Consider the following 130,797-nt stretch of genomic DNA (forward strand, 5'->3'; position numbering starts at 1 on the left):
AAGAAGGAAAGGGAAGGGGCATCCCTGGTGATGCAGTGGCTAAAAAGACTCCATACTCCCAATGCAGGAGGCCTGGGTTCGATTCCCGGTCGGGAAACTAGATCCCACATGTTGCAACTAAGAATACGTATGCCACAACTAAAGACCTGGCACAGCCAAACAAATAAATACCATTTTAAAATTGAAAAAAAAAAAAAGAAAAGGAAGACTGGAACTACCACCCTAGTGGGCAAACAGGCATTGGCTTACTATTATCTTCAACACCACAGTTCAAAAGCATCAATTCTTCAGTGCTCAGCTTTCTTCACAGTCCAACTCTCACATCCATACATGACCGCTGGAAAAACCGTAGCCTTGACTAGACGGGCCTTTAGAGTGGTCTAGGTGACATTTTAATAGGACAGAATGAGGAGTAGCAGCAGATTGCCACCCTAGATATTAATTCATTCACTTACTCATGGCACAGATACTTAGTGAGAGCTGCCACGGTGCCCAACGCTGTGCTAGACACTGGAGATACACAAAAGAAGACTGCCAGGCCCTGCTCAGAGGAACGCTCATTCAAAGGCAAGAGACAGGCATGTAACAGGCAGTGGCCTGACATTTGGGGTCATCTGGTCCTCTCCGAGGACCTGTGCTGCTCAGATCCTCAGAGGCTGAGGCGGAGGGGACAGGGCAAAGGAGACGGGCAGTGAGATGGGGAGGTCACGGAGGGCTTGCAAAGGGCTTTGCCTCCGGGACCAATCCTGCTGACTAGCTGGCTTTATTTATGCACTTCTCCTTTGAAGGAATGCCTTGCTGTTAAGAAAAAGCATTTGACACATTTCTAATTAGCCCTCAGACTCTGCAGTTCTGTTATTCCCAAATGCAGCAGCTGGGTCACCTCATGATCAGTAATAATGTTTGTAGTTCCTGCAGTTCTTCACCAAATCAAGGTCATTCCTCCCCTGACTTCTGGTGGGACCATAGTGGATTTTCTCACCCCATCGTCTGGGGCAGCGGGGCTTAGTGCCTGGCCCTGTGGTTGGGGGGCAGACAGCTGCTGCTGCGGAAGCCCTGAGGGGAAGCCTGGGTTACTCACTACACCAGCCCACACTGACCCAGGTGGCTCATACCCTTTCTCTGGGCTCTCTAGTCCTGCACGGTCTCTCAGGCCCTCGATTTAACAGAGAAGTGCCGAGTACCCCCCTACCCATCTTCTTCCCCCCTTTCTTCCACCAACAAATGCTCAACAAGCAGGCACTGCACACCGGCGACTGGGGAGACAGGTAAACAAAACATATAAGAACTCCTGCCCTCAGGGAGCTTACACTCCAGTGGCAGAAACTGATATAAAAAGCCATGTTCTCAGTCAAATAGAATGTGCCGTGTGCTCAGTCATGTCCAACTCTTTGCGACCCCATGGACTGAAGCCCACCAGGCTCCCCTGTCCATGGAATTCTCCAGGCAAGAATACTGGAGTGGGTTGCCATTTCCTTCTCCAGTCAAATAGAATGATCACCGATACAGAACTCTTCGAGAACCCCCTTGGTGGTCCAGTGGTTGAGGGTCCATCTGTCAAAGCAGGGGACACGGGTTTGATCCCTGGTCCGGGAAGATTCTACATTCCGCAGAGCATCTAGGCCCATGAGCTGCAACTACTGAAGCCGCCGCACCTAGAGCCCATGCTCCTCAACGAGAAGGGCCACCGCAACGAGAAGCGCACGCATCGAAACTAGAGCGTGGCCTCTGCTCCCTGCAACTAGAGAAAGCCCTGTGAAGCAGGGAAGACCCCGTTCAGCCCAAACTAAAAAAATAAAAATAATTGAGAAAAGCACTTCTAGTTCCTTCAAAGAGCCAGGTCCCCTCCTTGATCTATAATGGCTTGTAGAAGCCTAACTTGTAAATAACCTTTCCTCAGACAAGCTGGTATGTTAAGTGGGGACAGCAGGCAGTGGGTAGCATCTGTGCCGCCTGATGGCTGAGTGACCTACCGGCCTCAGTTTCTCCACCTGTGAGATGGAGAGTGTCGCGCCTTCCTCACAGGGTCATCGAGAGCATTCTGAGATCGTGTTATCAGCACAGTGCCTGTTTCACGGTAACATGCCTTCTGTTCACCATCCCTGCCTCCTCTTTACTGCTTAGAGCAGACATGGGAGTCTAGTCAGTTCCCCGATTCACCCACCTCCTGGGCCCCTGCTGCAGCTGCAGGCAGGGCAAGAGGCTTCTGAAGTGACCCAGTGTTTCTAGGGTAATGGCTGTGCTGGCAAGAATGGATGCCAATGGCTGTGCTGGCAAGAATGGACGCCTGCAGAGGCTGGGGCCCCATGCTGCCTCTCTCCTCCCCTCCGCCCAGCCCGCTGAGCAGAGGGCCTTGGAAGAGGCAGCCACGTACCTATGGGGCAGGACAGTCATCCTTGTTGGGCCTTGAAGAGGCCTGCCTGGGATCTGTTCTTTGCAGCCCTAGTGAGCAGTCCCCTGCATGTGCCTGGCAGGCCCTTCCGGAGTCTCCTCACCCTGGCAGTCAGCAGCAGGGCCTGTGAGGATGGGCCTTCGGAGGACCAGTGGTTCCCAAGCACTGGGTGTTACCTGCTTCATCTCATCTGACCTTTTCCAACAATGCTACAAGTTAAGGGCTGTCACTGCCCCATTTTCCAGTTGAGGAAACCATGGCTAAGAGAAAGAGTAAGAATTTGCCCAAACCACTCTCACATGTGACGGGACCAGTGCTTGAATTCACGTTGTCGAACTCGAGCTAGGGCCTCACACTGACCTATATCCTTTCTGCCCTCTGTTACCGTCCCCACCTCTTCGCCACCCCCGCCACCTCAAATCCATGCATCAAATTCTCAGGGGCAGACAGTTCCCTGGGACCTCTTGGAATGCCAGGAGCATGCAGCACTTCGCCCAGCTTACATGAGTACTGGTTTCAGCACTTTTAAAGAGGAGGGGACTGTGTCCAAGAGGGATGTCTCAAGAGAAACAATGCCCAAGGAACTGCAAGTCCAAAATGGCACAGCTGGAGTCCAGAATGGATGACCTGGAGGTCATCTCTCTCCATCCCTTCTTTTCCAGAAAAGAAAATGGAGGCCCAGAGCGGGAAGTGAGGTCGCTGCACATAGAACTTCTGACCACTCTGCAGACTCCCCAGTGGCCTCAGAAGCCGGGCACTGGTGCCCAGACACTGGTATGAAAAATGGGACTGAACCCAGCCCCTACACCCACCTGTTGTGTGACTCTCTGCAATTGAGAGCTTCCCTGAGCCACCTGCAAGTTTCAGGGCCTTTAGAGATAATGCGTGTGAGATCCTGGCCTGACAGCTGGCACCTGCTAGGAACTCAGCGAACTGTAGCTATTATTATAACCGTTGTTGGTTTCAAAGTTCACTGCTGCCGCTGCTGCTGCTACTGCTAGGCACCACGAAGTCTCTTAGGTGTTGCTTTGCTTCTACAGTTCTGCCGGAGTCATTCCTAGCTAGGCCCAGAGAGGAAACAATGCTCCCGGTCTGAACACTGAAATCCATCTCAGGGAGGGCTGAGCCTCAGTTCTGTGTCTATTTGGGATTAGAATCTGGAAGAATGACCATGCGCTGTAGCCACGGTGGCAGCTGCGCGTTCCCAACTCTTCCAGTGTGCCTGTGACTAACAACTCTTCACTCAACCTCTGTCTATATCAAATTTCTGGGGGTCAAATGAGCGTGAAATCACTTGCCCCCTTAGCCCCACCCCCCACCCCCAAGGGAAGTTTCCTGTGCTTATTTTTAAAGAGGGGCTGCCTGTGAAGTCTAACACCCCCCAGAGAGGCTACACTCCTGTGGTTTTTTTCTTTTTTGGTGAGGAGTGAGTGGGGACCAACCTAGACAGCATATTAAAAGCAGAGACATTACTTTGCCAACAAAGGTCTGTCTAGTCAAGGCTATGGTTTTCCTAGTAGTCATGTATGGATGTGAGAGTTGGACTACAAAGAAAGCTGAGTGCCGAAGAATTGATGTTTTTGAACTGTGGTGTTGGAGAAGACTCTTGAGAATCCCTTGGACTGCAAGGAGATCCAACCAGTCCATCCTAAAGGAAATCAGTCCTGAATATTCATTGGAAGGACTGATGCTGAAGCTGAAACTCCAATACTTTGGCTACCTGATGCGAAGAGCTGACTCATTTGAAAAGACCCTGATGCTGGGAAAGATTGAAGGCGGGAGAAGGGGACAACAGAGGATGAGATGGTTGGATGGCATCACTGACTCAATGGGCATGGGTTTGAGTAAGCTCCGGGAGTTGGTGATGGACACGGAGGCCTGGCGTGCTGCAGTCCATGGTGTCACAAAGAGTCAAACATGACTGAGCAACTGAACTGAACTGACCTGAGTGGGGAAGTTTGTCTTTGGGACAGAGTTACCAGGCAGTGACAATTTGGGGCAGATGTATGGCATCCTCCCCACTGAGCCCTGGGGAATAAGGGGTGAGACTCACAGAAATCCTGACAAATTCCAGATCCTCCTTCCCTCCCTCCCCTCATGGAGCCCTCCTTCTGGAGCCATCAGAAACCCATCAGCCTGATTTTGGTTTGGCCTGATCCAGCTTCATCCCCCATGCTGAAGGGATGTCTTTGGATTCCACATCCTCTTACCCGGTTCTTCATGACCAAAGGCAACTAGACATGCAAAAACCAGGCTGATGGAGGGAGCAGCCTACAGCAACAGAGGGCCATTCTCCGAGTCTTCCCATCTGGCTGACCTGAGAGCCTGTATGGAGGTGGGGACACCAGGATGGCAGTTCCCTTACATTTTCTCCTTGTCTGGAGATGCCTGTGGGGCCTGATTCCTAAGGAGCAAGGTCTCCCTGGCTTCCCAGACAGAACATGACCCCTGGATCTGCCCCATGATTCATGCAGAAACCAGAGAGTGGCTGGACAGTGGTTTTCTTGGTCTGTGGAAATGAATCCTGGTCCCTGCTGCAGTCTAATTAAACTCTCCAGGCAAGGCAGACGGGGGACAGCAAGGCTGGCAGGAATCCCCGCACCTTCTCCTATTGCTCCTGTTACCATCTCCTCTTGCCTCAGATTCCCTGCTACTCTTACAGAGCTCTTGGTGAGATCCTTTTTTGTCCATGACCCTTCTTAGGGTCACATTCTTGCAAGGGTCATGTTTGGATTTGTCCTCGTGGTGAGACTTCAGAGTGAGGAAAGGATATTGCAGTTATAACGATGACTTTTCTGCAGCCAGAAAACCCACTCAGGTTTTCTTCCTTCAATTTACTTCACTCCAGTGGAAATGTATGGAGCGTCTACTACATGCACATTTCAGTCCTGCTGCTGGAGAAACAGGGACGGAGGGGTGCTGATGGAGGTGGCAGGATAAAGCATGAGCTGTGACCTCACCATCTGCCAGCTTCATTTAGAGGCCAGGACCCGAGGTGGTCTTTCAGACCAGCCAGTGTCCAGGAGCACCAGGAGGACACAAACTCCTTGACAACCCTGCCTCTCACATGCAAGGGCCTCCTGGGTCCAGACTGCCTCAGCCTGGCCAACCTCAACTCCCACCAAGAACTTTCCAGATCCTGGTACCCAGCACCACCAGGTACCTCTCTTCTTTGAAAGCATCAAGTACTTTCATCCTCTGGACGTTTTCTCAGGCTGTTCATGGCGCTCACACCCTGCCCTGTCCTCCCCTTTCCTACCTCTTAAGACTTTATTCGAAGAATTTATCCACTTTCTTTGAGAAGCCTTTCCTTAAGACTGCCTTGCGGTACAGTATTTCTTCCTCTGTGACCTCTGCTTGGTTAGTTAAGTTAATATCTATTTAGTATCTAATATCTATTCCCTGAGTGTCTGTTTCATGCCTGATCCTGCGCTGGTCTCCTAGAACTAACTTAGCCCACCTTGCTGTCTGCTCGTAAGTGAGAGTAGTTCACACAGAGCCGGGGCAGAATCTCACTGGTTTCTGTGTCAGTGTTTTGAACTTTGCTTTAAGTGTCAGACGGAGAGGTAGTTTCTAGAATGGGCTCTGCCACTAATTAGTCGTGTGGCCTCGGGCGAATCTTCCAGCCTCTCTGGCCTCCTCCCTTCTTCCTGATGAAACGGTGACGACGATACCCCCGAGTTGTCCAGCGGACAACGAGGCGGGGTGGAGGGAAGCATCGTGAACGCTGGGAGCCCCAGGCGAACGGAAGAGGTGAGGTGGTTGTACCCACAATCTCCTTTCACTGGCTGCGAAGCCGCGTCTCTTCCCTTTCGCTCTCTTCGAATGTCAAGTGCACCGGCTTCCAATCCCTCCTCGGGGCGGGCCCTCTGGCGGCTCGGCATCCTAGGCTGCGGAGGATCCCGATGCAAACTCCAGACTCTCCTCGCACCCAGCTGCCCCTTCCCAAGGACTCGCCGAACACATCTTAAACCCTGTTCAGAGCGCAGCCCCAGAACTGCAGCTCCGCTGCGCGGGCCCCGGCCGGGGTCGCGCATCTCCAGCCGGTGACTCAGGGCCGCTCGGTCCGGGAGTGGGTGGAGGTAGGCGGGACAGACCCGGGCCGCGCGGGGGCAGGCGCCGGGAGCTCGGTCGCGGAGCAGTTGGAGTCGAGACTGGCTCTGGCCCGTCGCCATTCCGCCGCGGGCGTCTGCCTCGCCGGGCCTTCTTCTCGCGCCGCTTCGCATCCGCTGCGCTCCTTTCCCGGGGCGCAACGGCCCGGCAACCCGCCGGGGCTGGAGCGCGGGGCCGGCTCTGCGAGCGAATGAATGGGCGCCCGGGGGAGGCGCGCGCCTGGGGCTGAAGGGCATTAGGACCGTGAGGATCGCTCCGCGCTCCTGTCTCTCCCTATCACCCCCCCACCCCCCACCTCTCTCCTTTTTCTGCTCTGCAGGACCGAGCAGCCCCGCGCGAGCGAAAACAAACAGCTGGGGCTGAGAGTGGCCCCCGCCCCGGCCCCGAGAGCACGCCGGCCCGGGCCCCTACTCCGGGCGTCCGCCCGCCCACCATGAGGAAGATCCGCGCCAATGCCATCGCCATTCTGACCGTAGCCTGGATCCTGGGCACTTTCTACTACTTATGGCAGGACAACCGAGCCCACGCAGCATCCTCCGGCGGCCGGGGCGCAAAGAGGGCGGGCGGGAGGCCAGAGCAGCTCCGAGAGGACCGCACCATCCCGCTCATTGTGAGTACGCGCTGCGCGCGGGGTGGGCGGCCGGGGAGCCGCGGCGCGCGTCCTAGCCCCGCGCGGCTGCAGAGGGCGCGGGGCCGGGCCGGGGGCTGCGTGCCCGCTGCGCTCCGCCGGCTTTGTATACGTTGGAGCATTCCTGTCCGTTGTTATGGCAACCTCAGTCGGGCTAGCGGGGCCAGGGCGCAGGGATGGAGGGAGGGTGACAGCGGGTGGGGGCTGGGAGAAAGTACTGCAAGTTTGGTGGGCCCGGCGTGCGCACACGACTGGGAACGTGGCGGCGCTCTCGGCACTGCGCCGCGGGGCCCGGGGCGCAGGGGCCGGGAGTTGGGGGTTAGGGGTTACCCCCGCCTCATGCGTCCGGGAAGGCAGCTGGACCTTGCGCACGGCGAGCGGCAGTGAGAACCGCACGCTGCTAAGCGCGTGGGTGGCCGTGTTCTCCCCCTCTCCAGCCTCTTGGGGGCAAAAGACGTGGGGTGAGGACGCTGGGTAAGGCACGGTCACTAGGGGCTGTGCTGGACTTCGAGCCCCCTTCTCAGACCCGGTCAACTTGAACCTGCTTGTGATGAGGACTCCCTACGACTACCCCCAGGGTTCTCTGGATCCAGGAAAGGTCTCGTCCTGAAGGCGTCCCTCGCCCCAACACCAGTCCACCGCCACGGGTGAACTAGCAGTGTCTGGCCCCCCGACGTCAGTGCGAACGGCGGGGCATGGCTGGGGCTCGATGGAGGTGCAAGAGTGCCCTCCCGACGCTCTGGGGGCCTGGACTGGGGCGTGCCTGTCACTGCCTCCTCCAGGGCCCCGGGTGACAGCTGTGTGTGGCAGGGGCACCTGTTGAGACGGGAGGTTCCGGGACCCGCGGCAGGCGCGCTCGGGCGGGCCGCGTCCTTCGTATGGGGGCGGATGGTGGGCGAGACCCTTGGGCGACCCTCGGGTCTGGGCTAAGGGGCGGGGCCGCCTGGGGGAGCGGAGTGTGGGGCTGAGCATGGCCATTCCGAAAGGCCTGGCCTTGAGGAGCCCCCCAGGGAGGCGCAGGGTCAGGAGGGCGAAGGCTTGTGTGGAGGAGAATCTGAGGTCTTCGTGCCAAGGCAGCCGAATCCCAGGAAAACGGAGTGTTGTCTGTAGGGAGGTTGTCGTTGTGTGGAAGGCTCTCGTGTTCCCATCCTGTCCCTGATTCCGTGTCTTGTTACCTACCAGGAAAGAAGTAGCTATCCCCTGCAAAAGAGCATTTCCAGGCTGTGCCTGAGGAGACTTTGGGGCCCCTGGGCTTTCCCCCAGCCCCACTCCCCCATGCCCATCTACCCCTCTGGTGGAGCTCTCTGGGACTGCGCCCTGATTAGGTGAAACGCTCTGCTCTGAGCTGACGGTGCCTACCACTAGCACAACGTTTTCAAAGCACTTGTGGACGTTTGGACAGACAGGCTGATGAGGCAAAAAGCCTCCGGGGTCAAGATCCTGGAGAGTTGGGATCTGGGTGGACAGATAGATCAGAGTCAGAACTGGGCAAACCAGGAGCGGCCCCTGACCGACCCCGGGGAGCTTCCACAGCAAGGACTCATCCAAGCTGCTGCGTTCCTGCTCTCCAAGAGGGCCAGCTCTGGCCCAGAGTAGGCGGGCCTGGAGTGGCAGGGGAGACGCAGACTGCCCAAATGCTCTGTCCTTTTCTGTGGTGACGTGATGGGAGGAGGGTCTGAGCTCGAGGAAGAGGGGGAGGGGATGAGGGGGAATGGAAGGGAAGGGCACAGAGAAGCTAACTGCTGCTCAGAGCTCCAGGCTGGTCTCATCACAGGTGCCGGCGCTTCAAAATCCGGGCCAGGCCACTCAGACTGAGAGCCCCGGAGGGTGCCGGGGGCTTGGGGGCCGCTGCTGAATGTGGGTGGCACTCATTTTGAGGGGGTAGCAATTGGAGGTCATGGGAGCTGCAGTGAACGTCCTCTCCTTGTTCCCTTGTGGTCGGACTTGCGGCAGATTAGAAGAGGACTGTGAACTGGAAGCTGGGTTTCAAGTATGAAGAAGAAGCGGGGAGCCAGGAACGGAGGTGCAGGAAGAGAGGGAGAGTGGAAGTTCCCGGCAGTGAGCAGCAGAGCCTTCTCCGGCCACTCCAGGCATAGCCCGCTCCCTCGCTGTTCTTAGGCTTTAAGCCCAGGATGTCTGTTCCCTGGGCGTTGATCCCCAGTCACACCCTGCCTTTGACACAGCCTTGCATTCCCATATTCTGGGGTATTTCACTTCATTGGGATTCTCAGCTATCGGCCTGTCTCTTCATTGAGTGGCAGCTATCACTCAGGGACTGTGCAGGAAGCTTCATGCAACCCCACCTTGATGAGCACAGCAAGACTTAAGAAGTACTGTTAAATGAGTGAAGAACGATTTCTGCTCATCTCTGGGAGCCATCAATGATCCAAGTGTCATATCCCACTAATACTTTATTCCAGCTCCAGCCTGACTCTTAACTAGAGAGCTAGAGGAATGTATGTTCAGCTTCTCCAGGAGATAAACCCTTTGTTCAGCTTAAAAGGGGCAGGTGCAGCTGAAGATTTGCTTTCTGTCTGAAATCCATGGTTAACCTCTCACTGGTCTTCTTGCCATTTCAAAACATGTCCCTGTCTAGTTGGGCCAGAATGTGCCGCACGTGGATTTTCAGATTCTTAGGGAATGATGCAGCCAGCTCTGCTGACAGAGGCTAAGGAAATTCAGACAGGCGTCATCATCCCTCCCCTGAGGGATCAGAGAGCTGAGCTGAGAAAGGGAGGGTCTGCATAACAGCCTGGGCCAGGAGGCAGCTCTGGCTTCACAGTGTCTGGGTGATCCGAAGCCAGCCAAGTTGTTTCTGGACCTTGGAGACACTTGTTTGGCATTGTGGGGTGTCGGCATGGCAACCGGATGGCCCAGATTTCTGGGGGAGGTCCTGATTTTTAATATTCTGTCCTGCTGTCAGCCCATGTGTCATAAATTTTGATGTGCAAAACTGGTTATGGAATCTGTCAAACTAAAGAAGGAGAGATACTGACTTCATCAGTAAATGGCTGTTTGCGAGGTGGCAGGGTCTGTGATTTTCTCCATGCTGTGCTTTATGGGCAAGGCAGTGGATTTGAGGATATCTACTTGAATCTACACTGATGCTCGCTAGCTCTGGACAGCAGCCAAAGCAGGAGGTGGAGCAGACACAGCTGGCCTTCAGTCTTCGGGCCTCACAGCCGGGAAGAACATTTGTGATTGGTTTGGTTTTCCATATGTGAAGTCTCTATTAGGCATGGAGAGGGGGGCAGGATACTAAGGTGTTACACGGAATTTCACTTTACAGACATATTTTTAAAAGACTGTCCATTGTGGGTATTTTTAGGATAGGTGTACTCCTTTACAAGGTCTCCTATTTGAAACCATGGAAGTTTTAGGCAAGAGTGTTCCCAAGCTGGAGTTTTTTATCCTATCGGTGGGGTACTGCTCAGTGAGCATGGACAAAAACTTGTATCTCTGGACCTTAGTTATTTTGTGTGTTAAATTTGAGTGAGGGAATTCCCAGTGGTTTAAGATTTTGTGCTTTCCATACCAAGGGCATGGGTTTGATCCCTGGTCCAGGAACTAAGATCTCACAAGCCCTGCTATGTTTGGGATTTATTTAAATAAATAAATTTGGGTGAAATGATTTATAAGGTGTGTGGACCCTTGGGTACGTTGATGATAGTTTCATTTCTAGAAGCAGATAAATGGCTTTAAGGGAGTTCTTTTGAACAAAGTTGTAAGATTTATGGCTAATTGAGGGGCTACCCCTGTCTGGAGTAGTTCCCCTGGTAACCTTAGAGCCTGCACAGGGATCCCTGCTTACCTAGCAGAAGGGAATATAGATGATGACTTTTCCAGCACTGTTCCCTGAGAGTAGAGGCTTCAGTTCAGTCTGAATAGGTTTATATTTTATTTATAATGTGTGCATTTCAGAACTGTGGGAATTATGATTTGCCTAAATGACCGAAAATGATGTTATATTTAATTTGTGTAGGTACCACACAAGATAGAGGGTGGGGAGGGAGAATCCCCAATTCCTTTTGCCAAAATGTTTGAATTGAAAGGACGCAATTTCTTCTTATTGGACTCCCGGCCTGGATCCTGTTGAGACCTGTCTGTAGGACCTGGGGACCACACTGAGGCCACAGGACTGGTAAGGGCCCTCACAGCCCAAGAGTCCCTTTCCTGGGAGACCCGCGTGCCGAAGACACAGGATCCGTTTTAGGGTTCTGGTCGTCCTCCCGCTGCTGTCGTAGCAGCAGTTCCTGCACCAGCTGCTCTGAGGGTGTTGGGCCTGGCTTTCCTCTTTGGTGACTGTGTTTGTCATCTCTGTGGGCACAGGAAGCCCTGGGGTCTGGAAGTGCCATTGAAGTGGGCGTGCAAGGGCACTGATGGGCCTGGCTGGGCCCCAGGACTGTCTTGCTGTAATGGAAGAAACCCCCCTGGGCTCAGAGGGGAGCCTGGAGCTGAGCAGTTCATTACAGTTACAAGATTGCAGATTTATCCCTGTGCCTTCTTGAAGAGACCTGAAGCACCTCCCCCTAACCACGTGAACAGTGAGGCTAAACAGACAGGAGACTGAAGGGTTTCAGAAAGGAGCAGGGGGCAGAGTTGTGAGACTCAGGTCAGTGATGAGTCCACGAGGGCGGAAGTTCGGTTCACTGAGCCAGACAGCGTGCTTGGGGCCACCCCAGGCGGTGTGCAGCTTGCTTTGGAACCGGCCTCAGCTTCTCTTCCCTGAACTCTGTAATCTTTGACCTATGCCCGTTAGCCTCCGTAATCACTGCTGCCTCTGTGTTATGTTTCTGGTGGCGGCATTTGTGGGACACGTCAGTGCTGTGTTAGGTGTTTTACAGGCCTGAACCTCCTAGAATCCCTTCAGTAACCTAATGAGGTCAGCGCCATTATCATGCCCAGTTAACATGAGTAAACTGAAGCTCAGACAGAGCCGGTGACTTGCCTGTGATCTAGCACCGAGTTAAGTGCTGGATTTGAAGGTGTGTCTGCCTCTGAAGCCCATGCTCTTGTCTTTTCTCTGAAGCATCCTCAGGGTAAGATCCAAGTCTGATACATTAGCATGTCTTTCCTGGAGAGCACCTAGGTCAGCACCTTGTTTTTTTTTTTTTTTTTTTTTAATATTTAACATTTGCCTGGAACCAAACTTTAATAACCCATAAGCTCTGACCTAACTGAATATTCCTTCATATGAATTTTTATTTATTTATGTATTTATTAATTTTTATTTTTACTTTATTTTACTTTTACAATACTGTATTGGTTTTGCCATACATTGACATGAATCTGCTACGGGTGTACATGGGTTCCCAAAAATGAACCCCCCTCCCACCTCCCTCCCCATAACATCTCTCTGGGTCATCACCGTGCACCAGCCCTAAGCATGCTGTATCCTGCATCAGACATAGACTGGCGATTCGATTCTTACATGATAGTATGCATGTTACAATGCCATTCTCCCAAATCATCCCACCCTCTCCCTCTCCCTCTGAGTCCAAAAGTCCGTTATACACATCTGTGTCTTTTTTGCTGTCTTGCATACAGGGTCGTCATTGCCATCTTTCTAAATTCCATATATATGTGTTAGTATACTGTATTGGTGTTTTTCTTTCTGGCTTACTTCACTCTGTATAATTGGCTCCAGTTTCATCCATCTCATCAGAACTGATTCAAATGTATTCTTTTTAATGGCTGAGTAATACTCCATTGTGTATATGTACCACAGCTTTCTTATCCATTCATCTGCTGATGGACATCTAGGTTGTTTCCATGTCCTGGCTATTATAAACAGCAGCACCTTGTTTTGAATTCACTCCATAAACATTTGTTGGGGGAAAAAATGCAAAAGCCATATAGAACAAAATGTTGGCAGGAGGAAAAGTAGGATTATGGATAATCTTCCTGTCCAACTTTTGGCTTTCTCCAGCATTTTCTGTAATAAACATCTATTAACATTATAATGATAAAGCCAATCAAGATAATTATTTTTAAAATATTCAACGACTGAATAAAGTCACTCTTGACTCCTTGATTAAAGTGTAAACTTCTTAACCACGTCTCATGCTTCTGAGTCCCACATCAATGCTTAGCACTGAGCCAACAGAAAAGACTAGAGACTTATTTGAATTATTCTGTAGGCCTCCAAGAAATAGAACTGGGATTAGTGGGTTCCCTGGTGGCTCAGACAGTAAAGAATCTGCCTGCAGTGCAGGCCTGGGTTCAACCCCTGGGTCAGGAAAATCCTCTGGAGAAGGAAATGGCAACCCACTCCAGTATTCTTACCTGGAGAATTCCATGGACAGAGGAGCCTGGTGGGCTACAGTCCATGGGGTTGCAAAGAGCTGGACATGACTGAGCAGCTAACACGCTAGTGGGTGAAAGTTGCAGAAAGAGAGAGATTTCTTTTTACCAGAAGGAACACTTTCTTGTTGAGCTGACCATCCCTGGAACAGTCTGAAGGCTGGCCAGGGTTTCTCTTCACACTCCCTGTTGTCAGGTCAGTGCTCGCTTCCAGCAGCAGTTGGAGGAGGAGAAAAAGGCTCGTGGTCCTGACTGTCTCCAAAGGTGTCAGGCAGCTCTGTAACTGAGTTGGAAATAGGGCCCAATTATTATACCACCAGAGACCTGGCACCCAGGGAATCAGGGCTGGCCAAACCCCCCAAGGCCAGGGAAGAGAGTGACGAAAAGAAAGCCATAACTGCCACTGTGCTGTCCCCTCCCTGTCCCTTTGGAGCTGCCAAGAAGGGAAGGAAAGGAGGCCGAGGCTGGTCAGAGGCAAGGCCACAGAGTCGGAAGTGCTGGTCTTCAGGATCTTTCCTGCTCCCCAGAACAAGGTCCACAGAGGTTTTCCACCCACCTGAGGCCTCTTGAATCTGATCTTCGCATATGCCGCTTCTGTTTCCCTCATCCCGCCTGGGGAGAGTTTCCAGATGGCCTGGGCTGTCCCCTGGGGGCCCTGACCATTGCTTTCCAGGGTGGTGCCGGCTGGCAGTGCCCTGAGCTGTGTTTATGGAGGAGGCCTGGCCCCCCTCACCATGAATTTCAGGCACACCCTTTGTCAGTATCTGGTTAGAGACAGGAAGGCCATCGGAGGACTTCTGTGAACATTTCAGAACAGGCGGGAGTGGCAGACCGGGGACATTTGGGGACAGTTAGGGGATCATTATACTCTGCAGGCAAGATAAGGCTCAGGCCTCGTCTGGGGAGATACGGAGGCAAGTCTGCCTCAGGTATAGCCTTTCCGCTTTTCTGGACCCATTAGGAAGAGCTCCAGGTTAGCTTAAAGGCATCAGTGCCACTTTCCTGCCAGTCCAGAAAGTGAGGTATAGCTCCATGCAGATCAGGGACAGCATCGTCTCAGAGCTCGGAGAGGAGGTGACATCTCTTAACATGCTCAGAATTGTGAGCCCTGCTGTTGTGGGATTTCCCCCGGGCCGTAGCTGGGTCAGGTCCAGGCAGAACAGGATGGCCCAGGATGGAAGCAGATGTTGGCTGTCAGGGATGAGAGGGTGAGGGGATGGAGAGAAGATGCAGAATAAAGGACAGATGACCTTCTCTCCTAGGCTCAGCTCTGCTCCCAGGGGGCTGTGTGTCCTTAGGTGAGTCACTTCCAATCTCTGGGTCCTTAGTTTCCTCATCTGTCAGATGAGACTTGAACTACGGGATCTCTGAGGTCGCTCTCAACTCAAACCATCTTTGATCCTGTTGGTCGTTCCTGCTAGAGTGAGATGGCCCCAAGCCAGGACTCATGATCTGATGGTGCTGGCATTAAAAAGAATAAGGCCAGAGGGTGAGGCATACAAAAACCAGGCCACTTGTGTTCAGAAGAGTGTGAAACCAGTTCTCACAAGGAATAAACTGGACCAAACCCATTGTGTTCTCTTCTCTCAAAACACTGATGGGACGGCGCAGCTCGCCTTCTGCGAAGGAGAAGCCTATGTTATTCATGTGTGAGTCTGGGAGGCACACAGACACGTCTGCAGGAGTGTCTCTGGCTGGACTTCAGACTCTCAACAATGCGTAATGAGGCTGCAAAGACCCCTGAGCAAAGAATTCATAGCTTCAAGCTCTTGGACTTTATTCAGAAGACAGGCTTGGAATTTGGCCACAGCCTTAGAAACCCAGATTGTTTGTAAAAATCAGTTTAAGGAGTTCAGAAGATTGTCTGTCTCTTGGTAACCTTCAGCTTTTCATAGGTTACATATAGAGCAGATTAGAGCAAGCAAGCTGGGGCCTTGTTAGGAGCTGCTGATACACTGAGAAGTGACAGCTGACAGCAAAGGACCAACCAGCTGTGTGAAGATGAAGCCATCCCCTTGCCCCTTCTGACCAGGTGCACACTGGTCAGAAACGCTGCAGGCATCATTTATTCCTTCACTGGACAATTATTTACTGGGCATGTACTGTGTGCCAGGACGGTTACAGGCTCTGGGAAAAGCAAAACAGGCAAGGTCCCTGCTCTAAAGGAGCTTACACCCTAGTGGAGGAGACAGACCACAAACAGATAAATATACTATGTGTTAAAGAAAGAACAGAAAGTGAAGTCATTCAGTCATGTCCGACTCTTTGCGACCCCATGAACAGTAGCCTGCACCGGCCTCCTCCGTCCATGGGGGATTTTCTAGGCAAGAGTACTGGAGTGGGTTGAGTTGCCATTTCCTTCTCCAGGGAATCTTCCCGACCCAGGTCTCCCGCATTGTAGACAGACGCTTTACTATCTGAGCCACCAGGGAAGTCCTTACTATGTGTTAGGTGATGGGAGATACCGTAGCAAAATAAAGCGGCAAAGGGGACAGAAAGATGAGAGAAGGGTGGCCAGGAAAGGCCTGCTGGATAAGATGGTGTTTGAGCTATAGCTACAGCATGAATGGAAAGAGTAAGCCAGGCAGACATCTCAGGAGTGAGTGTTCCAGACAGCCAAAGCCCAGGGCAGTATGTCTGCAGGTAAGCGAGGGGGAAAGTGGCCCGAGGTGAAAGTCCAGCTCATTAGGCCCTCTAGACCATGGCAAAGATGGGCTCGGAAACATGTCTCTGAGTCATCAGGAAGTGATCAATTACATTCAGTGTACCGGCTTGGGATGTCAGGGAGCTTATGTCATTCAGTTCAGAAAAATTTCCAGCAGTGTGGTCAAATATATTAGTAAGTGTTAGTTCTTAAAGAGGTAAAGCTAGGTTTTTTGAAAGATGTGCTGTGGCTGGAACACTTCGTTTCTCTACAATGTGAGATCAGTGAGGTACTTATGTGTCCTGAGTGTGTGTGTGTGTGTGCGTGTGTGTGTGTGCGTGTGTGTGTGTGTGTGTGGGTGTATGTGTGCGTGGTGAGGCTGGTTGAGGGGAACAGAGGGTGCTAGTGCCTGAAGAGATTTAAAAAACAAAAGATAATGGGGCCCTTGTTGAAATATTGGAGTGGGGGAGGACGGGGTAGGGCTCTGGGGGAGAGTTTTGTGTGGGAAGGAGAATTCTGCTGTGAGGTGGTACCTGATCAGACACCACTTTGTTTCTTCGTCTGGTTCATCGTGTTCTCTTCAGGTGCATTGGGACTCTGGAGAGGATGTTTTCTGGCAATGCGGAAACTTGGAATTCTTGCATTTTCCTGCCCACTTCTGTACAAACAGATCCTGGAGGCTGAAGCATCCAGAGCCTTCCCTCAGACATGGAGGGTAGAGACCTGAGCCCTGGCAGAATCAACAAGCCTGCACAGCTGTTTTTTGTTTTTTTTTTTTTTTTTTTCCAGGCAGGAGGTGGATGAAGGTGTTGCTTTCTGGAAGTGGGCTCTGCCTGGGCCTGGGGCTGCGTGCCCTGATTTCAGTGCCTCCCCAGTGCCCAGGTATGATGTAGCTTCGTGTGCCCGGCAACCTGCAGGTGTTCTGTTTCTGTGGTCCAGGTCACCCACAGTCCGAGACCCCTGTCAGTCATGTCCATTTAGACACTGCTTTTCCGACTTCAGATTTCCATCCCTTTATCTTCTCACAGTGGCTCTGGCTTTTCGCTTCGTTAAACGAACTGTTGGGGAGAGCTTCTGACATTTCAAGGTCTTTCATTTCAAGGGAGTCTGGCCTTGATGCCACTGCCAGAGGGAACGCGTGTTGCCTTCCAAAGTTGCCAAGTCACTTCCAGGCCCTTAGCTTCTGGCACCTCACAAGTCTGTGACCAGATTCTTGGCTTGGAAGCCATCTTTTCCCCTTCCTGTGAAATCCTTTACTGGGTGCTTGGGGGAAGCTGGGAGGAGTATGGGAGGCTAGAGGCATCATGCCAGGGTTTGGGGTAGAGCCCAGCCTGAGACTCAGGGAGAAAGAACCTGTGATCGATTAGTGATGTCTGCTCTGGTGTTGGTGCCTTGAAGGGATAAAGTGATAGGACTGAACGATAGCCAAACAACCCATGAGTCCAGAGGAAGGAAAGGAACTAAGGGACAGAGCACACATACTGCAGGGCCCAGGGAAGACGATGGGCCTTTTGGATCATAAGCCAAGAGTGGTTCCAGGTAGAGAGCAGAGCTGCCTACAGTAAACCTTTAGTACAGGCTTGGTGCCACTTTATAGGAGCAGGCAAATGACAAGGGCCTTCTTCTAAAACACTGAGCAGAAATGAACTTGCCCCTGGATGTACCCCCAAATTGCCCGCTCCTGGTTTTTTGCAAAGCAGAGAGCACTTCATCACCTAGACAGCCCTTCCAGTCAAGCAGCGTCCCTGATCCACACCTGGGCCAGGGTTCAGAGCCAGGTTGGGGCCTGGGAGATCTGAAAGCCTGTATGGGGACAAAGCTGCTTGGCAAGCCAAGCAGAGAGAGTAATAAAGGGCCTGATCAGAAAATGAAACCTGTTGTGAGGCCCAGCCTGAGCAAGAGTGTTCAGAAGAGCCAGGCCAAGTTCCCTGAGTGTAGTCACAGGGGTGCTGATGGGAGATGACAGCGGCCCACAGGTAGGGAGAGCCCTGCAGCGTGCAGACCTGGGCTAACCATTAGAGTAGCCATGTGGCTACTGCATGCTCGAAATGTGGAAAAATTAGATTTTAAATGTTCTTTAAATTGATCTAAATATAAAAGCAGACACTCATGTCAGCTATTGGAAAATGTCTAAGAATGTTTAGAAGCATTTCAGTATAGGGAATCCACATTTTCGGCTGTAAATTGTATGAAATCTCAATATAGATAACGTATTTCTGGTGAAAGTTTAGTATCTAAATTGAAACATACTGTAAGTGTAACATACACACTGGATTTCAGAGACTTAGTACCAAAAAAGAAAAAAAAAAAAAAAAGAAAATACCTCACTCATATTTTTTGTATTATGTGTTGAAATGCTAATATTTGGATATAATGGGCTAAATAAAATATATTATTAAGATTAATTGTACCTGTTTCTTTTTACTTTATGGGCTTGTATTCTGTTTCTTTGGACCACGCTTCTCGTTACATGTGTTCATGACTCCTTACTGAAGTGCTAGGAGATTGTCAGCAGAAGGTTATGTGCCTAGTTTACCTTGACTTCAGGATGTGTCCCTTCTGGTCCAGCTGCTGCTGAGTCTTTAGTTCCTAATTCACCATCATCTGTGGGCACGGACACCTCCCAGCCTGGACCCTCGTCTTTATACCATCATTAAAACCAAGGTCAATGTTTCTTGCCGTGTCTTCTCTTTTTAAAAATCCCTTCTGAGCTCTCGCTGTGATGAAAATGGGTTTCGGAGGCGGGGTAAGAGCAGTGGAGGCAGGGAGCCTTTCACTCCTTCGGAAACCAGAGGGATTAGTTCCAGTCTGTTGCTTTTGGTGTTTCGTCTTTGTCCTGTTAGAGCCAGAATGACAAATAGGTCTCAGCTCTACTTGGCAACTCAGAACCTGTGGAAGTGGCATCCTGGAGCACTGTGGGGAGAAGGATTCTGAAGCTGCATCCAGACTGAGTAGGAAAGAGGCAGTTGATTAGCCATGTCTGTAAAGGGCAAGGAAGGGGACTGTAGAAATGTGCATTGTGTTAACTGATCCTACATCCACAAAGCTGGCTTCTTTGAACAGTTTTGCTCCACTTGAAAGATACGTGTTAAAAATATTGGCCACTTTGAAGAAGCAAGAATGAGGCTTGCATACTTGTGCAGAGGAGAAACTGGTCATCGCCAGGGGTTCAAACCCTAACTAAGAAGATGTGACAAGAACTTTAAAACACTGCGCAACGTTTTAGTAACATTTTTCACTTATTCAGTGGAGGTGAGTCAGACCATAGTAGTGGCAGCATTGGAGATGTTTAAAACCATCTTGGAGAAGGGTAAAACCTGGGGAGTCTGGGCGAAGAGAAGAGGGTTGCCTCTTTTCCTTTTCTCTTCTTCCTCTTCCCTGCTTTAAAGCAGGCTCTGTGAATCTTAGAACACTCCCAGCTGCTTGGTACCACAGTTCTGGTTACGGCTTTGTTTGGGATGCAGCGTGAGGCACAGCCACAGGAGCCACTGTCAAGCTGCATGTTCCAAGCCCTGCTGTTCCCTAGCAAGTTATTTAAGCTAAGTTCTGTGCCTTCATTTTCTTATCTGTAAAATGGGGATACTCGTAGTCTCCATTTCAGATGGTTGCTCTGAAATGTGCTATAAGTATAAAATATGCACTCAATTGCAGAGACGTAAAGTGTTTGGATTAGTGTCAAGCACATAGTAAGTACTGAGGTTAACAATGCAAGTTATTATAAGTTCATTTCTGTATTATTTACTTAAGGCTGCATGCATCACAAATCACCATAAAATGTAATGACTTAAGACAGCAACAGTCATTTATGTCTCTCACTGTCTCTGTGGGTCAGGTATTTGGAAGTGGCTTGGCCTGGGTGGTTCTAGCTTGGGGTTTTCCAGTGAGGTTACTACTGGCTGTTAGCAGGAGGCCTCAGTTTTTCCCTACATGGGCCTCTCTATAGGGCTGCTTGAGAGTCTGCACGGGGTGGTGTCTGGCTTTCCCCAGAGCAAGCAAACCCGGAGCCCAAGGTGCATACTGCAAAGCCTTCTTGGCCTAACCCAGGGATTCACATAAGCAGCAGAGTGATGAGGTCTGACTTACATTTTGAGAAACCTCTGTGACTGCTGGTCTGAGAAGAGACACAAAAAGGGCGGAGACAGAAACCTTTTTTCTTCTGTCTGCAACGTGCCAGGAGCCTGCCAATTGTGCTTCATATATTTCCCCTCTTAGCAGGCTGATGAGCTGAATATTACTGTCCTCATTCTACAGACAAGGAACCTGACTTGGAGAGGGTGGGTTACCGGCCGACAGAGCCAGGATGTGGCCAGGTTAGCCTGGCAACACAAACCTGAGGAAACACTGACTTCTCAGAATGCCCACTGGCTGACGGCATGGCATTCAAGGGGAAAGCAGAATTTGTGAAGGATCTTAATTCCCTCATTTCTTGAAATCAGGATGGGGAACCTAAGAAGGCCAAGAGATACTCACAGATCAGACAGAGGAGTGGGGTGGGGCCTGGTGATCTTGGCATCTGTTGGAGCTGGAGAAAAGACGAGGGGCTGGGCGAGTTTGAAGGGTTTTATGGACTAGAAAGATGAGGGCTGGGGAGACTCCCTGTGACTGCCTTAGTCTCTCCAAATTAGCAGAACCTTTGAAGTCAGGGAAAGCCTTGGTATTACCTGTGCCCCAGAGAGTACCATGCCAAGGCATCAGACCCACCCAGCTTGGATGGACTGCTTATGGTAGTGAAATAAATGAACTTGATCACTACATATCAGCATGAAAGAGGCGTAAAAACATGATGTTAGAAGGGAAAAGAGAACCAGATTGCAGATGGCATAGTATGATACATTTATGCAAATTTGAGTAATATAAAACAATTCCATCTATTGTTCCTGAAAGTGTGTGTGTATGTATGCCTGTATATCTCAAAGTATAACAATGGACCAAAGAAGATACACAGCACATTCCCGGAGGAGACGGGGGAGGGGACCAACAGAGAGTTCTGACTATCTTTGTAGTGTTATTTCAGGTTTTAAAAATATTAATAGAAGAGAGAAGCTTAGATGATCTTATTTGCAAAGCAGAAATGGAGACAGAGATAGAGAACAAACAAATGGGCACCAAGGGGGAAAGAGTGGGTGGTGGGATGAGTTGGGAGATTGTTATTGACATATATACACTATTGATACCATGTATGAGACGGATAACTAGTGAGAACCTACTGTAGAGCATAGGAACTCTATTGAGTGCTCTGTGGTGACTGAAATGGGAAGGAAATCCAAAAAAGCTGGGATATAGGTAAACATAGAGCTGATTCATTTTGCTGTACAGCAGAAACCAACACAACATTGTAAAGCAACTATGCTCCAATAAAAATTAACTCGAGAGAGAGGGAAGCTTAAAGCCAATCTGACAATATGTTGAGTTGTTAATTTGGGGGGCGATGTAGGTGATTCTTAATCTTTGTATGTTTTGGAATTAAAAAAAACCCTCTTAATTCGAAAAACATTTTAAAAGGAAAAGGAAAAACTGGCACCTTAGGATTGCTGGGTCTCAACTGCATGAAGATGGAGAAGGAGGGTGGTGGACGGCAAGACTTCCTCCTTGCCCCACACCACCAAAGCCTGTCACCCGCACAGCACTGTTTTCACTTGCCTTAGGGGGCAGCAAAGTGATTCTCCATTCTCTGTGATGGATGCTGTACCTGAAGACCAGCCCCAAGACAGGCATGGGGATCTGGAGGGTGGGGGCTGGGGTCGGGGGTGCTGAATGGGAGACGGCGGTGGTAGAGAAAGCACTTTCTTCAGCAAGATCTAAGTTTTGGGGTGCAAGGGACTGGAGGGAAAGAAGGGTCAGCAAAGGATCAGATGCTAGAAACTGGGAGTCCCATCTGTGAAAGGACAGGAATAGTAACAAGGTATGTGCTGGACTTCCCTGGTGGCCTACGTAGCAGATAAGAATCCACCTGCCAATGCCGGAGACGTGGGTTTGATCTCTGGTCTAGGAAGATTAGAGAAAGCCAGTGCAAAGCAACAAAGACCCAAAGCAGCCAAAATAAATATTAAATAAATAAATAATAAATAAATAAAAATGGATGTGCCTACCCCTCTCTCAGGGTGAGGGGATGACAAATTCTTTTGAGAGAAAAGTATGAGATCAAAGACCTTCAGATTATTTTTTATTGTTCTTTTTTCTCCCTTTGGACATGGTACATGTTTAATATACAAGAGATGGGAAATCAGAAAGGACATGGAAATCACCCCCAAACCCATCGTTCAGGCTTGCCACTATCAACATTTTGGTGAATAATCAATTCAGATCTTTTTTGGTGGCTTTTTCTTAGTGAAATCAAACATTTTTATCCTGTTTTGTACCTGGTTCTTTTCATATAACACTTTATCTTTCTCTGTCACCTTTCTATGTCATTGTCTTCTTCCAAATATTTTTAATGGCTGCCTAGAAATTCCAGAGGGTGAATGGTCCATAGATTATATAATCACAGTTCATAGATGATAGATACGTAGATTAGATTGAACAATATGAAATTGTTTTTCTTAGGTCCAAAATAACCAAATGTTGGCAGTCTCATATGGTTCAACCAAATGTTCTCCTGTGTTTTATTTTCGTAAACAGCATGACAATGAATAATATCCTTGTAGGTAACTCTTTACACATAGCCTTGATGAATTCCTTAGATAAATACCTAGAAATGGAGTTGTTGAATAAAATATAGGAAAATAAAGACATAATCAGATAGGGCTGGGATTAGGGGTTGGAGAGTATTGTAAGTGCAAAGCTGCATCCCGTCTTTAAAATTTTGATATTTGAATTAAGAAAATGTTTCAGTAAAATATTATCTATGTTGATACCTAAGGTGTTTTTTTTTTTTTTTTTGGTGCCCTTTTACATTTTTGCACCTAGGCTGAGTGCCTCACTTCCCTCCCCTTAATCCCAGCCCTGGATAACAGTAGTGTTTGCCTTTTTGAGTTGTTATGAGTAACTGCATATAAACCTCTCAAACAACATTCACGGCAAGTGAGCTCAGTAGATGTTATGTCCAATTCCATTCAGAAAGCTAGAATCTAGGGTGCAGGAGTGAGTGAGCCCCACCTCCTGCCCTCCGGTTGCTTGGGCTTGGAAGGACAATGGTGAGGGTGGGGAAGGTTGTGGGTGCCATCACAAGGCATGCACTAAGCAGAGCAAAGTCTCTGCAGCCCTTGCTGAGGGTACAATGATGTGGCTAAGGCTTCATTCTTTCCACAAGACAATTTCAATGAAAAAAAATTTTTGTTACAAATACATACATTCTTTAAAAAATTTTTTTCCATTATGGTTTATCACAAGATATTGGGTAAAGATCTCCATGCTGTGCAGTAGGACCTTGGACAGACAAGGTTTATCCATTCTGTGTATATTTATCCATTCCCTCTGTAGTAGTTTGTGCCTGCTAATCCCAAACTCCCAGTCCATCTCTCCTCTACCCCCCTCCACCCTTGACAACCACAAGTCTGTGAGTCTCTTTCTGTTTAGTACATGGACTCACTTGTGTCACATTTTAGATTTCACGTCTAGGTGATATCATATGGTGTTCATCTTTTTCTTTCTGACTTACTTCACTTAGGGTGATAATAGGTCTATCCGTGTTGCTGCAAATGCCATGATTTCATCCTTTTTATGTACTCCATTGTATGTATACAGCCATCTTTACCCATTCATCTGTCCATGGACATTCAGGTTGTTTCCATGTCTTGGCTATTGTGAACAGTGCTGCTATGAACACAGGGGTGCACGTATCTATTTGAATTATAGTTTTGTCTGGATGTATGTTCCGGATTGCTGGGTCATACGGTAGTTCTAGTTTGGATTTGTTTGACGAACCTCTGTACTGTTTTCCACAGTGGCTGCACCGGTTTACATTCTCACCAAGAGTGTAGGGGGGCTCCCTTTTCTCTACACCCTTTCCAGCATTTGTTATTTGTAGACTTTTTAATGATGGCCATTCTGACTGCTGATACCTGACTGGTGAGGTGATACCTTGTCGTAGTTTTGATCTGCCTCTCTCTAATAATTAGCGATGCTGAGCATCTTTTCAGGTGCCTATTGGCCATCTGTGTGTCTTCTGTGGGGAAATGTCTGTTGAGGGCTTCTGGTGGCGGAGACTTGCAAGATGAGCATGTCTTGGCTGGACATGGAGAGAAAGGGGACATTAGACAGCAGGTGTGGCCTGAGCAAAGGCACAGCGTTTCTGTCCTTTTCTAAAGTTTTAGCCTGGAATGCGGGGGAGCAGGTCAAGACGGAGATCGGATGGATGGGGGCAGACCCTGGGATTCCGCCCTGAGCCAAATATTGATTCTCTCCCCAAGCCACACTGACTGCAGGAGCGCCCAGCCTGGGATGGTCCACTGGTGCCTCCAGGGATGCCGCCTTCCCTAGGTAACAAATAATGGCAATACTGATGCTTTTATATTGACTTCTTATTTTCTTACATTCAGTTGTAGTAAAATACACATAACATAAACTTCACCGTATAAGCCGTTTAAAAATGTACCCAGTGGCATTAAGTACATTCACGTTGTTGCGCAACTGTTGCTACCGTCCATCTCCAGAACCTTTTCATCATCCTAAACTCAACACCATTAAATCCGAAATCTCCATTCCTTCCCCAGCCCTGGAAAACCACCATTCTACTTTCTGTGTCAATGAATGTGCCTATTCTTGATACCGCTTCATAGGTGGAATCTTACCACCTTTATCTTTTTGTGACTGCCTTATTTCACTTAAAATAGTTTCCTCAAGGTGCCTCCATTTTATAGCATATGTCAGAATTTCCCTTCTTTTTGAAGCTGAATATTTTCTATTATATGCATATACCACATTTTGCTTTTCCATTCTTTTATTGACAGACGCTTGGGTTGTTCCCAGCTTTGGGCTATGGGGAATACGGAGATGCAGCTTTGAACGTGGGTGTGCAAATATCTCTTCAAGACCTTGCCCTCAGTTCTTCCATGCACATACCCAGAAATGGAATTGCTGGATCATATGGTAATTCTATGTTTAATATTTTGAAGAACTGCCATCCTGTTCTCCTATTCTTACTATTTTCACCAGATAAGAGAGCTGAGGCCCCAAGTGCATTGCCTACCTCTAGAGAAGCTCCTTGACTGAATGGGACTCAGGGAGGTTGAGTGACTTGCCCCAGGCTCCACAACTGGAGGTGATGAGAGGGTGAGGTCAGAACAAATTCAAACCCAGAGGCCGAAGGCTCTTTATCTCCAGGCTATTCCTGCTCCTGAGAGGCCTGGCTCTTATCATTCTGGGAGGAGTCTCACCCTCTCTTCCCCCTTCCCTCCCTTTGGGGCGGAAGCAGAGGATATGGCCTTTATGGAGACCCCCAATCCTGTGCACCAATTATTTGCAAAGTTCCCAGTGATAGTTGTGACTCTTAGGAAAAAAGGGCCTGGCAGGTCCGGCTTCCATCACCCGAGATCAGGAGAAAAACATCAGCTTGGGCTGAAAGTGAAAGTCGCTCAGTTGTGTCCAGCTCTTTATGACCCCGCAGACTGTACAGTCCATGGAATTCTCAGGCCAGGATACTGGCGTGGGTAGCTGTTCCCTTCTCCAGGAGATCTTCCCAACCCAGGGATCGAACCCAGGTCTCCCGCATTGTAGGTGGATTCTTTACCAACTGAGCCATGAGGGAAGCTTCTCTGAAGGGTACTGACCTCACTATGCAAATTGAATTGTCTGCAAATGTAGAAGTCAGCTTGGGCTGCTTATGACTAATAAAAACTCAGAGCCTTTGTCCCATGCCCATGCCACTCCCCAAGTGCCCGGGGAACCTGCCACTGTGTCATCAACCCAGCCTAGCTAGAGACTGCTTCTTCTTAGCTGATCCTGCATGCCTGGGTGGACTGGGTTAGCATTTGTACCAGACCTCCATCGCACCTGCTTATGGTGAGCACTCTAAACCTACAGGGCCTCCTGGGTGCTGGGCCCAGGGTAAAGAACTTGACTCATGTTCTCTGACTTGACTCTGTGAGCTAGGGACTGTTAGCATCTCCATTTGACAGATGAAGAAGCTAGGCCCAGGGAGCGAGTGACCTGTTTGCTGTTCCAGCCAATCCTTTGCGATGCTGGGACTTGCAGCAGGCATCTGGGCTGCTCATGGTGGACTCATATAGGAAAGGGAAATCCTTTTCAGCTCCAGGCTTGTTAGGTTTGGGAGGTCTCACTTGAAGTCCCCACTTAAATCCCTACAGTAAGAGGGAGGAAAAGAGGGGCGATTCCAAAGCTGTTGGACCCCAGTTCCTTGCTGGTCTTCCCTCCCCACTGTGCAGGGTTCTGTGAGCTCTGGCAGTGGGAAAAGCTCTGTTGCAAACAGGGCTGTGTGGTCTTCACACCAACCTAGCTCTCCATCCTTCTGGGCTCCGCATGTTTGTGTGACCTGGGGCACCCTGGCAGCTCAAGACACTGATATCCTTCTCTTCTCCTGGGATGCAGGCCTGTGGCATTTCTGAGACTTGATTTTTCACAGTCCTAGTGAGTGAAGTCGCTCAGTCGTGTCTGACTCTGCGACCCCGTGGACTGTAGCCTACCAGGCTTCTCCATCCATGGGATTCTCCAGGCAAGAATACTGGAGTGGGTTACCATTTCCTTCTCCAGGGGATCTTCCCGACCCAGGGATCGAACCCGGGTCTCCCGCATTGGAGGCAGATGCTTTAACCTCTGAGCCACCAGGGAAGCCCTTCACAGTCCTAGGGAGCCGTCAACTCAGCCCCCCATCACTCTAGTCTTCTGTCCCAGCATACGGGTGTTGCTGCTGAGCCTGTCCCCAGGGCCCATCTAAACCCCAAGACACCAAGATAGTTATTAGAGAAATGATATTCCTTCTGAAATCACTTCCTGCTGGTCTGGTGAGCACTTGCATACACAGTGTGTCAAAGACCAGGTGTTAGGACTATTAATTTTCCATAAATTACATGGTGGGGATTTGCCCCAGAGGACCTCGGAGAGACGTCAGAATTGACAAAGATGATGGTTTCACTTGCTAGCTGGGTTTTACTTCACATGCAGAAAATTCAAGCTGCATAGTGAGGTCAGTACCCTCCACAGGGGCTTGGAACCTGGGACCACACTTGTCCTCTAAAGGTGATTCCTTGCATTGTTCCTCTGTATACCATCTGCTTGGACATGGTGAGTGTTGGAGCATGCCCCAGGCCTGCAGTCGGCCATGCCCAGGGCTGATCCTTCCACTTTACTGACCTCTTATTGTTGCCTCTGTTCACTGTGCCACAGCCACACTGCCCTCCTGTCTTTACATTAGCACATCAAGTTGCCTTGCTCCAGGTCCCCTGCACAGGTGGTCTCTTGGCCTAGAGCCCATATCCCCAGCCCAGAGCTGACCGTGACAGCTCCTCTCTCCAGGGTTTTTTACCTTGCCTTATTGCCTTCCCCACACTTATCACTGCTGGAAATGGGCTTGTTTATATGTTCTTTCCTGCTCTCCAGCTCATCCCCTTTACCTGAGAGCCCCCTTTTGTACCACCAGAGTATGGCCTGCCATGCAGCTACCTGTAAATATGTGTAGTTACCATGGGGGCAGGTGACTGGACCTCTCTAATTCTCTGTTTCTTCATCTGTGCAGTGGCGTAATTAGTCAGAAGGGTTACACTAAGAGAGATACATCCGACTTCCCAGGTGGTGCGGTGGATAAGAATCTGCCCACCAGTGCAGGGGACACGGGTTCAGTCCCTGGTCCAAGAAGATTGCACACATACCACGGAGCAACTAAGCTTGTGCGCCATGACCACTGAGCCTGCGCACCCTGGAGCCCATGCCCCGCAACAAGAGAAGCCACCGCAATGAGAAGCCCATGCACGGCAGCAAAGAGTAGCCCCCGCTGGCCACAACTAGAGAAAGCCCGAGCAGAGCATTATCTTACAATAAATTATTGATTATAAATAAGCACAACCAAGAATGAATAAATTTAAAAAAGTTTTTAAAAAGAGCTATACTATACACACGTGGCAAAGCGCAGGCATATCACAAATGATGGATCACTAATAATTCTCTTGAGATCTTTGAGAGGAGAGAGCATGTCTGTGTCGTCACGCAAGAGAGTGCCTGGAACCTACCAGTAAACATTGACCGAATCAGCGGGAAGCTGACCATTATTGGTGAGGCTGCTGTTTCTTTGCTTACAGCTCGGCCCTTTGTGGGCTGTATCACCCATGTCTTGGCTGTTAGGAAATTGATGTGTCTGGGAGATTCACGCCAGGCCTCTTACAGGTCCTGATTCTTGGACTCAGGCAGTAAGAAGCTTGGTATAATACTCCAGGAAGCTTTTCCAGGATTGGATAGATGGGGTGATGGTCATCAAAGGAGTTAAGACCATGGACCCTGAAGTCTAACTGCCTTGGATTCAAATCTAGCTGTGCTGTGCTTGGTTGTTTAGTAGTGTCTGACTCTTTGCAACCCCATGGACTGTAGCCCGCCAGGCTCCTCTGTCCATGGGGATTCTCCAGGCAAGAATACGGGAGTGGGTTGCCATGCCTTCCTCAGGGGATCTGCCCAAGCCAGGGATCGAACCCAGGTCTCCCACATCACAGGAGGGTTATTTACTGTCTGAGCCACCAGGGAAGCCCATGAATACTGGAGTGGGTAGCCTATCCCTTCTCCAGGAGATCTTCCAGATCCAGAAATCAAGCTGAAGTCTCTTGGTAAAGAATTGCAGGTGAATTCTATACCAGCTGAGCTGTCAGGGAAGCCCTTAAACCTAGCTTCACTGCTTATTAGCTGTGTGATCTTGGGCAGGTTACTTAACCTGTCGTGCCTCAGTCCCTTTGTCACAGGCTGGTCATGAAGATCTGACTGTTTACTCTAAGTGGGGCTCTTAGAGTGGTGCCTGGCACTTAGTAAGTGCTATGTTAAGTCTGTTATCATCATTATCCCCCTGTTTTCTCTGCTTCACTGTGTTGTGTCTTCACTCACGTACGACATGTTCACTGAGCACCTACAATGCATTAAGAACTGTGCAGGGTACCAAGGAATCAAAGGTGAACCAGTATCCTGACCCCTGTCCTCAAGGTGCTTCCAGTCAGGCGGGAGAATAGATGATGGCAGAGGCGTAGATAGATGCCAGGGGAGGATGGACCTAAGAAGAATGATTCGGCTCAGCTGTGCCCCGTCCTGTTGGGAAAAATAGATTCCTGTCTTGGGGCGCTCACACCTGCCCTGCTGAATATCTTTCTGACCCTCTCCTGGGGCTAGAATCATCCTGACTTCCCAGGGCTGGTAGGGGCTGTGGAGACCCATATCTCTTTCTTCTCCTGCCCAATCCCACTGCAGTTCCTTTAGGAAGGGCTGCCCCCTCTTCAGCCACAGGGAACACAGAGTCAGTTTCTTGATGCTGGTGGTGGGCCATCCTGCCCCCTTCCAGCCTCAAGAGTCCCCCAGGTTGTCACTGTCAGCAAGGATAGAAGACCGCAGCTGTCGGGGAGCAGGGTTGGATGGATGCTGCCACACAGATGTGTATACCCAAGGAACCCCAAACCCTGGGTCAGCTCCTGGGCTGCACTTCAGGCGATTCGCCCTGTCTGGCGTGTGCTGAGGAGGGGATGGTTGCGAGCTAGAGCAGGGAGGCTCTTTACACACCTGTGCACTCGTGACAAATGCTCCAGGGTGGAAAACTTGCCACCCAGCCTTGCACACAATGCAGGGGCCTCCTCTGAGCAGGCACGTGAACACACGCCGGGACCCCTGCTCTGTACCACAGCTCTGGTTCCTTGGTTGACCATGACCTTGGGCAGATCACATCTCTGTCTCGCGGCTGTCTCCTCTACTGCAAAATGGGGAAAATGAAAGTAAAGTGCTTTCTTCACATAGGAGAAGACGGCTGTGGGGATCAGGTGAGATGATGCATTAGAACGTGCAGTATGGGCTCGGCTTTGTTATCACGTATTATGCAGGTGTCATTTACTATTGTCATCATTTTCCAGGGACATTTAGGTCATGACTACAGCCCATCCCACACAGAAGCCGGATCTCATGTAAGAAAGATCCTTTCATTTTCCTAACTGTCTGACACACCATTGTCTGCATTTCCATTCCTGGGGGGTTGTTGTAGTTGCGTTGAGGAGAGGCCCCCAAGTTCCACAGGCCCTGGACACCTGGAATTGCAGCTGCAACGGAAGGGAGCTAGGCACTCTCTCTCCTCCTCCCTCAGGGACTGGGTTGTCCTCACACTGAGGCTTGTTCTCCTGGATACACACTTGTGTTCCTTGCTAGCCCTGGCTTCTCCATACTTCTACAGGCATCTGGCCTAGGATCCTGCTTACCCAGCCTCAGATCTGCCTTGTGGCCTGCAGCTCAGTGTCTTTGCCCAACCAGTGTGGTCTCTCAGTGTTCCGCGGTTCTCAGAGACAGCAGTGAGTGGTGGCTTGGAGCAGGATCTTAGTTCCCTGTCTAGGACCTGGGTTGCCTGGATGAGAGGGCTTCCCAGTTGCCACCTGCCAGTGCAGGAGACATAAGAGATATGGGTTTGATCCTTGGGTTGGGAAGATCCTCTGGAAGAGGGCATGGCAATCCACTCCAGTATTCTTTCCTAAAGAATCCCATGGTGGGCTACAGTCCATGGGATCGCAAGGAGTCAGACACCACTGAAGTGACTTAGCACACACACACACACCGCCTGGATGAAAACCAGGAGTCCTAGCTACTAGTTCACTAGGGGCTAGAAGTGAAAGTGAAAGTGTTAGTCACTCAATTGTGTCTGACTCTTTGTGACCCCATGGACCATAGCCCACCAGGCTCCTTACTGACTGAGCCACCAGAGGCTAGAAGCAAAATGGCCCTGACTCTTGCCCCCCTGTTTGAAAGCAAAATGTTTCAAGGAGGCAAAAACTATAAAAACAGGTACACAGTTTGTTATTAGAGACACGGTAGAACAAGTGGGAGAGCACACAGAGAAGCAGTTTGCTTATTTAAAAGAGAAAGCAGAAGTACACCCTGGGAGAGAAAGGGTATGGGCGGCCTCTCTAACGAGGAGGACTGCAGTGAAGAGGTGATTTAAATCACTTACATACGACAGACTTTGCTGTCTTCATTGACCTTGGACAAGTACCTCGTTTCTTTTTTTACACCTGACCTTCCCTAGGACCCTCCCCAATACATGCATGCAAATTTTTTACTAAGATGGATCCCACCCCCGAGGCGGTGGGGGTATGTCCACACTTATTATGGGGTGGTGCCCCCTCCCTTTTTAATCTCCAAGGAGTCTTCCTGCACATGTGCTGACAGGGAAGTTTTCCTTGACCTCAGAAGTGGTCATCTTACCTCTTCACTTTAGCAGAACCCCAGTTTGTCCTTGGGGTGTCTGGGGAAAAACAAAGCTTCAGTTTTACCCCACTTGACAAACACTAGTTGTCCAGCCCAACAGCCCATTTGTCTCCTACCTTACTACCTTCCGTGAGAGCCTCAAATTGACCCAGCTCATCCCCCTGAGCCTGACCACAGAGGTCAAAGGTCACTAGCTAGCGCTTAGGTGGGCTGCCTTGGGCTCAGTGCCCACCCTGGACTGTGGCAAAGCACCCAGAGTCATGGAGCACAGGTTACATAGGTTAGGGCAGCAGGGGCTACGGGGATGAGGTGGGCAGTGGGTCTCTTAAAAACGAGGTGGACAAGGGCACTCTCTTGGAGTGGTATTGATGTTATATTTCTTGGTAAGGGATTTGAATGAACAGGTGTATGCATTTATCAAAATTTATCTAAGTTATGTCCAAGATTTGTGCATTTTTTATCTGCACCCAAAACCTTAAATATATTTTGAACTCTAGTTAATAATATGCATGCTGAAGTGTTGAGAGGGTGGAGTAAACTGAGGTCTACAAGCTTTGTTTGAAATATATCAAAAAGTTAAGGAGGATTGATTGACAAATGAAAGGATAGATGGAGGGCTAGACATAAACAACTATAGCAAAATGTTGTAGAATCGAGCTGAATGTTCACTATATAATTCCCTGAGTGTTATATAATTCCTTCAACTTCTCAGTATGTTTGAAAAATTTTACAATAAAATGCAAGTCTTAATAAAAAAAAGAAAGGGTATGTGAGTGGGCAGGCTCTGCCTGGCATATTTTTTTCTCTCCAGTCAGAGACACAGGAGACCAGTGCCCCAGGGCTGCTACAGAATGCTGAGCATCTCTTATCCAGCCCCTAACTCTTGTCAAAAGCTGAAATGAACTGATGAATAATTGAGAGTCTCCAGGATGTGTGAGTCGCTCACCACTCCTGGTTTTGAGATCAAGTCCCCTTATCAAGCCAGGTCCCCAGGAAGGGGCATACCTGGCCAGGATTTGTGATCTTGCTCACTGTTGATCTTTGTAGAATTACAACTGCGCCTGGTGGCTTAGTGGTAAAGAATCTGTCTGCTAGTGCAGGAGAAGCGGGTTTGATTGCTGGGTCCAGAAGATCCCCTGGAGAAGGAAGGGGCTACCCACTCCAGTATTCTTGCCTGGAGAATCCCATGGACAGAGGAGCCTGGCAGGCTACAATCCATGCGGTGGCAAGGAGTCGGACGCGACTTAGCGACTAAACAGCAACAATCCCACCCTCACTTTTATAGAGCCCCTTTTGGCATCTTTGGTACCGTCAACACTGGCATCATTGTTGTATTTCCACTGTGGGAGAATCCCCAAGGTAAAATCCCCACAGGTGTGCTTGCTCTTGTAGGCCCAGCTCAGTAGGCCTCTCCTGGCTGCTCAGTACATGTTTACTGGTTAAATGCAAGACTGAGTGAATTGCAGAATTCAGTGAAGGAGAGAAGTGTCTCCTGACTGATGGGTAAGCTTTCTTTAAGCAAACTGAGAATGAAGCAGTGCACAGTACTTCCCTTTCGTTTCGGCTAGAAATTTAGCATAGTAGTGACAACTGTTCCCGAACCAGGAGCATGAAAGTGACTTGCTTCCTCCCTTTTACAGCCCCTGAGTTTTTGTTTTCCTGTGTCTAGTGCTATAGGGAATACATAATAAATAAATGAATAAAATCAAGTCCAATTCTTTCATTTTGCTGTCGAGGGAAACAACTCAGAGAGGTGAAGTGACCTGTCTGAAGGCAAACAGCAATCTACTGGGTGGCAGAGCTGACACAGACCCAGCCTTTTCTGCTGCCACAGTTCTTTCTCTTGGATCACACTGCCTCTTGTGTTCGGACTGAGGCGAAACTATAGCTTGGAAATGATGCAACTCTAAGTGAGATATACTAACTGAAAATCCTAATTGTAGGGTCCAAATCCAGTAGAAAATTCTCCACTTGATCCTCTTCTGGGTTGTTGTTGTTCAGTCACCAAGTTGTGTCCGACTCTTTGCGACCCCATGGACTGTAGCATGCCAGGCCTCCCTGTCCGTCACCATCTCCGGGAGTTTGCCCAAGTTCATGACCATTGAATTGGTGATGCCATCCAACCATCTCATCCTCTGTCACTCTCTTCCCCTTCTGCCTTCAGTCTTTACCAGCATCAGGGTCTTTTCTTTTTTTTTTTTTTTTTTTTTTTAGGGTCTTTTCCAATGAGTCAGTTTTTCACATCAGGTGGTCAAAGTATTGGAGTTTCAGCTTTGGCATCAGTCCTTCCAATGAATTTTCTGGGTTGATTTCCTTTAGGATTGACTGGTTTGATCTCCTTGCTACAAGGGACTCTCAAGAGTCTTCTCCAGCACCACTGTTTGAAAGCATTAATTCTTTGGCACTCAGCCTTCTTTATTGTCCAGCTCTCACATCTGTACATGACTACTGGAAAGACCATAGCTTTGACTATACTGACCTTTGTTGGCAAAGTGATGTCCTTGCTTTTTAATACACTGTCTAGGTTTGTCATAGCTTTCCTTCCAAGATAACTCTGAGGACTCACAGAAAAGCCTCCATAGCACCAGGAGCTCTGGACTGTACCTGAAGTCTCCTGTGTCCTGGGAGACTGTGGTGCTAAGACGCCAAAATGTTTCTTGGAATCAGTGACCCTGCACGTCTACAACAAACTAGCAAAAGTGTTACTGCCTTACTCGGGTCCCCATACCTGCTTTCCAGCCACACCTAGAAGACCAGCCAGTCAGATCTGAGGGAAGGACCTGGAAGGCCACCTGGTGCCCTGATTTACAGGGAGGAAGTGAAGGTTGGAGAGGGTGTCCCCTGATTAAAAGCCACACAGCTTGTTTGTGCAGACGAGGGCTGGGATGCAGGCTTCCAACCTCCTGGCCACAACTCTTCACCCTGCACCACGCTGCCTTTACCACGCTACCTTTACCACGCAACCTTTTCTCAAAGCCACAGGGCAGTTGTTCTGCATTAGGGTGAACCAGAAAGCAGTCTGAATGGGTTGACAGCCAGCTGTCAAGAACCCTCTGATGCAGTTGGTGGTAGGTAAGTTTAGTGGAGATGCTACTAAATTGCTCCTACACCATCATGTCAGGCCCCAGAGACCCCAGCACTCCAGCCAGTAACCCCAGCACCAGTGCGTCCCCAAGGCCCAGAGTGGCCAGTGGCATTGCCTTTATTCCTGAGCTGAGTGAGCACCTAGCTGGCCTAGAGAACTGTGGCCCCAGACCTCACTAGTTTCCCACCTGGAATTACTTGGAGACGAGATTCATGGGCCTTTGGCAGGGTACATCCTCAAGGACCAGAAGGTTCCAGCAGGTTTCCATCAGCCCAGAACTCTGTGGGCTGGAAAATAGTTGGTCTTCACAGCCTCAGAAACTTAAAAACTCAACCCAAGGTCTAGAGAAGTCAGCACCTAGAGAAAGAGTACATGTGGTCCAGGCTCATGTTTGGGTCTGACAATGACATGGCTTTTTTTTGGCCAGTGGATAGAGGCCCTTAATTATCTTCCCTTTGGAGCACCTGAGGGATGCTGAGGTGCTGGAGGCCTTGGAGAAGCTGAGTGGCTAAGCCCATGTGGAAGTCATCACTTTGATGGGATCTCCATTTTAGAGTTTCTGGTTGTTAGCATGGTGGACCTCAGTTGTAGGTGAATATACTGCTACGATGATACGTGAGAGGCTGGGAGCCAGCTGCTTCAGGTGATCAAAACCTCTGAAGGCTTTACTTTGCTAGAAGGCTCACCATCTACAACTTCCCTCATAGCTTAGGTGGTAAAGAATCCACCTGTGATGCAAGGGACCTGGGCTCGATCCCTGGATCAGGAAGATTTATCTGGAGAAGGGAATGGCAACCCACTCCAGTATTCTTGCCTGGAGAATTCCATGGACAGAGGAGCCTGGTGGGCTACAATTCATGGGATTGCAAAGTCAGATGCAACTAACACTTTCACTTTTTTTCCCCACCATTTATACTTCTCTGATGCTGGTCTCAAGCCTGAGGCCTGGAAAGGCCTTGTTGGCCCACTTAAGTTCCGTGGTTGCCCTTTTGTGGAAAGAAGTGAGATGTCTCCAAAGAGGCCTGCAGGGACCCCTCTTGTCTCCATAGTGATGTTGGTGGGTCAGGGGAGACCCTTGGATAGTTTACCTTCCCAGTGAGGTTGCCTTCAGAGATAAGAGGCCATTCCCTAAGAGGAAACCAGAGTGATCCTCAGAAGGGGAAATGAATGCTGGGCTTACCAAAACAAAAGCTGTCTTCCATACCCGATGTAGAAATCGTTCTGAGCTATTTTTGTTAATTAATTTAATATGAGCATATGTTCTCTTGGTCATTGTCAGTGATGTAATGTGTAAGATTCTTAAAAGCAAGAGACAGTGCCACGGTGCTAGCTATTGCTACACACCCACATGTGCATCTTTGTCCTCAGAAGTCATATCTGTAGATACTCTCAAGTTTGCACTTCGACCCACATCATCCTGCTTGATCTTGGCAAGGTCCCTAAGAGGCAGTTTTACTGGATTCAGTGCTCCCAGGAGAAGGACCTTTGGCTTCAGGAAGCCAACATCTTGGATGGCCTTGCAGGCAAACAGGAAGGCGGGGGAAGAGAAAATTGTCTCCAGATAATGAGAATTGAACCCTGGCCACGTGCACTGGGAACAGCTCTGCAGGGGCGGGCTCCCAGAATCATCTGTCCTTGGTGCTTCCCCAGAGGAGCCCAGACATTGACATGGGCTTTACCCTCTGGTTTCACTGTTGATTTTAAACTGACAGAACCAAATGAAAAGATTATAAAAATAGTAAGGCTCTCATTGACCTCCAGATGCTGCAGTGGAGAGTGATTGAAAGATTCACTTTAAGAATGTGGCTCCCTAGAGCACCTGCCTTCAGGCAGACCTGCGGAGGGCAATTCCCCGTACACTTTCCCTCTGGGCCGGGAACAAAATTTCAACCCCAGCAGTGATGGTCTCAGAAAATGACCAGCCCTTGGAAATGATGATGGAGGATGAAAATGCTGTTTCAGCCCTATCTGGAAAAAATTAATTGCCCAAACCCTCCATCCCATTTCCATTATTTATTTTATTATTTATTCATTTATTTATGGCTGTACTAGGCTGAACTAGGCATGTGGGATCCTAGTTCCTGACCAGGGATCCAACCCCATGCCGTGGAAGTGTGGAGTCCTTTCCACTGGACCACCAGGGAACTCCCCCCACTTCTGTTACTGATGACAGTTAAACTGTATTAGAGATGCAAGCCTCAACTGGGAAGGCTCTGTGCAGCTCTTGGGGCCCATGTGATTCTCAGATGCAGATCTTGGGGCCCCCAAGATCCTCGCAGCTCTCAGGGCCCATGGATGCCTGTGATTCTCAGAGGAGGGGCTTATGCCCACAGGGAGGGAGAGAGGGACTTCCAGACCCATGGGGGCCCAGTGACCCTGTTTTCATATTTAAATTCTCAACTTCAGTGGTTAAAGGAAGGGTTGGTCTTTATTGTTGTTTTTTTTATGACTTAATATTTTGAAAATTTACATAGATCAGTACCTTGCAATAACTTATAATGGAAAGGAATCTGAAAAACAATATATATATATATGTATATATAAAACTGAATTACTTTGCTATACACTAGAAACTAACAACACTGTAAATCATATATACTTCAGTAAAAAAAATTATAGTCTCTGTAAATAGTTTAAAATGCAGACGACATAAGGAAAATAAAAATCACCTAAAATTCTATCCAAAAAAAATTTTTTTTTCATAGAAATGTTTGAGGTTTGTTCCCCAAATTTCCTGAGAGGACTCAACTCCATTTCCCATGTCTCTACACTGGGTGATCCCAGGTGACTAGCTGTGTGGACCACTGGCTTGGTGAGAAACAACCCAGTGAGACAGGGCCTGTCCCCACCTCTCCTGCTCTTGGTCAGGGCAGTGAGAGGGAACACCCCTCCCACAGACACACACCAAACCCTAACCTTGACCCTGGCCTCCAGGCCTGAGCTCACAGACCACTGGGTCCTAAAGCTCAGGCAGGAGAGGGAACATGTGCCAGGGCAGGACAAGCCCTCACCTCTGCCAGGAAGACCCAGAATGATATGGAACACAAGTTCAGTGCCCTGAGCTTCAGTCTCCCTTCACTGGCTGTGGAATCCGCCCACACCTTAAATCTCTCCAATTTTAATCTGTAGAATTGCAATTATAATATACATGGGCTTATCAGATGAGACAGTGTATATGAAACGGCTTCAACAACTGGCCAAGTGCTGTAAAAGCATAAAGAACCAGAGTCAGCACTGTGGTGGGTTTGGTGGGTGGAACCCCACAGGCACTGCAGACTTGGGAAGGGGTTTGGATGCTCTCTCGGGCAGGGCCCAGATGGTATCCTGCCGGCTTCCTCTTTAAGACAGGGAAGGGGACCCATGATTGCCTTTGTCTCAGCCTCAACACTAGCTTAATAACAGAACTATTTGTGGAGCAGTAACCCTGTGCCCAGCACCGGCCTGAGCATTTTACACACATGATCTCCTTTTCTTCTCCCAGCATCTCTGTGGGATAGGTATTATGCTTACAGAGAGGTTAGGGCTTCCCTGGTGGCTCGGTGGTAAAGAGTCCGGCAGCCAAAGCAGGAGTTTGATTCCTGGGTTGGGAAGATCCCCTGGAAAAAGAAATGGCAACCCACCCCAGTATTCTTGCCTGGGAAATCCCATGGACAGAGAAGCCTGATGGACTGAGTCCATGGGTCTCAAAGAGTTGGACACAACTGAGCAACTAAACAACAAAAGAGAAATTAAGTAACTTGCCCAAGGCTGCACAGCTTAGTCAGTGGCAGAGCTGGGGTTCCCACACAGCTTATCTCATTCTTAAGTTAGTGCTCTTAGCCCGTTGGCTAGAGCACCTCTTTGATTCCCATTATGATCTGTGTCCTAAGACAGAGGGAAGAAGTGGGTCAGCTTCTTGATGGTACTGCCCATGCCTCTGCTCCTCCTTGGAGAAGGGCCTGGCAACCCACTCCAGTATTCTTGCCTGGAGAATCCCACAGACAGAGGAGCCTGGCGGGCTACAGTCCATGGGGTCGCAAGAGTTGGACACGACTTAGCACCTAAAATACCACCACTGCTCCTCCTGGGAGGGAAGATGGAAACCGAAGCAGGCAGGGCAGAGAGTGGGAGCACCATTCCAGGGCCCAGGGGAGAGTATTTTCCCCTCAGCTGTCCCCTGTCTCCTGAAGACACCAAGCAGAGCTCCTTCCACACCCTTCACTGGTTTTAAGGTCACAGGAAGTCCTTCTTTGTGCCTAACTTGGCCAGCCTCTTGGCCCAGCCTAGACCCAGCTGCTCTGTCTCTGCTCTCTGGGGAGATGGAGAATTATTCTGTCCTAATCATGATAATCTTCCTTCTGCCAAATTCACAGGCCTACTTAAAGCCACTCCTCCTTCGATCTTTAGAGGGGTTGGCTTCCCATCACCCATCTGGTTTGCAGGCCCTATGGAGAGACTGGCAGACCCCTCCTGGGGACTGGCTGCAGTTCCTGGCTCCCCTGCAGGTTAAGGACAGGGCTGGCCTATGGAGCAGCCTTGTCCCAATGAAGAGGGTCAGATCACAGTGCTAGGAGCACAAGACGTTTGGTCAGTCTTCCTTTATAGCATCACCAACTCAGTGGGCATGAATTTGAGCAAACCCTGGAAGGTAGCAACGAATGGAGCATGGTGTGCTACAGTCCATGAGGTTGCAAAGACTCAGACACGATTAGTGACCAAACAACAAGTGCGATGCTTCCTTAATGATATACAATGAGAAATATACCTGTAGGTGATAAGAAAGTTAGGTGGAAGACAAGCACTTCCATTTATTAAGTACTAAGTATATGTCGTGAACTTGGGCTGATCCCTTTATACATGTTACAGTATGTAATCCTCACATCCCCCAAGCTGGACGTTTTTTTTTTTTAAACCTGTTTTACAGATGAGGAAGATGAGACATAATAGAAGTTAAATATCTTGTCACTGGATGGCCAAATTTGTTGAGGAGCTGAGGTCGAACTGGTTCTGTTTTGCCCCAAAGACTGGGCTCCAAACTCCTCAGCACACTGTCCCATTGCCTTGCAAGAAACTCAAGCACTTAAATACACGTTAGGAATAGCACTGGCTTCTCTCTACTCTCTCCATCCGTTAATATCTAAACCAAATAGAAAACAGATTTCTTTATGGCTACTCTGTAGGGTTTAGCACTTTCCTTTCAGACTACTTCTTAAACAGGGTTGGCTTTTTATTATCTGAACATTTCAAAATACAGCTGGACAAACCCATACCATTTGAGTCAATTAGATGGTGGTTTCTTCCCTGGCTAGCATTTACTGAGCACTTAATTTAGGTCAAGCACTTTGTATTAATTATTTTTATTTACTTCTCATAAGAACCTGAGTTAGGCAGTGTCATTGTGAGGTAGTGCAATCAGGTGGTTAAAGCACTTGATTCTTAAAATCAGGTTACCTGCTCTTCTGCTGGTTAGCTGTGTGACTGGGCAGGCTAGTCACTTAACCCCTCTGTGCCCAGTTTCCTCACTTGTAAAATGATTTAAATGATCACCAAGGGAGAGTTGTAAGGATTATTAGTGGGAAAAACATATGTAAAGTATTTGGAATAATGCCTGGCATTAATAATAAGCATTAGTTACTACAGACCCACTCTATGGTATGGACACTGGAAGGAGGTAGCTTGCCCAGCTGAATTGGGAGAGCTGATATTTTAACCCAGTGAATCGAATGCCAGGACCCTTTCTTCTAACCACTACCACCCCTTAGTAGCCCCAGTCCCTTCACTTTTTAAAGCTGCTTAAATGAGGTATAATTTATACACCATGAAATTCATTCAATGACTTTTCCTAAACGTATAGAGTTGCACAGATCACCACAATCAAGTTTAGAATATCTCTATTATCACAGAAAGATCCCTTCTGCCCATTTGCATTTATTTCCCTTTCCACTCTTTGCAACCCCATGGACTGTATAATCCATGGAATTCTCCAGGCCAGAATACTGGAGTGGGTGGCCTTTCCCTTCTCCAGGGGATCTTCCAAACCCAGGGATTGAACCCAGGTCTTCCTCATTGAAGGCAGACTCTTTACCAGCTGGGCCACAAGGGAAGCCCAAGAATACTGTAGTTCCCTTGTGGCTCAGCTGGTGAAAAATCTGCTGGGTTCGATCCCAGAGTTGGGAAGATCCCCTGGAGAAGGGAACAGCTACCCAGTCCAGTATTCTGGCCTGGAGAATTTCATGGACTATTCCATGGGATTGCAAAGAGTCTGAGCAACTTTCACTTTTACCTTCTCACTCCCAGCCCCAGGCAACCACTCATCTGCTCTCTGTCTCTATGGATTTGCCCTTTGGGGACATTTCATAGAAATGGAATCATACTTTACATTATACAGTAGATATACTATACTATATATATATAGTATACACATACTATATGTGGTCATGTGTCTGGCTTCTTTCCCTTTGTGTGATGTTTTTGAGGTTCATCCAGTTTGCAATTTGCTTACCAGTTGATCGTTGCATTTTGATAATGATTAGCATTCCATTGTATGGATAGACCACATTTTGTTTACCTATTTACTAGCTAAGAAACATTTAGATTGTTTCCAGCATTTGGCTATTATGAATATCTTTTACATTTTTGATAATTCACTGTGAAAAATTCTCAAACACAGTGAAATGCCACAGAGCCATCAATCAGCTTCAACATTTAGTGTTAACATTTATCACCATTGTTTCATCTAGACCTCTCCCAGAAAACGTCATTGCCTTCTTTAACTTCTTCCTTTAATCATATGAAGTTTTACTCAATTTTAATAAGTTATATATTCATAAGATTCTAAGATCAAAGAGAATGAAAAGATATACAGTAAAACGTTTCATTCTGGAAAGTTCTATTCCCCATCTGTTCAGCTGTGCCCTCCAGCTTCTGTTATTTTCATGTATTCTTCTAGAATGCATATGTAAGAAAATAGGAATATGTAGTCTTTGCCTATGTTTTCTATAAATGGTAGCATGTTTAATACTATTTTGTACTTTGGTGGTTTTAACTTAATAATATAGCTTCAAAATCTTTTCATATCAGAATATAGATAGTTTCCTTATTAGTGTGTCTTTATTTTTATAGCTTCATACTATTCCATTGTATGGCTGTACCATAGCTTAGACAAACAGCCACCTACTGGTAGACATTTGGGCTGTTTCCAGTTTTTTACCTTCAAAGACAATGCCATGGCCTGTAAACTTGTATATCCATCATTTCTGACTTACACAGAATATCTATAGATTTCTGAAACTGAATTGCTGGACCAGACAGTGTATTACATTTGTAGCATTTGTAATTTTCATTGATTTGTCCTGTTTGACAGTTGTACCATTTCGCAACTACCAGCAATCTATGCAACTGTTTCAACCCCATTGCCTCACCAACAGCACGTTACCCACTCTTTAACCTTTTACCTAATAGTTGCTTATAAGCTCTTGCTTCATTTTCTTCCTTTCTTGTCTTTCTTGTTTTCTTTAGTTTATACGTTTTTTGTTAAGAATTTTTAAATTATATTTTATTTTTAAATTTTTTTTACTTTACAAGATTGTATTGGTTTTGCCATACATCAACATGAATCCACCACGGGTATACACGTGTTCCTCATCCTGAACCCCCCTCCCACCTCCGTCCCCATACCATCCCTATGGGTCATCCCAGTGCACCAGCCCCAAGCATCCTGTATCATGCATCGAACCTGGACTGGCGATTCGTTTCATATGATATTATACATGTTTCAGTGCCATTCTCCCAAATCATCCCACCCTCTCCCTCTCCCACAGAGTCCAAAAGACTGTTCTTTACATCTGTGTCTCTTTTGCCGTCTTGCATACAGGGTTATCATTACCATCTTTCTAAATTCCATACATATGCATTAGTATACTGTATTGGTGTTTCTCTTTCTGGCTTACTTCACTCTGTATAATAGGCTCCAGTTTCATCCACTTCATTAGAACTGCTTCAAATGCATTCTTTTTTATGGCTGAGTGGAAGGAATGGTGCTAAAGCTGAAACTCCAGTACTTTGGCCACCTCATGAGAAGAGTTGACTCACTGGAAAAGACTGATGGTGGGAGGGATTGGGGGCAGGAGGAGAAGGGGGCGACAGAGGATGAGATGGCTGGATGGCATCACTGACTCGATGGATGTGAGTCTGAGTGAACTCTGGGAATTGGTGATGGACAGGGAGGCCTGGGGTGCTGCAATTCATGGGGTCGCAAAGAGTCGGACATGACTGAATGACTGAACTGAACTGAACTGAATACTCCATTGTGGACATGTACCACAGTTTTCTTATCCATTCATCTGCTGATGGACATCTAGGTTGCTTCCATGTCCTGGCTATTATAAACAGTGCTGCAGTGAACATTGGAGTACACGTGTCTGTTTCAATTCTGGTTTCCTTGGTGTGTATGCCAAACAGTGGGATTGCTAGGTCATAAGGCAGTTCTATTTCCAGTTTTTAAGGAATCTCCACCCTGTTCTCCATAGTGGCTGTACTAGTTTGCATTCTCACCAACAGTTTAAGAGGATTCCCTTTTCTCCACACCCTCTCCAGTATTTATTGCTTGTAGACCTTTTGATAGCAGCCATTCTGACTGGCATGAGATGGTACCTCATTGTGGTTTTGACTTGCATTTCTCTGATAATGAGTGATGTTGAACATCTTTTCATGTGTTTGTTAGCCATCTGCATGTCTTCTTTGGAGAAATGTCTGTTAGTTTTTTGATTGGGTCGTTTATTTTTCTGGAACCGAGCTTCTGGAGTTGCTTGTATATTTTTGAGATTAGTTCTTTGTCAGTTTCTTCATTTGCTATTATTTTCTCCCATTCAGAAGGCTGTCTTTTCACCTTGCTTATCGTTTCCTTTGTTGTGAAGAAGCTTTTAACTTTAATTAGGTCCCATTTGTTTATTTTTGCTTTTATTTCCAATATTCTGGGAGGTGGGTCATAGAGGATCCTGCTGTGATTTATGTCGGAGAGTGTTTTGCATATGTTCTCCTCTAGGAGTTTTATAGTTTCTGGTCTTAAATGTTTAGATCTTTAATCCATTTTGAATTTATTTTTGTGTATGGTGTTAGAAAGAGTTCTAGTTTCATTCTTTTACAAGTGGTTGACCAGTTTTCCCAGCACCACTTGTTAAAAAGATTGTCTTTTCTCCATTGCATATTCTTGCCTCCTTTGTCAAAGATAAGGTGTCCATAGGTGCGTGGATTTATCTCTGGGCTTTCTATTTTGTTCCATTGATCTATATTTCTGTCTTTGTGCCAGTACCATACTGTCTTGATGACTGTGGCTTTGTAGTAGAGCCTGAATTCAGGCAGGTTTATTCCTCCAGTTCCATTCTTCTTTCTCAAGATTGCTTTGGCTATTTGAGGTTTTTTTGTATTTCCATACAAATTGTGAAATTATTTGTTCTAGCTCTGTGAAAAATACCGTTGGTAGCTTGATAGGGATTGCATTGAATGTATAGATTGCTTTGGGTAGTATACTCATTTTCACTATATTGATTCTTCCAATCCATGAACATGGTATATTTCTCCATCTATTAGTGTCCTCTTTGATTTCTTTCACCAGTATTTTATAGTTTTCTATAAATAGGTCTTTTGTTTCTTTAGGTAGATATATTTCTAAGAATTTTTAAATGAATTATTTCTTGCCTAGCTTGTATCATTTTTAAGGCATTTTTGGGGCAACAGTTCTTTGAAATATAATTCACACATTGTATAATTCATCCATTTAAAGTATATTCTTCAATGGTTTTTAGCCTGTAGCTCATTTTTAATGTTTATCTCTAACCTTTAAAAAAAAAAAGCATTTTTTTCTAGTTACAGAAGTCATACCTGTTCTGTTCAGAAAACTTGAAAAGACAAAAATCAAAGGAAAAAAGAAAGCATAGTGCCATCACCTGAAGATATCCACTGTTACCATTTTAAACTAAATTATTGAAGTATAGTTGATTTACAATGCTGTGTTTAATTTCTGTACAGCAAAGTGACTTGGTTATACATATATATGTATATATATATGAGAGTTGGGATATATAATGGGAGAAATATATATATATATTCTTTCTCATATTCTTTTCCCCATGTTTATTACAGGATATTGAGCATAGTTCTCTGTGCTATATAGTAGGACCTTGTTGTTTATCCATTTGATATATAATAGTTTACATCTGCTAATACCAAAGTCCTAATCTATCCCTCTGCTTCATCCTTGGCAACCACAAGTCTTTGTTCTTTATATCTGCGAATGTGCTTCCCTGATAGCTCAGTTGGTAAAGAATCCGCCTGCAATGCAGGAGACCCCGATTCTCCTTTTGTTTCATAGATATGTTCCTTTGTGTTATATTTTAGATTCCACAGATAAGTGATATCATGTGTTGTCTTTTGCTTAGTATGATAATCTTTAGGTCCATTCATGTTGCTGCAAATGGCATTATTTCATTCTTTTTAATGATTGAGCAATATTCCATTATACATATGTATATTTTATAGATATGTATATGCTATGCTGTGCTTAGTCACTTAGTTGCATCCGACTCTTTGTGACTCCATGGACGGTAGCCCACCAGGCTCTTCTGTCCTTGGGGATTCTCCAGGCAAGAATACTGGAGTGGAGAGTAATTGGAAATAAAAGCAAAAACAAACAAATGGGACCTAATTAAACTTAAAAGCTTTTTCACAATGAAGGAAACAATAAGCAAAGTGAAAAAGCCTTCAGAATGGGAGAAAATAATAGCAAATGAAGAAACTGACAAAGAACTAATCTCAAAAATATACAAGCAACTCCAGAAGCTCGGTTCCAGAAAAAAAACGACCCAATCAAAAAATGGGCCAAAGAACTAAACAGACATTTCTCCAAAGAAGACATACAGATGGCTAACAAACACATGAAAAGATGTTCAACATCACTCATTATCAGAGAAATGCAAGTCAAAACCACAATGAGGTACCATCTCATGCCAGTCAGAATGGCTGCTATCAAAAGGTCTACAAGCAATAAATACTGGAGAGGGTGTGGAGAAAAGGGAATCCTCTTAAACTGTTGGTGGGAATGCAAACTAGTACAGCCACTATGGAGAACAGGGTGGAGATTCCTTAAAAAACTGGAAAAAGAACTGGCGTACGACCCAGCAATCCCACTGCTGGGCATACACACCGAGGAAACCAGAACTGAAACAGACACATGTGCCCCAATGTTCATCACAGAACTGTTTGTAATAGCCAGGACATGGAAGCAACCTAGATGTCCATCAGCAGACGAATGGATAAGAAATCTGTGATACATATACACAATGGAGTATTACTCAACCATTAAAAAGAATGCATTTGAATCAGTTCTAATGAGGTGGATGAAACTGGAGCCTATTATACAGAGCGAAGTAAGCCAGAAAGAAAAACACCAATACAGTATACTAACGCATATGTATGGAATTTAGAAAGATGGTAATGATGGCCCTGTATGCGAGACAGCAAAAGAGACACAGATGTAAAGAACAGTCTTTTGGACTCTGTGGGAGAAGGTGAGGGTGGGATGATCTGAGAGAATAGCATTGAATCATGTGTATTATCATATGTGAAACAGATCACCAGTTCAGGTTCAATGCATGAGACAGAGTGCTCAGGGCTGGTGCACTGGGATGACCCAGAGGGATGGGATAGGGAGGGAGGTGTGAGGGAAGTTCAAGATGGGGAGCACATGTACACCCATGGCTGATTCATGTCAATGTATGGCAAAAACCACTACAGTATTATAAAGTAATTAGCCTCCAATTTTAAAAAATTAATTAATTTTTTTAAAAAAAGAATACTGGAGTGGGTTGCTATCCCCTCCTCTGGGGGATCTTCCCAACTCAGGGATAGAACTCAATTATCCCACATTGCTAGCAGATTCTTTACTGTCTGAGCCACCAGGGAAAAGCCCAAGAATAATGGAGTGGGTAGCCTATCCTTTCTCCAGGGGATCTTCCTGACCCAGGAATTGAACCAGGGTCTCCTGAATTGCAGGTGGATTCTTCACCAGCTGAGCTACCAGGGAAGCCCATGTATGTATGTATGTATGTATGTATGTATATATGTGTGTATATATATATATATCTCACATCTTTTTTTTCCCCGTTCATCTGTCAGTGGACATTTAAATTGTTTTCTTGTCTTGGCTATTGTAATAGTACTGCTATGTATGTAGGGATGCATGTATCTTTTCAAATTATAGTTTTGTCTGGGTGGGAGTGGGATTTCTGGATCTTATGGCAACTCAGTTTTTTGAGGAACCTCCATACTATTTTCCATTGTTAACATTTTTTAAAAATAAAAATGATGCCCAATGTATATACTGTGCTGGGATTTGCTTTTATCATTCTCAGTTCTTTTATTTTTTAATATAAATTTATTTACTTTAATTGGAGGTTAATTACTTTACAATATTGTATTGGTTTTGCCATACATCAACATGAATCCACCACGAGTGTACACATGTTCCCCATCCTGAACCTCCCTCCCCTCAGTTCTTTTAAGTCTCTCAATTATGTCTTCAATATTCTAGGTCTGTTAATCAATGTAATTATCATTGATGATGCTAACAATAGCAGTAATAAACACAGTACTCTTCACTTACTCTGAGATTGCTGTGTGCCAGGCACTTGTGTATTGCATACTTTATGGGGTCAACCTCAATTAACTCTGGAAATAATTTGGTGACCTTGGTACAATGCTTGCGTTTTACAGCTGAAAAACCGAAGGTTCAGAGAGGTTAAGTAATTTGCCTAAGGTTAAACAGGTAGCAAGTGAAGGAGCTGAGGCTTGAACTCCTATCTGTATACTGCAAAGTTCCTGGTCACTATACTATACTTCAGATTAAAGATGCTCAGGACTAATCCCTGTTTGGGGACCTAAGATTACACATGCTGCAGGGCAGCTAAGCCCATGGGCTGCAAGGAATATTCCAAATGCTGCAACTAAGACTCAAAGCAACCAAAAGTAAAATAAATAAATAGATATTTAAATAAATAAATAAATAATATCTGTGATAGGTTTTTTTTTTTTTAAAAAAGAAAGACATTCAGGACTGGTTCAAACAGCTTCTCTTGGGACCAGTCAGGAGGACCCAGGGGTTCCAACGTCGCAAGAACAGCCTTGGGGCCCACAAGCACACTCTGTTCAGGGCAGGGTTGTCCCAGCCTCAGTGCCTTCACCTTCCTTTGCAGGATTTTCTCCTGCCTCTGTGTGATCGATCCCCTCTCAGCCCCTGGAGGGCCCCTCCTTCCTTGAGCTTTCAGAAAGAGAGTGGAGGGTGTAGCAAGCGTTGCTGGAGAAAGGGCTACATCATAAGAAATCTGGGGACCCTGCTGGCACAAGTTATTTCCAGCTCCCCCAGCCTCAGCCTGTTGGTGAAAAATTATAGGGCTTCCCAGGTGGCTCAGTGGGCAAAGAATCTACCTGCAATGCAGGAGATACAGTTTTGATCCCTGGGTCAGGAAGATCCCCTGGGGGAGGGCATAACCCACTCCAGTATTCTTACCTGAAGAATTCCATGGACAGAGGAGCCATGGGACAGAGGAGGGCTACAATCCATAGGGTCACAAAGAGTCGGACACAACTGAGGCAATGGAGCACGAGGAACAGTTATAAAAGCACCGAGTTTAGCACCTCATAAACCCCTTTGCGTCCCCCTTTTTCACTTCCCATGTCCCCCCACCGTGCTCCAGCCTTTCAGACACTTTTGGGGTATCTTCCCCTGGGTTCACCGAGCCAAATAGCCCGCAGGAGGCTTGTAACTGTTAGCTTGAACAGCAGGCTGGCTGCTTGGTTGCCATGGCAACAGTTGTTGTGAGTAAGTGGTCTTTGTGGCAGAAGATTTAATTTAATAAACTAAATTTGGGGGCCCAGTGGGAAGATCTGGTACAGGCTTTATCAGGTATCTTCTGTGGCGCTTGGCTGCGGCAGGGGGTATGCCGGAAAAGGGCTGGAAGCTTTTGTGCTGCAGAGGTAGGCCCGGGGATGAGAGCTACATCCTGTGTCCTCAGACACCCTGAGACTCCACTCTCCACATCACCTAGGAGTGTGTCTGGCCAAGGTCTTGCACTACTGCTTCCAGCTAGGAGGTACTGAAACAGCCTTCCCTTGGGGAACAACCAGAAAATCTGGACGAAGCATGCAGGACTTCTGTGCGAGGTTGAGACCGAGGTGGACAGGGCGGGTGTCCACCCCAGGGACCCATCTCAGTGTGGGCAGCAACCCTGGGGAAGCAACATGCTGTTTCTGTGCTACTATTGAAATAACAAAACTGGAAAGAGTTGTCCATGCTTCCATTCTTTCTTGATCCACTTCAGTCAGGTTTTTGTTCCTACTATTCCTCCGAAACGCTCTTGTCAAGGTCACCGAGGACCTCCATGTGACTAGTGTTAGTTGCTCAGTTGTGTCAGATTCCTTTCTGTGACCCCATGGACGGTAGCCCCTCCAGGTTCCTCTGTCTGTAGGAGTCTGCAGGCAAGAATACTGGAGTGGGCTGCCATTCCTTTCTCCAGGGGATCTTCCTGATCCAGGGATTGGACCCAGGTCTCCTCCATTGCAGGCAGATTCTTTACCGTCTGAGCTACCAGGGAAGCCCCCCATGTGATTAGATCGCATCGTTAATGCCCAGTCCTCATCCTTCTTTTCTGTCAGCTGCTTTTGACACTGTCAGTCACTCTCTTTACCTTGTCACCCGGCCTCTGAGAGACCACACTCCACAGGCCATTCCCTCCCCTCTCTGTGCTGCGGCTTCCTCCTCCCTGACCCTTAAACTTTGGAGGGCCAGGGCTCAGGGCTTGGTCCTCTTGTTTATTCTGTCTTCTTTGGCTCTCTAAGGGATCTCGCCTAGACTGCTAGGTTCCCGGGAAACTGGCTCTGAGCCAGAGATTTGCATGCTGGGAGTGCCTGGGGACCAACACCTGTGAGGGAGTGAGGGATGCTGGGAGCACAGAGAGAGAAGTTGAACCGTGATGCTCTTGCAGCAAAGGCTTGAGCTAACAGGGGCTGGGATCTGGGGAGTATCAGGTACTGTGCTTTGCAGAAATTATCTCAGTGAATTCTCATAAAGCCGTCATGTAGCAGATTCTGTCATTGTCCCCATTCTGCAGGTACAGAGGTTGAGGCTGGGTGAAGTTATCCAGAGTGCCCACTACGAGGATCTGGGACTCAGCTCCAGGTTGGCTGCCTCCCAGAACCCTACATAGAGCCTCTAAAGAAAAAAGCATATTGAATACTCTTGAGCCAGGTCCTTGGTGGCCCTGCCAGAGCTCACAGCCTTGCCACTTACTCCCTTCACCACTGACATCCTAGGATGCACCCCTGCAGGGCTCCCAGGGCTTGTCCCCAGAACCTGTCACCTTTCTGAAAAGGGATACATCCCTCTGGGGGTCTGGGGCAATACTTGAGGCCCACAAAGCTGTGGGAGTCTCCTGCTTCATTTGCAGATGTGAAGCTGGTTTTAGAAAAGGCAGAGGAACCAGAGATCAAATTGCCAACATCCGCTGGATCATGGAAAAAGCAAGAGAGTTCCAGAAAAACATCTATTTCTGCTTGATTGACTATGCCAAAGCCTTTGACTGTATGGATCACAATAAAGTGTGGAAAATTATGATAGAGATGGGAATACCAGACCACCTGACCTGCCTCTTGAGAAACCTATATGCAGGTCAGGAAGCAACAGTTAGAACTGGACATGGAACAACAGGCTGGTTCCAAATAGGAAAAGGAGTATGTCAAGGCTGTATATTGTCACCCTGCTTATTTAACTTCTATGCAGAGTATATCAGGAGAAACGCTGGGCTGGAAGAAGCACAAGTTGGAATCAAGATTGCCGGGAGAAATATCAATAACCTCAGATATGCAGATGACACCATCCTTATGGCAGAAAGTGAAGAGGAACTAAAAAGCCTCTTGATGAAAGTGAAAGAGGAGAGTGAAAAAGTTGGCTTAAAGCTCAACATTCAGAAAACTAAGACCATGGCATCTGGTCCCATCACTTCATGGGAAATAGATGGGGAAACAGTGGAAACAGTGTCAGACTTTATTTTTGGGGGGCTCCAAAATCACTGCAGATGGTGATTGCAGCCATGAAATTAAAGGACACTTACTCCGTGGAAGAAAAGTTATGACCAACCTAGATAGCATATTCAAAAGCAGAGACATTACTTTGCCAACAAATGTCCGTCTAGTCAAGGCTATGGTTTTTCCAGTGGTCATGTATGGATGTGAGAGTTGGACTGTGAAGAAAGCTGAGCACCAAAGAACTGATGCTTTTGAACTGTGGTGTTGGAGAAGACTCTTGAGGGTCCCTTGGACTGCAAGGAGATCCAACCAGTCCATCCTAAAGGAGATCAGTCCTGGGTGTTCTTTGGAAGGACTGATGCTAAAGCTGAAACTCCAATACTTTGGCCACCTCATGTGAAGAGTTGACTCATTGGAAAAGACTCTGATGCTGGGAGGGATTGGGGGCAGGAGGAGAAGGGGACAACAGAGGATGAGATGGCTGGATGGCATCACTGACTCGATGGACATGAGTTTGAGTGAACTCCGGGAGTTGGTGATGGACAGGGAGGCCTGGCGTGCTGCAATTCATGGGGTCACAAACAGTTGGATATGACTGAGCGACTGAACTGAACTGAGAAGTTTGTGCCTACTTCCTGTATTATAGAAAAATAATGTCCTAGCTCCTAAATCTTTGAATGAATGGAAGATGCTATGTGACTATTTCATATCTTTGTGTGTCCTTGGCTGGACTACCTCATATTCTTGAGGTTCACGAGCCCTCCTTTGATAGGCATAGACCTCCCTCTTTACTTAGTAGATGCGGGCTCTGAGAATGAGGGCAGGTGGGCAGATTTTCCCTTCCCCCTAGCTAGTCCTGGAGCAAGTAAACCCCTCCTTCCATTCTTCTTTCCTTTCTTCCCTTATCTCCGGGCACTGTTCCTCCCTCTGCCCTGGGCTGGCTGCTGAGAACCTCCAGCTTTTTGGTGTGGCTGTCAGGTTGGGGGTACAGGTGGCAGAGGATGGTGCCGGAGGGGCCTCCCCTGGATTCTGTCCCTAAGACACCAAGGTGGCTGTGTTTCAGGATCTGTTGGAGGAGTTCTTGATTGATGAAAGAATTCAGGCAGCCCCAGAAGCAAAATGAAGGGATGAAGACCCAGGTGGTAGCTTTCAGCACATATGTGTGCAGACTTCAGGGAGGGAAGTTAGGGTGCGACCATGTATCACAAACGGTTCAGAAATTTACCCACAAAAAAAGTCCATGCCAGAATAAGCAAATCTCTAACCTTTGGGTTGAACCTCTTCACCTGTTTAAAGAGCTTTTATGTTTAAAGTAGACACGCATGTGCCACACATAAGCAAGCACGCGTGTGTATGCACACATACATACATGTAAGTCCTGATACACGCAAACATGCCCACATGCTCACAACAGCTTGAGCCCATGCATATACATAGGGGCATCTGTGCCACCCAGCAGTATACCTGAGCACACAGACTCCTGCTCAAGCTCAGCTGTGTCTGACTCTTTGCGACCCCATCCACTGTAGCCTGGGCTTCCCCTGTAGGTTAGTCGGTAAAGAATCTGCCTGCAATGCAGGAGACCCAGGTTCGATTCCTCAGTTGGGAAGATTCCCTGGAGAAGGAAATGGCAATCCTCTCCAGGATTCTTGCCTGGAGAATCCCATGGACAGAGGAGCCTGGCGGGCTACAGTCCATGGGGTCGCAAGAGTTGGACACGACTTAGCGACTAAACCACCACCACCACAACCACTGTAGCCTGCCAGGCTCCTCTATCCATGGGATTCTCCAGGCAAGAATACTGGAGAGGATTGACATTTCCTTCTCTAGGTGATCTTCCCAACCCAGGAATCAAACCCACATCTCCGGTTTTGGCAGGTGGATTCTTTACCACTGAGCCACCTGGAGAGCCGGTACCCAGACATATGCACCCAGGTACTCATACAAACATATAGACTCGGAATGGAAACTCTGCCTAGAGTAAAGCCATTCTCTCCTTTGCTATCTATGGAGTCACTAGGGATCGAAGTGACATTCTCTGATCTCTCAGAAAGCTATTCTTGCCTTTGCCCACTCAGAGTCCAGGGTGACGTTTGAAGTCTGAAGGAGAAGCTTGGCATGTGGATGTGGGGATGGTCATAGAGCACCTGTGGACTGTTCAGAGCATCCGCTGTGGGGCTGGAGGGAGGGAGGGTGGGCTGCCTCCAGAGGCCATCTCCTGGGTTTCACTGGCTTCTGAAGTCCTGGGTGTCAGTTTGGGGTCCATGGGAGGAGGGCTGAGGACTAGGCTCTTGGTGGGTGGGGAAAGCTGGAAGTGGAGGAGGTGGCTGGTACTCTGGAGACCCTGGGGTGGTGTCTTTCCCAGACAGGGGAAGGAAGGAGTGACTGCTCAGTAGCAGAGGCCGAGGGCATTGGGAGGCTCAACCTGAGAAAGCCAATTATCAGTGCTTGGTTTTAGGGCTGTAGGCTGTGCCCCAAACCTTGGTCCAACTGGAGGATACAGGAAGGACTGGAGCTTGGTGTGTGTGTGTGTGTGTGTGTGCGCGCACGTGCGCGCGCGCGCGCACAGTAGTTCAGTTCTGTTCAACTCTTTGTGACCCCATGGACTGTAGCCCGCCAGGTTCCTCTGTCCGTGGGATTTTCCAGGCAAGCATATTGGAGTGGGTTACCATTTCATTCTCCAGGGGATCTTCCCAACCTAGGGATCGAACTCAAGTCTCCTGCATTTGCTGACAGATTCTTTATCATTGTGCCACTGGGGAAGCCCCCAGAGCTTGGTAGAGCCTCCAAAAGAATAAGAGCGGCTTCCCCCAGTGGCTTCCCTGGGGGAAGGGGGTCCCACCTGAGAGCTGGGGAACTCCGACAGCCCTATTTCCACTCCCTCATTCATAGCCTCAGATGAAGTACCTCTGTTTGCTGGGCTTTGTTTTCCTCTGTTGGTCTCTAGGGCAGCAATTTGCTCACATGACTTCATTTAATCCTCCCGGGAGCTGGAGGAGAGTCAGGAACTGTGCCTATTTTACGGCAAGAATGTCAGGTCAGACAGCTCATGAGGGGCAGAATCAAGAATTGAAACCCATATTATTTCTTCTTTAGAAAGGATTATTGATTTTTAAAAGTCACAAAAGCAACATACACCTGTTTTAGCAAGTGCAATGGTACAGAGCTATCTAAAGAAAAAGTTAAAATTCTCTCTTCCTGCCCTTTCTCCCTACGCTACTCCAATCCCATCTCCCTGAGCCTACATGGAGTTTCCTATTCTTTTCTCTATGGTCATAGAAATGCATACACACGTAGATAGCAAGTTTTCTCTCCCTTGCTCTCTCTTTACACAGAAACTGAAATCTTCCCTTATATGTGATTCCTCAACTTGCTTTTCCCTGTAAAATATTGGGACCATCTCTTCGGGACAGTGTGCTTAGATCTACCTCTTCTTTGGAGTGGCCCTAACAGAAGTTTACCCATTCCCCACTAATAGGCATTTAGGGTGTTTTAAATCTTTGCCAGTATACACAATGCTATAATAAATACTCTTATACATAGGACTTTACACACTCATACTTTTATTTCTGTTGCATGAAGTTCCCAAACTGGGATCACTGGTAAAAGTTTTGTATATTTTGAATTTAAACACACCTTGCCAAATCATTTTCTGCCACCTGGTAGACATGAACACTTCTGCTAGTTGTGTTTCCTGCATCCAGTTATCAGGTCTGGATGTTATTATTCTTTTTGATTTTTGTCCATCTGATAGATGAAAATGACATGTTGTTTTATTTTTATTTTTTCCCCGTCAGTTGTTTCATATGTTCATTGGCAATTTGTATTTCCTCTTTGATGAATTGTCCATATCTTTTGCATAGTTATTATTTGGGTTGTCTTTTTCATATTTTCAGAGAATAACTTTTATCTGGTAAGTGTGGAATAAATAGTGAGTTATTAAATCATAGGATATTAGTTGTCTTCTGAACTTAATAGTATCTCTGCCATAGGAAAATTCTTCATTTTTATAAAAGCCAATCTATTTACTTTATCCTTAATGACTTAAGGAAGGCTTCCTGCCTTCCAAAAGAATCATCCTCAATGTTCAGTTATTCTAATTTTATTATGTTTTTATTGTTTTTTAACTATTTATATGTAAAAGTCATCTGGAATTAATTGTAGTATCTGTGTTGAAGTGAGGTCTTAATTTTGTTTTCTTCCATGTGAATAGGCAGTTGTGTCAACACTATCCATGCCAAACTATCTTCCTCACTGAATTAGAATGCTGATATGTCATATACTGAGCTCTCATATATATTATTTCTAGATTATATTCTGTTCCACTGATCTGCTTGTCTTCTCCTCAGCCAGTGCCATATTGCTTTGATTACAGTGGCTTTAGAGTTAGTTTTAATAACTGGCAAGGCAGACCTGTTCCATTGTTGTTTGTCTTCTTTTGGGGGTCTGGGTGTGGAGACTGGTCTGTTCTAGAGAGGTCAGGGCTCTTTTCAGATGTTTAATCTTTCAAATGAACTTTTAGATCTTTTTGTCAAGATAAAAGCAAAGAGAAAAAAGCACCTGGTGTTCCGACTGGAAGGACATGCATTTTAGTCTCACGTGAGTTTCCAAGCCCATGCCTGCCACAGTATAGGGCTGTTGTAGGCACTTACTGATCTTGTGATCCTGTGAGTACATAGAAATGAGGTGAAAAAGTGAGGCAGCTTTAACCTGAGCTTGGAACTTTCCCTGTGCAGAATATTGTTGTGTTGTTCCTTTGGAAAAGAAACATAAATTCATATTACGTTCATAGCGTTTGGTGATTATGTTTTTGTTTAAAATGTATAATGGATCAGAGATAACTGTGTTGGGTGCCTTGCTTGAAAACAATACCCTGTCCATGCCTCCTTGGGTAGCTGGTTAAGTTGTTTTTTTCTTTTTTTAAGAGATGCCAAGATGTAGAGTTTTGAGATAGGACAGTTTGCACATTCAACATTCCAATAGCTATTGCCAAATTACCCTTCATGGGGCTGTCCTCCCAGGCTCCCAGCCCTCTCCCTAGACCTTGTCAATTGCCCCCTGCTCCCCCGCCCCCATGCTTGGTTTTCAGGGCCATAAAAGAGGTTGGTTCATGTTATTTAAATAGCTGCTTAAGAGCTATTAAAAGGAGTGGGCGGCAAACTTGGAGTTGACACAATACTCTGTACTCCGCTCCCACACCCTCTCCCTGCCCCTTTCATCCATGCCAGGGTCACAGATCATACAAAGCAAGAGATACCAACTCTGGATCTCCCTTCCTGGGTTCTTCTTCCTGTCTGAGGAATTCCCTCAACTCGAATGCTTTTCAGCAGCACCCAGGATGCAAGAAACTCTTCTACATCCCCCTCTCTCTCTCTCACATACGCACACACACTCACACACAGTGCTTTAGCAGTGCTTGCTGTGTGGCGGGGCCCTGGGAGTGCTGAGCTACATTCTATCCCTGGCTCTGTCCCTTTTTTCAAAGTCTATATTTAACCAGTTTGGTCCTAAAGGGAATTAGCCAAGTCAGGGCTCCAGTAGTGCCAGAAGCTTGCGATTATGCCAGAGGTTCTGACCTGGAGTCTGAGAATGGACCTCAGGGAGTGTGTGAGCCTCAGAAACCGCCTGCAGCGGTGGCATTTGTGTTCATGTGTTTGTTTGTTTGTTTTTTTTTTTAATTCCACAGCTTCAAGTAGGATCTCAGAGCAGGTATGAGACCACTGCCCCAGAAAGTTGAAGAGCGACTGCCACAGGGACAAAGTAGCTTTGTGAGGAGGTAGGGTAAAGGAATGGCAATCTAGAGGCTAAAGGAGGGATTCTTAACAAGCAAAGATGCAGCAGGGGGTTGTATGTGGAATTTCTGTGAGACCTCCTAAGACTAGGATGGAGAGATTTCATTAACTCCCAGAGTTCCTGACTCCAAAATTGAAGAATCACAGATACAGAGGCTTAATAATGTAACATACAAACATCATCTGAGAGGATAGATATTTCTAATAGTAATTTTTTCAAAATGAATGCATTTACTTCAGCATAGAAAACTGAAAAAATCTTCTAGAAATCTAAAAATCACCTATAATCCCAATAGCCAGAGATACTAACTTTTTTTTAAGGATTTTTCCAGTGTCTGGATCTTTCTCTCATGCTCTCTCATCCTCTCTCTTCACATAAGTGCCTGTGTATATGCAAACCTGGGTTTGCCACGTGGCTCAAAGGATCCACCTGCCAGTGTAGGAGATGGAGGTTCGATCCCTGGGTCGAGAAGATCCCCTGGAGAAGGAAATGGCAAGCCACTCCAGTATGCTTGCCTGGAAAATCCCATGGACAGAGGAGCCTAGTGGGCTACAGTCACTGGGGTTGCAAAGAGTCTGACACGAGTCAGCGTGAATACATATGCAAGCCTAGAATCATACTGATTTTTAACATGAATTTTTCTACTTATTATTTTAAACCACCATCTCCCATTGTTAAATAGTTTTCTAAAACAGTGTTTTTCAACCTCATTTTGGTAATAGAACCCTTATTTTCAAACCAAATCTTATACAGAAGGCTAAAATATAAAATAAATAAAAGATGAGATGTTCTAGCTAAAGCATAGGGAAAGAAGAAACACAATTTGAAAGCCACTGCTCTAAAAATTACAAGTTTTAATGGCTATGTAGTATTTTATTATATGAATGTGTTAGGGTGGCTAGATTTAGGAAATAAAAATATAAGATATCCAGGTAAATTGGAATTTCAGATAAAAATGAATCATTTTTTATATAACTATTTTTATTGGTCTGGGCAACCTGCATCTTACATGGCAACCTTATCACATCCCATTGTTGGACATTTGTATTATTTCCAATGTTTTACTAGTATGAAATATATTGAGCGGTATATCTGTGTACCCATATCTTCATATACTTATTATTTTATATCACCCTAGGATCAGAATTGCTAGACCAAAGATTGAAAATGTTTTAAAGGCTTTCAATATGTTTGCCAAGTTGTTTTCCCCAAAGGAATGGACTCTGGAGAGCTGTGTATGCAAGCATCATGTTTCAGGAGGTGTTAAACGTGTCCGTCCATTTCCAGTGGTGTATATTAGGTGGTCATTCTGCCCCCGCAAGATCCTGAGACAGTAAGGTTCAGAGCTGGCAAGTTTGATCCATGGGGTCTAAAATAAGCCAAAACAGGCTGGTTAGCTCAGTAGCATCTGGGTGCTTGGGGTCAGGGGTCAGGTCTGAGAAGCAGTAGGGTAGAGATGTGCAGGGTTAAAAAAGAAGGACTCTCCATGACAGACTTCACCCAGCAGAAGTAAGGGAAGCTGCCAAGAGCTAGGCCCATTCTAAGGCATTATTTTTAGTAAGCAGCCTTGCGTTCCCTAAAGACAACCATTCTAAGCAGGGGAGAGGCTAGAGGAAAAAGTCTTGAAGTTTTTTTTCTCCATTTGAAAAAGAAAAATTACATAAACATAGTATTAACCAAAAGGATGGAAAATCACCCATAATCTCCCTATCCTAACAAATAGCTGTTTTTATTTTTCAATATGCCTTTCTTGTCAAGCTCCATAATTTTTACATCACTGCAATCACAGAATATACAATTTTTATCCTGCTCTTTCCTCCCATTATTGTACAAGTAATATTCTGTGCTGCTACACAGCTTTCATAGCTAATAGTGCTAATGGTATTTTTTCTTGATTTCACAGGTAATAATTATTCATTAAGACACATTAGAACATCTAGATAAACAAAAATGGAATCAATGCACATATTAATTTGTGGCCTGCTTTTTTCACATAATTGTGTATAGTGAACGCCTATCCATGTTACAAAAATACATTTTCACAACTTTTAAGATAATTGCAATGTGTTTTATTGAAGGGGTATACCAAAGTTTATTTAACCAATTCCCTATTACTAGAAATTTATGGGATTTTCCTCCGCAATTTTGCTATTATAAATGGGATCCTTTCTTAATCATTTCCTTAGGATGGATTTCTAAAATTGAATCATATGTACACATTTTTTCAGATTTTTGATACATACTGATACGTTTATCTCTAGAAGATTGTACCAGTTTATATGCCCTCTGTTAACATGTAAGAGTATATTTATCTCCCATAGCCTATGACAATTATTATAAATGGTTACCAAATATTCTTTTTAGTTAATAGAACATAATTGACAATCTTTCCCCTGAAAATTTGGACTATATTCATACTTTCATTCTTATAAATGACTGTCATGAACATCTTTATCTCAGTATTTGTCTATAATTAATAATATGATTGGGGCTTCCCAGGTGGCATTAGTGGTAAAGAACCTGCCTGCCAATGCAGGGGACATAAGAGACACAGGTTCGATCCCTGGGCTGGGAAGGTACCCTGGACAAACACATGGCAACCCATTTTAGTATTCTTGCCTGGAGAATCCCATGGACAAAAAGGCTTGACGGGTTACACTCCATAGGGTCACAAAGAATTGAACATGACTAGAGCGACTTTGGCATAGTCAATAAAGCAGAAATAGATGTTTTTCTGGAACTCTCTTGCTTTTCCATGATCCACCGGATGTTGGCAATATGATCTCTGGTTCCTCTGCCTTTTCTAAAACCAGCTTGAACATCAGGAAGTTCTCGGTTCACGTATTGCTGAAGCCTGGCTTGGAGAATTTTGAGCATTACTTTACCAGCATGTGAGATGAGTGCAATTGTGCGGTAGTTTGAGCATTCTTTGGCATTGCCTTTCTTTGGGATTGGAATGAAAACTTCCACTCCTGTGGCCACTGCTGAGTTTTCCCAATTTGCTGGCATATTGAGTGCAGCACTTTCACAGCATCATCTTTCAGGATTTGAAACAGCTCGACTGGAATTCCATCACCTCCACTAGCTTTGTTCATAGTGATGCTTTCCAAGGCCCACTTGACTTCACGTTCCAAGATGTCTGGCTCTAGATTAGTGATCACACCATCATGATTATCTGGGTCGTGAAGATCTTTTTTGTACAGTTCTTCTGTGTATTCTTGCCACCTCTTCTTAATATCTTCTGCTTCTGTTAGGTCCATACCATTTCTGTCCTTTATCAAGCCCATCTTTGCATGAAATGTTCCCTTGGTATCTCTAATTTTCTTGAAGAGATCTCTAGTCTTTCCCATTCTGTTGTTTTCCTCTATTTCTTTGCATTGATCGCTGAAGAAGGCTTTCTTATCTCTTCTTGCTATTCTCTGGAACTCTGCATTCAGATGCTTATATCTTTCCTTTTCTCCTTTGCTTTTTGCCTCTCTTCTTTTCGCAGCTATTTGTAAGGCCTCCCGAGACAGCCATTTTGCTTTTTTGCATTTCTTTTCCTTGGGGATGGTCTTGATCCCTGTCTCCTGTACAATGTCATGAACCTCATTTCATAGTTCATCAGGCACTCTATCTATCAGATCTAGGCCCTTAAATCTATTTCTCACTTCCACTGTATAATCATAAGGGATCTGATTTAGGTCATACCTGAATGGTCTAGCGGTTTTCCTACTTTCTTCAATTTGAGTCTGAATTTGGTAATAAGGAGTTCATGATCTGAGCCACAGTCAGCTCCCAGTCTTGTTTTTGTTGACTGTATAGAGCTTCTTCATCTTTGGCTGCAAAGAATATAATCAATCTGATTTTGGTGTTGACCATCTGGTGATGTCCATGTGTAGAGTCTTCTCTTGTGTTGTTGGAAGAGGGTGTTTGCTATGACCAGTGCATTTTCTTGGCAAAACTCTATTAGTCTTTGCCCTACTTCATTCCGCATTCCAAGGCCAAATTTGCCTGTTACTCCAGGTGTTTCTTGACTTCCTACTTTTGCATTCCAGTCCCCTATAATGAAAAGGACATCTTTTTTGGGCGTTAGTTCTAAAAGGTCTTGTAGGTCTTCATAAAACCGTTCAACTTCAGCTTCTTCAGCGTTGCTGGTTGGGGCATAGACTTGGATAACTGTGATATTGAATGGTTTTCCTTGGAGACGAACAGAGATCATTCTGTCATTTTTGAGATTGCATCCAGGTACTGCATTTGGGACTCTTTTGTTGACCATGATGGCTACTCCATTTCTTCTGAGGATTCCTGCCCGCAGTAGTAGATATAATGGTCATCTGAGTTAAATTCACCCATTCCAGTCCATTTTAGTTCACTGATTCCTAGAACATCGATGTTCACTCTTGCTATCTCTTGTTTGACCACTTCCAATTTGCCTTGATTCATGGACCTGACATTCCAGGTTCCTATGCAATATTGCTCTTTATGGCATTGGACCTTGCTTCTATCACCAGTCACATCCACAGTGGGTATTGTTTTTGCTTTGGCTCCATCCCTTCATTCTTTCTGGAGTTATTTCTCCACTGATCTCCAGTAGCATATTTTATTGACTATGCCAAAGCCTTTGACTGTGTGGATCACAATCAACTGTGGAAAATTCTGAAAGAGATGGGAATACCAGAACACCTGACCTGCCTCTTGAGAAATCTGTATGCAGGTCAGGAAGCAGCAGTTAGAACTGGACATGGAACAACAGACTGGTTCCAAATAGGAAAAGGAGTACGTCAAGACTATATATTGTCACCCTGCTTATTTAACTTCTATGCAGAGTACATCATGAGAAACGCTGGGCTGGAAGAAACACAAGCTGGAATCAAGATTGCCAGGAGAAATATCAATAACCTCAGATATGCAGATGACACCATCCTTATGGCAGAAAGTGAAGAGGAACTAAAAAGCCTCTTGATGAAAGTGAAAGAGGAGAGTGAAAAAGTTGGCCTAAAGCTCAACATTCAGAAAATGAAGATCATGGCATCTGGTCCCATCACTTCATGGCAAATAGATGGGTAAACAGTGGAAACAGTGGCTGACTTTATTTTTCTGGGCTCCCAAATCACTGCAGATGGTGATTGCAGCCATGAAATTAAAAGACACTTACTCCTTGGAAGAAAAGTTATGACCAACCTAGATATTATATTCAAAAGCAGAGACATTACTTTGCCAACTAAGGTCTGTCTAGTCAAGGCTATGGTTTTTCCTGTGGTCATGTATGGATGTGAGAATTGGGCTGTGAAGAAAGCTGAGCACCAAAGAACTGATGCGTTTGAACTGTGGTGTTGGAGAAGACTCTTGAGAGTCCCTTGGACTGCAAGGAGGTCCAACCAGTCCATTCTAAAGGAGATCAGCCCTGGGATTTCTTTGGAAGGAATGATGCTAAAGCTGAAACTCCAGTATTTTGGCCACCTCATGCGAAGAGGTGACTCATTGGAAAAGACTCTGATGCTGGGAGGGATTGGGGGCAGGAGGAGAAGGGGACGACAGAGGATGAGATGGCTGGATGCCATCACTGACTCAATGGACGTGAGTCTGAGTGAACTCCGGGATTTGGTGATGGACAGGGAGGCCTGACGTGCTGCGATTCATGGGGTCACAAAGAGTCGGACACGACTGACCGACTGAACTGAACTGAACTGAGAGCGACTTAGCACACACTCATGCAATTATATGATTAAAATAGGAAAATGAGACGAGAATGCATATTTATACATCACTCCCTTCTTCCAAAGGTTAAATTTAAATATTCTGAATATATGGGAGATTTGGAGCCCATTTGGTACCCTGCCATGACTAGTGGAAGATAATGGACAGAATAAAATAGAAAAGGCCATGTGCCAAGAGATATAGCACTAGAAATGTACTGCTGGACTGTTTTCCAAAAGGGTGCTAATTTAATAACTTTCAGGAAACTTAAAAACAATTTAATATGAGTCAAAGATATTAGTCAAAGAAGAAAAGCACTATCCATCATAAACCCACCATAATGTCATTTTCCACAAATGACTCTCAAACCACAATAAAACACACATTTCTGTTCCTCTTGGACCCAAACTAGGCCCATCTGCCTAGTCCATGCACTTGGCAGAAGTTACCAGTGGTGGTCTCAGGTTAACTTGCTTCCTGCAGCTTCTCATTCTAGATAGCCTTTGTATTCTTACCTCCTGTCCAAACTCAAGGCCCCAGGAGGAGCAAGGACAATTTTGGTGACACTTAATCAGAGTTGCTGGTCATTCCTCCAGCTCCCACAGAACTGGGGTCTCTGGGACACAATTTACACCTTCCTCATGTGACAAACACCCCCTGAGCACCTACTGTGTATCAAGGTCACATAAGAAGACGCTCTTGGCTATTTAAAGGTTCTCTACAATCTGCAATAAATATGTCTTGAATGATGAGGTGAATGGATATAGTTATAGTTCGTTTAATGTTCAAGGTGGAAGATGCCTCAGGGTCCATCTTGATCAACCCCCCTCCTTTTATACAATCATTTAGTGAGGGCCTCCCATGGCCCGGATGTGATGATTGTATATAACACACTTGATACTTCTGGGTGGTAAGTATCATCACCTTCTTTCTGCAGCTATGGAAACTGCTGTACTCAGAGGTTAACCCAGTCTCTGCAGAGTGGCTTGTGAGCTAGCCTGAGACACTCAACCAACAGCTCTTCACAGTCCTCCTTGGCCTGCCTGCCCCTTTCAACCAAGTTGCTAAGTTAAGCACTCAACACCAGACACTTTTTTAAATGTCTGTGCTGGGTCTTCATTGCTGCCCACGAGCTTTCTCTAGTTGTGGCCAAGCAGGGTATTCTCTTGAGTTGCAGTGCAGGGGCTTCTCATTTGTTGGCTTTTGTTGTGGAGAATGAGCTGTAGAGCTTGGCCTCAGTAGCTGTGACGCATGGCCTTAGTTGCCCCATGGTATGTGGGGATCTGCCCAAACCAGGGGTTGAAACCATGTCTCCTGCATTGTAGGCAGATTCTTTACCGCTGAGCCATCTGGGGAGCCCTTTAAAAGGCTAAAAATGCATAAAATGAACAGAATGAACAAAAAGGAAATGACACCAGTCGCCCATGAGCCTGAGGACCAGTCTCTTCAGAGTGTACTTTCAGGGTTGGTTCCTCAAGTACAGTTGACGTTAATGGCCTTGACCAGAGATTGGCTTCTTAGCGTTTTCCCCACATCCCATTTTTAGTTGTTAGAGTCTCACGTTGGGGAGAAACCAAGCTGGGTCTCAAGCATCATCTGAATGCTGAATTCACCTGCAACAGCCACCCATTCCCTCACCGTTTGTATTGTCTCCATCTGGCTATTGATTTGTTTCCTTCAATATCCTTTGTAATAAACTGGTAATCTAATGAATTTGGTGAGCTGCTCTAGCAAATTAATTGAACCCAGTGAGGGGGCTGTAGGAACTTGTGGTTTTTAGCCAGTAGGTCAGAAGCACAAGTAACAGTCTGGGCTTGCAGTTGTGTCTGAAGTGGAAGGCAGTCTTGGGCTGAGCCCTGAGCCTGTGGAATCTGATACCACCTCTAGGAAGATGGTGTCAGGATTGAGTTGAATGGTAGGACACCCAGCTGGTGTCCAAGAATTGCTCATTGGTGGTTTGGGGAAAACCCCCTACACCTTGCAATTGGGTCCCAGAATCCTTCATCTCTCTTTTATATCAAGGGTCTCAGCTAAGATCTCAGAAGGATAGAAGAAAATTACTTTTCCTCCCTTAAACTTCCCTTCTCCTCCTCTCCATCTGAAACTTCTGCCCCAAACTGTTATAGCTGAGGAAGAGCTTACTTTTCATCAATTCATTTATTCTGAAATTCACCCTGAAAATATTTATGTTGATGATGACAGTAATCAGCTTAACTCTTTTAGGTAGAGAATTAAGGTTCATCTGGCTTTTAAGGGAACATTTCATGCAAAGATGGGCTTGATAAAGGACAGAAATGGTATGGACCTAACAGAAGCAGAAGATATTGAGAAGAGGTGGCAAGAATACACAGAAGAACTGTACAGAAAAGATCTTCATGACCCAGATAATCACAATGGTGTGATCACTCACCTAGAGCCAGACATCCTGGAATGTGAAGTCAAGTGGGCCTTAGAAAGCATCACTATGAACAAAGCTAGTGGAGGTGATGGAATTCCAGTCGAGCTGTTTCAAATCCTAAAAGATGATGCTGTGAAAGTGCTGCACTCAATATGCCAGCAAATTTGGAAAACTCAGCAGTGGCCAAGGGCTAGAAAAGGTCAGTTTTCATTCCAATCCCAAAGAAAGGTAATGCCAAAGAATGCTCAAACTACCGCACAATTGCACTCATCTCACACGCTAGTGAAGTAATGCTCAAAATTCTCCAAGCCAGGCTTCAGCAGTGTGTAAACCGTGGACTTCCTGATGTTCAAACTGGTTTTAGAAAAGGCAGAGGAACCAGAGATCAAATTGCCAACATCCGCTGGATCATGGGGAAAGCAAGAGAGTTCCAGAAAAACATCTATTTCTGCTTTATTGACTATGCCAAAGCCTTTGACTGTGTGGATCACAAGAAACTGCGGAAAATTCTGAAAGAGATGGGAATACCAGACCACCTGACCTGCCTCTTGAGAAACCTATATGCAGGTCAGGAAGCAACAGTTAGAACTGGACATGGAACAACAGACTGGTTCCAAATAGGAAAAGGAGTACATCAAGGCTGTATGTTGTCACCCTGCTTATTTAACTTCTATGCAGAGTACATCATGAGAAACACTGGGCTAGAAGAAGCACAAGCTGGAATCAAGATTGCCGGGAGAAATATCAATAACCTCAGATATGCAGATGACACCACCCTTATGGCAGAAAGTGAAGAGGAACTCAAAAGCCTCTTGATGAAAGTGAAAGAGGAGGGTGAAAATGTTGGCTTAAAGCTCAACATTCAGAAAACTGAGATCATGGCATCTGGTCCCATCACTTCATAGGAAATAGATGGGGAAACAGTGGAAACAGTGTCAGACTTTATTTCTGGGGGCTCCCAAGTCACTGCAGATGGTGATTGCAGCCATGAAATTAAAAGACACTTCCTCCTTGGAAGGAAAGTTGTCACCAACCTAGATAGCATATTCAAAAGCAGAGACATTACTTTGCCAACAAATGTCCGTCTAGTCAAGGCTATGGTTTTTCCTGTGGTCATGTATGGATGTGAGAGTTGGACTGTGAAGAAAGCTGAGCACCAAAGAATTGATGCGTTTGAACTGTGGTGTTGGAGAAGACTCTTGAGAGTCCCTTGGACTGCAAGGAGATCCAACCAGTCCATCCTAAAGGAGATCAGTCCTGGGTGTTCTTTGGAAGGACTGATGCTGAAGCTGAAATTCCAATACTTTGGCCCCCTCATGTGACGAGGTGACTCATTGGAAAAGACCCTGATGCTGGGAGGGATTGGGGGCAGGAGGAGAAGGGGACAACAGAGGATGAGATGGCTGGATGGCATTACCGACTCAATGGACATGAGTTTGAGTGAACTCTGGGAGTTGGTGATGGACATAGAGGCCTGGCGTGCTGTGATTCATGGGTTGCAAAGAGTCGGACATGACTGAGTGACGGAACTGAATTGAGCTGAAAAGAATAAATACCTTTGCGTTTATTTGTATAAAGGAAAAGGTAAAATTCCTTCATTTTCCGGCCCCCTCTTGGAAGTGCCACTTGCTGGAATGACCACTATTTAGCACTCTACCATGGTGGTAGTTTAGTCTCTAAGCTGTGTCCGACCTTTGCCATCCCATGGTCTGTAGCCTGCCAGGCTCCTCTGTTGATGGGATTTTCCAGGTGAGAATACTGGAGTGGGTTGCCATTTCCTTCTCCGGGTGATCTTCCTGACCCAGGAATCGAACCCAGGTCTCCTGTGTTGCAGGCAGATTCTTTTCCAACTGAGCTATGAGGAAAGCCCGACACTCTACTATATATTTTTGAAAATAAATCTATGCATTTACATATGCATATGTTTATGAACTCTTTGTACAAAATGAATCACAATATTCATACCTGACTTACTCCTCCTAACATTTGTTTAGAATTCTATGGTAAGAATAAACTATAATTTATTTAATCAGTCCTCTACTGATGGGCATTTAAATTGTTTCCAGTATTTTAAATAAATGCTACTGTAATTAAGGTACTTGTACATTTCAAATACTCATGTGAGTTTAATTATAGAGTTAATATCTAGAAATGTAAGATGATCATATAATCTGTTGCATAAACTAAGACAAATTCTAAATCAGAGGGGGTCCTGAGAGTACACTCAGGAAATATACTGGGACTGTCTCAGGAAAATCAGGTATATGTTTATATAAATTTGAAACTTCTACTGAGTCAAATGGCATTAACAGCATTTAAAATGCTGGTGTTGGAACTTCCCTGGTAGTCCAGTGGTTAAGAATTCACCTTGCCATGCAAGGGATGTGGGTTGAATCCCTGGTCGGGAAACTAAGATCCCACATGCCATGGGGCAACTAAGACCTTGAACCACAACTGCTGAGCTTGTGTGCTCTGGAGCCTGTGCACCACAGTGGAAAGCCTGAGTGCTGCAACTAAAACCTGACCCCGCCAAATAAGTAAATATTTTTTTTAAATGCTGGTGTCAGCCTTGGTCATACCGGTTGATAATCCACCAACATATAAGGGCTCCTATTTCTTCAAGCTTTCAAAATACATTATAGTAATAATTATCTTTGAATTTACTAAATTTCCACAAACTGGAATCAAGATTGCTGGGAGAAATATCAATAACCTCAGATATGCAGATGACACCACTCTTATGGCAGAAAGCAAAAAAGAACTTAAGAGCCTCTTGATGAAAGTGAAAGAGGAGAGTGAAAAAGCTGAGTTAAATCTCAGCACTCAAAAAACTAAGATCATGGCATCCAGTCCCATCATTTTATGGCAAATAGATGGGGAAACAATAGAAACAGTGAGAGACTTTATTTTGGGGGGCTCCAAAATCACTGCAGATGGTGACTGCAGCCATGAAATTAAAAGATGCTCCTTGGAAGAAAAGCTATGACCAACCTAGACAGCATATTAAAAAGCAGAGACATTGCTTTGCTGACAAAGGTCTGTCTAATCAAAGCCATGGTTTTTCTCGTAGTCATGTATGGATGTGAGAGTTGGACTATAAAGAAAGCTGAGTGCCAAAGAACTGATGCTTTTGAACTGTGGTGTTGGAGAAGACTCTTGAGAGTCCCTTGGACTGCAAGGAGATCCAACCAGTCCATCCTAAAGGAGATCAGTCCTGAATATTCATTGGAAGGACTGATGCTGAAGCTGAAATCCCAAAGCTTTGGCCTTGTGATGTGAAGAGCTGACTCATTGTAAAAGACCCTGATACTGGGAAAGATTGAGGGTGGGAGGAGAGGGGACTACAGAGGATGAGATGGTTGGGTGGCATCACCGATGTGATTCATGAGTTTGAGCAAGCTTCAGGAGTTGGAATGGACAGGGAAGCCTGGTGTGTGCAGTCCTTGGGGTCACAAAGAGTCAGACACAAGTGAGCGACTGAACTGACTTACTAAATTAGCAATAAGTTGTATCTTGTTTTAACTTATTTTTATTTAATAATCAGTAACACTGAACATCTATCATTGATTGTTGATCATTTGTATGTCATATTTCTGCAAACAACTTGTTGACACCTTTTATGTCTGTTGTTGTTCAGTTGTGAGTCACGTCTGACTCTGTGACCACGTGGACTGCAGCATGCCAGGTTTCCCTGCCATTCAGTGTCTTCCAGGGTTTGCTCAAATTCATGTCCATTGAGTTGGTGATATCATTTAATCATCTCATCCTCTGCCACCCCCTTCTCCTTTTGCCTTCAGTCTTTCTCAGCATCAGGGTCTTTTCCAATGTGTCAGCTCTTCACATCAGGTGGCTAAAGTATTGGAGCTTCAGCTTCAACATCAGTTCTTTCAATGAGTAATCAGGGTTGATTTCCGTTAGAACTGACTGGTTTGATCTCTTTGCAGTCCAAGGGACTCTCAAGAGTCTTCTCCAGTACCACAATTTGAAGGCATAATTCATCATTCATCCTTCTTTATGGTCCAACTCTCACATCCATACATGACTACTGGAAAAACCATAGCTTTGACTGTATGTACCTTTGTTGGCAAAGTGGTGTCTCTGCTTTTTAATATACTGTCTAGTTTTGTCATAGCTTTGCTTCCAAGGAGCAGGCATCTTTTAATTTCATGGTGTAGTTACCATGATTTTGGAGCCTAAGAAAATAAAGTCTGTCACTGCTTCCATTTTTTCCCCTTCTATTTGGCATGAAGTGATGGGACCAGATGCCTTGGTCTTAGTTTTCTGGGTGTTGAGTGTTAAGCCAGCTTTTTCTCTCTCCTCTTTCACCCTCATCAAGAGGCTCTTTAGTTCCCCTTCACTTTCTGCCATTAGAGTGGTGTCATCTGCATATCTGAAATTCTTGAAATTTCTCCTGGCAATCTTAATTCCAGCTTGTGATTCATCCAGCCCAGCATTTCACATGATGTACATATAAGTTAAATAAGCAGGGTGGGAATTTACAGCCACGTATACAACCTTTTATGTCCACGTTTCTTTTTTTTTTTTAATTTTTAAGAAATTGAGGCCTGGTAATTAGGTGGCGTCTTTTAAAAACTTATTTATTTATGACTGCTTTGAGTCTTCACTGCTGTGCACAGGCTTTTTCTGGTTGCAGTGATCAGGGGCTGCTTTCTAGTTGTGGTCACAGGCTCCTCAGTGCAGTGGCTTCTCTTGCCTCAGAGCACGGGCTCTAGGGTGCGGGCTCAGTTGTGGTGCCCAGGCTTCGTTGCCCCGTGGCACGTGGGATCTTACTTCCCGTACCAAGGATTGAACCCGTGTCCTCTGCATCGGCAGGTAGATTCTCAACCGCTGAACCGCCAGGCAAGTCCCTATATTCTTTTAAGTATTCTTTTCCATTATAGTTTTTCCCAGGACGTCGACAGTAGTTCCCTGTGCTTTACTGTAGGACCTGGTTGTGCATCCATCCTGTGTAACAGTTTCCCTCTGCTAACCCCAAACTCTTAGTTCACCCCTCCCCGACTCAGCCCGCCTTGGCCACCACAGGTCTGTTTTCTACATCTGTGTGTGTATCTGTTTCGTAGATAGCTTCGTTTGTGTCATAGTTTCCATTCCACATGTAGGTGAGATTGTATGGTGTTTGTCTCTCTCTGACTTACTATGATAATCTCTAGATCTGTCCATGTTGCTGCAAATCGTGTCAGTTCGTTCCTTTTCGTGTCTGAATAATACTCCATTGTGTCTATGCGCCACATCTTATCCAGTCATCTGTCCATGGATATTTAGGTTGCTTCCATGTCTTGGCCATTGTGAATAGTGCTGCTATGAGCACAGTGGTGCATGCATCTTTTTGAGTTATGGTTTTATCTGGACATTTGCCTAGGAGAGGGATTGCTGGGTCATATGGTATTCATAGTTTTATTTTCAGTTCTTTCGAGATACCTCCTGAGAGACTATCCCTCACTCAGTCACTCCACACTGGTTTCCATAGTGACTGCACCAACTTACTGTCCCACCAGCAGTGTGGGAGGGTTCCCTTTTCTCTACACCCTCGCCACCATTTGTAGTTTGTAGTATGTCTACATTTCTTGTGAATTGTTGGCTCTTTGATTCATAAGAGCTCTTTGTATATTGAAGAAGTTAGTTCTTTGTTTGGCCTCTATTTGGCTAATATACTTTTTTTCCCCAGTGTGATATTTGTATCTTGACTTTCTGGTATTTCTAGTTTTAAAAGTCTTTATGTAGTTTTAAAAATAACATTTGAATTTTATGTTCAAGATTGCCAAAAAATAGAATAAAAAGTAAGCAATTTTCTCTTTATACTTCTCAGTTTCTTTTTTAAATTAACAATTTTTGAGCCACCTAGAATTAATTTTGGTTTTAGAAATGCATTCAGCTTTGTTTGTTTCTGTGTTGTCTAGCTGCATTGCTAACATCATCCTTCCCCTTCCCCCTGCCATTTGAAATGCAACTGTATCTTATGACAACCCTTCATATTTACTTGGATCTATTTCTGATCTCTCCATTTTCTTTTACTGATCTGTTTGGTATTATGCCAGTAGTATCTTGCCATACAAAATCTACAGTCTTTGATATGTCTTAATATCTGATAGGCCTATTTCTCTATCTTTAATTTTTTTCAGATTTTCACTGCTTGTTCACTCATATTTATACTCTCCTAGCTGAATCCTTACCGCCCCCCCCCCCCCACCCCCAACACAGTTGTTATTTGCTGTTTAGTCAGATTGCCCTGAGTTTGTAGATTAAGTCAGGGAAAATTTGTATCTTAATATCACTGAAGCTTTTTCAAGAATGAACTGCATTTTCTCTTTAAGGTTCTGTTTAGCCACAGGGTGGACATCTAAGAAAACAAGGATGAGCATATATAGTAAGTGGCTTATTTAGATTGCATGAAATGGTTGTTCATTGTTGCTCATTAACAGCGCATGGTTCGGTGCACCATGGAGAACTGCAATGAATACGGTACAGAAGCCCACGTCGCCCTGGACCCCAACACAGGCATCTGTGATCAGATGATCGGTGTCTCTGATTTCTCACTGAATAAAACCGCATCTTTGGCGTATCCCAGAAGTCATCAAAATGTCTCTGTTCATTAAAAAATATTACTATTATCCCCGTTTACAGACTTTACAGCCACTTAGTATATTGTACTTAGATAAAATGCTGGGCTGCAGGGGAGGGCCAGTCCTGGGGCATGGTCCTGCTGAGAGGACAAGTTGTACTCATCCCAGCAGTGGCTCTTTAAGAAAGTCTCCCAGGAGGCAGGCTGCTTTTTCCAGTTCCCCTTCCCTGCCTCCTTTTTCTTTTTGTTTAACCTGATTTAAAAAGTCTGTCTCTGTCCTGCTTTCTCCTACTGATGGGTCTAACCTAATTGTTTAATCACATTAGTCATGAACAACAGGTAATGTATTTTTGAACTTGACCCACAATGCCAATCATGTACTGCCTCAGCCACGATTGGCTCTAATTTGGCTCTCTGTGCTGAAAAGTGTCTCAAACTAAGGTGCCCACCCCATGATCAGGGTATGCTGAGTCTAATGAGTAGAATTTGATCCTGGCCCAGCTGGTCCCAATCTCAGTGGAGGCTATCGTCACCCTCAAAATTGTCATATCGATGTGTTCTATTTGTGACCCCATGGACTGTAGCCCACCAGGCTCCTCTATCCATGTGATTTCCCAGGCAAAAATACTGCAGTGGGTTGCCATTTCCTTCTCCGGGGAACTTCCCAACCCAGGGATGGAACTGGAGTCTCCTGCATTGCAGGCAGATTCTTTATCACCTGAGCCACCAAGGAAGCCCCGTTACATGACCCATTATTGCTTTTATTTTTCCGATTAATATCTGACAAGTTAAAGTTCAATAGATTCAGAGTATAAAACACCGGAAGTGCAATAACTTACAAACAGTGACACACTACACTTGCATTACTGGAGCAGAACGAGGTGGGGGCCTATACCGCATGTCGGTGGGGAGGGTATGTGTTGGGCCTGGGGAGCCCTGAGAGCCGTCACAGCAGTTCTCTTTGCTGGCTTCCTTGCTCTCAGCCACAGAGCGTGGCAGTGTTGTTTGGAGGATTGATACAATCCAGCAGACAAGAATTTGACTGGAAATCAGTTTTGTCCCCCTTGGACTGTGACTGCAGCTGAAGTCCATGAAGACCCTGAGGGTGTCCCTGGCTGGAAAGACCAAGGAGAGCCTGAGCTGACCTGGGGAAATCTGGTTATGTGCTATTTAGGTCTGAGTAATACAAGCTCTTCTACTTCTCATTTTTTCCGTGTTCTTTCTAGCCCTAAGCAAAGAAATATTTCCATCCTCATGTCAGGCCAAGAGATGACAGCACTGGGCAGGTCTCCATTAGAGCCATGAACTGATGCTCTGAACCCTGAGCCCAGGAGGGAGGCCACCCCTATCCTGCACTTGTCAGGGCCTGTTTGTGGTCCAGGCACTGAAGGCCAGCTTGCTTGGGAGCTGAGGGACTCAGAGTCGGAAGGCGGGTGCCAAGCTCATCTGGCCCTGGAGTAGTCTGAAGGAAGCTTCGTCCTTAGGCTTTGCAGCCAGACAGCCTCAATTCTAGTCCCAGCCCAGCCACTCAGAAGCTGTGTGACCTTGGGCTGGTCATTTTACCTCTCTGGGCTTCAGTTTCCACCTCTGTAAAATAAGGATTAAAAAAACACCTATTTGGCAAGACTACTTGAAGATAGCATCCAGGTCATCGTAGACCCTCAGTGGGCAGACAGTATCAGATGAGAAGAGGCCTAATCTTTCCTCATACTCTACAGCCGTTGTGGCTGGGAGGATCAGCCAGAGTTCTGGTACCCCTTGCAGACCCAGGAATGCTCTCCTCAACTTGGGTAAGCTGATAAGCAGGTGGAAACTGAGCTTTCACACCACACATTGCTAGCATGGACCACCCTCAGAATCCCTCCATCCCTAGATGGCCTCTGGGCTGAGCAGAGGAAATGAGACCCAGAGAGCTTGATTGGGACTGGCATCTTCCTGGATCTGAGCAGAGGTGGTCTGGAACAGTGGACCTGGTGCCCTGTACCATCCTTGAATGGAGGACCCTAATTGGGAATGGGTGCCCCTTTCCCAATGAGTGTCTCTTTCTTGATGAGACCACTGATGTCATAAAGCTCTGAAGTTATCAGCACCCTGGAGAAGTCAGGCCATGGTGGGAAATCTAACTGGAAGTTCAAGGTGGGCTTCCCAGGCAGCCCCTACCTTGAGCTCCTTGGTATGTAATTGAACTAGAACCTCCCAGGCCTGGAAGCATAAGTGTTACAAGGTGGCATTTCTAGAGTAAACTTGGAGGCTCTAGCTGAGCTGCATTTGGCTCTGCTGATAGTGAAACTCTGGGTCAGTACAAATAGAGGCCAGAAAACCAGACTCACAGTGCTGCTCCTGGGAGGAGGTCAGGGGAGATGGCTTCGGTCCCTCCTGACTCTTGGTGCTGTCATTTCAGTAGCTTGGGACTAGTAGTCACTCACCTCCCTGCACCCTCTGGAAGCAGCAGCTCAGCCTTGGTTGCACATTGGAACATCTGGAGAGCCTTAAGAACCCCTGATGCTTGCCACTCACCGCCAGAGATTTTGATGTAGTTAGTCCTTGGTAGGACCTAGATGTCAGGATGTTAAAAGTCTTCCCAGCTGATTCTAATGTTCAGCCAGGGTTGAGAGCCACTGCTAAAAAGGCAGGCGAGCTAATAATTAATATATAATCTATGTGCCAGTTACTGTGCTAAACCCATCATCTACATCATCTCCTTGAATCCTCACTGTAATCCCCATTTTCCAGATAAAGAAGCATACTCAGAAAGGCTAGGTGACTTTCCAAGGCCAGAGAGCAGTAAGCACTTGGCATTCTATCCCAGAGCCATCAGATTTCGAAGCCCAGGCTGGCAACCTTATAATAAAGGACTGCTGTTGAAAAGGACATCTTAGGTAGCCCTAGTGGTTAAGAACTTGCCTGCGAATGCAAGAGATGTAAGAGACATGGGGTCAGTCCCTGGGTCAGGAAGATCCTCTGGATAAGGAAATGTCAACCCACTCCAGTATTCTTGCCTGGAGAATCCCATAGACAGAGGAGCCTGGTGGGCTACAGTCCTCAGGGTCACACGGAGTCGGACACGACTTGGTATACATGCAATTTGAAAAGGAAGATGGGGACATGTCTGGGGCAGGCGCTCAGTAACCCAGGCAAGTTTCCCCTGTGCCCAAGCTGAGATTGCCAGCCTGGTGCCGCCCTCGGCATCCTGTCTGGTTGAGCAGGAACCCTGGCAGTCCAAGCGGAGTTGGCTGCCTCCCCAGAACCCAGCAGCGTGCGGAGACACTCAGGGGGCCCGCCTTTTCATTTGGGAGAGGTGGAACCCGAGACAGTGTTCTCAGAGATGGTGACTCATGCACTGTTCCCCAGCTCTCCTAATGAATGGCAGTCTTTTAATGTGAGACACAGCATCAGATGAGATTTTTGTTCCCAGGGCAGTCGGGAGTGGTTGGGAATTATATTTTGTTCACCAGGTGTTTGGGCTTTAAAGCAGCCTCAGGAAAAAAAAAAAAAGTCAAGAGTCATCCATTAAAAAGGACCAGAGTCTTTTTATTTGCAGTTCCAGTGAATTTAGTGAAAGGCAAACCCAGCAGGTACCTGTTTTACTGGTCATAAAAGGAAATTGGGCAGCAGTTATTCCAAAGGAGTTAGAGTTGTTTAAATCTAAAATTTAGGGATACGTGTATGTTTTAAAGGAAAATTTACAAGGCTTGGAGATTTGGGTTGAACTGTTTTTGATGAAAATGACATGGAAAATATTTTCCTTTCTTATTTTAAAACTTCCCCTTGGCTGTTTGTTTCCTAAATTTAGCAGTCAAAAAGAAATAAGCAAATCTAGGTGGAAAAAAGGAACAAACTGATGCAAGTCAGGCAGGTTTTCAAAGTTTAATTGAAGTAAGGGACTGAAAATAAAAGTCTCCAAAAATGAGAAATAATTCTCCCCAGTTTATAGAGCAGAGTCGTTCTTTCAGCGTAAACAATTTCAAGATATGATTGACCTTATTGGACATGGAAGTGCTGGATTATCCACTTCCTGAAAACACAGACTAGCGGGGAGGCTGTTGCTTAAACAGCACCAAGAACGCTCAGCAGGAGGCTGGAGGGCTGTGGGAGGCTCATGAGGCTGTCACTCACTAATCTCCTCGACACGTGTTCCTTTCTGCAGCAGCTCAAGGGCCTCTTCAGTCACAGTCCAGGTGCAACTCCCCCACCCCCCACCCTTCCTGAAGTCTGACCACAGCCCTGCCTCCTCCACAAGGCAACTAATGCCTCACCCAGCTCTGGGCTCAAGTCCCTGGGCCAGATTGCAGAGACTAGCTTGAAAATCTTGAAATGGATGGCTTTCACCCAAACTGTGTCATTGCCACTGGTAGCCCATTTGTTGGTTTTTGTTTTTGACTTTTGTTTCTTACTTTTGGAGAGTGGTTTTCTTTTCACTGAAAGGACCAAAGGACTGATATCTCTGAAGGTTTGTTTATGAGTGAATAGCCAACTCAAACTGGTTCAAAAAAAAAAAGTAGGTAGGTAGGTAGACAGATATAGAAAGATAAAAAAAAAAAATCAAACTGAATTTGGATCAGAAATAATTGGCTTCAGGGACCCCAAAGAATATCACTGGAGCTCTTACTTTCCATGTCTTGGGTCTGATTGATTTTTCTTGGTTTTATTCTCCAGATAAGATTTCTGTGGGCAGGAAGACTCCCACTTCCCAGGCTTAGCAGTGCTAACGAAAAGAGTTCATTGTATAGAAAAGTCTCAGGGTGGATTCTGATTGTTGTTATTCAGTTGCTAAGTCATGTTCAAATCTTTGCAACCCCATGGGCTTCAGCATGCCAGGCTTCCCTGTCCTTCGTTATCTTCCGGAGTTTGCTCAAACTCAAGTCCATCGAGTCAGTGATGCCATCCAACCATCTCATCCTCTGCCGCCCCCTTCTCCTCCTGCCTTCAATCTTTCCCAGCATTCAGAGTCTTTTCCAATAAGTTGGCTTTTCGCATATGTGGCCAAAGTCTTATAGTTTAAGCTTCAACATCAGTCCTTCCAATGAGTATTCAGGGTTGATTTCCTTTAGAATTGACTGGTTTGATCTTCTTGCAGCTCGAGGAACTCTCAAGAGTCTTCTCTAGCACCGCAGTTCAAAAGCATCAATTCTTCAGCACTCAGTCTTCATTCTGATCGGCCCAGATTAAGTCAAATGACTGTTCTGAACCAGTCCCCTGTGTCTGGGAGTGCAGTGACAAGGTCAGCTTAGCCTGCGTCTTGTGCCCACCTCATGGTGGTGACTGCGGTATTGGTCGGGTGGGAGGGAAGTGATTAGCGGCCCTGCCAGAAGCATGTGAGTGAGGAGATCCCTAAAATGGGCAAAAGCTACCCTGCCACCGTCTCGGTCCGTTACATTTCCAAGTGTTGTGTTAGCCGAGTGTGGGGAGTGTGGTGTGGGGGCAGGAGATGCTTGCAGTCGTGACAGCTCATCCCTCCATCACTCACATACTCATTAGCCATTGCCTTCGAGCCCCGCTGGGTACTGTTCTGGGCTTCAGGATCCAGCATTAGATGAAACAGACAATCCCTGCCCTGCGGAAGGTTTTATTTTTGTGGGAAGAAGCAGTCAACAATATAACATGGATAAGCAAAATGCACGTAGAACGTCCGATGGTGCTAAGCACTATAAGGAGAAACAGCAGGTGGAAGGATGGAAGGCAAGTGTGGGGCTAGGGTTTTACAGATGGTGGTTGGGGAACGCTCACCAAGGAGGTGAGGTTTGAGCAGAGCCCTGCAGGGGGTGAAGGTGCAAGCTGTGCAGACATCTGGGAGAAGAGCCTTCTGGAAAGAAGGTAGAATGAGCAAAGGGGCGGAAGGGAAGGCTACCGGCAGACTCAGGGAACATCAGGAGGCCAGTGTGACTGGAGCAGAGCCAGAGAGGGGCAACAGTAGAAGCTGAGGCCAACAAGGGGACAGGGCATTGGCTCCCAGAGTCTCCTGGGCCACTGTGAGCTCTGGGGCTCGTCCTCAGGGAGGGCGAGAGCCACTGGAGGCCCTGTGCTATGTCAGAGGATCCCATCGGTTCACTGTGGTTTTCTCCCCAGATGATTTTAAGTAAGGTGAGAGCAGGGACACTGTCTAGGTATCTATTTACTCATTCATTCATTTACTCACTCATTCATCCTTTTATTCAGTAAACATCTGCTTAATACCTACTGTGTGCCAGGTGCTAGGAGCTCACAACTTAATGCAAAAGAGACATAAAGCAAGATGTCAGTGCCTTGTGGCATAAGAATTCCACAGACAGCCCCTGTGCCCTCATCCAGAAAGGGCAGCAGTGCCAGTCCCATCCAGTGCCTCCTGCTGGCTCTGAGTCCAGCATCTCGGGTCCCTCAGGCCGATCGAGATATAGCTCCTTATGGTTTAGCAGCTTAGAGCCAAAGGATGCTTTGCTCCTAGCCAGTGTGCTTTGTAGGCAGTGTGGCTGGGAGAACGGGAGACCACAGCGCACTGCTCACCAGGGCCTGGTGTCTGTGCCATTGCAGGACTCTTGCCTCAGCCGAGGTAGGCTGGGTGAGGACCCATGGCCAGTTCTCCAGCTACCCATGATCTAACTTTGAGGGTGGAGGCTTCTTCATGATCCTGCGTGGCCATGCCCTGTGTGGGATGGGAGAGAAGCGGGTAATCTGGATCCCTAGATTTCTCTTCTGGGAGCTGTCCTTTTGATTTCCATCCTCCCAGCTTCTTGCACAGTGTTAACACAATCTAGACTCTCAGTGAATAACCTGTTGCTTTAACACTAGTGGGATGTGCTTCAGCCACTGCCTGTGGGACCCAGGGCTGGGGTCTGCATCACGGTGGAGCCTGGGGGCAGGAGGGTACCAGGGGTGACCCCTGGACTTATCACCTGGAGGACTCAGAGGGTGGGACTGCCCATGTCCGCCTCAGGCAGCACAGCAGAAGCAGCTGCTCTGGGGACTGATGAAGAATTCATTTTGAGGCATAGAGTTAGAGGTGGTCATGGCCTGGAAGTCTCAGGATCAAAGGCCAGGGCCAGAGGGAGAGGAGAGTTCAAGAGCTAGAGGGAAATGAGCCGTGGGGTGGGTGTGTGTACTGCTTAGATACCCAGTAGAAGAGCTCCTGGGCTGACTGGTGACTGGGCTGAGACAGGGAGGGGCTGGATGGAGAGTTCCCATCTTACCCTTCCCCAGTCTCCCCAACACTCAGCTGACTCAGGGCCACTGATGTTTCAGCTCCAGACCCCGTGGATGCTGGGCCAATGGGAAAGCAGAGCTGAGACCTCTGGAAGGAGCAGGCCTGTGTTTCCTTGGCCCCCTTCTTCACAAAGGTGTGTCACGGGTGAAGAGTCCAACCTCAGAGGAGGGTTGGACCATCAGAGGTAATGGTCTGAGGAAGGGAGCAGTAGATGCATCTTTGAGGATGTGTAGCTCAGTTTTGGAGAAGGAAATGGCAACCCACCCCAGCATTCTTGCTGGGAGAATCCTGTGCACAGAGGAGCCTGTTGGGCTGCCGCTGTCCATAGGGTCACACAGAGTCGGACACAACTAAAGCAACTTAGCATGCATGCATGCATTGGAGAAGGAAATGGCAACCCACTCCAGTATTCTTGCCTGGAGAATCCTGTGGACAGAGGAGCCTGGTGGGCTGCCGTCTGTGGGGTCACAATGAGTCGGACACGACTGAAGCGACTTAGCAGCAGTAGCAGCTCAGTTTTGAGGCCCCGAGAGGAACTTCCCTAGAGATGCTCTTCTCCAACGTTCTCTGAGGCCCCAAGGAAGCTTTGAATGAGGCGAGGAAGGCAGCAGAGGACAGTGTCAGAAGCAGCCCTTCTTCTTCCTGGCACAAAGAGGTGCTCAGTGGAGCTTTTCTGAATAAATGGGTGGGTGGATGAAGGAGTGCGCGGATTCAAGCATCCATATAATCAATGAATGATCAGGTGATGTTTGGAGCTTCTAGAAGTGTGTCCCAGTGCCCGGTAGGTGGGTGGCTTTTGATCAATATTTTTTGGGTGATGGGTGAGTGTGGGATGAGGGCTTGGGGGTTTCCTGAGCCCACAGAGTGGCCACAAGTCCTAAATAAATAAGCATGGCACGGTTATTTCTCTCAGTTGACTTGTAGGATAATTCAGTAACATGCTCTCCCCATGGGAGCTTCTGCAATTTTGTTTTTCTTATTTTAGCTCCTCCACCATCAGCTGGAGGCTGATTTCCATTTCCCTGACCCCCAGGCTGAGAGGAAGTTGGGGGCAGAGTTGGCACCCATTCTTTCCCCAGGTGGGAAGGACACAAAAGAACCCTCATTCTCACTCTCACAGTTGACAGCTTGGGTCCTTCTGGCAATTCAAGCTTCAAGCCAGAACCTTCTCCCCCTCTCTCCTTCCCTCTTCCTCCCTCCTTCCCTCCTTCTCTCTTTCCTGAAATGGATTTCGAGTCCATGAGGACTCCACCCCATCTGCCCAGCCCCTGGTATGGCGCCAAATCAGAACACCACGGTGCAGCTGCTACGGCCGTCGTCACCATCTGAAGCATGTGTGTGGCATGAGGCTGGGCCCACTGGACCCGAGGAAATCTCCCTCACTGGCTCTGACCTCAGGGAGCTCAGGACTGGCTCCTAGGAGGCAGGAACACTACAGAGAGGCAGCCCTAAAAGAGGCAGGCACTCCCTGGAGCTCTAGATTCTCAGGGGAACGTGGAGGCCCTGGGCTGCTGGTGGAAGCCCCCCAGCATCACCTAACACATTGGTCTTCTCTCAGCAGGCCAAGCTGCCTTCCTGGGACCATCCCTCTAGAGACTAGGCCTGTGGCGGGATTCTCATATAGGGGTTCTATCCCTGGACAGCTCTCACCTACCTTCCTGCTGCCCCTGCGGGCCCACAGCTCCTGTCTGGTAGAGTCGAGGTACACTCACAGCTGATATTTCCAGGCACTCTAGGGGTTATCAGCCAGCAGTGTGGCTCAAATAATGAGATGTCAGGATCCATCTACCCATCCGTTCATCTCAGAAGTGTCTTTCCCCAGTGTCTTTCATGGGGGGGACTTTGGGAGCACAGAGCAGGGTGTGGTTAAGAGGAGGGGGCAACCGCCATCCATCACTTCCCAGCACTTAGCGCCTGGGCCCCCGGAGATCTGATGTGGACCATTTCAGCAGCAAGCATGAATCCCAGAGAAGAGGCTTCCTCTGGGCAGAACCTTGTCCAAGCCCTGGGTGTTTCACTGATCAGGCACCTCCTACATGCCTAGCCCCAGTGCCAGGCCCAAATTCATACCTAGGAGACTGTCCATCTGACGGTTGCTTGGTGACCTCCAGCCTGGTTGGTGGTCCCCTCAGGTGGTCCCCTTATCTTGGGGGATCTGGTGCCCTCCAAAGTGTCACCATCTCCACATCCAGCAAAGAGCATTGGCCAAGAGTGTGGGCTTCCGAGTCAGAATGACCAGTTTGACTCCGGAAACCTAGGACTTACTAGCTCTGACCTTGAGCTTTTTTATTAATAGGGTTTTTTATTTTTATTTTTAGTGTTGGCTTATTTACTATTTTTGGTTGCCCTGGGTCTCCGTTGCTGCACATGGGCTTTCTCTAATTGCAAGTGGAGGCTACGCTTCCTCGCAGTGCCGGGGCTTCTCATTGTGGTGGCTTCCCTTGTTGCTAGCGTGGGCTCTCGGCGCCCAAGCTTCAGTAACTGCAGCACATGGACTCAGAAGTTGTGGTGCACTGGCTTAGTTGATGCACAGCATGTGGGATCCTCCTGGACCAGGGATCAAACCCGTGTCCCCTGCACTGGCAGGCATGCTCTTAACTACTGGATCACCAGGGAAGTGCAGTAGGCTTTACTTTCTAAGAGCAGTTTTAGGTACACAAAAGTGAGTGGAAAGTTCAGACAGTCCCAGATACTCCCTGCCCCCACATGTGGGGGTACTATCTCGAGCCTCAGTTTCCTCATCTGTACACTGGGGGAATAATAATCTCCTGCTCAGGTACCAATGAGGTGATGCTTGGCTCCCGCCTTGTCAGAAGTACTTGCCACTCAGTGGCTCCTTTGTCCTCTTGCCTGTGGCCCTTCTGATACTGACCTTTGTCTCAGGTGACAGGAACACCCTCCAGAGGCTTTGACGAGAAGGCGTACCTGGCAGCCAGCAGCAGCTCTGGCTGGAGCCTCAAGCTCCTGAGCCACTGACCGGTCCCCACCTGTACCTCCTGGAGTTACAGTTCAGAGAAAACAGGTCACCCCTACAGCATCCAAGAGTCCTACAGAGTCCTGTCCTGTTGTTCATCCTGGTTTCCTGGTTACTCCAATAGGGTGAGAGGCTAGAGGCTGATCCAGCAGAGGACACAGGAGTCTAGGGAGGGACTCCAGTGGCCCTCGAGGTGGCCTCGTTGAGGTGTGCCCTGGTGCTGTTGTCTATACAGCGTGTTGATCCCCCCACGGGCATCCCTTTCCTTGCCCTCTGCCTGCCCCACTGCCTCCCACCCTTCCTCAGCAACTCCCAGAAATGCTTCCCGGTCTTGCTGTTTGTTCTCCCGGCATGGTAGATGGGAGAGGCCCTAGACCAGGACTCCAGGGCCTGGAGGCTCCGTTGACCCATATCTGGGCACTGAGGGGTTGGCCTGGATCCCCTCTGCCCTTCCCCCACCCTCCCCCACTCTGAGCTTTCTCAGGTGTTCACCAGGAAACTTAAAGGCGGAATTCCTCTTGGGGCTACACACATTTTAAAACGAGACTCCTCAAATCCAGGCCTATGGTGGTTGGTGAGGAAGGCCTTTCCTCTTGCCCCAGTGCTTCTCCCAGCCATCTCAGAAGCCTGAGATGGATCAGGGGGTGCATGCGTGTGTGTGTGTGTGTGTGTGTGTGTTTGCACACGCATATCTGTAGGGTCAACAAAGAAGGTGTTGGCGGTGGTGGGCAGGGCCTCCCCTGGCGGAGCCTGGGGTGTGGGGTGAGCCACGCTCTTCCGCTTCTAGGCCGCAGCTCCTGTTGGACCCCAGACTGTCAGGCCAGGTCCTGATGCAGCCCTGAATCCAGGGAGCCCCCATGAGGGAGGTCTTCCAACGACAGCTAAACTGTGTGAGACAGACCTACCAGCATCACAGAGAAGACCCCACCAGCCCCAAACTCAAAGCACAGATGTGAGACAAAGCTTTTCAGAGGCTCCTGGTCCCTAGGAGCCATAAATTCCTATCATTACAGATACAAATCCCAGAGAAATGCAGGATGGAGAGGGCTGAAGGGGGCCGGGGGGGAGAAGGTCAAGTCCACTGTCCAGATGGGGTGTGGGCAGGTTGGCCACCTTCAGGTGGAGAATGGACATCATTGTCCACATTCCCTTCCTGGGCACTTAGGATTCAGAGATACACAACTGGGGCCCTAGAGGTCAGTGCAAGGGGCTGACCCCTTCTTCCAGGGCTCCCCATCTCAGCAGACCAAGCCCCTTCCAGCCCCCAAATCCACAAGCCTCTGGGAGGAGAGGCGCTTGGAACGCCTGGCTTCCTGGGCAGAGGTGAACTTCTCCACCCCTCCTCCTCCCCCACATCCCCTCTCGAGGAGAATTATTTTAAGGCCTCTCACGACTTCTCCTGTGGGGGTCCCAGGCTAGTGGACCTCCTGCCTGTCTGACCCTGTCTGCTCTGCTGGACAGGAAATGGGCCTGGGAATTTGGCCGTAAGCCGCTGTCAGTGGAATGAATGCAGTAATGAAAAAATAGTCGTGGCTGGAATAGTCAGGGAGCAATTGTAATAAAGAAGATTGCTATGAAAACCAGCTCTGCGGCTGCCTTCCCGCCGGCCCCAGGAGCATGAGTAAATGCATTCACAGAAGCATTCTCAGAAATGACAGCGTTGAAGGCTGGCGAGGATGGATCGTTTTAATTCCCTTTCCAGAAGACAGGGGAGCCAGGGGGCCCAAAATGTGGTGTCTGGAGAAGGTGGGAGCACAGAGCTGCTAGGGGAGGGAGTGGGCTGGGGGGAACTGCCTTTGGTGTCTCCTCAGAGACTTCAGTTTACCCCCTAGGTGCCCCAGGGCCCATGGGGAGAGCGAGGGCACCCTACCTGCTCTCGCCAGCCTGGCTGTTCACGTTGGCAGTGAGAGGGAGAGATTCACGGGCGGGCAGGATGGGGGCAGTTCCTCCCTAGATCCCACCAGATGTCAGGAGATGGGTGACGAGAAGGAGGAAGCTACAGAGAAAGGCCCTTTTCCCTCTTCTCTTCTCCCCTCTGCCATTTTTTCTGTCTTGGCTGCTGCATTGGGCAGGGAGTCCTGTCGGTTGGTCCAGGTTGGTTCTGTCTGTGTGCCTACACACGTCAGAGCCTCCCTTAGCACTTCAGTGACCATGGGGCTCTGAGTGATCCTAGGACTGGGGTGAAGAGCCCCTGGGAAGTTCCCCCAGCCTGTGCTGTTCCTCTGGGGACTCCAGGCTGGGCAGCCTGAGTGGGGGGTGGGCATGGGTTTGGGGGAGCAGGGCCTGCGCCCAGCCTCAGCGGCAGCAGACTGGACAAAAAGAAGCCTCAAGCCTGGATGCCCCGAGGATGTCCCACAGCTGCCCTCTGTGCTCTCTGCTCTCTTCTCAGTTGTCCGTCCATGTCCTACTCCTCAGACCTGCCGGCCACCAGCGTCATCATCACCTTCCACAACGAAGCCCGCTCTACACTCCTGCGCACAGTAAAGAGGTAAGCCCTGCCTCATCCCTCATCTCAGTGGTGCTGCTCCCGCAGGCCTCGGGGATCTGCTGGGCCCTGGCAAGGGAGGACACTGAGACTGGGCACTGTGGCCAGATAGCATGAAGACCGGTGGGCAGTTGGGAGGGGGTTTCTGCCCTTCTGAGAAGCTGGGGTTAGTGAATCAGGGTCAGGACCCAACAAGTCCAGCTGTTAGTGAGATGCATGAACACAAGGGCGGGTCCCCAGGACATGGGCAGAAACACGGGGGCCAGGAGCCAATGGAGGCAAGGACGGAAGTGAGACCTCAGGTGGATGGGTGCCGGCCCAGTAGGCACCTGAGAGCGATTCAGAGAGAGATACCCCTTCTGTCCTCCTAAGGTTGGCCCTGTGGTCAAGTTTGACTTCTAATCACCTTGTTTCTTTAATGAACATAGATAAGAACAGGATTCAGAATGGAGTACCCAGTGATATTCCAAGGATTAAAGAAGCTTGGGCTTTCTTCATGGGGAGTGAAGGAAGAGGAGGGATGTCGGGAGGGAAAAGCTGGGATGGGGGTGCTTTCTGAGAACACCCATCCTGACCCATCAGGTCAGAAGGAGCCTCGCCGGCTTTCCAAGCAGGCAGCATCCAGGCCAACAGGGGTTGCTCTCTGGCCTTGTTGCCATTGTTAAGCCCAGGCAGCTAGAGCAGCTATGGATCCTGCCTCAGCTAAACTAGGACAGTCCCCACCCACCACCTGGGGTGAATCTCAAGTGCCCGAGGGTCCAGGCAGCAGGGTCAGCAGGTGCTTGGAGGAGCCTGAGGAACATCCTGCCCCTCAGTCACTGACCAGGGCAAGAAGGGTTTGCTAGCAGCTGCCCATGGCCAGTGTGCTGGCCCCTGAGGTGGGGGGTAAGGGAGTTGATGGTAAGAAGAAGGAAGTAGAAGGTGGCCCCTAAACCTGGACTCATCTATCTTGGTCACCACTTCAGCGTCCTGAACCGAACTCCTGCCAGCCTGATCCAGGAGATCATTCTAGTGGATGACTTCAGTTCAGATCGTAAGTATCCATCTTCTTTTTTTGCACCATTTCACACCCCGTCTCTCCAGAATGCTGAGGGAGGCACTCTTGAAATAGTCCTGGCCACCACAGGCTGACGTCTGCCCGTTACTAGGCTCTTCAGTCTTTACTAAGTGCCTTTCCTGGCTCTGCTCCTTGGCGCCAAAGGAGTGGTGTTGCTTTGATGGGACACCAGTGAGATGACATTTTAAAAAATAAAACATCCGCAGCATCCTTCATTATCCAGCTGCTGTGTGCAGAATATTGTCCCCACAAAATGGGCTTCCCAGGTGGTGTTGGTGGTGAAGAACCCACCTGCCAGTGCAGGAGATGCAAGAGAAGTGGGTTTGATCCCTGGGTTGGGAAGATCCCCTGGAGGAGAGCGTGGCAAACCATTCCAGTATTCTTGCCTGGAGAATCCCACGGACAGAGGAGCCTGGTGGAACTCGGTTCATAGAGTTGCAAAGAGTCCGACACGAGTGAAGCAACTTAACACATAATCTAGCTCAGAGGGTGTTGGACTGGAGAGGTTGTTGGTACTCTGTGGCACCCCCTGGGGGTTATGCCACAAGTACAGGCATTCCTCCGTCTGTCCTGGGGGCAGGGGATGGGGAGATGACCTGTCCCCCAGTGGAGAGGACCACACCTCGCCTTCCCAGCCCTTTCCCTGGGCCTGGTCAAACTATATGTGGTCTGATGTCCATATCTAAACAATCTTGCTTCCTTCTCTCCACCCTCAGCCGAAGACTGTCTGCTGCTAACCAGGATCCCCAAGGTCAAGTGCCTACGCAATGACCGGAGGGAAGGTATGTCCTTGAATCCTGTGTGTACTGTAGACCCATTTTGGTCTAGACTTCTGCTCCCTTTTGATGCCATGTTATACCAACCAAATGTGCATTCCTAGTGGCAAGACCAAGGTCTGGGGAAAGACCCTCCTGCTGTCTTGGAGCAGCCCTTATCCCAGCATGACTGTAGGCAAGTAGCTCTACTTCTGGCTGCCTTAGTTATCTCTTCTGAGAAATGGGACTAATAATATTCCCTTTCTGCCCTGCACAGTTATTGTAAGGATTAAATGCTTTCAGAAAAGTACAGGGCAATATAGAGCAGATGTACTTGGAGCATCAACTATGGCATAGGATTATATATGACTCTCTAGGGAACACAAAAGAAGTTTACATGTGGTCCCTGCCCTCAGAGAGCTTATGATGCATTCCAAGGCTGGTGTAATTATGTGGGGGTGGGGAGCTAAAGGAGAAGGCGGTGATCTGGGAGGGAGCCTGGATTGGGTGAGAGAGTTGAGAGACAGATGAATGGGGAGCAAGAGAGAGCATTCTAGGCCCAGAGACTCTGAGCAAAGGCATCAGTCAGGCCTGGGTACATGTAGTACTACCAGCCTCTTCCTGCCTTTCCTACCTTCTCATCTCTGCTCACATTCTCACACTCAGTCCTCATAACAGCCCTTCATCCTGTTTTACAGATAAAGGAACTAGGGTGTAAGAAGGTTCAGTAATTTGCCTGGAGTGATGAACCGAGGAGCCAGGATTCCACCCCCAGCCAGGGGGCCCACACTCACAGCCCAGCCTCTTAACCTTCCTTTTCTTAGTCTCTCGTCCTGGGAGAATCAGACCTGGTCAGCACAGGGAATAAGTGGGGTGAGGACAGATGATGGAGGGCCTCGAAGCCAGAGGAAGGCATTTAGATTTGATAGAGCAGAGAGCACTGACTCCAGCCTGTCTCGGTCTGGAAGACTCTCTGCAGGTCATACAGCATAGTGCAGCCAAGGGGGAGCATACTGAGGTTCCTCCATGTTGAAGGGGAAAGGGTTTTGGTTCTAGTTCCCCTTAGGTACCAAACCATACTTTACTGCCACTTTTGTTCACTAAACTCTTGACTGTTCATCAGTGTGTCCCCAGAGCCCAGTGTCTGGCCTCTACATGGGGGCAGGGGGTGGCATTCAGAAGTTGATGGATGGGTGGATAAGAGAAAGGAAGAAAGAGGGAAGAAATCAGCAAATACAAAGAGAAGTTAAATCACAGTAACTCAGAGGAAACCTGAGCCCTAAGGGGCAGAGAGCCCTGAGCCTTTGAGGGGATGGCTGAGCAAACTGGCTGAGTCCCACCCAGCACCACTGTGTCCCTCCCACTTCAGGGCTGATCCGCTCCCGAGTTCGTGGGGCAGACGTGGCGGCAGCTGCCGTCCTCACTTTTCTGGACAGCCACTGCGAAGTGAACACGGAGTGGCTGCAGCCCATGCTGCAGCGAGTGAAGGAGGTAAGTCTCTCTGTCCCTGGGGAAGCTCTGTCCCTCAGGACACGCCCACCATGTTCTTGGCACTGTGGGTGGGGAGGGTATGAACTGTCTCTGAGAGCTGGACAGGCAGAGTTAGAAACTAAGTGATCTGCTCCCTCCTGAGTGACTTCATTTGTGGGTGAGCCATGGAGCTCCTTCTGCAGACGGGTGGTGTTGTTTTCCTCCTGGGTGAGTGATGAGGAGCGGAGGGTGGGGGGGTCAGACTGGGAAGCCTGCGGAGGAGGGAGGAGAGGACATTGTTCTCAAGCAGAGGGCCTTCCCATGCGCCCACTGCTCTTTGGAATGGGGAGGATTTGGACACATGGAACCAAGGATGAAGTGATTATAGCTCAACCGTCAAAGACAGAGAACCCAAATTAAAAATGGGCAAAGGATTTGAATGGATGTTTCTTCAAGGAAGATAGACAGAGGGTCAACAAGCACATGAAGAGATGCTCAACGTTAAGTCATTAGGGAAGTGCGAGTTAAAACCACCATGAGATACTACTTGATACCTCCTAGGAGGGCTCATCAAAGGATGGATAGTACAACTGCTGGTGAGGATTTGGATAAATAGGAGCCTTTGTGCATTGCTGGTGGGAATGTCAAATGGCAGCCACTTTGAAAAACAGACTGACAGTTCCTCAAAAGTTTAAACATAGAGTTACCTTATGACCCCGCAATTCCTCTCTTAGATATGTACTCAAGAGAAATGAAAACATGCCCCATACACAAACTTGAATCCAAGTGTTCAGAACAGTGTTATTCCAAATAGGCAAAACATGAAACAAATTAATGTCTATCGACTCATGAATGGCTAAACAGAATGTGATATAGCCATACAGTGGAATACTATTCAGCCATAGGAAAGGAATAAAGTACTGATACGTGTTATAGTATGGATGAACTTTGAAAACTATGCTCAGTGAAAGAAGCCAGTCACAGAAGGCTATAAACTATACGATTCTATTTGTATGAGATGTCCAGAGTAAACAAGTCTGAGGAAATACCAAGTGGATTCGTGGTTGTCAGGAGCTGGAGGGAGGGGAATGGGGGAGTAACTGCTAGTGGGTACAGGGTTTCTTACTGGGGTGATTAAAGTATTCTGGATTTAGATAGTGGTGATGGTGAAGGAAAGTTATGACCAACCTAGACAGCATATTCAAAAGCAGAGACATTACTTTGCCAACAAAAGTCCGTCTAGTCAAGGCTATGGTTTTTCCAGTGGTCATGTATGGATGTGAGAGTTGGACTGTGAAGAAAGCTGAGTGCCAAAGAATTGATGCTTTTGAACTGTGGTGTTGGAGAAGACTCTTGAGAGTCCCTTGGACTTCAAGGAGATCCAACCAGTCCATTCTAAAGATCAGTCCTGGGTGTTCTTTGGAAGGAATGATGCTAAAGCTGAAACTCCAATACTTTGGCCACCTCATGCAAAGAGCTGACTCATTGAAAAAGACTCTGATGCTGGGAGGGATTGGGGGCAGGAGGAGAAGGGGATGACAGAGGATGAGATGGCCGGATGGCATCACCAACTCGATGGACATGAGTTTGAGTGAACTCTGGGAGCTGGTGATGGACAGGGAAGCCTGGTGTGCTGCAATTCATGAGGTCACAAAGAGTCAGACACAACTGAGCGACTGAACTGAACAGAACTGATGGTGACATGACCCTGTGAATACAGTACAAACCACAGAACTGTACACTTTCAAATGGTGAATTTTATAGTATATCAATTATATCTAATAAAATTATTATATTGTGTGAATTATATCTCAATACAAAAACAAGTCTATAAAAGGATAAAGTGAGGCTCCCATGGAACACTGTGAGACCATGGATGGTCTCCTCTGATCTGCCACGTCCCACATTTTTGTCATCCTAAGACGGGGTGTGAACTGAGGGACAGAGCTAGATTCAAAGTTGCAGACAAGGGCATTTTGAGGGTTAGTGCAGACAGAGAAGAAAGAAGAGACTCTGTTCCTTGTCCCTCCATGGAGGGAGAAGAGAAGAGAGCAGACATCCTGCTGATGAAGGGCGATTAAGTTTTGCACGTGGTATATGATAAAAATCCACCACCACCACTCTCTCCACATCCCCCACCTCAGGAAAAAACCCTTTAGTAAAATTGGCATTACCTACCAATATTTTGGAAGTGGATTTATGTCTAGGGAGAAGAGAAGAGAGCAGACATCCTGCTGATGAAGGGTGATTAAGTTTTGCACGTGGTATATGATAAAAATCCACCACCACCACTCTCTCCACATCCCCCACCTCAGGAAAAAACCCTTTAGTAAAATTGGCATTACCTACCAATATTTTGGAAGTGGATTTGTGTCTAGGAGGTGATGGAGGGAGTATGAGTCTGACCTTGAAGTGGAGGTGGCATGAGAGGTGTGCCACCCAGGTTCCCCAGGGACTGCAACAGGGTCACTACCCTCAGGCTGCTGGAGGTCCAGATGGGAAGACTCAACCCCAACATGTGCAAAGGTGGATGACAGTGAGTAAAACAACAGTTCAAACCAGCAATACAAAAGCCACCTCAAAAAAAAAAAAAAAAAAGAAAGGCCACCTCAGGCAACATCTGATTCGTTGTCCCAGGAATTGCGGGGACTATAATTATGAGAGTAGCTTAAAAAGAGGAAGAAATCCTCTGCCTGCAGCAATCAGGGAGGGCTTCACTGAGGAGGTGAGATCCCAGCAGGGCTCAACATGGTGTTAGAGGAAGAGGCTGGGAGAGCACTGTGCCCGTGAGACCCAAGTGGGACCTTCTGTGAGCCTGGTGTGGTGATGCAGGACAGCTCCTGGGAGCCTGACATGTCCTTCAGGAGGTGCTGAGAACCTCATGCCTTGAGAGAACTTCACCAAACAGGCAGTTGGGGCTTTTTTCACAGAGTCCCTGACCTCACACCACCTCATGTGTCCTCCCCTAGGACCACACCCGCGTGGTGAGCCCCATCATTGATGTCATCAGTCTGGATAATTTTGCCTACCTTGCTGCATCTGCTGACCTTCGCGGAGGTAGGTCCAGAGCATCTCCAGAAAATGAGACGGCATCTCCCTGCCCTTACCTCCAGAAAATGGAAGGAGATTGTATAGAGCTGTGGAGTTGGGGATGCAGGACCAGAGCTGGCAGCTGGAGGCTCCTGGCATGATGCGGGCAGAGTCAAGCTAGTCTCCACACTTTCCCTGCCCCCAAACTTTGACACATCCTTCTCAAAAACAGCTGGCCCAGAGAGGATGGGCACGAGTCCTGGGCACAAGAACATGATATGACAGCTATCTTGGGAGTGGGGAAGGGGGGACCCTCAACTTTGCGTGGATTCCTGACTTGTACACCCCAAAATGGTGTAGACCTGGCTGAATACAGTAGCTATTAACCACAGTTAGCTATTGAGCTCTTGAAATGTGACTCCATTTTCAGTGTGAATTCAGATACATGGTAAGATAAAATACACACCAGGTTTTGAAGACTTAGTTTGAAAGAATGTAAAAAAATCTCATTAGTAATTTTTTGTATTCATTATGAATATGATCATCAGTTTGAAATGATAGTATTTTGGATGATCTTGCATTAAAAATACATTATTCAAATTAATTTCATATGTCCTTACTTTTAGATATGGCTGCTAGAAAAATTTAAATTGCATATGTGGCTTGCATCTCCAGCTTGCAAAGTATTTCTTTTGGACAGCTCTGATCTAGGCTTTAGAGCCATGCTATACAATACAGTAGACAGTAGCCACTTTGGGCTAGGTACATTTAAGTTAATTAAAATTAAGTAAAATTCAAAACTCAGTTCCTAAGTTGCTCCAGCAGCACATTAAGTGCTCAGTAACCACATGTGACTTGGGTCCACCCTGTTGGACAGGGCAGATGTAGGACACATCCATCAATGCAGCAAGTTCTACTGGGCAAGCAGCTCCAGAGAATCTGTGGCCAGGAGCTAATGAGCAGAGTTGAGTTCCTCTCTGGGGCTCAGATTTCAAATGGACACAGTCATTAGTTAGATGTTGAGGATGAATGGGAGGGAGCCAGGCATTTCTCCTTTGGGAAATCACCTCAGGACCTTGGCACTTACTGTTCTCCCTCCTAGAATCCCCTTTTCCCATCAGTCTGCATGGATCAGTCCTTCATTCAGGTTTCTACTCAAATGTCACCTCGTCAGAGAGTCTTTGCTGGGCACCCTTATTAGAGCAGCATGCACGTGTCTCCTGTCTTTCTTTTCTTTCTTTTGTTTTTTTTTTTTTGTTTTTTTTTTTTTTTTAGCACTCCCACGCCAACTGACAGATTATCCATTTATTGATTTATCTTTGTAAGTCTTTGTCTTACCCATTAGATTGAAACTCCATGAGGACAGGGATCTGTCTCATTCTGAATGAAGGAATGATAATACCAGTCGCCCAGGGCCCTCTGCAAGTAGGGTTCTGATCAAGAGACTCTCAGGGGGCAGAATGAGGGGACAGGAGCCCTAGGCCCCATCCTCACCCCACTCTGACCCTTAGGATTCGACTGGAGCCTGCATTTCAAGTGGGAACAGATCCCCCTGGAGCAGAAGATTGCCCGGACAGACCCCACCAAGCCCATAAGGTCAGACCTGCTGTGGGTTCTGGGGAGACCTGTCCCTTCCCTGAGTCAGAGGCTTTGGAGGCTTCCAGGGGTCGGTTCAGTCACCAGGGCTCCTAGAGGTGCACAGTCTAAGGGCTGACTCTGTTCTGAGCCCTGGGGAGAGAGATCATAGACCAAAGGACAGGCCAGACATCCAGCCCCAGGGACTCTGCAAGTGGGTGATTGTAGGGTAAATGGCCTGAGCCCTGGGGCCATCTAGAGGGGCTCAGATTCTCTAGCTAATGTATTACCTCTTTTGTCTCCTTGCTCCCAGGACGCCTGTCATAGCTGGAGGAATCTTCGTGATTGACAAGTCCTGGTTTAACCACTTGGGAAAGTATGATGCTCAGATGGACATCTGGGGGGGAGAAAATTTCGGTAAGTTGGGAATAACCACAATAACAATAGTAGGCAAACCCAGATTGAATGTTTTCATGTGTAAGGCCCTAGGGACTTTATACACATTGACTACTTAAATTCTCACAACGAATCTCTGAAGTACCATTCTACTGGTAAACTGAGGCACAGAGAGGTTAAGTAATTTGTCCAGAGCCACGTATCTAGTGAACAGAGATGGGGTGGTCAGGGAGAACCCGTGGCCACTTGGCTAGGCCTATGTGGAGGAACCACATGGCTGCTTCCCTACCAGAAACGCTGAAGGAGAGGTGGTGTGCAGTAGACAGTGATGGTTCAGCATAAGTAATAGAGTCAGGCCCTGTTACTGGGTGCAAACCCTGGCCCTACCACCTACAAGCTGTTTGGCTTTTGGTAAGTGAAAGCCTCTCCGAGCCTCAGTTTCCCCAAGAGACTGTCATGAGCACTAAGAAAGAGGCTGGATGAAGATCCTGGTGGCCATTATTATTACTTATGAAACCATAGGGCTTCCCAGGTGGCTCAGTGGTGAAGAATCTGCCTGCAATCAGGAGATGCTAAGAAACTAAGGTTTGATCCCTGTGTTGGGAAGATCCCCTGGAGCAGGAAATAGCAACCTACTCCCTTCTTGCCTGGAGAATCCCGTGGACAGAAGAGCCTGGTGGGTTACAGTTCATGGAGTCACGAAGAGTTGGACATGAATAAGTGCGCGCGTGCACACACACACACACACACACACACGTATACGATACCATAGGAACCCTTTAGCCCCACAGGGAAAGAGAAGAGCCAATGAACCTCAAGGGTTGCTGGTGAGGTTCATGAGACAAAGGCTGGATACACTTGATGTAGGGGTTTATAAAAGGGGCTGTTTGCATGGTGTGGACAAGTTATAGGGAACCACGAGGGACAGGGTAGGGCTCGGTGCATGACTTCTGGGAGGTGCAACCACCCCTAGGTCTGAAAGATGGGGACAGAGCACTCCCCAGTACAAGCTATGGTCTTGAGGTGCCTGCAGTCAGCCCACGCACCAGGTGGAAGTTGTCAGGGGATGAATATCCACCCTCACTCTCCCCCTGACTGCAGGCTGAATCTATCCTGACTCAGGAAGGAAGCCAAGGGGAGTGGCCCACACAGTAGCCTCCCAGATGAAGAGCAGGGTGGAATAGGGCAGAGAACAAACAATCCCAGAGGTTCTCCAGGAGCTGGGGGAGAGATACCAAGAAGCCCATAAAAGACAAAGGCCCGTCCTTGCTGTTCCTGGACCCACTCAGTCCTTTGCAGAGCCTTTCCCACTGCTTCCCTTTTCATCCTGACCCAGTTTCTTAAGAAGTAAACAGGCCAGTATCTCACCCATCTGACAGGTGGGGAAACAGGTGGACGCCACCTTCCAGATCTCAGTCAGGAAACTCCACATCTGACAGGTGTAGGATAAGCATCTTTACTGCAGGGATCACTTCAGTGTGGTGAGGTGTGATCCAAGTCACGGTCTGTGCTTCTGGGCTGGGAGGACCAGGTCTTTCTTCCCTCTTGGACTGGGACAGTGGGGCAGATGGGCACTGGGGCTTTGACTCAGAACCAGCTGGAGTGGAAACAGGCATGGAGTTTTTTCCCCTTTGTAACTTACTCTTGGAAATGGTTTCTAGGCAGGCATTCGGAGGAGTCAATGATGGGAACTGGGGTGCAATGACCCTTCCATTCTGACCTCCTTTCATGTATTTTGGGCCAAAGTGACCTCTTTTGTGTCCTCCATCTCAGCCAGAAGGGAGCTTTGGCAAAGCCAGTTTCCTGTCTCAGAGAGCTGCAAAACTAAGGATCTCTGCTGCGTCCAGAGGCCTTTTTCTTTTTCCCTTCCTTCTTTTTTTTTTTTTAAAGGCTGGGGCCTGATAGAGAAACAAGTCAACGATCAAATAGCTAACTTTAAACTCTGCCTGAGGCCAGGGCTCAGTGGTTGGGGGAACTTGAAAGGTGAACCACACAGTGGTTCTAGGGAAGGTTTTGTTTCTTCGAAGAAATTCAAAGAAATTCCCAGGCTAGCCCTGTAGCTCAGACATTCAACTGCTGGGACCAGTTTTGAGCCAGGAGACTCCACCGCTGGTGGGTTTGGGCCTTTTGTTCTGTTCCTTTGTGGAAGGATGGGAGGTGCCTAAACGGAGACTCCTTCCTGTTTCCCCTGAGAGAGCCAAATGCAGGCAGGCGCTCAGAGGCCGCCCTGAGCGGGGGTGGCAAATGTGAAAACCTTGGGATTCTCATTAGGCATCCTTTTAAAGTTGCATCAGATCATGTTACTCTGCTGCTCAAGACTCCACAAGGGCTCCCATGTCACTCAGAACAAAACCCAAAGTCCTCAGACCATCTACCCTTCTGTTGCAGGAAGGCAGACCCCTTCCAGGGCCTGAAACTGGGCTCTTGTCTAACACTCAGAAATGAATTGTCCGAGGAGACATGTGCTGACAAAGAAAGAGACTTTATTGGGAAAGGGCACCTGGGTAGAGAGCAGTAGGGTAAGGGAACCTAGGAGAACTGCTCTGCGTGGCTCACAGTCTCGGGTTTTATGGTGATGGGATTAGTTTCCGGGTGGTCTTTGGCCAATCATTCTAATTCAGAGTCTTTCCTGGTGGTGCACACATTGCTCAGCCAAGATGGATGCTAGCGAGAGGGATTCTGGGAAGTGGACGGACACGCGGTGTCTCCTTTAGACCTTTCCTGAACTCTTCCGGTTGGTGGTGGCTTATTAGTTCTGTATTCCTTATCAGGATCTCCTGTCATAAAACAATTCATGCAGATGGTTACTTTGGTGTCTGGCCGGTCGGTTTCAATCAGTGCGCTTCCCTAACACTTCCCCCACAAGACACCCCACCAACCTCTCCCCCACTCACTCACCTCTAGATCTGTGCCCTTGCTGGTCCCTCTACCTGCAGTGCTTATCCCCAAGAGCCCTGTGACTCTTCCTCCCCTCCTCAGGCCTCAACTCAGCTGTCTCCTCTCACGGAAAACATCCCTAATCAGCCTCACTAAAATTGTGGCCCCACCCCCAACTCCACTCATTGTCCTCAGTTTTCCTGCCTGCTCTGTCCTCTTCATTGCGCTTATTACCATCGGACAGATATTATGGGCTCGGTGGTAAAGAATCTGCCAGTGCAAGAGACACACAGGAGCCAGTGTTTGATCCCTGGTTCAGGAAGATCCCCTGGAGGAGGAAATGGCAACCCATTCCAGTATTCTTGCCTGGGAAATCCCATGGACAGAAGAGCCTGGAGGGTTATAGTCCATGGGGCTGCAAAGAGTCGGACACAGTTAGACCATGTATTCTACTCATTTTCTTATCTACCTGCATTTTTGTTTCTTTCTTTACTGAGTTCTTGTCTGCTCTCACTAGAGTGTGAGCGCTTCTAGAACAGTATCTGACAGGTCATAAATAGGTCTTTGGTAAAAATCTGCTGAATATACTAAAGAATCTGGTTCAAATAATGGGACTTGCTGAACAAAGTATGGACTTTACATTAGGGTTCTGCAGCTGAGTGTGGGGGTGACCTTGGAGAGGTTATTTAACATCTTTGAGCTTCATCAGTTCAGTTCAGTTGCTCAGTCGTGTCCAACTCTTTGCGACCCCATGAATCACAGCACGCCAGACCTCCCTGTTATTAAAAACACAAGGATCATAACACCAATGTCATATGGTAGCTGTGAGAATTAGACATCAGCCATAAACAGCACAAAGTGCTCAGTAAATGCACGATGGTTAACTGCTTTTGTTGTTGCCATTGTTGCTAGTAATGACAATAAGTAAATAATAATATGACAGTATGGGGTATGTGGGATAAAAGTGAAAGTCGCTCAGTCATGTCTGACTCTTTGCAACCCCATGGACTATACAGTTCATGGAATTCTCTAGACCAGAATACTGGAGTGGGTAGCCTTTCCCTTCTCCAGGGGATCTTCCCAATCCAGGATCGAACCCAGGTCTCCCGCACTGCAGGTGGATTCTTTACCAGCTGAGCCACAAGGGAAGCCCAAGAATATTGGAGTGGGTAACCCATCCCTTCTCCAGCGGATCTTCCCTATCCAGGAATTGAACCAGAGTCTCCTGCATTGCAGGCGGATTCTTTACCGACCGAGCTATCAAGGAAGCCCTAACTATTAATAGCATAACAAAGTTAGCCTGGCAGAAATGGGACTAGAATGCAGATCTTCTGTCCCCAGTTCTGAATCTCAGTTGCTGAACCAGTTGCAGAGCTCTGACCAGGAGAAGAGAGAGAGAGGCCTGGCAGTTAGCAAGTAGACCTAGAGAAGCCCATTAATATAGCCAACCCTGAAGGCAGTCCAGATGTGCCAAATGTCCAGTCCTGGTCCCAGGACCACATCGGGAAGTTGCCTGGTGCACACAGGCTGGCCAGGAAGTAGTCCTGAGTCCTCTGCTCCCTGCTCTGCTAGTCACTGGGAGGGCTCCAAGCAGCTGTGCCAGGTGAGAGGCCCCAGACCTGACCAGGGACCGCGACTGTACTTACAGCCACCTGGGGAGTAGGAAGAGGGACCAAGGCTGCAAGTCATGCAAAGTGGTCTTTCCTTTTTCAAAAAATTAAAAACAAAAAAACAATGCTGTGGATATTCTGGGACAAGAGAGAGGTGTTTTAATGTCACAGGATGTCCAACTGTAGGGTTAAAATGAAAGAGAGGAAGAAATCAGAGAAGATTATGCGAGGTCCAGCCAGCTACCAAGGTGAATCCTTGCCAGAAGTTGACAGAAGGACTGTTGAGTGGAGAACGGAGTGAGAAACTTGAGACATCCCCTTCTGGGAGGCAGGATGACCACCGCCAGCATCTCCTAGCTCCACTAGGGACCAGTCGTCATCTGTGAGAGCTCCTTCAGCATCACCACCACCACCAACAGGAAGTGTGTCTCAGTAGGGCCAGTGCATGCGCGTGGGTGTGCTAAGTCGCTTCAGTCGTGTCTAACTTTTCGTGACACTAGGGACTGTAGCCCACCAGGCTCCTCTGTCCCTGGGATTCTCCAGGCAAGAATACTGGAATGGGTTGCCATGCCCTCCTCCAGGGGACCTTCCCAACCCAGGGATCAAACCTGTGTCTCTCGTGTCTCCTTCATTGGCAGGCGGGTTCTTTACCACTAGGACCACCTGGGAAGTCCCCAGTAGGGCCCGTGGTAGCTGTAAATGGAGACCATGAGGGCCAAGGGGGCAGTCTGGGCCAGCCAGAAAAATGCCAACTGGAGCAGCCTTTCATTTGCTTGGTGTTGGTTTTCTAGCCTCTCAGTTCTGACAAGCAGATGTGTTCATCCTTAGCTCATGTCTGGATAGGACTTTCTATGCAGAGGCTGGAAATAATTGATGCTGCCCTTTGATTCAGTTTTCCTTCTATTCATGATCTTCGTGTTCCTTCAAAACTTTTCCTGCTGCTCTGCCAGGGCTTAGATGTGGGGAATGTGTGTGGTGTGTGTGGAGGCGGTCTGTATGTGGGATGTGTGTACGGAGAGTACGTGTGGTGTGTATGTATGATGTATATGTGGAGAGTATGTGTGTGGAGGGGATGTGTGGTATGTGTGTGTAGTATCTGTGGAGAGTGTGTGTGTGGAGGGAGTGTGTGCGATGTGTGTGGAATGTATGTGCATAGAGGGTATGTGTGTGTGAAGGGTATGTGTATGGTATGTGTGTGGAGGGTATATGTGTGTGACAGGTCTGTGTATATGGAGGATATGTGTGTGTGTGGAGGGTATGTGTGTGGTGTGTGTGTGTGTGTGGTCTGTGTGTGTGGAGGGTATGTGTATGATGGGTCTGTGTGTGTGGAGGGTATGTGTGTGGTATATGTGGAGGGTATGTGTGTGGTATATGTGTGGAGGGTATGTGTGTGACGGGTCTCTGTATATGGAGGGTATGTGTGTGTGGAGGGTATGTGTATGGAGGGTATGTGTGTGGTATATGTGGAGGGTATGTGTGTGGTGTGTGTGTGGAGGGTATGTGTGTGGAGGGTATGTGTGTGATGGGTCTGTGTATATGGAGGGTGTGTGTGTGTGGAGGGTGTGTGTGTGTGGAGGGTGTGTGTATGTGGAGGGTGTGTGTGTGTGGAGGGTGTGTGTGTGGAGGGTATGTGTGTGGTGTGCGTGTGTGGAGGGTATGTATGTGGAGGGTATGTGTGTGATGGGTCTGTGTATATGGAGGGTATGTGTGTGTGGAGGGTATGTGTGTGGTATATGTGGAGGGTATGTGTGTGGTGTGTGTGTGGAGGGTATGTGTGTGGTATGTGTGTGGAGGGTGTGTGTGTGGAGGGTATGTGTGTGGTATGTGTGTGGAGGGTATGTATGTGGAGGGTATGTGTGTGATGGGTCTGTGTATATGGAGGGTATGTGTGTGTGGAGGGTATGTGTGTGTGTGGAGGGGGTTCGTGGGATGTGTGTGTGCGCATTTATGGAGGGAGCAATCAGGAACACATGCAAGGAGTGGGTGCACCCCAGGAGCTCCAACCCTAGCATGTGCCCCCAAGAGGACCCCAAAGGCAAGGGAAGGCAGCTCCTTCCCACACACACATACCCTCCACACACACACACCCTCCACACACACACACCCTCCACACACACATACCCTCCACACACACATACCCTCCATATACACAGACCCATCACACACATATACCCTCCACACACATATCACACACATACCCTCCACATACACATACCCTCCACACACAGACCCATCACACACATACCCTCCACACACATACCACACACATACCCTCTACACACACACACACCCTTCACTCTGTGGGGACTTGCCAAGGGGCCTCAGCCCCGCCTGATGGCTGCTGTCTCTGCAGAGCTGTCCTTCCGGGTGTGGATGTGCGGCGGGAGCTTAGAGATCGTGCCCTGCAGCCGGGTGGGCCACGTCTTCAGGAAACGGCACCCGTACAACTTCCCCGAGGGCAATGCCCTCACCTACATCAGGTAGGTCACAGTGCAGAGAGCATCACACCAGGAGCCAGGCACCTAGACCCCAGCCCTGTCAGTGACTCCTGTGGCTTTGAGCAACTACCCCAGTCTTAGTCTCCCCATTTGTCCCTTCCGTTCTGGGATCCTGGTACTTTCAGAGCTGGAAAGATGAAGTCGGAGGTGTCTTCTCCAGGCCTGTCTTGTCTTGACTGTCTTTGTTCATGAAGGTCTTGGAAAGCTGGTGAAACAACCAGCTGGGAGCTGCCCTCCACACACTGGGTCCCAAGTCCCGGTCATAGATGTTGCTTCCTCACTCTGACTGGGTCAGCGTCTGCCCATCTGTGTTCCCAGCCACAGTGTGCACTTCATCTTGAAGGGGAGTGGGCAGGTCCTGGAAGACCACCCCCTCGCCCACTCTCCTGATGGCGGAGGCAAGGGGAGGTGGGAAGCGTGCCAGGAGCACTCTCCTCTTCCGAGGACGAGTCTTTATCTTGTCAGACTTGCTTGTTGGCAGCGGGGCCTCCTCAAGTCTAGCTTGTCAAATGGCCTTTTGTTTTGCTTCCCTTATTCCATTTTACTGTTTTTATAATTGTGAAAGTAATACATGGTCACTAAAACTTCAAGCTGTATCCATGTATATTGTGTGTGTATATATATATATCTGTACATATACTGTACATTATAGTTTTTACTTTTCATATAACATAGAGAGAAAAAAGTGAAAGTCCCTTTCACCGAGTCTTACACCTATCCGCTTATTCTCTCCAAAAGAAACTACTGTTAACAGATTTCAAGCCTATCATTCAGGTCTTTTTCAAGGCCGCCTAGTACTCTGCCATGTGGCTGTAGTTCATTATTCTCCTATTGATGGCCATTTAGGGTTGTCACCAATGTTTATGACACAAATATTCTTGTATATGTCCGTTTGCCCAGGTGTTTCAGTAGAATAGGTTCCTCTAAGTGGAGTGTCAGAGAGTATCCATTCCCACAGATTTGATGGATGCTGACAGATTATCCTCCAAAAAGACTGTTCTTATGGATACTCCCACATCAGTGCCATTTTGCACACACTCCTGAGCGTCTCCTCGCCTGGTACTGCACAGAACTGATCTGGATCCCAACGGTAACTCTGTTCCCAACCTGGTGACCTTATTTTGCTTCTTCCTCTCCTTTTAGGAATACCAAGCGTACCGCAGAGGTGTGGATGGATGAGTACAAGCAGTATTACTATGAGGCCCGGCCATCGGCCATCGGGAAGGCCTTCGGCAGGTGGGCCCCTTCCCTAGCCTTGTGCCTTTGCTCACAACCTTAGTGAAATACTAAATCATGTGTACTTCATAGAAGCGTTCAGGGTGTCCTGAGAAACTGAACCCCGCACTCCTGGGCTCTTTGGAGACTGTAGGGTATACGAGACAGAGACAAGGTTCTGGTCCTAGAAGCAGCAGCAGCTTCATGGGGAGAAATAACCAGAGAGGGCTTGCTTATGCAAGCACTGCCCATCCACCAGCTGCCTGCAGGATGGATATCTGTGGAAGTGCTGAAGGATGGCTGTCTGCAGAAAACACCGGGGGTTTTGGCTTCCTTGCTGTTTCAATCTGACGGTGATTTGTTAGCTTGTTTTTCTGCCCTGGACTGTTACGACTACAGTCTAATTAAGCATTTTCAACAATCAGTTGAGTATGATGTGACCAGTATTTTTTTTTAAGTGACAAAGAACTAGAACATTTCAGATTAGAACAGAAAATAACAGTTGATTGCAGTTGAGGATAGATACTGTTTTGTGAAACTCTTATTTCAGCTGTATGTCCATATATGCCCATGGGCATACTGGGTCACAATGTAAGATGTATATATTTCTTACTTAATGTTATGGTCAGAAATGTTTGAAAACATTATTAGTGATCTTCAATGAATTTTCCTCTATTTATTTGTATCTATCCCTTAAAGAAAAAAAGTTATGTCACTCTTTGTTTTAGTGTGGAAGTAACATTTGCTGAGGGCATACCCTGTGCTAGGCACTTATGTCTATTCATTTGACTCTCATAAAAACCTTTGGAGGTGGATGGTTGTACCCTAACTTTACTGAGAACAAACAGGCTCAGAGGGTGGTGCTGGTCTTCTGTCAGTGGCCATTATGATCCCTGGAGCTGAGCAAGATGTCCGTGGACACATCAGACGGTTCTTATTTGCTCAATTTTTGGAAGAATGTTAGAAACATGGTTTCCTTGTCAGTAGACGCTTTCTACTCAGCTGGAATGCAGGAAAGGAAAACTACTAGTACATTAAGGCTCTGCTCTCTCTGTGAAAACAAGCACCAGGCCATGGTATGCTCACTGAGGTCTCGAGGAGGAAGAAGCCAAGATTAAAGCTTGGCTCCAATTTGAGGAGAGAAATAAGGCATGGCCAGGAGCCCTGGGGAGAGCTTGTGGGTCAGAGAATGAAGTAAGGCTGGAAGACAGACTTGGATAGCTAGCTCCGGGAAAAGGGACCTTCCCCCCGGGGAGGTGGAAAGAGGGGGCTGACCTCCCAGGCTTCTTCCCACTGCTAAGCCTTTCCTCCTCCTTCTCCAGCGTGGCCACGCGGATCGAGCAGAGGAAGAAGATGAACTGCAAGTCCTTCCGCTGGTACCTGGATAACGTCTACCCAGAGCTCACGTGAGTGCCACCTGCAGTTCCTGCATCTGGCCTGGGTGGGGGCCAGCGGCGTGGGGACCCTTGACCCTGATGTATCCCCGGCCCAGGCAGTCTGGCTCTTTCTAGCTGTTGGTGTTTGTCCTCATGTGATGGGTCTGGAAGAACCTGGAGGATGTTACCAGGAGTGAAGAGTGAGGTGTGGTAGGAGCGAAGAGTTAAACAGACTGGGCCTTAAAAGTGGGCGTTGTCGGGACTTTCCTGACCGGTGGTTAACTCTGCACTTCCACTGCAGGGGGCGCGGAAACTAGGAGCCCACCCACAGCCAAAATTAATTAATTAAAATAATCTTGAAAAAAAGAAATGAGCATTGTCCCCTTAGGAAAGCAACAGCACATTATGTAGCAAAGGCTGCAGAAACACTCACTTCCTTTGACTCTCTTCTCTCCTTTCTGGGAGTTTATCCCAAGGAAATAAAGCAAACGAGCAAAAAAACTGTTGACAAATAAATGACCACTGTAGGCTTCTTTGCTGTGAAAAAAAAATAGAGACACAACTAACAATAGGGGCTGGGTTTAGTGAATCATGATCCGTTGACCTAAACAAATATTATGTGTCAATTAATATTATAATCATAAACTGTGAGTAAAACATGGGGAAATGTTTGCTTCAGCAAATGAGGAAAGAAAGTGAAAGTGAAGTCGCTCAGTTGTGTCTGACTCTTTGCGAATGCATGGACTGTAGCCCACCAGGCTCCTCCGTCCATGGGATTTTCCAGGGAAAAGTACTGGAGTGGGTTGCCATTTCCTTCTCCAAGAGATCTTCACGACCCAGGGTAAAATGAGCAAATGAGGAGCCAACATGCAAATGGTACATGTATGTGGGCTATAGGACAGTAAGCTGTAATGACTGGGGGGCCTGAGGGTGGGCAGAGTTGATTCTTTTTATTTCAGAATCCTTCTCGGCATCTTGCCTATGTCATTCCTCACCTCCTCCAGGTCTTGAGTCATCTGTCCCGCCTTCAGGAGACGCCCCTGAGCTCTGCCTTTGCAGACTGACCCTTCCTCAGCACTCTCTGCTTCTTTTCCTCGTCACCTTTATTGTCATGGAGTTTCTATGTGGGCAATTAATGTTATTGTCATCTTCCCACATTTGACAGTAAGCTCCACGAGGCGAGAGGAATTTATCAGTCTTGTTCACTGCCTTATCTCCAGCCCCTAGAACAATGCCTGTCACAGAATGGGCACTCAATAAATAGCTTTATTTGATTTGATTTTGGTGTGCCAGATCTTGTTTTGGTGCCCAGGTTTCTTGCTAGTTGCGGTTCCAGGGCTTAGTTGCCCCATGGCATGTGGGATCCTAGTTCCTTGCCTAGGGATGGAACCCGTGTCCCCTGCGTTAGAAGGCAGATTGCTAACCACTGGACCACCAGGGACATCTCTAATATTTTTTTCTAAATAAATTGCATAGTCAATAAGGCTCAGTAATAACTTTGAAATTAGCATTCTCCCTTCTAGAACTGTCATCTCAGGAACAGCTGTCTCCCAAAGGATGCTGTCATGATTTTCCAGAACATTCCACTGCTCAGAGCCTCCGTATCCTCAAAGGAAGCAAATCTTTGAGGGAAGATTTGATTTTGGGGAAACAGCCACGGTTAGGTTATAACCAAGTCCAGTGAATAACTTAGTTGATTAACCCAGATATTACAGTCCTGGGTCCCAAACACAGGGTGACAAGATGGAAACAAGTAACAAGAATAAACTGACTCTGTGAGCAATGTTCAAGGAATTCCAAAACAATTTGAGGGGCAGCAGCATCCTTGGAGAAAGTTGGCGGCCTGGATAACCCCAACTCCCTAGACGATGGCTGTGAAGGGAAGAACATTAGTTTATGAAAGTATAATAAATGAACAGCTTCCTCAAGTGGCCACTTTTAAAAGGACAGTTTTATTCAGACGTGCCATTTCTGAGCGAAACAAGCATAGTCAGGTCTTTATGTTCTGTCAGCGTTCATATTATCTGGTTGGAGCCAAGGACTCCGGGCCTCAGGCAGGAGCTGGGGAGCCGTGGAAGGAGATTGAGGATGTACGCCTCCTCCCACACCCCAGTGCCCATACAGTGCCCCACATCATCCCCTGAGGACCGAGAGGAAGAAGTATTGATAGTTTATAACTAGCATCAGTCTGGATCCATCACAAGACAGGAGAGTGGATGAAACCAGCCATGCTAAATGAGGAGCATAAGTCATCTTCCATTTGTTTTTTCACCATGTGGAAGCTTAAAAAAATTGAATTTTTGCTGTTAAGGTTGAAACTGCAGTTCATTTATCCAGGTTACTCATCGTCAGTCTGTTCCTTCATGTTCTGCCTCGGTTCTCAGGGGCCTGGAGTGGATCAGATTGTTAGATAGAAAGGAGTTCTACAGGCCCAAATGATACCGAGTTTCCTCCACAGGGGATCCCAGTAGTTGGGCCACACTTGAATGTGGTCAGTGGGGAGACTGAGGAGGCTGAAGGGAGAGGCCTGTGCTTTCCTAGGCCTGCCAGCAGTCCTGCTGTGGCTCGGCTGCTTTTCCAGATCAGAGTTCTGTGGCTGGCTTCAGCAACTGCTTATCTATACTTTTATTAGGATGGTCAGGAACAGTTGTGCAGGCTGTTCATTGCACAAACACCACATCTGAAGGGTGCTAGTCACACAGTATTGTGCCTTTATTACAACAATTCCTGGCAAATGATGGTAAAAGTCTTCTAACAAAATCAATATATTATGATGGTTTTCTAACATAAGTAAAGTGTCTTGAAAAAAGGATGCCTATTTCTATTTCTAGAAAGGCGTCATATGGGCTAATGGGAGCCTTGGCAGCCCAGCTTCGAGGTGGTCCACAGAGAGGAAGGCAGATACAGACTTAAGAGGGCTGCCAGCAAACAGGAGAGCTTGGCCTGGCTCTGCCAGGAGGCAGGGGAAGGGTGGGGATGGCCATCCCAGCTGCTCCAGGGCTGCTCCCACATCAGACACCTCGGGAGCTGCATCTGGCTGGTCTTTATTTATTTAATTTATTTGGCTGCACCAGGCCTTCGTTGTGGCATGTGGGATCTTTAGCTGGCACATGCAAACCCTTAGTCGTGGCCTGTGGGATCTCATTCCCTGACCAGGGAGCAAACCCAGGTCCCCTGCATTGGGAGCACAGTCTTAGCCACTAGATCACTGGGGAAGCCCCTGCATCTGGTCTTGAGATTGCTGCCTGAGCCCCAGGTCTCCTCCATAAGCATCAGTGGGCAAGCTTTGGTGTCAGTGACCATCGCCACACTTGGACAGTGCCCACCGCATCTCTGCAAGCTGATCGTCTTGCACATCTTCCTAAGCAACAGCAGGTAGGGAGGGGAAGAGGAGAGAAAGGTCTGGAACAACCTTGGCCTCTCAAAGAGGGCCCCGCAGGACCTTGTCTCTGTGTAGAGGGGAAATACAGTCCATTGCCCCTGGATGAAGCAGCAGGGGTGGAGCTTTGCCTCTCAACAGTCTTGCACCTAGCAGGTTGCAAAACTTAAATCCTACAGTGATCACACAGGTAATGTAAATTAGTCAATTGAGTGGGGATACAATAGGGAGTGGAGGGGACTGTGGCAAACTGAAATGGGCAAGCCCCACCCATAGGATGGACAGCTGCTGCTCACGACAGTGTGTTAGTGCTGAACCAGAATGCAAGTTTGATGTGGCCTGACCTTCCTATATTTTTGAGAGAAGCTGGGTTTTTCTGTGTAATGTTGAAATACTGCCAACGAATTAAAAGCACCAAAGACCACACTGTGCAGGTCAGACAAAACCTGTCCAGGGCCTGATTTAGCTTGGGGGCCAACAGGTTGCAGCCTCTGTTCTCGACCTGCATATGACCTCTTGCAAGAGACAGGGGAGCGGTTCTGAAGGGGCGCTGCTGTCAGGAATACGGAGAGAAACTGGAACATTCTCCACGAGCCTCCAGGGGAGCTGGTTGGTTCTGGAGCTCCAGGGGCTTCCTGTCAGCCCTGAGAAAGGGAGACCTGGTTTGGTTGATGTCCACATCAGAGACTGCCAACGATGTTCTGATCTGCACCCCCAGCAGGTTCTCTTCTCAACAGACGTGATAGAGGCAGATAAATTAGGCTTGTGGTCAGACTATAAGCCCGCCTGATTTCCCATCACCTGACCTGTGGGTCCATAATCCAAGCGCATACATAACCTTCTAAACCCAGGAATACAAGCCCGTGTCAGCTAGGACCAGCATCCCGTTTGGGTTTATTACCCATGGGGTAAGACAGTGTGTCTCATATTTGAGCTTGTGTGTGTGTGTGTATGCGTATATATGTGTTTAAATATACTTTCCTGTGCACATAAAATGTTCTAATAACACACTCTTTTCAAAACCTACCTGTTTTACTTAACAGTATCTTATAAACACTTCTCCATATTACCAGATAGTCTTTCTCAGAGTCCTTTTTAATAATGGCTGAAGGGATTTCGACAGATGAATCAGAATTTACTTAGTCCTGTGCTTATTGTTGGATATCTAGGGATTTCCAGTGTTTTCAGTAAAACCAGTCACTCTGAATGAGCATCATTTAAACTAAATCTCTGCACCCATCTATAATTATTGCCCTAGAATAGTAAGTTTCGGGAAGTGGGGTCATTAGGTCAGAAGTATGCACACCTTTAAGGCCTTTGATACATAATACCACACTGTTCTCTAGAAAAGTGGGCCAGTTTATGCTCCCATCTGTGGGGCACGAAAGGATCCAATCCCACAGCCGCTGCCGACACTAGGTAGTAATATCTGACATATATGGGTGTATGCATATATACACAGATATACACACATACACTTAAATATATAATTTGTATATTAGTTATATATTATACGGTCTTCCCTAGTGACTCAGATGGTAAACAATCTGCCTGCAGTGCGAGAGACCCAGGTTCAATCCCTGGGTCAGGAAGATCCCTTGGAGAAGGAAATGGTAACCCACTCCAGTTTTCTTGCTTGGGAAATCCCATGGACAGAGGAGCCTCATGGGCTACAGTCCATGGGGTCACAAAAATCGGACACAACTGAACAACTAACACTTTCACTTATATATATATATATATACACACACACATACATATACTTAAATATATATACACCATTATATATATATATATATATATATATACACACACACATACACTTAAATATTTTATGTATATAAATATATAGAAATTTCCCTGGAGGTCCAGTGGCTGACTCCATGCTCCCAATGCAGGGGACCTGGGTTCGATCCCTAGTCAGGGAACTACATTCTACAAACTGCAAATAAGAGACTGCATGCCGCAACTGAAGATCCTGCAGGCCACAACAAAGCTCAAAGATCCTGCAGGCTGCAACCAGGACTCAGCACGGCCAAATACATAAATATTTTTAAAATAAATAAATAAATATACATATATGGCAAACAAACAATGGTAACTCTTTAATACATATTTCCTTATTAGTGAGACTGAACACATCTTTATATTTGTACATTTTACATTTGCCTCTTCAAAACAACTCCTTCCTGTCCTCTCGAGATTGCCCACTGAGCTCACATCTGAGTCTCAGCCTTTCCTCTTTCAGGACTGGGGAGCTCCGGCTTCTGGTTTGAGCTCTCTCCCACCAGCTCCTCTCAGGCCTGGTCTGAAGGGCAGTCCCTGGGGCTCCCAGAGCTGCCCAGAACCCAGGGTGGGGCAAGGCCCAGTCTTCCCAGGGGGACCCCTGCTCCCTCACCATCCCCTGCTCACCTTCCCCTGCTGCCAGGCCTGCCCCTCAGTGTCCCTCCCCATGGAGACCTGGGTGCCCTGGGATTGCCTGGGCCCTGCTCTCTGGGTAAGCATGGGTCACCTCGGGGTGGGGGGTCTTGCTTTCTGAGTAAGCATGGGTCACCCCGGGAAGGGCAGAGGCCAAGCCTGATCGCTGCCTTTTCTTTCAGTGTCCCCGTGAAGGAAGTGCTCCCGGGCATCATTAAGCAGGGGACTAATTGTTTAGAATCCCAGGGCCAGGACACAGCTGGTAACTTCCAGCTCGGAATGGGGATCTGCAGAGGGTCTGCCAAGAACCCCCCAGCGGCCCAGGTACGTTGCTTGGGACCTCCGGATCAGGCCCAGGAGAGGGGTTAGGGGCCTCCATCTGCACAGTCTCATCCTCTCTCTTGTCTACACCCTCCACAAACCCACTTTTCCAAGGACCCTGCCAGCTGCCCCTCACACTCTGCTCCTTGGGTCTGCTCCTGCCACACTCCACCCACGTTGTGGCCTGTCACACAGTTGCCGCCTGAGCACCACCTGCTTTCTGCTTGCAGGGGCAGAAATGCCACCCAAACAGAACTCAGTACTCTCCTCGGATGCAGCTGTGGGCAGCCTGCATAGACAGGCATCAGAGTGTCCAACATATGAGAGTTGCTGCACCCACGTCAAACTAGAACAGGTCGTGGAGACCCCGGCATGGACCTGACCCCAGCTGTCCTGCTCCCATGTCCTGTCTTTCTTCCCATCCCTTGAGCATCCTTTCATACATCCTCTGGCTGGCTCCAGCTAAGCTTCTCGATCCCAATATTTTATGATGGAAAAGTTCCAACATATAGAAAAGTTGAAACAATTGTACAGTGATTAGCCATCCACCCATCCCTAGTATTTATGGAAAATTCTACCAAAATACACAGTGTATTTGCTTTATCATCTGTCTACCTATCTATCCATTCATTGCTGTATTTTTTGGCTCAGGCAACCCACTCCAGTATTCTTGCCTAGAGAATCCCATGGACAGAGGAGCCTGGTAGGCCACAGTCCACGGGGTTGCAAAGAGTCGGACACAGCTTCACCTTCTTTCACTTTCTGCTCCTTATCTTGCAGGCGTGGCTCTTCACTGACCATCTCATCCAGCAGCAGGGGAAGTGCCTCGCTGCCACCTCCACCTCCGTCTCCCCAGGGTCCCTGGTCGTACTGCAGGCGTGCAACCCAAGAGAAGGCAGGCAGGTAAGGTAACCTTGCCCCCACGCACAGGTTGACCAGCAGCCCAGGGGAACATAGTGAAGATGTGACATATAGACTCAAATAAGCCCTCCAGAGTGAGGACTGGGGATGCCTAAGCCTGTATCCAGGCAAGTCCGTTGTTTTCCTCATGACGAAGTACTTTGGGTAAACAGTTGTTAAATGTCCATCCCGCATCCTGTGAGCTCCATGCGGGCTCACTATTTTTATCTTGTCAACACCGTATCCCTAGTCCCTGACAACCAGTACAGCCAAAACAAATGTGAGGTTTTAACGAGAACCCGTGCCAGGGGTTTTACGTAGATCATCTCATCTAATCCTCCCAGCAGCCCAGCAACCTGGGCCTTAGTGTGTGCATGCGGGCATGCTAAGTCGCTTCAGTCATGTCTGATTCTTTGCGACCCCATGGACTGTAGCCCGCCAGGTTCCTCTGTCCATGGGATTCTCCAGGCAAGAATACTGGAGTGGGTTGCCATGCCCTCCTCCCGGGAATCTCTCCAACCCAGAGATCAAACGTGCATCTCTTATGTCTCCCGCATTGGCAGGCAAGTTCTTTACCTCTAGCACCACCTGGGAAGCCCCAGGCCCTAGTCCTAACCCCATTTTAAAAGTGATAAACTGAAGCTCCTTGAGTTTAAGAAATGTATCAGATCACACCGCTGTGAAGGGGTGGAGCTGAGATTCAAACCCAGTGTGACTCCTAAGGCCACAATCCTGCCCCAGCACATAGTAGGTGTTCAGTAATATCTCCTGTCTGATGGCTGGTTGGGGAAACTGAGACCCAGCCAGGGTGCTTTCCAAGCTGGCATGCCGGTCTCATGTGAACACTGCCTTCACCACTTGTCAAGCTTTCACTTGCCCTGTTTTCACTAATCCTGGCAGACAGGTCAGGCTTGCCTGTTGAGGAAGAAACAGATGCTCAGAGAGAGCAGTCACTTGCTCAGGACACACAGAGTCAGCCCCGCTCCATTCCTGGCTGAGAGGGCTGCTCATCTGCCCGGGAATGGACCAGAAGGCCAGAGTTCTGCTTCAGCCCCTCCTCTGCCCGCCCCTTCTCGGTAGTCCCCACTGTGCCTGACCCTGGCCAGTTCCCTGGCCAGCTTGCAGGGCAGTGGAGGGGCAGGAGGGCGCCTGGCCTCTCCTTCAGCCGCCAGGGCTTTCTTGCCTCCCCCTTTCCTGTTGCCTGGGTCAGCTCTTTGTTCAGGGATGACTGGCAGTTTGCTATTTCATTCTGGAAAAGCAACCAGATCCTTCCTCTCCCTCCAGCCTCCGCTATGTATGTGCGTGTGAGTGTATGAGAGAGAGAGAGGCTTGAGTGCCATAGTCTGCTCGCTGGCTGGGACTCTGCAGCACGACCTGCCAGCCCCTACCTTCACTGCCCCTGCAGGGATGCGTGTCTCCAGGCTCCCCTTCACCCGGGGTGCTGGCTTCTATGAGAGTCAAGCCTTGAGCCCACTCCCACCCACTCCTCGGTGAGGCCAAAGTCAAGGCAGTAGCTCCCAGGGCAGCCACCCCTCTCTGTGTTCCCCTTCATGCTGACCCAGGACTCCTAGGAATCTCTTTGGCCACATTCCTTCTGCCCTGCAGGTCCTACAGGGCCCCCAACAGCAGAGCCGCTCTTCCAGAAGGACAAGGGTGAGCACTGTCCCACTACCAATGACTTCTCAAGTCTGGGCCTCCGTTCCTAGTCCTCTGTTGACCCCATTTCTGAGGCCACCTGGGTATCAGTTGTGGGAGAGATACCTGTGCAGAGCGGTGTCACCCTCTTCACCTCTCTGAGCCTCCATCTCCTCACTTATAAAATGAAGGGCTCCCTCCCTGCTCTCCCTTGGAAGGAATCTACAAGAACTGAGACTGTGGCAATGGAAGGGCCCCGTGAGATGGTATTTTTTCTCTGGCCAAGCTAGAACCTAGTGACCAGGAGACTCTGGGGGAGGGACCCCAAGACTGTGTCTGATGGCACCAACAGGAAATGAGAATCCCATGATTTGGGGAGCACTTCCTCATGACTGATCGATTCAGTCTTTACATTCATTCTTCATAGAACAAAACTAGATGAAAGATGGATGAAAGAATGGCATGGCCCAGCAATGCCCAGCCGGGGAACATGGCCAGCCCCTCCCAGGGGGTCAGAGACTAGAAGACCACAGGCAGTAGGATGCTGTGAGTTCCAGAGGGACCAAAGGCTCTGTCCTGCCCACTGCCCAGGACCTTTAAGCCAGGAATCCCTCTCTGCTGGGACCGCATGGGCAAGAAAGCCTGGTTCTCAGCCATCTGTATCCCCCAGCCCGCACTCCTCAGGGAAATCCAGACCCTGCAGCACCGCCCCCACACCTTCCACCTTGTTTCCACCTCCCAGATGGTTCCCTTCTCTGCCCACGCCGTCTCCCCCTGCAACTGAGGCTGCTCATCTCCCTTCTAACAGTGGCTCCAGCAAGTACATGGCCCCTCCCACCCAGAAACTAGGACCCCACCTGCAGCAGATCTTCAGCTGCAACCAAAGAGACTGTGCCTGTGTCTAAAGGGAAGCTGGAAATGCAGATTTCTATGTGACGACTAAGCCAAACTTTAGATAAGCGCTGTACAGGCCAAACAAAATCCACCTCTGGGTTACATGCAGCCCGTGGACCTCTGATCTAGACAGTAACTTCATGCCAACCTATGGAAGCAAGAACACATCAGGAGGGCCGGGTTTAAAGCTTGTATGTGGGGTGCAGTGCCTCTTGTCCTTAGTGCAAAGGACACAGACTATTTAAACGGGACTGTGTCCTAAGGCCACTTACCCTCGTGTAATGCGGGTACGGATGTTATTATTATTATTAATCCTTGTTTTTCTCTCCCCCACCCCTTTTCTGCCTCTCCCCTCAGAGATGGAGGAGAAAAGCCTCTTTCATCCAGCATTCAGTCAGCGGCCTCTGCCTGGAGGCCAAGCCCGCCCAGCTGGTGACCAGCAAGTGCCAGGCTGACGTCCCAGCCCAGCAGTGGCAGCTGTTGCCGCACACATGACCGTAGCCCCCGGCCTCCTGTACCTTTTGCATGAGACTTTGGGACCAGAAGGGGGTTGGGGTGGGGAAGTGTAAAGCAGGCCGTCTCCATCTCGTCACATTTCTGCCGGAATCATCAGCCAACACCGCTGCCACAACACACGATGCTCCAAAGCTTGGATGGGGAGGACGCAGGGGGAATGCCCTGCTTGCTGTCCTGGCCACCACCCGGCCTTGCCTGGGGATAACTGGACTGCGACTGGGCAGCCTGGCCCTTTGTTACTGCCCTTCACCCTCCCAAGGCCTGGACAATGGTTTGGGGCCTCTCCTCGTGGGCTGGGAAAAGGAGGACAGCAGTTCCCCTGAGTCTTGCTGGGCCCTGGGGGCCTACCTGTGGGGTCGGGCACAAGAGGAGAGCGTGGGCAGCCGTGGACAGGAGGCAGGTGGAAGGCAGAGGGAGGGGCAGCCTGTGGGCAGGTGGGGAACAGGAAGAAGTGAGCCGCTCAGGGGTCTGTCCCGGGCAGGTGCTGGGTTGGGGGCGGGAGGGATGGGAGCCAGGGCCAAGGATGGGTGAGCCGCAGAAAGACGGGAACAGAAAAGCTGCAAAGCACGGGAAAGAATTGGTCTCGCCCAGGGACCTAGTTCCTCCCAGGGTGCAGTGCCTCCAGGCCCGCGCTCTGCTTCCCACGTTCTCAGCAAGGCGCTGCAGGGGCACCTCCAGGGGCAGCCTCGGGACCCAGTTCATTAAACAGATCCCACTTCTGTTTGGATATGTGTCAAGATCAGACCTCTCCCTTGGGCCTTAAAGACCAGCAGGTTCCCTGAGCGCTGCTTGGGCGCACCGGGTGGACCCCCGTAAGGGCAGGCGCCACTGAGCAGCTCCGTCCTCCCTGCTAGTGTTTGACTCCTGCCTTCTCTAAAGCCCTTGCCTCTGTAAATACAGCATCATTACAGGGTCAGGGCACAGGGCGGTAAGAACGGGGAGCATCGGTAAGCCATGGGGACCGTCATCCAGGCTGGACACCCCCACTGCCGGAAGGAGGCCCTCGGGGCTCGCCTACTGCAGCGGCCAGCAGGCTGGCTGGCGGCCCCAGTTTGTACAGAGTTCCGAGTTCATTCTCACACCCACTGGGCCTCTCTCCCCCTCCCCCAGGGCCTGGTCTTGGAACTGCTTCTGCTATTAATATTTCCAACATTCCTCTTCCCCTGCCCCACTGGCTTAGGCCCAGTGATCTTAGGCAAAAGTCGGGTGATACCAGGATTCCTGCGGGGGTGGAGGGGTTGGGGGGGAGGGGTTGTCTCCCACCCAAAGCAAATCAGCCTGGAATGCCTAAGGAGTTCATAGATTCTGGAGGGCCCAAGAATCTCCTGAAATGGTCCCCCAAATAGTGCATGTGTGTGCATATATGCACTGTCCTGGGGAGAGGATCCATGGATTGTCCCAGGTTCATGCAGAGGCCTCTGGTCCCCAGAGGGTCTGGCCTTTTCTGGATTGGAGCTGCCGCGCCCCTCCCCCTCCCTAGCGTGCCTCAACTGCGTTGGTCGTGCTCCCTCTGCACAGCCTTGGGGCTGTGGCCCGCCACACCCACCCTGGAGGGCTCTCAGTGGTTTCCTTCCACCTCCTGGCTCTCCGCAGTGCTCCTGGGCCTCAGCCTGCACCCTCTGCGCTCACAGCAAGGAGCCCTTGGCCCCCAGAGCCACACTTTTCCCATCCTCTGTGAGATGTTTATCCACCGCCATCTCCCTTGTGTGTGTGTCTGCCCCGGAGGGTAGCGTGGCCTTTGGGACAGGAATCTCGGGCATCTCTTACTGAAAGTAAGAGGACTGCCATTCAGCCTTTCAGAGGGCCCCCTCCTTCCCTGTGATTGGGGCCTCAGCACTTGTCAGCCTCCTTTGGGACTCAGCCCTGTTCTGTTTTTGCTTTTCCTCTTCTTGACCAAAGCATGTGCCACTCGCTGTCCCTGAGGACCTCGTCTTTATGAAAAACACCTGGAATAAAACCACTTCTCACATGGGCACGTGCACCAGCGCCTTCCTTTTGATTCCAGAGCCAAGGTCTTCAGCACCTCCCTCCCTCCCTCTATTCCAGAAAACCGAGCACGCTCAACTCTCACCTCCTCCTGCACTTGGTAGCTTGCTCCTCCACCTATGTCCCCCTCCGTGGAACCTCAGGGACTCCTGGACAACAGGCTGGCTGCCCTGGGGGAAGCCATGAGAGGGGGCAACTGGGACAGGCGCCCAGGCTCTTGTGACCTCATCATGGGACCCTACTTTGGGGCTTCGAAGTAGAAACCAAGGGGCTTCTCTGAATGCTTGTCTTTCGGTTTCGCCAGCCCTCTCTCCTTCCCTAGGTGCCAGCTGGTCCCTCTGAACTGCCCTTCCTCTCCCCTGCCACACAAGAAGGCAGCGGTAAAAATGCAGGTGGGGCAATTTTCCTAAGTAAAGTCAGCGAAGTCATTCCAGCATGAGTCTTACCACCCTAGCCTTGTTTGCTCGGGTAGCAGATGCTCTGTCTAATGTTTCCATAGAAACCAATGGAAAGCCCCACCGTTTCTGTGATCAGAAACTGAACCTACTCAGGTAAAAATAAGCACGGCCTCGGCACACAGATGAACTGTAGTGGGCAGGCCAGCATGTGACTAAGCCTTCCCAGACACAGCCATTCCTGCCCCCACCCCGACCTGGTCTCAGGGTGGCTCATTTGGGATTCTCCAGAACTGACCACCAGGCCCGATGGTGATGGTTCCGAGCACACGACATGGCTACAGAGTCCATCCGTCCATCATCCTCTCAAGGACCTCAGCCCACTGCCTTCTTGGGCCGCCCTCCCAGATTGGCTGAGTCAGCATTCCTTCCACTTGGGTCTAGCTTCACTCCCACCCTTGAAGGGCTCTGGTGCTGGCTTCTCCTGAGTCATGCTCTCTCTTGCCCTCCTCTAAGCCTCTCCAGAGGCCTGTTCTCTCTCTCACCCCTCTCTTTTTTCCCCCTGGGAACTAAGGCTATCTGCTGTTAACCAGCCCCTGGAGGATTCAATAAAGCCCCAGGGCTGGCCATTAACCACGAAAAGCCTTGGGCCTTCTGTAACCCGAACCCATCAGAAAAGAGGAGTCTTCCAGAGTGCCCAGGGAGGGGAGGCGGGGCGGGGAGTCTGCGTGGAGCCAGCAGCAAGGGGTCCTCTGTCCCTCGCCTCTGTGACTTGCCTTCACAAAGGCTTCTCCTAGAGAGACTCCTGCCTTCCCCGGGATGGGTATCTCCGCTCACAGCTAGGAGAATATCACCCAGCAGTCCTCCCAGCAGTCTGGCGCCCCCAGGCCTGCGGAGGATGGTTTCCAGTGGGGCGTGGTCCTCTTCCCACCAAAGAAACAGGAAAGGAGGCCTGGAGAGGAAGGGCAGGAGTTCACGGTGTCCACAGCTTTATCCTGGTGAATGTTCGCAGTGTCTGTGGTATTTCTGAGTCCCCTGCGACGGTCTGTTTCCTCCAGAACAGGAAGAGGAGGACCCAGGCAGCTTCTCTCACCTTAAAAGTTCTTCACAGTCAGGCTCTTAGCAAAGACCTTGTGGTGGAGCAGGGAGGGGCCACTCTGTTCTGACCTGGCAGCTGGGCTGTGGGCAGCTGAGCTGGATGGAGGCTTTGGAGAGCTGGGAAGGGTGTAGCAGGAGTGGGGACCCAGAGACTCCCATCAGCCTGGAGCCATCCCAGTCTGCCACTAGCTAGCTGAAAAGTTACTTCATCTCCCAGCCTTGGTTTCCTCACCTGTGAAATGGGTTCACTTATAGCTCTTGAGGGTTTTTGCGAGGACTGATTTATTCAATGACTGCAAAGCACCCAGCCCTTTCTACTGCTTAGTAAGTGTGTGTTATTGCTGCTATTAACAAGCATTTTCTGAGTGCCTGCTGCATGTTGGGCACTTTGTCAGAGGTGAGGACACAAATGTAAACAAGACAGAAACGTTCTAGAACTGTTGTTCTAGCAGAGGAGATGGACAGATACAGGCATGCGTGCGTGCTGTCTCTTCAGTCGTGTCTGACTCTGCGACCCTATGGACTGTAGCCTGCCAGGCATCTCTGTCCGTGGAATCCTCCAGGCAAGAATATTGGAGTGGGTTGCATTTCCTTCTCCAGGGGATCTTCCCAACCCAGGCATCGAACCCAGGTTTCCTGCATTGCAGGCAGATTCTTTACCACCTGAGCCACCAGGGAAGCCCGGACAGATACATAGGCACTAGATGATAAAACCACAGGGGAGGTGGCAGCTATGGGAGCACCACGGAGGGGCCTGGGAGCCAGGGAGTCATAATGCTTCCTGATTAGCTGGGCTCTACATTGACAAGACCTTCTGGGTTTTACCTGTCTCGGGCCAGGTAAAGCGTGGGCTGGGTGAGTCCCGATGAAGCCAGCTGGCCATACTAGCCCAGCTGGAGGAGGCTCAGCGGCAATTACCCCGCGGTCTTGACTCTTTCCCCCAGTGCACACAGCATGGTGATGCTGTGGACCAGGCTGTAATCAGAGAAGAATTCTAGATAGAACTACGGCAGCCGTTTAAACCCAAACAGATGTGTCGTCGTCTTCTTGAGCCAGTGACTATTCCTCCAGGGCTCAGTTTTCTTGGTCTGGGGAGGGCCAAGGAAACGGTGGGAAGAGATGGCCTGGAAAATGCAGTGATCCTTATGTGGACAGAATGAGTACAAATGACCGGGGAGGTGTTCAGAAAGACTCGGCTTCTTCTTGCTCTCTTGATCCCTGGTTCCGGCTATCTCTGAGCTCTCAAGCAATCTGAAAATCAGACATGTCTTTCAACAATTCTTCTTTCAAATAAGCTGAGTGTCAAGGTACATCCAGATAACCTGCTGGAATCACCTGTGCTTGTTGGTGTGCTTGTGTCCAGGCTCCCACCTGGATCTGCTGACTCCCAGTTTCATCTGTGTGATGACGGGTGCCCCGGGCGACACTATGCTCATCACGTTTGCACTGCTCTGAAGCAGGGGGAGTGTGGAGGGGGGAAGCTGTGCCGGGGAGAGTCGGGCCAGCTGGCTGCAGACTGTGCACGCTGAATACACTGGGCCCCCGACCTCACTGCGAGAGGAAGAAGCCAAGGGGGAGGCATGCAGCCCCTTGGGCTCCCTGGGAGCCAGATGAATGTGGAGACCAGGTTTGAGGGCCAGAGCAGAGCCAGAACCGGCTCCCCCTTAAGGATAAATGCCCCCAGCTGGGAGGGAGAGCCCAGAACCAGGAGAGGAGTCAAGGGGCCTCACTGGGGCCTCTGCCACCATCTGGGTGAGAAGCGGCTGTCAGCAAGCCAGGAGGCTCTCTGAGGCCCATGTGGCTTGAAGCCCCCCAGCCCTCTAGGGCAGCTGCAGAGCTCCAGGCTCCTCTGCTTCCAGTCAAGGATGGCTCTAGCCCCGATGGACGCTGCTCTCCAGAGCCTGTTCTCCCTAGGGGTGGGAGTGTCAGCGGTTGTTAAGGTGCAAGCAGGTCACAGTGAGAAAATGGGAGCTCCCACCCTCTGCCCCTCACCCTGCAATCCAGCCAAACTGCCCTGCGTCCTGTTTCAGGAAGCTGTAGCTTGTCTTCTTTTGTTTATACCTTTGTGTTTCATCTACCCTCTTCTTATCCCCGTGGATCGAATGCTACCCATTTTCCAGACAAATGCTGCTTCCATAAGGAAACCTGCCCTACCTTCCACCTGCCTGAAACCATCTCTCTGGCCTGTTTCTTCAGTATCTTGAATATTCCTCTCTGGCTGCAGTGAGCACCTTCTTCCTTACGCCTCCTTATACCGGTGGACTTGTCTTCTCTCTTCTATTGAAACGGGACTATAGGACCTGTGTCCGCTTCAGCCTTGTACTTCCCACAGCAGGATCACAGAGCCTGGTTCTCGGACTCCCGGTAAATGCTGGCTTGTCCAATGAATGAAATGAAAGATTGTAGCTGGGTTTTGCTTGTTTTGTTGCGAGTGATAAGGTGTTTTTGCATTTAGGAATCAGAACATTGCATTCAGAAAGCACTCAATCTGTATTTGTTCATTTTCTCTCTCACTTTTCTTTAAAAGCTTGGCATCTTCACAGCTCCACTCTTCCTGCTTATTAGTCTCTGAGCCCCAAAATGAAACACGGAGGACGCCGGGGGCTCCCACGATCAAGCATTTCCTGGGATCCCAGAACAGAATAGGGCTACCACGCTTCCGTGAGGTAGGTTCTGGTGTGACCACTTTAGGGATGAGGCAGTGGGGGCTCAGTCAGGAGAAGAAACTTGCCCAAGGACAAATAGCAAGTTTAAAACTGAGTCCCACAGAAGTGCAGGTGGTCCCACAGACAAGCAGCATCCGCAACGTGTGGGAACTTACTAGAAATGCAGACTATTGAACTCCACCCAGACCTGTTAAGTCAGAAATCCTGGGAGTGGTGTTCAGCCATCTAAGTTTAACAAGCCCCTGGGGCATTCTCATGCACACTGGGGTTTGAGAGCCACTGGTTTGATGACTGAGATGGTTCCTGGTCTCCTCCTGGAAGGCATGGGTTACCACCTGGCATCGAGGGTCAGAGAGCTGACACTGTGTGCAGTAAGCCCGGCCTCTGCTAAGCAGGCTGCAGAACTCTGGGCTGTGATGGATGACTCTGGGGCAGAGGGTGGGTGGGCACGAGCCTGGGCCATGGCTTGCCGCTGAGCCAGATGCCGCATGCCAGCCTTGCCCTGTGTGATTTATGAGTCTCTTCCCCAGTACCAACCACAGATGGCTGACTTGGTTACAGAAGAGTTTCTACTCTAGAAGATTCATTAATCAGGAAATCAGTGCTACACCTCCCAAGCCTACAGGATGGGCATACGTTTTACCATGAGTTGTACAATTAAGCCCTTTTTATGGATCAGCCAACTGATGACATTCATAGCCAGTGTGTGTGTGTGTGCGCGCGTGCGTGCGTGCGTGTGTGTGTTAGTCACTCAATCATGTCTGACTCTTTGAAACCCCATGGACGGTAGCTCTCCAGGCTCTTCTGTTCAAGGAATTCTCCAGGCAAGAATACTGGAGTGGGTTGCCATTCCCTTCTCCAAGGGATCTTCCCAAACCAGGGACTGAGCCCAGGTCTCCCACATAACAGGCAGATTCTTTACCATCTGAGCCACGAGCGAAGCCCCTCCATAGCCGATACTATCACTTATCCACCAGTGACTGAGTCACACATTTCAGCTTCTTTAATCCTAACAACAACTCTATTGGGTAGGTGTTTTATTATCACCCCATTTACAAACTAGGAAATGAAAGCCCAGAGAGGTTAACATACCTGCCCAAGATTACCCAGCTAAGTCAGAGGTAGAGCCAGAATTTGAACTCATGAGGTCTGACCCAGGGTCCAGGCTTCTTCCTGCCCTTCATTGCCTTTCACATTTTAGTTTGCATCCTTGTACCAACTTCTGTATTTTTGTTTCCCCATCTTGCAGTTAAGGAAAATAAGCTCCCTTGTAAAGCTCTCAGTCTTATCCCGGATCCCAAATTTTGTTCCCCTATACCCACATCCTTCCATGACTAATTCTTAGATACCAGAGAGGTAGGGCGGGCTGGGGTTGGCTCTACTATCATCTTCTACAAAAGTAGACACAGGTTGAGAGGCTGAGATACCCAGAGTCATGAGGTAGGAAACTAGGAGCCTCAGGAGACCTGAGAACACAACGTTCCGTGACGCAGTGATGGGCAATTGCTGACGGCTCTGCCTGGTGCCAAGTGTCAGGAAGGTGAGACCCCCTGCAAGACCTAGCCCCCCAGGCCAGGGCTCTTTGCTACATACACTGTCTGCTGTCTCCCTGCATCCTGACCAGGACTACCTCCACGTGCTTTCCTGGCCTTAAGGTTCTTTGTTCTGCATTATTGATCCTTAGACGCTAGTCTTGTGCCTGGTCAGGCGGCACCTCCTTTTGCACACCAGACTCTGTGGCTTCGTCCAGCTGGGCTGAGGACTTGGTTCTTTGCAGAGCCCAGTAGGTTCATCCACAGTTTTCACCAGGCACCTGGGTCTTTGTATGCTCATTAAGCAGCTGGGCTTATTTTAAGTTTATAACCAAGTGTGTCCATCCCAGCTATTTCTTGGCTGCTATACAGTGTGGCAGCAGGGGTGGAGAGGAGCGTCCCAGCCTGGCAGGAAGAGAACAGCCGCTCCAGCTCTGGCTCAGCCCTTTATGAGCCAGGTAATCTCCAGCAAGCAGCTTAGGCTTCCTGAGCTTCAGGGTCCTCAACTGAAAAACGGGGGTGATGTGGGTGAAGGTCAAATGAGAAGATGTCTGTGGTCAGGCCCCAGACTAGAAAGCAAGTACAGCCATCCAGGAATGATCAGAGAGTGGTTTTTTCTGACCCTGGGGCAGGTCAGAATGGCCAGACACCAAGGCTGTGGATTTCCTAGCTGCTAAGGACATTTTCCAGCCATCAGAACAAGACCTGGCAGCTTATCTGCTGGGGCACGTGGGAGAGGGAAGCTGACCAGGAAAAGAGGAGAAGCAGAATCCCAGCATCCACTTTGTTCCTGGCTGGACCTTTCTGATATGGTTCCAAAACCTTTCTCGTGGCACTTGCTTTTACCTTTGAGACGTAGAGAAAGCCAATTCAGCAGCAGACTTGATGTTTCAACAAGGATTTGAGAAGCTTCAGACTGGTGGGGAGGGCAGGATGGGAAACCTGAGGGAGGGTTATGAAGCAGAAGCGGGGTTCCACCTGGGGTCCTCAGAGCAGAGCTGCCCCTCTCATCGGCATCCCCTGGCTGACATGCACCAGGGTCCTCTGTCTGCGGAAGCCACACAGGGCACGGCCTCGCCACTCTCAGCAGACCTGAGGGAGAGTAACAGGGCCACCCCTTGAGAAGGCCCCACAGATCCTAACTGATGACACAGAGAAAGCCCCCGTGTCACTGTTGGGAGGCCGCTTCCCAGCCCAGGGTCCGCTCTGCCCAGTGAGGCAGCACGCTGAGAGCTGCGGCCTGGCTGTTCCTCTAGCTAGCTGGGCAACCTGCCCCAAGTCACCTCACCTCTCTGAACTGCAGTCCCCTGCCTGGTAAAACAGTGATGAAACTACCTGCTTCTGAGGGATGTAGTGAGAGCTGAACAAGGTGACATGGTGTTTACAGGGGCGTCCAAAGCCTGTGAGGGAAGAAGTGTTAGTCTTGTTTGCAGTTGGACCCCCAGAGTCTGACGTAGAGGATGTGATCAATAAGTGTTTATAAATGAATGAATGAATGAGTGCAGCTCTGTGTGAGGCAAACAAGTCTCCCCAGGAAGCCCTTGATTCCATCCTCAGCCCCAGCCCTGGACCAGGTTTCCCAGGACTCCAAAAGGGCACATGTGTTCAAGATAGGTATGTGTCAGAATTGCACACTTTGCAGGCAGAGGAGTCTGGGCAGGCACTGATCTGAGAGATGGACAAAGGATGTAATTCATGGGCAAGAATGCTGGGAACTTCCCTGAGATTCTCCACCTCCATCCCTAGCCGCTGGGGGAGGATCCTTCCTAAAGGTTCCTGAGGGTCCATATTTCCTCCTCTTACTTTGAATCAGGGTTGTATTCGAGTCGCCTGACTTCCTTACATTCCCACTAGAATGCAAACTGCATGAAGATAAAGACAGCGCCTAGCACAGCACCTAGCACATGGTAGATGCTCAAGAAATGCTTGTTGAATGAAAGAACAAGAGCGAGAAGGTCAATTGTTCTCATATGGTTATTGATTTGGGTTTTCAAGGAATCAGGCGAGGTTTGACCAGTGAAAACACTTTTTCAGCAGGCACAGGGAGACCCAGTATTTTCAACTTAATGCCAAATCAGTGCTTGATTAAACAGACAATGAATGTGAGAACAAGGATAATACAGCAGAGATAATGCAGCAAATTCAGATGGGGATCACCTACCTTGTTAGAAAACTGCCTTACATACTAATGAATTCATTAAAGGCTAAGTCAGTGAAAACTGCAGCTTCGGGATTAAGGTTTTAGTTTAAACTGCCAGCAGAGAGAAACTGACAAAGGCTTCTCTGTGGTCAAAGTCCTGGTCTTCTTGAAGATTTTGCCCAGGGCCATGTCTCAGCTCCTGGTGTTGGAGTCCTTAGTTTATTTGCATACAAATTGCAAACATCTACAAAGTCTTTGCTCAAGCAATTTTTAAGTAAAATATTATTGCTTCCCTGAAGGATATAATTCCATGGTTTTTCTCCTCAATATTCATCTCACTTAGAAGTCACTCACATTGACCCAGATTTTCCACCCCAGGAGTGTACAGGAGTGGGAGAAGCCAAAGGAAGGTGGAGCAAAGAAAGGCGTGGCTGGTCGGGCCATGGAACCTGCTTTATAGAACATGCAGGACGGGACTTCAGTGGTTCTTTTTTTAAAAGATTTTTAATGTGGATCATTTTAAAATCTTTACTGAATTTGTTAACATTATTGCTTCTGTTTTTTATGTTTTTTGGTTTTTCAGCCTTGAGGCAGGGAATGAATCCATACCCACTGCACTGGAAGGAAGAGTCTTAACTACTGAACCGCGAGGTAAGTCCCCAGACCTAAGTGTTTTAAGTATTATTTCATTTGATTCTCAAGCCAGCTCTTTGGGAGTTGACCTTATCATTATCTCCATTTGTAAGGAGGAAATCAAGTTTAGGAGATGTTATGTGAGTCGTGCTCAAGGTCACAGAGCTAGGAAACAGCAGGACCGGGACTCCAAGAATGACTGGCTCCAGAATGATATCTTTGAATCATACTATCTCTGTAAATCACTTACCCTTTACAGAGCTCTAAATGTACTAGGCAGTCACCTAATGCATAAACTGTTAAGAATCTCAAAAACAGTGACAGCAGTGTGGGGTCTTTCTAAGCATAGCTCCCTGAACAACTGCACACACCGCACACCCATAAAGCTGGCCCTGAGTCAGGGCTCTAGGTGGAAACATGTCTGTTTTGTCTTGGAACCGGGCATTAAGTCTGGCGCATGACATTTAGACTGTTGGCTAACTGAACGAAGCAATGCAATAAATATTCATTACTAATACATACCAAGCCATGCTCTACGCACAGGGAATATAGCAGTGAGCAATACTTACAAGGTCCCTGACCCGCCATAGAGGGAGAGAACAACAAGTAACCCACAAGATGTATCAGATTATTCAGAGATGCTGATAGGTGTTACACATAAGTAAATAGGGCCTATGTGATTGAGTTACTAGGAGGGTTCAGTTCAGTTCAGTCGCTCAGTCGTGTCTGATAGGTGTTACACATAAGTAAATAGGGCCTATGTGATTGAGTTACTAAGAGGGTAAAGGCTTCTATTAAATAGGACAGGAGTTGGCACTGATGCAAGACGTGAGTGCTAGGAGGCAGCCAGAGGAAGAGCGTTCTGGCAAAGGGAGTAGTGAGTGCAAGGCCTTTCACTTGGCCAGAATGAAAGGACCACGTAACTAGGGGGACGCACCTGTACCGCGGTTTCCTGTGTGATGAGCTAGAGTCTTGAGCTCTGCCTGCTGCCCTCCTGTCTGTCTCATTTTGTTCTGCTCCCCCTTTCCAGTCACTTTGCCCATCTTTACTCCACTGTGGGTTTTTTTGGACTGTGCTGGGTCTTCGTTGCTGTGAGGTTCCCTCTAGTTATGGTGTGCAGTGGCTACTCTCTGGCTGTGGTGGTGGGTTCATTGCAGTAGTCTCTGTTGCTGTGGAGCATGAGGTCCAGGATGCGCAGGCTTCTGTAGTTGCGGCATGTGGGCTGAATGCGTGCAGTTCAAGGACTTTTAGAGCGCAAGCTCAATAGTTGTGGCACATGGGTTTAGCTGTTCCTCGGCATGTGGGATATTCCCGGATCAGGGATCAAACCCACGTCTCCTGCCTTGGCAGGTGGATTCCTTACCACCAACCCATCAGGGAGGCCCACCAGTCTTCTCTGAATCCCTCAAATACACTGAACTTTTCCCTGCTTAGGGCCTTTGCACTGCAGATCCTCTGCCTGTTACCTACTTCCCTCACTCTGACTGGCTGGCTCCTTCTCATTTTTCAGATCACAGCTTAATGTCAAGCATTAAAGGAGAGTCTCTGCCTCTGCAAGCTCAAGTAACTTGAGCTTGAAATATTATTCTCTCTCAAAAACCTCGATGATTTCCTTCATAGTAATAGCCACATTAGCTTTTAGTTTTGACTGTAAGCACCATGAAGGTATCATGGATTGGGGTCATGTCTGCTTCATTCATTTATGAACTTCATTTGAGGTAATAAAATGGGAATTGACCTCCGAGCCCCACATTACTTTATAATGAAACCAGATTAATAGGTAAGTGCAGGTGAGAGTAACTCTTTGAAACTATAATTCAATTAATTAGTTAATTGAGTAACTAATGAGTTGACAAACATGTTGAGACTCTATTATTTAGAAGGCATTAGGGATTCCAATATGAAAGACTGGGTTTCTTCTTCAAAGAGCAGAGCTTATTGAGGGAGCTGGACAATCACACCAACAATGCCACACAGTGTGATTAAGAGTCATGACAGAGAGTGCTACTAGAGCTTAGAAGATAGAGGAGTGAGTGGAGGGATCAGGTGATCGGGGAGGTCTTCCTGGAGGTGGTGATACTGAGTTGAGCCTTAACCTATGATCAGGGGTAAGAGTGTGTGGGCCTTGCAGAACTAGACTGCTCATAAAAGGAAGGGCCTGTGCAAAGGCAAGCAAGAGCTCATATGGTGTACTCAAGGGACTGACAGTCAGAAGTGTGATGGGAGCAGGGAGGGGAAGGGTGGGCGCTAAGTTTGACAGGTGCTAATCATAAAGAGCCTCAGGGATCAAGCTACAAACTTGGATTTTTATTTTAAGAGTAATAGAGAGCTTTAAGAATACTAAGCAGGAAACTGACATGATCAGACTTTTATTATAGGAAAAAATCTCTGCTGCACAGCAAGAGAGAGGGTGGACTAGGAAAGAATAGTGGTGGAACCTGTTTTTTTATCAACAGGACAGTCCCCTCCTTTTCCAGGGAAATGTTCCTTCTCTTGTGGTTTGAATAGAAGCTTCCATTTTGCTAGATGTATTAGTTCTCTTTCACCAAGTAACAAATTACCTCAAATTTAGTGACTGCAAACAACTAATATTTGTTATCTCATAGTTTCTGTGGGTCTGGGATCCAGTAATGGATTAGCTGGATGGTTCTGGCTCAGGGATGTCACGAGGTTGCTGTCAGTGTCAGCCAGGGCTGCAGTCATTTCAAAGCTCAACCAAACCCAGAGAATTCACTCCCAAAGCTCGCTCACATGACTTCTGGCAGGCCTCTGATAATCTGCCTCCAAGCCTGCTCACCAGGGTTTCTCTACTGGGCTGTCTTACAACATGACAACTGGTTGGCCCCCAAGTGAATAATCCAAGAGAGAGTGTGCCTAAGATGGCAGCCACAGCCTTCTTGTAACGTAACATAGGAAGTGAGAGTCCATCATTTCAGCCGTATCTTTTTATTAGAAGAGCAGCATCAATAAGTCCTCACATGAGAGCAGGCCTTTACTCAAGGGCACAGCTACCAGGAGGACCATCATGGGGGACCATCCCAGGGACTGTCTATCACACCGCTGAATTATTCATTAGGCCAGCTGACCCAAGCTGGGCCAACTAGAACATTTCCTTGGGATCTGCACACTCAGTCAGAAAGAAGAAATCTTTCTAAAGTAGTGAAGCTTGGACTTCCCTGGTGGTCCAGTGGTTAAGAATCCTCCTGCCAATGTAAGGGACATGCCCTGGGGTCCATGCTCTGTAGCAAGTGAAGCCACTGCAATGATAAGCCCAAGTGCCACAAGCAGAGAGTAGCCCCTGCTCACCGCAACTAGAGAAAGCCCACATGTGGCAACAAAGGCCCAGCACAGCCAAAAATATGTATATATACATAATTTTAAAAATAAAATAAATTTAAAATATGTGTGTATATATATATATATATATATATATAAACAAAATAATAAAGTGGTGAAGCTTGAAGACTATGGATAGTCGTGTTCTCCATCAAGTGGAAGAAGCTGGTTCATGGGAAGAATGAAGCTGACACTGAAAGGGAAGCAGAAACCAGAAATAGTAGACTTTCCCAATTGCAGTAGTGGGCTTTCCACGTTTCTGGTTGCATTTGATCCTAAGCCCCACTTGTGCTCTGGCCATTCCTGTAGTTTGGTTATATGCATCAATAAACAACACCTCCTCTAGCTTTGCTAAGGTAATTCAGATGGGTTTTTGTCATTTGTAACAAGAAAAATGACAGCTGACTCACTGATGCAGTCACATGGGGAGGCAGGCGAGTCAGTTAGGAAATGGAGTAAATCTGGTGGGAGCTGATGAGGGGCTGATCTGGGATGCTGGGAAGGGTGATCAGGGTCTAAACAGGAGAACAGATAAGCACTGATGGTAGGGACCGTATAGGACTATCTTATTCATCATTGTACTCCCAGAGGTTAACCCTGTGTCTGGCACAAAGTAGCTGAAATGAATGCATGAAGGCAGAGAGACATAGAAAAAGCAGGACTTGCTGACTGACAGGACATGGAAAATGAGAAAGAGGGAGAAGTAAATGGTACTCAGGTCTCAGGCTTGAATGACTGGCTAGCTGGCAGCCCTATTCAAGACAGGAAATGCTGCCTTGGAGGGAGTCAAGCGGAAGGGTGATGAGTTTGGTCTTGAATTACTGGCAAGTGTTTTCAGGAGGAGTGGCTAGTCTTAGGGAACAAAGATGTTAACCTGTTTACATGAGGATGTCTCTGTCACTGTCTGCCTTAGCTCTGGCCATGTAACTGAGGGATACAGCTACACATACTCAAAGTCTTATTTACGGGGCTAAAGAAAGACCTAATTTGGCAAATAGACAGTGACCACAACGGCCTTGTGGGAGCTGGTGGCCCTTGATTAGGAATGGTCTGAAATTAGCATGACAAAAATTAGTGGTCCAGTGCCAGCCTAATGAGTCCATCTGACTCCCAGCACAGTTCTTCATGGTCCCTGTATGACAGTCTACTCCCAACCAGCTTGGGAGAGATTATGGAATGGGCTGAGAAGTTTGAAATTGGGTATTCAGAAAACACATTTGCTTTGCTCTAACGGGAACAATGTGTCAATGTGTCAAATACCCACACTCAGGCTGGGTGTACTTGGCAGCTCTTTAAAAACTGGCATTGGAAAGCTGTCAGGGGTGGGAAATGCCCCTTCTTAGATTGATACTATGTCCAGCCAGAAGCAGTCTAGGGAGATAGTTTAAGTAAAGGTTATTAAATTCCACCAGAATTTAGTTGGAAGTGCTGACTCTGTTTACACCCCTGAGCGAAGCTCATTAGCATGTGTCAGAAATACAGCTTCAGTGGCTCCAAACATCCCAAGCTGCTCTTGGTTTTTCGAGAATGCCAGCCTGACACAGTACAGCTAGCTAGGCTTCCCAGTAAGCTCCTCCTGCTCCAGTGGCCCCAAGGTACTGAGCAAAGTCTTCCTCTGTGATCCAAATGTGTCCTGCTTTGAGGATGCCAATGCACTGGCTTGCCCTCTTGGGAGCTCAGGTTGCAGGGAGGGAGCTGGGCAGGTGGAATGCAAGAATAAACGGCCAGGCTCTACAGAGGGGTGAGGAGAGAGTGCTGGATGCCAGCACCACAAATGATCAGCCTTACAGCTACCTCTACCCACAAGAGCAGTAGTCAGGACAGGATTGTAACTGCGTTATCAATTTTCTTTTAAACTTACCATTATGGGAAACTTCAGGCACATATGAAAGCCAAGAGCAACTTCCCTGGTGGTTAAGAATATGCCTGCCAATGCAGGGGACATGGGTTTGATTCCTGGTCCAGGAAGATCCCACAAGCCTCAGGGCGATTAAACCCATGTGCCCCAAAAACTGAAGCCTGTGTGCCCTAGAGCCCATGCATCACAAATAGAGAAAGTTTGGACATAGAACAAAGACCCATTGCCGCCAAAAAGAAATTAAAAAAAAAAAAAAAAAAAAAAAGGCAGAGAGATTAATGCCCATCTCCTAGTCTCAACAATTATTAGATTATGACTAACTTTATTTCTTCTTCCTGGGCTTCCCTGGTGGCTTAGAGGGTAAAGCACCTGCCTGCAATGCGGGAGACCTGGGTTCAATCCCTGAGTTGGGAAGATCCCCTGGAGAAGAAAATGGCAACCCACTCCAGTATTCTTGCTTGGAAAATCCCATGGACGGAGGAGCCTGCGAGGCTGCAGTCCATGGGGTCGCAAAGAGTCGGACACGACTGAGCGACTTCACTTAACTTTATTTCTTCTACATCCTTCCATTGGATTATTTTGGAACAAATCATAGATATTTCATCACTTTATCTGTAAATACTTCCTATATGCTCTAAAAGATAACAACTTTAAGAAAAAAAGCATAATGCCATTATCATACCTAAGGAAGTTCATAACAATTCCTTAACTCTGATGGAATTGTATGTGCCACGCCAGGCTAAGTTGTTTCAGTCCTGTCCAACTCTCTGCAACCCCAGGGATGGTCGCCCACCAGGTTCCTCTGTCCATGGGGATTCTCCAGGCAAAAATACTGGAGTAGGTTGCCATTTCCTCCTCCAGGGGATCTTCCTGACCCAGGGATCAAACTCGTGTCTCCTGTGACTCCTGCATTGCAGGCAGCTTCTTTAACACCGAGCCACCAGGGAAGTCCGTGGAATTATACACTAGTGAGCAAAGGAGGCTCCCGCGCTCCCATCTCCTTTACTCTTCATCCCTCAAGCAAGGTGTCAAATTCACAGAAACAAAAGAGGCAGAGATCAAAGTCAGGTAAAACTGTGCCCACACTAAGCTCATCCCCAATGTCTCAGCAACTCTAGTATTTTAAAACATTTCTTGAGATAGGCTAAAACAGAAATTAAAAACAGCAGCCCTCAGATTTGTATCAGACCTTTCAGCATTTCTCAGAGCTACAAGGACAGCCCGTAAGAGAACCAAGAAGTGCTGGAAGATTAACCAGATTCCTTGATCCGCAGGTGGTCGGGCTGCCTCAGGGTCCAAAGTGAAAGCGAAAGTGAAGTCGCTCAGTCGTGCCCGACTCTTTGTGACCCCATGGACTATAGCCCACCAGGCTCCTCCCACAGGATTCTCCAGGCAACTCTGGCCCCTGGGCTTCTTCAGCCTCTCCAGGGGATCTTCCTGACCCAGGGATCAAACCTGGGTCTCCTGCATTCCAGAAAGACGCTTTAACCTCTGAGCCACAGGGAAGCCCGGGTGCCACAGGGTCCAAAGCCTCCACTAAGGTACAGGGATACTTCCTAGACTTCTTTTAGGAAGTATTGTTTTAATAACAGTATTCAATATTTCTGGGGAATACATTTTATTAAAGCATAACCTATATGTATAGAAAAGTTCACAAAACTCTAGGAGTTCGTTTTGTAAAAAGTTATTACTTATCAAGCTCTACATTTGTCTTGAGGATTAAGTTAAACACTAAAAATGGGATATAAACAGCTGGACAGCTACTAGGGCAGCCAGTCATATAAATGTTTACCATGTGAACTCATCTTTGCAGGATGAGACGGCATCTCCATGGGTGGACTAGGGTAGGAATCAGAGCTAAGTAGGAGATGTCTGTGCAGAAGGTAGCCAGGTAGGGGCTGTCAGAGCCCCGTGAGGTAAAGAACCTGTCCACCTGAGTGATCCTCCTAGCTATGGGCTCACAGGACAGCATGCTCAAATGCTCTGTCGTTTGAGGAGTGACCACCAGCCTTTTATATGAAGGAAAGACACCAATTTCTCAGTCCAAGTACTTTAATAACCCCAGAGGGCCTGGCTCAGAGAAATACTGAGAAATACCCAAAAATACTCAGAGAAATATCCACAAAATACTGGGGTATCAAGGCTTTCTATCTCAGATTCCTTAGGGATGTATCAAGACTTCATGCTAAAGAGCATTTGCCCTCATTAGTGCCTGTATCATCAGATCCTTTTATGAGACTCCTCTGAAGGGAATATGAGTCTAACTCCACTTTGTCACTACAACTGCCACTTCCCATTGGAATTTGCTTAATAATTGGAAAGAATATTATGGCAGTCCTTTCTGGAATTGCTTCATAGGTAGAAGGAAGTGGATCACCATGCTTCTCACAGGCTTTGGGGCTCAAGGCTAATGTCAAGGACAAAGTAGACTCTGGAATGGACAGGCCTTTGGACAGAAGGGGCCTAGCGTGATCCGGTGCCCATCACACTGTTCACCCTGGAGCAGTACTAAAAGACTCAAACATACTCCTTCCCTTAAAGACTAGAGGGCAATACAGTTGGCCAAGCCTTGGGAGTCTTGGAACAGAGCAGATACTCCACAACACATGCCAGTAAGTGAAGGTAGGAGTTAGCATTACCATGGCAACCCCTCCAATCTCACGCTTCCCAGGAAGAAACCATGATCTATCCCATTTCTCTTAAACTATAGTCCAGAGACCTTAAATTCAAACATCTGTTGACAAGGGGTCTGTCTCAGTTAAGTGATGCAATCAGTCCTCATTAGCCTTCTCCCCACTCTCTTGAAAAGCATAAAGAAAATTACCTTTAGCACAGAAGAGGCTTTTAAGCCAAGCTCTTCAGCAGTATACCTTAAACTGAATAGCCCACTGAAGCACTGAATTACAAAACAGAAAGGAGAGAGCTAGAGAAGCTGACCCAGGATCTCTAAATGTAGCTGAAATAAACTATCTTCTTAGCTCAGGCTTACAAGTCAAACTACGTAGTGGAGAAGAAAGGAAAGTGAGTAACAAGAAATTATCATCCTCTAAGGTTTCTTTCACTGAAATTCCCTTCAGACCATCAACTAGCTTCTTCCAACTTCTCCATCTCCCAACTGTCCTCTTGATTTCAGTCTCTCGGCCCCTCCTAATTTCTTAGTCCATCATTCACTTGCCTTTTGTCTGGTCCAGAGCTTGGGTAGCCTTCTGATATTATGCTTGTGACGTATGGTTGTCACCTAAACTCTCTCCTCTCCCATCCTTGTATTCCCTCCTGTAACAATTAGATAGTGTTTCTTGTACTAAAGTTGTACTTTTATCTACCTTCTATTAGATGGTGGGATTTATACTGCCTAAGATGATTCTTGTTCATTTTGAGATCAATTATGTACTTTGCAATGCTTAGTCAGATTTGCTATTTACTGTACATCTAATTCACACCAGGCACTTTTCTATGTTCAGTTCAGTTCAGTCAGTCAATCGTGTCCGACTCTTTGTGACCCCATACACTGCAGCACGCCAGGCTTCCATGTCCATCACCAACTCCCGGAACTTGCTCAAACTCATCTCCATTGAGTCAGTGATACCATCCAACCATCTCATCCTC

General features: G+C 47.9%; 1 protein-coding gene across 1 annotated transcript; it reads left to right on the forward strand.

Annotated features, from left to right (window-relative positions):
- The first annotated feature begins 6,565 nt into the window (after nucleotides 1-6,565).
- GALNT16 (polypeptide N-acetylgalactosaminyltransferase 16) lies at nucleotides 6,566-113,519 on the forward strand. Its single transcript, XM_060418700.1, has 15 exons — nucleotides 6,566-7,115; nucleotides 81,050-81,113; nucleotides 83,499-83,628; nucleotides 84,591-84,658; nucleotides 85,399-85,464; nucleotides 86,807-86,928; nucleotides 89,877-89,964; nucleotides 91,449-91,533; nucleotides 91,826-91,929; nucleotides 98,749-98,875; nucleotides 100,037-100,129; nucleotides 101,431-101,514; nucleotides 107,464-107,605; nucleotides 108,383-108,505; nucleotides 111,389-113,519. Exons 1-15 carry the CDS (start codon nucleotides 6,939-6,941, stop codon nucleotides 111,524-111,526), a joined length of 1,611 nt encoding a protein of 536 aa, XP_060274683.1. The 5' UTR covers nucleotides 6,566-6,938; the 3' UTR covers nucleotides 111,527-113,519.
- The last annotated feature ends 17,278 nt before the right edge of the window (nucleotides 113,520-130,797 follow it).

This window comes from Ovis aries, chromosome 7, assembly GCF_016772045.2.
Source record: "Ovis aries strain OAR_USU_Benz2616 breed Rambouillet chromosome 7, ARS-UI_Ramb_v3.0, whole genome shotgun sequence".
In the NCBI taxonomy this organism is placed as follows: domain Eukaryota; kingdom Metazoa; phylum Chordata; class Mammalia; order Artiodactyla; family Bovidae; genus Ovis; species Ovis aries.

Bases quoted from the DNA above. Each gene is read 5' to 3' on its own strand.
- GALNT16 (XM_060418700.1), top strand. From the start codon at position 6,939: ATGAGGAAGATCCGCGCCAATGCCATCGCCATTCTGACCGTAGCCTGG. The intron at 84,659-85,398 runs GTAAGTATCCAT...CTCCACCCTCAG, and splicing joins GGATGACTTCAGTTCAGATC to CCGAAGACTGTCTGCTGCTA. The intron at 108,506-111,388 runs GTAAGGTAACCT...CTCTCCCCTCAG, and splicing joins ACCCAAGAGAAGGCAGGCAG to AGATGGAGGAGAAAAGCCTC.